Raw genomic sequence first — 144,179 nt, 5'->3', positions numbered from 1 at the left:
GAATTTCTGTGAAAGCCGTCAATAACGCGTAGCTTCTTCTGTAGGTAACTTCACTCTACAGTTGAAAACACACTTCTAAAAGATAAGAAAGCCTTAATACGTTTAGGTATGAAATTGCCTACATAATTTGGGTTGGACTATGGGATAACATCACAATGCTGCCATACCCACCCATTACACTGTAGCATGTGAAAGAATATTTGCAACTATCGACATGTAAATGTGTCAAGTAATTAACATGGGAGTAATAATAGCAATGCATCCAAACTATAGGGAAAGCATGCGTAACCTGTTCTTGCTCTGTTGGCTGTGAAAGAGTAAAACTCGGGGCAACTTCCATTAAGAATTATCTCACTAGCGGTGTCGAGGGTGCGTGATGACGTAGGCACGTGACGTCCTGCGTCAGTGATGGTGTATTGGGAGGGGAGGGTTAGAGCAGGTTGAGGGTGCGGCTGGAGACTAGGGGAAGCCGGGGAACCGGAGGACCGGAGGACCGGAGAACTAGCGAGCCGGTGAGCTGCAGGACCTGGCGAGCCGGAGGACCTGGTGAGCCGGAGAATTTGGCAAGCCGGCAAGCCGGAGGACCGAGCGTGCCGGAGGACCGGGCGTGCCGGAGGACCGGGAGTGCCGGAGGACCTGGCGTGCCAGGGGACCCGGCGAGTCGGAGAACCGGAAACCGGAGCGCCGGAGTACCGGAGAGCCGGATAAATCTTGCCCCCAGTTAAAACAGAGCGGAGCAGAGCGAAGTAGAGCCGTAAGTGCCGATCGAACGGGCCAATACGGCACTTAAAAGCAACCTACCAGGGGTATATCGGCTGGGCTATTGCAGAGATCCGCATTACTGGAATGATCCAACGCAGTGAAAGAATTTCAAAAGTTAAGTAAAGATTTTTTTTTTTTTTTTTTTTTTTTTTTTGCTTTAATGATCAACGTTGCTAAGAACATACTTGCCGTGTTGTGCTGACTAAAGTTTCTATCAACAAACAAACTTATAATATCTGAGGTATTTCGAGTCTTTGCAAACTATGTTGTTGCCAAAGAAGGACTGATGCTTATGGAACCTCAGATTTTGCTGATATATATTAACATATGAGACCGATTACCATTTTTTTTTTTTTTTTTTTTTTTTTTTTTTTTTTTTTTTTTTCATCAAGCAACACTCACTGCTGGAACATCTCAAAGAGAGACGTATTAATCTCTCAATCGCCCTGCTAGCTATAAAGACTCTCTGCTCGCACATTTTTCACCACTCCGCCTAATACAAATATCTGATACACCCTCTGCTCATATACTGAATCTCTAAAACATCTATATTTAGTCTTTTAAACAAGTTATGTTTGGAGACCAGTCTTAGTCTTGATAACTATAAAACCTATTTGAAAGATCCACCTCTATGTTTAGTATCTATTAAATGTTCATTAAGAGGATGAAGAAATAGAAATATTAAACCGGTAGCTAAATCTTGCATATCTTTGGGTTTCTGAAGAACGTGGACAATATTTAAAATAAAGATGGCTCCCAAAAAAGATAAGAATCAGATAACAGAAAAATCCTCAGAAAAATTAAAATCAATCAATTCGTTCTATGCAGCCAAATCTCCTAGCACTACAAAAAAAAATTCAAATAATGACTCATTAACCATTTCAGAAGGAACTGTTATGGATGATACCTTAAGCGTCTCATTTGCTGATACTCCTCAGACATGTGCAGCCTTAAATACCACTCAATTATATGATAAATTAAGTAAAGAAATGAGAGAAAATACCATGATCTTAAAACAAGACATATTACAAATATCGGGCAATTTGGAAGTTCAATTTAATGCAATTAAACAACTTCAAGAACAACTACAAGCAATGGAAAAGGAGAACTTGGAGCTGAAAAGAAATTTGACTCTACTGGAAAAAAAAAATGTGGAAATAGAAGACAGATCAAGAAGGAAAAACATAAGACTCAGAGGAGTTCCCGAATCAGTGTCAAAGCAAGATTTGGAACACTACTTGATAGAATTTGTTCAGCAATATATAAAACCAGAATATCTAAGAAGCTTCCCATTTGAGAGATTTCATAGAACATACAAGTCAAAAGACCCAAGATTCGTAGATGCCCCTAGAGATCTGCTAATTCGTTTTAACAATAACTATATAAAGGACTTATTTGTTAGAGAATATAAGAGAAGCCCACCTCAAGATGGGAAATATCAAAATCTTCAAATTCTTTCAGATGTCTCATTGGCTACAAGACAAAATAGGAGAAGATTTAATGACTGTATTATTCAATTAAAAGAAATGAATATTCAATTTAAATGGAGCTTTCCGACAAAATTAATAGTGACATATAAAGGAGATATTTTTTCTTTCTCAGACCCCAAGGACTTGCAGATGACAATAACTGAATGGAAGAATGTTTAAGATGATTTTTTTTTTTTTTTTTTTTCCCTATTTATAATTTTTTTTTTTTTTTTTTTTTTTTTTTTTTCTCTTGTTTTGTATTTTTTTTCTTTTTTTTTTTTCTTTTCTTTTTTTTTTTTTTTTTTTTTTTTTTCCCTTTTTTTTTTTTTTTTTTTTTTTTTTTTTTTTTTTTTTTCTTTCTCTTTATATCTAATCTATTAGGAATTTACAGATTATAATTATTAATGATAATTTAATAATTTATTAATTTAAATTACTAATTTTACTTCACTTATTTATTTATTCATTAGAATTTACATCCATCTTTTTAAGAACACAATTTCAAACTTTAGTCTTCACTGACAGTCCACTGATTTAATTTTACACAATTTAACATTCACAACACAATTTAGCACATTTAGTCTAATAATAATATATCGATTCTTATAAATTGACGAACCACAGATTCAATTTATGCTTTTTTTTATTCATATATATACAATTTTTTCTTTTTTTTTTTTTTTTTTTTTTTTTTTTTTTTTTTTTTTTCTCTCCCTCACATCACATTTTTAATTATATACACTTAGTTTTATAAGGATATACAGATTTCCTTCACAATCCACATTTCACTTCTTTTTTTTCTTTTTTTTCTTCCTCCTTTCTCCTTTCTACACTACAATTATAATAATATAATAATATACACTTAGTTTTACAACGAACACACAATTTATTTTTTCTTCACCAAGCACATTCACTGAAAGATTTTTTTTTTGTTTCTTTTTTTTTTTTTTTTTTTTTTTTTTTTTTCTTTTTATTTATTTATTTATTTTTTTTTTTTTTTTTTCTTCTTTCCTATTTTTTTATTACTATACTTATTAAATTATTCACACACTTAGCTATATCAACACATTATAAATATATATACTATAGACATCTTATAGAATTTTTTTTTCTTCTTCTTTTTTTTTTTTTTTTTTTTTTTTTTTTTCTTCTCTTTTTCTCTTTATATGGTAGATTATGTGGTGAATTCATGTACTTATGGTATAGTTTAGACAATCTTATGTTTTGAGACTATTTAAAATGCCCTCTCCTCCCAATGCCTACACACAGATGCGTCTCATAAACAAAACATGAGACACAAACCGCATAAATTTCATTTATATGCGGATAGAATAATTGAGTTGAATGAATGTATAAATGTGCGATCACGAGGAGGAATTTTTACCTGGGGAGACTTTGGAGTGAGTGGAGAGAGAACAACAAACAGGAATGGCTATTAGGTTAGCCTCAATAAATGCTTGTGGTCTAAACTCTCCACATAAGCGGGGATTCCTATACGATCTATTAATAAAAGAAAAAATCGATATTTGCTTTATCCAAGAGACTCATTGGAATAAAGCATCAGTTAAATTTTGGAAATATAAAAAATATGCTTATCGATTTACTTCTTCTTTAGATACAGCAAAAAAAAGAGGTGTCGCTATTTTAGTGGGCGATGGGATAAAATTTGAATATCTTCATCACGAAGAAGATTATGAAGGCAGATATTTGATCGTTATTGGAAAACTTGACGATGTAATATATACTTTGGTGAATTTATATTTACCAAATATTTTGCCAGTTAAATACTTAAAGAAAGTTTGGTTTAAAATACAGAGACTTCAAAAGGGACATCTGATCATAGGGGGAGATATGAATTGTGTCCAAGATTATAGATTGGATAAAAGCATAAAGCCTGGAACTACAGTGGATTCTAGAACAAAATCATCGTCTGTTGCTTTTTCAAAATTTCTGCATGAGAATGATCTATATGACCCCTGGCGAGTACAAAATCCAAATGAAAAAGACTATACATTTTATTCCGTAGTACATCATTCGTACTCAAGAATAGATTCATTTCTAACAGATGGTAACACCTTAAAAATATGTAAAACTTCCCATATTGGTAATATAGTCTGGTCAGACCATGCACCAGTCTTTCTCTCTATTCGTAACGATCAAAACAATAAACCTAGAACAAAATGGCGGCTGAACGAATCCTTGTTGAGTTCAAAAGAAAATAAAATAGAACTAAACAAATTTGCTCAAAATTTTTTGAGTGAAAATGATACGAAGGATGTGTCAGATGCTATATTATGGTGTGCTATGAAAGCCACTTTACGAGGTTACCTGATTAAACTAGGATCCCAGATTAAAAACAAAAAAGGATTAGACCTAGCAGACCTCTACATAAAGCTTGCACAATTAGAAAAAATAAACCAAACAAATCCAACTGCTACTATAACAGATCAAATAAAAGAAACACAAATGTCTATTAAAGACAAATTAAGAGAAAAAAACAATAGAGCCCTAACAATACTTAAACAAAAGTGGTATTACGGAAATAACAGGGTAGGAATTAATTTAACTAATAGACTAAAACAAAAAAATCTTAAAACACGAATAAATAAAATTGTAATAAATAATAAAGCTTTTTTATCACCTTATGATATTAGTGAGGCCTTTAAGAACTATTATAGCTCACTTTATAATCTTCCAGAACCAACCAAAACTAAACCCGAAATGGGAGAATTTCTAGCCAGTTTAAATCTTCCAAAAATATCCAAAGAAGCATCAACTCGGTTAAATAAACCAGTAAATTTAATGGAAATTAAAGATACTATCCGAAATTTAAAAAAAGCAAAGGCCCCAGGTCCGGATGGATATTCAGCTATACTCTATCAAACATTGGAGCAGACGATTTCTCCTTTACTCTTGAGAGTATTTTCTGGTATAAACCAAAAAAATAAATTTCCATTAGAGATGCTTCAAGCGACAATATCACCCATACAAAAGCCCGGCAAAGACCCTACCAGCGTGAAAAATTATAGGCCAATTTCACTGATTAATCTAGATATAAAAATCTTCTCTAAAATACTTGCTGAAAGATTAAAGAAGGAGTTACCTGATCTTATCCATCCGGACCAAGCAGGCTTTATCACAGGAAGAAACGGAGAAGACAACACCCGAAAAATTTTCAATCTTATTCATGAGGTACGTTACAGATCAACCCCAACAATATTTTTGGCCTTAGATGCAGAGAAGGCCTTTGATCGGGTTAGCTGGCCGTTTTTAGAAGAATCTTTAAGAACTTTTGGCATAGTGGGTTCTTTCTTTAATAATACAATGGCTCTGTATAATTCCCCCCAAGCTAAAGTATCTGGAAGATATTTGGATTCTAAGTATTTTGACATAAAAAACGGAACTCGACAAGGATGCCCATTAGCACCATTATTGTACACATTAACAATGGAACCATTTGCCGCAATGGTGCGCATGTCTAAGGAGATTGAGGGAATAAAAGTAAATTTTCAAAACTATAAAGTCACACTGTACGCAGACGATGTACTTTTAACCCTTACATCCCCACATATTTCAATTCCTACTTTGCTTAATATCATTACGGAATATGGTTCTTATTCAAATTATAAGATTAATATATCTAAAACACAGATAATAACTGTCAATCTTGAAGAGGACCAATTAAGGGGTCTAAAAGACAATTTAGCCTTTGATTGGGGGAAAAATTACATAGATTATCTTGGCATTAAACTTATGATAGATTTTGATAGAATTATAAATATTAATTATGAAAATTTAGCTAAAGATTTAAAAGAACAACTTACGGAATGGGCTAAAATAGAGTTATCATGGATGGGGAGGATAAATGTTCTGAAAGCCTATGTGCTACCAAAATTAATCTACCTATTCAGAACAATTCCCCTACAGATTCAAATTTCTATCATACGTAAATTTGATAAAATATTCTCAGAGTTCGTTTGGCATAACAAGAAATCTAGAATTTCGTTACAGATATTGAAGAGAAGGACAATTTATGATGGACTAAACTATCCAAATCTGTTAGAAATATACGAATCGTGTATGTTTTCCCACCTATATGTTTGGAAAACAAAAAAAGATAGAAACCTAGGTTGGTATAATTATGAGAAGTGGTCTTGCAACAATATAGAACCTTTGATGTTATACTGGGTATCTTCAGGGAAATTACAAAACTTAAATATTGTAAATCCTATCGTGATAGGGATTCTTAAAATATCTTCTAGAATTAGAAGGAAATTTATAGCAGAGACCTCTATCTCTTCCTCTACCCCTTTGGAAATTCTACAGATAGAAATCAGCGATATAAATCTTAATCCTTGGCTGGAGGTGGGAATAAAAAAGATAATAGATATTAAGGCTTCAGAACACCTAATGAGATTTGAAGATCTTCAACTTAAATATGGGTTGTCGAGCAAAGAAAAGTTTACATATTTGAGGCTAAAAAGCTATTTGAAATCCAAACAAGTAGTCCCACCTATAGTTACAGATAGATTATTAGAAGCAAATTATAAGACTAAACTTCTCTCAAAAATCATAAATATGCTGGATAAAGAGAAAACGTTAGATAAGTCTAGTACTATAGCAAAATGGGAATCTGAACTAGGAAAGACTATAGATCAACAAATTTGGTTTACTGCTTGGTCTTCTACAAGAAAAGCAGTACATTGTATTAACCTTCAGGAACTATATTTTAAGATTCTTCACCGATGGTACCTAGTCCCTTCGAAGCTTCATAAAATGTATAAAACCACATCCGACCGTTGCTGGAGATGTTATAAAATGAAAGGAACTCTGTTACACATTTGGTGGGACTGTGAGAAACTTGGGACACTTAAACAAAAAATAGAAAACCTACTAAAAGAACTGTTTGGTCTTGAAATTGTACTCTCTCCTTTAACATTTCTTTTTCATTTAGAATTTCCCTATAAATTAAAAATCCAAAGAGATTTAAGTATTAACATTTTACTGGCAATTAAGATATGTTTAGCGAGGGAGTGGAAGCAACCAAATTATTTGATATGGAATAATATTATTACACAAATAAACTATCAATGTAAAATGGAGAAATATTTCTTCACGATGTCAAATAATTTGACTCTGTATGAGAAAATATGGGCTCCCTGGATATCTTTGCAAATAAACTAAACTAGATGTGGAGAGTGACTACAAATTCTGTCCTGTTATCCTCACACCAATGACCCCCTCGTTATGCTTAATAACATCTCATGTGTCGATCCCCTTTAGGCGAGACACATGATTGCAATAATCCCTCCCACCAATAACGTGATCAAAGAATATGTTGTATGAATGATGAATGAATGGAAGTAGTCTCACAATAGGAATAATAATTTAGATCTGGACTATTGTAATATAAATTTGATGTAACCTGTTAATCTGCATGTTGGTCATATCACTGTTGTGACTTACTACTTGATTTGTTAATAAAAATTTAAAAAAAAAAAAAAAAAAAAAAAAAAAAAAAAAAGAATTATCTCACTAGCACAGCCTTTTGGCGCCGCATCTTTTCACACTCCGGTGATGTTTTTGCCTTCCAGGTTTGGACTGTTCTCACTCCTTCCCTCAGATTGCAGAACACAGTTCTTCCCAAGGCCTGCCACACACTGCGTGTGCCGGGGTGAAGCCCTGTCAGACAGAAATCTGTCTCTAAAATGACTTGCGCCAGTCTGTGAGATCAGAGCTTGATGGTATCCATGCATTATTAGGTCTGATCTGTGCCAAAATCAGTGAGGTTTGGCATCTTAATGGGAACTACTAGTTTATATCTGTCTGATCAGAACAGAAGATAATAGTAACATACAAATGGATCTGAAAATGTAAAACAATATTTGTTTTCATCGACATTGCATCATGATCTGTGAAATGAATACTCATTCAGAAAATCTAGGGGGGACAACAGCGAATTCATAAATATTGATTTTTTTGGGGTGTATATGCACTCCTATATACCCACATTTACCCTTTAAGAGAATATGTTTTACTCCTTATCGCTTCTATAGCCAGGATCAGTGATTCTGTACTGTCCTCATTTACACAATACATGACACACTATTTAGGTCCGTAATACTATAAATGTTTCTTGGTGACAAAAGGGGCAACCAGAAAAGCACAATCTGTTGGATGGTACCTTGTGTGACATCAAAGAGTACACTTTAAGCAGACCTGGACTGGCCATTTGGCTCACCTGGCAAATGGGCGTTGGGCCGCTGGGTGACAGCGGCGAACACACTCACCCGACCTGCTGCTCCAGTGGCTATATATGCCGGTATATATGCCGGTTGCACACTACATGAACATAAAAATGTATGTCCGGCCTGGCATATCCAGCCACGTGCCTTAAAGTACCAGGGCCATGCCATCTTTGCAAGTACAGAGATGACTCAAAAGTTGACCCAGGTCCCTGCAGTATTGGAGGATTTTTATTATTAAAAGTTCATACTGCTACACACATAAAAAAAAGCTTCAGCTTTTAATGTGATGATGTTTTCATTAGAAACATATTTGTTACTATGAATATTTTTATGTACAAACACACTCTTTTTGTGAGTCCTAATTCTTCACCTATACAGAATAATTATATATTTTTTCACTACTGTTCCGACCCAAAGATATTCATAATGCTTGCATTGGAGAGAAACTATGGGGATGTAAATAATACACATAGCTAGAGGCACATGTCTTGTCTTCTTAAACAATACGTATAGAAAATGTATTACGATGTATTAAATGTATTACAATGTCCTGCTAATGTATGGATACTAATCCAATAAAACATGGGGACATTTGAAAAGAAGTGCCATTGCCTACTAGGCAGATATGGTAGCGGAAAATATAAACTGGGCTCACTAATGGATTTAAATTAAAATGAGCTCTGCTGCATAACAAAGAAATATCAGCGTTCTCTCTTCGGTTGCATATTATAGTATTACAATCATGCATTATTTCATAGTGTTAATATTACATTTTGGTAATTATCCTATTATGCTAAATATGGCATTTACATTTGATAATATATAAATGGAAAGCTAGTTATCGCAACTTGGAAGCCTCTTGGAGACAGAAACACGACGCCGGCTGCATGACATGTGACCCAGCGCAAAGTAATTCTGTAAATATTTATTCTGCAAATAGCGTCAAACATCCTTACACAAGCCACATATTGATGAGAATACAGAAAAAGGTATCCTTATTTGCCAAAATGCTCTGGATTCACATCCGGCGCATGTCCGACCTCATCTCAGGCTAGTACCATCCACGTAGTGTCCAAGTCCAGCCAGGAAAGCCGACGCTCGAGCTCGGGACAAGGTATTCCCTGCAGCTAAATCATACTGACAAATGAGAGCTAAGAGACGCCTATCAAAAAATGTATATAGGGTTTCCTTCTATTCCACTTAAAGTTACAAAAACCTACATTGATAGATACCATGTTGAGAATACAAAACAGAAGCTACGTAGTTTTACGGGGCCTCATAGTGCAACCGACGCTTTGTACCAAATATAAAACAGAGACCAAAAAGGGTCACCTTAAAGCCGGTTGTATGAAGCATAATGTTTTATATAACTTCATAGACTATGCAGCTCCTGGGCTCCCAAATACACAGGCTTAACATACCACACACACACGTGTGTTACACTTTCCCACGGCCTTAGAGAGCATCACCTTTTCTTCTGGGATAAATGTAATTGGAAACATTAAAAAAAAACTTCAGATAATGTTTTCTAATAAGTGTATAAATGGGTAAAGCCCTAAACTAGTAACCTCTACCTCTTTAACCAAAACCATATGGAAAACTGCACCGAAAACTTGTGAAGCGGTAAAAATATTCGAGATATGCGATATGAAAAACATGTATACAGCAAAATATTATATTTGTAGAATGTATTCCATATTTCAGTTAGGCGTATGCATACATAAAATAGAAATGATTTAGTATAATATATGAGTATTACATTGTGTGGGTATATACATCATTATTCAAATATTGTTAGTCAATCATTTGCATATGTGTGATTGTTAAGGATAATATAACATATCTATACATCTACAGCTATTTTATCAATGTGACTTTAGGCAACTTTTAACGTTTTATTAGATTATTTCAAACTAAGAAAACTGATTGTATTCTTATTATTATACTTTATTTAAAGAGTTCAGAAGGTAGACTTTGCCTTTTTGCAGATGTATGGTCATGACCACTCACTACCTGTAAAAAAAATGGCATCTATCTAGCTGTACGGCTTCCAAGAGCTTAGAAAGTCTTGGGACACAAATGATAACCCTGCCATTTCTTGTAGATTAAGATCCTATTTCTAGTCCCATTTGCATTAATGAGGTCTCAAATCAGGGAAGTCAACAATGGTGACTTTAACAAGCAGACCCACAAATTGCACTTCTCTGAGTGTATATTTGGAGTTACCCCAGATTTAAGAAGATTCTCTACTTGGCGGAGTATGAATTCAGTCCTGAGTGATGTACAATACATCTTAATGTGGCTAGACAACTGTTTAAAGTAGAGATGGGGAGCCAGCCATAACAAGGCATGAATCTAGACAAGATTGAACTATACAGCAGCCTGTCACATGGAGTCCTTGCCATGGGCAAGTAGACTCACCCAATGGAGGCACAAGTACTCTTGCACGTCCACAAGGGTCCCATGAAAACTAATTTCTGGAGATAAGTACAACTACCACAATTAACTATAAATAATATATAAATATCAGCTGGATCATAAAAGGTTGATAATCTAGTACCTTTCACGAAAAGCCACAAAAGTACTATAAAAAGTATAAAAGTATAAAATGGATCAGTTCTCTACCGTTATCAATGACTCAATGTGATTGCATGAAGAATCCAAATTGACACACATACACATAACACAACGGTTGTTGTACAATCCCCATGAGATACGCATCATATATGCATTCATAAATATAGTCATTGTTAGCTAAACCGGTCACTGGCTGTGTTACCTGCTCTTTTAACAGATCAAATAAATTGGATTACTTATTCTAGTGTAATAATAGGCAAGGTAAACTAGTTTATTTCTAAAACATTGGTTTTTTTTAAGACCAGGTGTCCATGGCCATCTTTAATTTAGTGACATCTTGTCTGTCGTGGAAATTTGGAATGCCTGATTAGTACATCTAATTAGATCCACGTCTTAAAGGCACCTTAAGCTAAAGCTATACTTCCAAATCTTATTTATGGGTTCCAACGATTTTTCATCCAGAGCATGTTAAGTAAAATAGAAGATTTTGTTAATTTCATTTGGCCGCAATGCTATATTTTTGTCCCTACTGCCAATTAGTTAATTAGCACAATAAAAAGATTAAATAGGCCCTAGAAGAGCAGCCTTTTATCTTAAAACATAACTTAGAATGGACAAATTACCTTTCTAGAAGGACTATATCACTAAAATGTAATATAATTAAAATATATAACTAATAAACTCTGCACTTGTGTGTAAATTGAGGTGCTTAAAGCATAAAGAAACTCACCTTTGTTTGTAGGGTCTAATAAATAAATAAAAACATATTTAAAATGCTAGTTAATTTAAATTCAAACAAAATCTTGAATTTAATAATTTCCATTTCATACAAATATATTTGATCATTTTTTATATTAATTGTTTTTATTTATTTCTCTATAAGGCCCTTCTAGCTCTCGCATTGCAAGTGCAAAGGCTGTAGACACTACAGATTTTCCACATACTAAATGTTTCAGTGGCTTATGTTCCACTGTAACCAATGAGAATGCTTTTCATTTTTTTATTTTATTTTACGTTTTCTTAATCAGTTAAGGTTCACTTGTTTGCTGGGTATTTGTGTATCACATGACTCTACAGCCCTAAAGGTCAGAATAATGTGTGGCGTAATAATGGCAGAACACATTTTTTTACATGGTGTAAATAGAATATGTTTGTAATGTTGGGCGTTGTAGGGGTTAAATTTCAGTTTCCAAATATTCAAAGTAAGATTGCATAATGAAAGTGTGAAAAGATAGCATCGAATAAAATATATCTTATGCAACGCAGAGAAAAAAAAAAATGGTTTTGGGTCTCACTCAATTTCTGCAGACAGAATGCAAGACGATCGAGAGACGACTTAGATAGCTCCCGGCCATATGTAATTACGACAAGGGTGGATGAACAGAACCCAGCCAGAACAAACTGCAAGGGAACCATCTCTTCCTTTCCACAGACTGGGGATTGTATATATATCTGTCAACAATATTGGATTAAAGTTAATACCTCTCTTTGTGGCTTGTTTTACTTATATACAAATGTGTATACAGTACCTTCCATGTATGTTTTTTTGGAGGGACAATATCTCCTAGGGAGCCAATGACATTTCTCCTTGTTGAGGATCTGTCAGGTGGGGTGCTCGTGTCTCACCAGACCCCAAAGTTTTAATAATTAAGCTAAATGTTTGTAGGTGAACGTGTTGGTCTGCATGAGTTAAACACATCGATCGAAAACATAGTTAAAGATGTTTAATTATAATATCAATGTTACATTTTTAATTGCATAAAACAATCTATAGATAACTTTCAATGTTTTTGAATCATTTCGGCTTAAAAAATTAGGGTCCCTTCTTTGCAATTTAAAATGCTCGGTAATACATGTAACACCAGGTCCCCTTCTTCATTTTCCTCAGGGGATGCACTGCCGAAGGATATGCGGCCCCTTCCTTCCCTTCCCGGCCATATGGCCTGCAGGAGGGCCGGATCTTCTTGGTCCCTCCCCGCAAGGGTTAGGAGCACTGGAACATTTGCAAGACAGGGGCCGCTCAAAAGAGTTACCTAACTCCCCTCCTCACCAGAAAAAACGGGCCTTTTTAGGAGACCCAGCTCCATCTTGGCGTTTCCGTGTCAATACAAAAACCGTGTACTCTCTGTAGTACTTGTAGTAAATTATGGAATTGTATTTTAAGGTAAAAAAGGCAACATAAATGTATTAGAACCCTATGTATACCATGCAGCCATCTTAACTTACTGTTTTAAGGATTTGCATAATACTCACCCCTATTAATTTGTTATTATAACATTAAATTCATAGAGCATGAGCAGTTTCGGTAACATCACAAGAAGAATACAAAAAATAACAATAATATAAAAAGAAACTGGTAATCCCACCTTTAGCCACAACTTTAGTTATTCTAAAATCTGTGTAGGAAACAAATAATAGTATTATAAAGAAATATTGGGTACGTTTTCTTGTCTTGGTCTCCAATTACTCATATGCTTTAAAACAAAATGTTTCCATGAAGTGCAGCTGGCTATGATTTCGTAGCAAAGTACGTAAATGCAAGGATAGTCATTTTAAAACACATACCTATTGTTTGGGTTTAAAGCCTGGAACTAGATCATAGGAATAAGGTAAATTCCTGGGACATGAAAATGTTGACAATTAAATAACTCTTACATCTACACGACACATTTTTGGGATTGAACTCAAACCACAATTTTTTTTTTTAATCTTACAATTTACAAAAGTGCTCATTTTCCTCCCGGGAAAAGACATTTTCCCATATTTGATTAGATTCAGGGTACATCTGCGGCAGAATGTGTATATATTGCAATACATTATTTTGTGAGATGTGCTTTATGTTTATCAGTTGTCTTATTCTTCACCATAAAATACTTTTTCCTGAACATTGTTGTATTTTTGCAAAGAAAGTTTACATATGACCCTTTCTTTTTTGACCATGCTACATCTATAGATTGCCTTTCAGACGTATTTCATATTATTAACAAGTATGTGGGGAAAGGCCGCATTTAAACCAATGCTGTCCATGATTCAATAGACCTTATTGGTTCATGAAGCATGCTGGTGGCTATACAAACACTATTGTGGGCTGCATGCTGTCAATGTTTTAGTGTTAAACAGGACTGAGCAATGTGAGTTGTCTGTGTGGGCTGCTGTATGTCGCTAGTGGACTTGGTCGGACTTATGGTTGCCAGCCCTCTCCTTTCCACAGGCAGCAGCATTTCTTTAATGGACAGACCTGGAATGGGATTTGGATGGAAGCGCAGCGTGACTGTGGGGATGGAAAGCCAGCATGACTGTGGAGAAGAATGGGCTTAGTTACTTCCTTCTCGTGGACCATGATGCCCTCTTGGGAGGGTTACAGTGATGGGAGGGTTGTTGGAGGCCCATTTTAGACTAGAAACAGAAAAGGTACCTCCTTTTCTAAATTTCAAGATCCAGTGATTTGCCCCCTCCTACCCTCTCTGTAGTTTTGTCATTTACAGTTTTGGTGTGGTTGTTTGTGCTTAGTTGCTGGAGTAGGCCATTTGGAATATGACATTAGTCATGGTGCATGTGTCTTGTTTTGATTATGCTAAGATATATATTTTAAAATTGTGAATTTAAGATATGTGTCACAGTGTGCAGAAATAAGAAACATTACACTGTTACCATGAATTAACCACAGAGTTTAAGATAAAGTTTAACATTTACATGGTGCCAGTGTGGTTATTTCCTGGTCGGAGGGATTGACAGTACCGCAATCAGGTACTATAGTAAAAAGAACAAAATGGACACACCGATGTTGCACAAACATATCCATGTACAACTGAAGGACACTGTACACACAGCTTACACTTACAGCTCCAGGCACCCTGTGGCTGCATGTGGAATTGCAGGTAAAAAACAAAACCTGTCTTCTATGTTTTTTTTTAGGTCAGGTGATGGGGCAATTATCCAGGTAACGCTTCTCAGTACTAGAGCAGGTATATTTAACAGAAAATGTTTGGATACATATTTACAAAATACCAACCTTCAAACATTTTCCAGGTTAAGGCAAAACAAAGGAAAATTAACAACCTAATTCCTGTGTTTCAAGCCAGGCTATATAGCCCCCTAAGTTTCTCTGTTTAAGAAGGACAGTCCCTCTTTGGGAACTAAATCCCTCTGTTCATTCTTCCTCCAATGTCCTTTTTTTTCATTAAAAGTGGGTATGAATGTATCGCCATGTTGTACAGCACTAAATGACACAATTAAGTGATGGGATGTACTAAACAGCAAGGGTAAGCGGCGCTCAGTGAGACTCCTGTCTTTGGATGTAAACAGCAAGGGTAAGTGGCACTCGGCGAGACTCTTGTTTTTGGATACAAACAGCAAAGGTGCGCAGCACTCAGTGAGACTCCTGTCTTTGGATGTACAAAGATTACAGATTTATTGTCACAAAGGTCTTTTAAGGACATTTTGTTTTGGGATTATGTCATGGCATGAGTCCATGGTTTGTTTTATGTTTACACATGTTGAAATAAAACAATTTGATATGTTTTTGTATGGCACCTAGGTCCTACTTTGTTTATTTTCTTTTTATTTTATGTAAAACACTATTGTCATTGTGTTATTGCTTTTTGTATAACAATCTTTAAAATCTATTGCCACCCTGCCTATGTTATTTAGTATTATTGTTCTTGATTATATAATTTGCGTCTTTACTTAGGCATCTTTCTTAGAAAATATGTAGTAATATGCCATACTTGTCTTTTCATGGTACCCCTGATCAGTAACATATTTACCTTGGATGCTGCCTTTGGCCGACACAGGACAGAGGCCCAACCTGTTTCTTTTGCGGCTGCCATGCTGGTATTTGACTTCATATCTCAGAGCTCTGCCTCTTAAGGACATACAGCGTTGGGTACAGCATGCTATGGAGGATGTGCTGGCAAGGCCCGGCCCTCCATAATGTAATTGAGCCACATGTGACTACCTTACTGAGTAGAGACTCTGGGCAGATCTGCTCACAGTTTTGTAGCAGAGGGGCTACAGCCCCTAATTGGCCTGGAATATGGCTCTGTCTGTAATGCAAACAATGGCATGGCACTATATTAGCCATGTTGCATCCTTATGTTTTACCGTATTAAATGGACATATGTAGCTGGATTCAAGTGTTGCTGCTTTGTGCAGTTTTAAGTATACCTGGAAACTCTCTTGGTTTGACCCAGAGTCCTTGGGGGAGAAAGAGGAAGTGACCCTGAGACTGGAGAAAGCAACACTTCACCCAGGGACTCTGGATCAAACCAAGAGAGTTTCCAGGGGAGAGGCATTTAGTCATGCCCAAATCCCCTTATTTTTCTTTGCCCACTTAAGGGTGTCTGGGACTGGGACCAACCCATGCCACCCATGCGGGCTAGCCCCCCTACATGCCTGGAAAGCCCCAATTTCTTATAAAGCCACTCCTCCAGAAGAGGGAGCGCTCTGGGTAGCGTACAGGGTCATAAGATCAGTTAAATGTTTAAAGGTAGGAATTGTAGGACAGTTTAAGGTATTTTTGACGACATGAATACCATGGTAGATTTTTCTGATTATTTTGTTCTCTAACTATTTTACACCATTGCACTTCCTTGTCTTTATGAATACAATTGCAAACTTCCCACTGTTGAAGAAAGTGTGTGTGAAATCTGCGAGAATGTTGATGGTTGTTACCAGCTGTGATTTCCCTTCCAGCACTGAGATAAGCTGAGACACTGTATGAAGAGAAATCTTTTGATGTTCCTTGAAACTCAAGTGCCCTTGAGATAAGTAAGAGAGATCAGTACAATCCCATCTAAACCTGTTTGGGGAAAAACACAGTAGTTTAGAATGTCTGAGAGCCAATGAAGACTCACAATGGGTTAACCTTTGAAATACCAGAAGGAGGTGCAAAGCAGGGCTAACCCATCTGGCGCTCAAAAGCTGAAAGTGGTCAGGGCTAAAATATTACATGAAAGTAGCACGCTTAGTATATTTCTTCCCAATTTGTATTTCTCATAGGAAACTATGAATGGGAAATGTCTAAAGCTCCGCTTCATTGTTCTTATGATTTATACATGTGCATGTAGTTCTGATATGGCCAATGGGTTAAACTGTTTCATGTGAGGAAATAAAATTAGGTATTAGAGTACTTGGTTGAAAAACATTTTATGACTGCAGAACCATAAAGTTACCTAAAAGTTACTCAATGAGCCTGGTGAAAGACACAACAACCTTTTTTTTTTTTTAATATCAATGTTGGTTCTGAAGTAGTCATAGTTTAATTTAAGAGACGCTCCAGCCATCAAATGCACTTTGGGAATTCTAACACTAACCTCCCATATGAACTACTCCTTTATCAGCTACCTCAGCTACTTCATGTGCAGAGGATGTGTTCAGCTGCACACATCTCCATGCACGTGCACGTGATATGTTTCAGCTCCTGCAATGGCTCAGCAAATGCATGCTGGCAGAGGTATGTTCAGAATGCCATATGCATGTGTGAAACACGTTCCCTTTGATTTCAATGGAAGCTGTTTCCTGCCACTGTTCAAAATAAAACAATATGTGCATATCTTGTATATGCATGCGTATTAACTTCAGTACATGTGAGTGTGTCCTTGTGGGTGTCATGGGTTTATATGTATCTGATAACCTTTCTGTGGGAGTTGTTCACCTTTCCATGGATTTGGCACAGGGCACCTGATGGCCTAAGGCCAGCCTTGACATGAAAATAAGAGTGTACCAGAAAGAAGAGAGCTCAATGACACTTCTTGCCTGGGGTATTATTCTCAGCAGGACCATCCTTATTAATTTAATTTCAGTGACGATATTAGGAGACACTGGGACTGGCCACTCGCTCCTATCGGACTAACAATTATCAACTAATTTGGGGGTGTACTCATAAAATTATGTGGTCCAATTTTGGAAAAGAGAAAACAAAGAAAGAAAAAAGTACATAAATATTTGTTTTTATTAAATGTGACCATAGATTCCCTTTACCAAAGTTCGACATTTAATCAGCAGAATGCCCCTTAAGCATATGGGCAAAGACTGTGGTGTGAATTAACCCCATATAGGCCTTTGTTTGAAAGTTTTGGTCTGCGCCGCTCTACTGCAGTATGAAGCCCAATGAGTTCTATCGTGACTGCGCTCATACATTGGTTTTGAATGATTGACAGCATTTATGATAAAGGGAAAAAAATACAATCAATATTAGTTGAGCTTATAGATATTATACCAATGGACAGAAGAAGTGACACACATTTTTATGATAATTCATAGCATGCCCTGATATCTTTCAACTATTTCGATTTAGGTTGGATGAATTAGAGAGCAGAATACCATTGACAAGGGATTAGTTACCATTTAGAATAAGATACAGTTGACATCAAGATTGCTGTCTCTTTAAGAAATGAATAATACATTCTTAAAATGCCATTTTTTTTCAATTCTGATGTCAATATAAGGAAACACAATCCTTAGCTGCTGTTGTAAGTCAGTTTTGGAAGAAAAAAATTAAATCCTATTGGAGGCACAGAATTGTCTACACCTCACTGTATAGGGCGTATGAGTATAAATGCCCCTTGGTGAGCTCTTGTCCCTGAATGTTTATATGTGGTATACAGGATCAGATGTTCATCTTGTGCTGCAGTATATTACAATATAAGAACCCCTCCAGTGGTGTATTGTAGGCTCCTGCAGACCTTGCAGTGCAGAGGGTCCCCAAGGCTTCTTGGTGAATGACATTAATAACATATACTGTAATAATTTATTACTAGCCATGGGCAAAGTGGTTATTGTCATATTCACATATGTGAGATAAGATGTTCCAAGACACAGCTATTTAGATCCAAAACAGTATTCCAAGAAGTGAGGGCCCCCAATGCATCTTGCATGGCACATCCCATGTACAAATATTATTGTTTTTTTCTAGCAAAATTCAAAAACATTATGTTGCTGATTCCTTTTATATGTATCACTAATTGCCTATCATGAACTTACAACACATGATGCATCTCCCCCACTGTTTATTTCCCATTCTGTGTTCACAAACAGTATATATATATAGATATATATATATATATATATATATATATATATATATATATACAGGTTTTAGATAACCGGCACCAAATGTTTGGGAATGCACACCCAGTTTTTTTATTTTGTTTTTCTTCTTTCCTGTTTATGTAACACATTTCTGTTTGTAATGCAGAGCTTCGGCATCCCATTGTTCTCAGTATCAAGGGGGTTAAACAGGTTGTTTCAGGTGAGAGAGCCAAGTCAAACATTTCATTGGAATACTTGCCATTGTCTGTTTTGCTGGTCTACGGTTTAACGCATATCTCTTTTTCATTTTCTTCTTTTGAAGGGCCAGCTAGGGCTATCATACTGGCCATTTAAAATTGGGCATATATGGATTCCTGATGTCCTGGAGTCTGAGTAAATTATGCTATGTGTTCCATGACTGTGGTTCTCAACGTCTTCAAAGATCACCAAGACATCAGGATTTACAACTTAACCCATTTTGATCAAGGAAGAGTATCCTCCAAATCCAGAGTATTATTTAAGGATTATTTGAGATCACCAGTTAAAGGGTTCATCTGTCACCCCTACTTAGCATTTAAATTCTTCATCGGTTGATCCAGCCACCTCAAAACCCTCAATATTCATGCAGCTATTTTTGTCGCTGTAGCACCAAAACCCATAGCTTTTTCTTTTTTCTTTTGCACAATAGTTTACCAGACAAGTCATCATCCATTCCCTCAGGGCAGGCTTTGCTGCCATCTCATATTAAAGAAACAGTAATCTTAACCTTATCTTAACTCTGTAAGACAGGTGTATGTGCGAACATGACGGATCCACTGACTATTGTTGAGGTCCTGAAGGGTGAAATGGAAAGAGTTTATCAGTGTTTACCACTCAAACTTCTTAACAGTAGGGTTTTAAAGATCAAAGGTGAAGTTAATTAGTGGTTGAAGCTTTTTTTCAGATACACCTGTGATTGAGAGGAATCACTTCAAACTCAGTTGTGTTTAGTTAGGAGGGAGATGTTTGAAGGGTGCATTCAGAGGGTTTTGTTACACTTTCTATTTTCTGAAAACAGGAGTGACCACATCACCCTGTAAAGATAGTAAACATTTTTCAAGCTCTCTTTTTAAAAAGTAGAAAGTAACCTAAAATTCCTACATCTGTCCATATAGTTATTTATATGGAAATACTTTTACTTATTTTGCTTGTGTGCACAAAAAATGTGGTTCTATGGGAATGAACAGGGAGGTTTTTGCCTAATAATAATTAGAACGTATTGAGCTGATAAGAGAAATTCTGGAATATGAAGCAATTCAGTTGCAAGCATAGTTAGGGGCAAGTAAGTATATAGGGGGCAACCAGGGCATGGCAGAAAGTGTTTTCTGTAAGTTGTTAATAGACATAGTTTTTAAACATCCCAGATTAAAGGGGTATTTAGGTCAAACCAGGGAATATGTAAAAATGTAGGCTCCAAAACTCAGTTCCCATAGGTAACTGCTTCCTGACCTACCAGGCTGGGTGAGGCCTGGTGGGGCCCCTTAATGCTTGCAACACCTTCATCTGCTCTCTCCTTTTGAAAGAAGTCCTGCATTCCCCATAAGAGCCCCGTGACAGGGTTCACTAGGGATACACCATGGCCCGGCTCCTTTGATGCTTAGGGCCTGGTTGCCACTGGACCCTTATCATGTAGGCCAGTTGGTACTGCATCTGTGACTCATCTGGTACCCAAAAGACCTCAACTTTTTTTACAGATAAAGAACATGGATTGAATTGATCTACCCACCCTCAACCTTTGTATACTAGTACAAGATAGAGGATTTTCTATATTATGCTGGAAAATCTACTACCCTAATGTATAGATTGCAAGTTTATCGTTTACCACACTTATGACAGCATGACATTTAATTTGCACATAGGTTGGAGGGGGATACCTAATGTTCCCTCTAATACTTAGTAGTTGATGTGTGCATAATTCATATGTTGTGCACTTTTTTTCCTGTTACAATAGTATGCGCACACATCTGTTTGTGCAAATGTAAACCTGAATGAACATAACTAATAACTAATAATAACTAATAACACACGGATTATTGTATTGTTCTTGTCCATATTAAATACATGATTCAAATATTCCCAGTGTGGAATGAAAAATAATGTGAACCTCTAAAATAATCACTTCAACAAAAGCTTAGCAAACTTGTAGTCAGTGAAACGGGATTGGAGCTACTCTGACATAAAAAAAAAACACTTAAACGTTTTGCGCTTGGTATTCTCAAGAAGTATCTGACGATGTGAACCATCGATGTGTAAGTGTATGATATTAGAGGAGCTGTGTACATTCAGTACAGTGCTGTGCAAACGATTTAGGCAGGTGTGATAAATGCTGTAAAGTAAGAATGCTTTCAAAAATCTAAATCAAATCAACATTTGGTGTGACCATCCTTTGCCTTCAAAACATCATTAATTCTCCTAGGTACACTTGCACACAGAAGGAACTCAGCAGGTAGGTCCAAACATCTTGTTCTTCTGTGGATCTAAGCACACTTTTCATTTTGTGAAATGATTAACATAGACTAATAATGATATATCTATTTTTAGAAAGCTTTCTTACTTTACAACATTGTTTCACACCTGGCTAAAACGTTTGGACAGTACTATATAATTGTTAGAGTGGGTACATATGTGTATGTATGTGTAATTGTAGAGCTGCCTCATCATACCCACATTGTAATTCATTCCCATACCCCACCACAATCATTATCCCCAACCACCATATTCATATCCCCCATCATATTTTCCCTACCATATTTTCCATCCCCTACCATTATCACCCCATATTGCACCACAATCATTCCTTCAATCAATAGAGGTCTCTTACGCCTGCAGCCATGGCCACACACAAAATTGGAAGGCCCGTCTAATGGCCAGGGGAGACAACTTACCAGGAAATTTTGTATGTGTTGCACCAGTTGTGTGGGGGCAATGATGGCACAGACTAGCTGTTGAAGTTGGGTGGCCTGGGGGGTATTTTTTCACCAAGGCTCCATGCTTTCTAGTTACTCCCCTGCATACATGGGACAACTGAAGTCACAATTTAGTGCCACTAATTCTTTTTAATAAAATATGCAGATTGAAACAGAGTAAATAACACAAAACCTTTACTTTTCCTCTCACTGATTTCTGGGCCTAGAAAGTTTTGTCCTCTGAAGTGACTACAAATTCAGGAGGGCGTTTTATCTTTGAATAAGTAAAAATTAAATAATTCAATGTATTCCAACAGTAAGTAAAGTGCCAGGAAACAGATGACCGAATACTCACACCAGGACAGGCTCTGCCACACCGACACCCAAACAAACACACACCGGGATAGGTTATGCCACATGGACACCCAAATACACACACCAGGACAGGCTCTGCTACACCAGCACCCAAACACACACACACCAGGACAGGCTCTGCCACCCAGCACCCAAAAACACATACACCAGGATAGGATCTGCCACACTGACACCCAAACAAACACACACCGGGATAGGTTATGCGACATGGACACCCAAATACACACACCAGGACAGGCTCTGCTACACCAGCACCCAAACACACACACACACCAGGACAGGCTCTGCCACCCAGCACCCAAAAACACATACACCAGGATAGGCTCTGCCACACTGACACCCAAACACACACACCGGGACAGGTTATGCCACACAGACACCCAAACACACACACCACGACAGGCTCTGCTACACCAGCACCCACACACACACACCAGGACAGGCTCTGCCACCCTGCACCCAAACACATACACACACACACACCAGGACAGGCTCTGCCACACCGACACCCAAACAAACACACACCGGGATAGGTTATGCCACATGGACACCTAAATACACACACCAGGACAGGCTCTGCTACACCAGCACCCAAACACACACACACACCAGGACAGGCTCTGCCACCCAGCACCCAAAAACACATACACCAGGACAGGCTCTGCCACACCGACACCCAAACACACACACCGGGACAGGTTATGCCACACGGACACCCAAACACACACACCACGACACGCTCTGCTACACCAGCACCCACACACACCAGGACAGGCTCTGCCACCCTGCACCCAAACACATACACACACACCAGGACAGGCTCTGCCACACCGACACCCAAACACACACCAGGACAGGCTCTGCCACACCGGCACCTAAACACACCAGGACTGCCACACTGACACCCACGTCTGGATGGGCTAAGCTACAACAATAAATAAATTATTTTCCACACTTCTTTGTAGTTGATGTGATTTATGTGAATTAAAGCCCCCACACCTTCGTGTATTGCCCCCAGCAAGCCCCACAAATCTACAAAATCGCTATCAGAATCCTAAATGTTGGAATTTGCAGATTAAATATAATAAACTTTTTAACTTCACCGGGAAAGCAGGGTAAAAAAGCCATCCATCATCGCTACTGACACCCCAGGGAGCCTGTGCCCATTTTAAATATGACTCATAACTGATGCATATTCATCATTACCCATTTTTTATTTACTTTACCTTTTTTCTGACTCTTTTCCTGCCTGCTCTGTGCCCTCCCTGGATTACTCCTCCACGGGACTGACTGACTCTGATCCCATGTGAGCATGCCTTCCTCGAGTGACACGTTGTGTCTTCAAGGGGGCGGGACGAAGAGCCTCGCTAGGGCATTAGGCGGCACGGTGTCCACACGCTGGGCGCTTTATCATTAGAGGGGCGTCGGAGGCAGCCGTTTCAATGCTCGACCGGCCAGCTTACCTCCTTGTGGTCCAGTCCGGCCCTGACTGGGCCTATTTTCAGATAGGGGCCTGACGCTGCAGCTCCATCAGCCCCTTCGTTAATCTGGCCCTGGTTCCAGTCCCTTACGCAAATAAACCTTAGAATAACTATAATTTTATTCTTTCCCCTGGAGGTTCAAACACAGACACTTTTAAGAAGTCTTTTCAGTTACTATGGCAACAACCGATCAGTGCCCACTTTTGTGTCACATGACGCAACATTTTTGAACAAGTTAAAGTTTTACCTGATTAAAGAATTATTTCTGGGTAGAGCTTGGGCATGCAACAGTGCTGGGAACTATGCTTCCAATGTTACATTTAGTTACAAAAATGTTAAATTGAGCAGGTGAGTAGGTAGGACAGCATTATTATGGTAAAGACAAAGGGAAGAACACTAGTGTGTGAGAGAAACTGCCCCCCAAGCATTGGCCCCATATTTTAGTACTGGCCATACATTCTTGATGGTGGCCCTATATTTGCTTTACTGTCCCAGTCTTTCTGAAATCTGAATAAGCATGCTGGTCATTGACCTAGGTAGTGGCTGCCTCTTGACATCAGTCAGCTAGGAATACGGCATATTGGCACCTGTGCACAGGCTTTTAGAGCAAATGTTCATGCACTCCCAATGCATTCACCTCTTGTTAATGGGTACATGAATAAACTGCAGAGCATATTTCATAGTCTGTACTAGGCAGGCTAGGGTTGCACCATCAACTGTGAATATGGGAAAAAAGAAAAAAACTGACGTAACTACTCCAGTTTGCTTTTCAAAGGCATGCATTCGTCTTTTACTGAATAAAATCCAAACTATAAAGCCTACTTATAGTAATTCATCATCGGTTTGCCATCATTTAAAGCAATAATTTAGATCAATTTATTTGAAATGCCCCTGGAGCGCTAACTATACCCCTTGAAGTTCCATAACAAGGATATCATGATGTTGTGTCTGCTCCACAAAACCATTCATCATATTTTCAACCTAATGGATCCTCTTTAGTCTGTAATTCACACAGCTAATTAAGCGTGATGGAAAAGGTCTTGCTTGATTTAGCATAAAGCTATTCATGCAAAACGTAAAGGGTTAACTTCCTACACAACAGCAATCATTAGGGGCACAAAGCAATAAACTGCAGGCTGACCCATGACCTCTCTTCTCCCTGATGTGTAATTGTCATTTATAATTCGGCAGGTGCTGAAATCCTCTTTATTTGCCACAGAAGGTCTGCGTTATTGAGCTGATCTCCATTCTCGGTCCCTTTAAACCTTTCTATTCCCTGCTGACTCTTGTAGGACACTTGAGAAATAAAAACCGTGAGGTCAGAGGTCATGTCTTAATCTCCAGAGTCTTTCCCAGGATAAAATCTGCAGTGATCATCAGCTTGTCATATTGATTTGAAGCCCAAAGGGGGATCGCAACGTAGATAAATACAGACAATATTTGTTCTATGTGTATTATACACAGGGAAGCCAGTGTGTACCAATTACTCGTTGACAATAGTGTGTGCCTGTTTTACATAATGACAACTGACTGCTCATAAGGTATCCACTGAGCTACACCATTCGCGTTTGTGTAGTTCTCTAACTATACATGTAATGGCTGTTTACTTGTTCATGTTGACTGCATAAGTTATTTTATACATACAATAGCGGGTAACAATTATCTTTCATACAATATTTTACAAAAAATAAATAGATTTGGTTTTCCCAATATTACCAAACGACAGAACTTATTAATGTTGTACGTTTTATTAAATTAAGTTGTTTTTTTTTTGTTTTGTTTTTAAATCTTTAAACCACCGCAAGGAACATAAGACCATTAATTTAAAAAAAAAAATGGATCTCTCTCCAGAAAAACATGCAGTCCTTCCTGTGTTGGCAATGACCTTTTAAAATCTTTGCCTGCTCATATGATATAGTGGCTAAAATCTAACCTTCTGGTCTATGGAGAAAATCAACCAAAAAAATATAAGAAGAAAAATAATAATAATAAAATAGATTAAACGTCACATTTACAATAACTTCTCACAGTTCAAATTTGTTAATTCCACATCACGGTGACATTCATGCAGTTTTAGAGGAGGTGAGGAAAAGTTTTATCAGTGGCTTTTTTCTGTATAATCCTAGAGGATAAAACCTAGTTTTCACACAATTTTATACAAATACTGTGTTCTTCCTTTTTTTTTTTTAAATAATGGGCTCATTTTAAAATGCGGGAGAAACGTTTATCATAGTTCTTGGTCATGCTGTTTCCAAATAGTATTAGGGTCTCTGCAGTCATTTTTTTTTTTCTGCTTCCATTGCTTGACTAGTTTTTCGCTCGCCGCTGAGAATTCTGGGAAGGACAACTGCGCACATATGGCTGTAAGTCTCTGAGGGTCCTTTTTTGTTGTTGGTTGGAAATGAGGAAAAAAAAAAGGATCGATGAAGGCTCAAGAGGCAAAGTAGGAACTCTGCATGGAATACAGTCGGTCTATGGGGTTTCCCACCCTGGCTTGCATGGAGTTGACCTCTGAAGATGCCAGGAAGCAGTCACTGAGGCTCGTTAACGAGGTATCACTGTCAATGTCATGAAATATGGTGTCATTACCTGTAATGAAAATATAGAAAAAAAATCATGAGAATGGTGGTATCATTAAACGAATATTTACATTTACACTATATGCCTTACCCTCCCCTACCCTCCCGTACCCTCCCGTACCCTCCCCTACCCTCCCCTACCCTCCCCTACCCTCCCCTACCCTCCCAAAGCCATAGAGAACCATAGAATGTACTGAACTGTAGTAGTATATGGGAAACATATCTGTGCTGATTAACTTTTTTATGACACAGAACTGACACATTAACCCTTATAGCGATAAAGATAAAATGAATCAACTACTAGCTGATCAATTGCATTTTCCCTGTACATTTATCAGACACGAGTGGTGGCAGGCCATCATATATTATTGTTAGATCGTTTATGATAATGCAGTTATGTGACAAAGGCTTTTGCCACTTTTACACGCAGTAACATTGTATCCCTATTTTAGATTTTATTGTCATACAACATGTGCGTATGGTATGTCTGCTACGATGTTTCAAAAGATCACCGGGATTATCTGTACAAAATAAAACAGTCAAAACAGAACAACATTTCCCAAGGAAGATTGAAGCAATATTAGTGAGAACTAAACGCACAGGGAAGCCTGTGGGTATATTAGTAGTAAATGATGGAGACTGATTAAAAAAGAAAAAAAAACAGTAAGGCCCCCAGGAGGCTTTTTTGTGTTTTTGGATCAATAAATGGGAGTTTAAGAGAGTTGTCCTTTTTCAACTTCATGAGTTGTGTGAAAAAATATCACTTTGAACACCATATGTCATTAGTGACTTTAACACTTAATGGAAAGCCCCACTTATCCTTACAAGGGATTCTATATTTTTTTCACGTCAAATGTTTCTTCTTTTTGGATAATCTACTTCTATTTCAGACCAACATCACGTTATCACTAGAAAGATCTTGACAGCTTTGATCTGTTAGAACATTATATTCCTGTTACAGTCGTTGTGATATCATCTCCAAAAAGGAAATCAGTAACATGTAATGAACACATACATTAAGTCCGGTTTTGATATACTGGACAAATATTCAATAATGAACAAATTGGAAATTATTTTACTTTTTGACCACTTTGGTACAAATATAAATCTCACAGAACAATGTGAACTTCTACTATATGGCTGGAAAAAAAAATCACAATTGTAAAATCTTATTTAAATATATTATATATTGATTCGTTTTTATGATCTAAGCCGTCACTGTTGTTTACACAGGCCGACAATGTTTCTAACGAAAAAAAGACACGAACGCTATGAGCGTGAGTGTGTCTTCACCTGGATAATCACTGCATATGTTTTGTTTTTAATAATCATTAGTTTTAATCAGTTCTGGTAAAATGGCAATATGCATTTCCAGACATTAAAACTGTAATGATGTATAATGTTTTACAATTTTAAAAAATTTACATTTATTTTCAATCTGTATTGTTTTTAATCAATATAGTTAGTTCTGTGTTGTTCCCCTTATGTTTTGAGTGTCTGCTCTAACATAGGCTAAGCTTTTGTTCATAGATTTCCGTTGAATTATGACAAATTGAAAATGCATTACTGATGGACAGGGAAGGACAGTCTGTCTGATATTGTGCCTATTGTTATTAATGGGACTGGCAGGTCCTAACCCTTCAACGGGTCCCACATCATTAGAAAACCTTTTTAAATTATTACCAAATGTCAAGTAATAGCAATCCTGTGGCAGGAACTCGCATGGAGCTGCTCTTGGCATCGCCATCTCCATTTTTCATCTTATGTGGCTCCTCTAAAACACTTGCTAATGGTACAAACCTACCAAATGCGACCATATGCAAATGTATTAATTTCATTTCACGAAATACGAGGATGAAGCTAAAGATTTGGTTAGACAAAGACTGGCTTTGGATTATGGAAGCTGTGGATTTACCGAAGCTAATGGGACACCTGCTTGCTACCCCTGGTCTAGATAGAGCATCACCTCTTTGAGGTTTGTTGGTTCTCAGTGTCAGTGTACAGGTTGCACGCGGCTTACCATAAGGATTCATGTGGTCACCTGGCATTTGTGGAGGGGTGAGTCCTTGCTGGAAGGGGTCTGTGCTGTAGTTGTTCTGATCCATCGTGACAATCTGTTGCTGTGGTGGGGCCAGGGGGGCGTACGAGGTCATCATCCCCTCCATTCGGCTGGACATGACCTCTGATGGGTGACAAGGAGCCTTGTTAATGCATTAAACCCTACAAAGTCTCTAAGCTTATATTTGCCAGTGATGTATATCTATTATCCTATAGCTACAGTATGTGTGTCATCGTGTATGTATGTGACACATATCTGCCTGTTTCCATTCTGCACACCCAAACAAACAGGAAAACACCACGCAATGTAAAAATATACCACTTAAATAAATTTGAAAGACTTGTAAAGATAATATGTGCAAAAAAAACATGGTTTTAAGTGTATTTTGCAAGGTTTGTGTCAAAAAAGGATTATTTTATTGTATCTGGAACTTTGTACTGGAAAAACCACAAGATCCACCCTCTCCGATGTCAGCCATGAAATCACAGCACATGGATGCACCTGCAATGTACGTCTATCTAAACTGAGCCTCTTGGCTTTTTTTTCTGACAAACGCTCAGTCTCTGCATTAAAAAAGTGTTCACTTGTGAGACCAGGAGGTTCTCTCCTATGCTATCAAGCAAATACATGGTGGGGGACACCAGATACTGCAGGGACAGCCTTACATGGACTTCTGTTAAACAAACAAGCAAAGGTCCTGCCTTCCAACAGAAAAACCGTTATTGGAAAGATGATCCAATATTATTTTAAAATAAAATAAGTATTAAATTCACCGTTTCTTTTATGTCTCTTTGAACTGAAACAAAACTAAGCGTACAGCCTGGTTAAGCTGATTTGCTAACATTTCTTACGCAGAATAGGGTAGTTTTAAAAGATGGGTTTAAGCAAAAAAATGTGAAGTGGTTTTAAAAGAGACTTTTTTGCATTAAGTTTAGTTTTTTGTTTTTTTTTAGCAGGACTTACTTTGAATTAGTTATTTAGCATTTAATACGATTGATTACTAAAGAAATCTCTAGTATGGGCTAATTAACAGATTTTAGGATAGTATCTGAATAAAATTTACATCTTTTATAAGACATTAAGCTAGGTTTGTGGTTTGCAATGGGTTTATGGATAATTTAGTATCATTGTAGAGTATTTAGATTGCATCAAAAGGGTTGATTCGATTTTAGGTTTATGAAACAATGTAGGTCTTTAGTAAGACTCTTTTAATATTTGATTTTTTTTAAATAAAAGATGGTTGCATATGTGTAATTGCTTTTTTATGCTTTCATAGCATTATGGACTGTTATGTGTTTTAAAACAGATTCTAGCTGTTTTGTCATTATATACAGTATATGAATTTTTGGTCTATTAAACAAAAAACCCTTGTTTAGCTAAATTAAGCTCAGTTGCTAGGGCCAAGTTGCACCAGTGTACATTAAAAATTCTTAACCTAATTCTGATTTTTAGAATGAATTCCTATTGTTATTTTGTATCTGATAGGAAGGTGATATTGAAAAATGGAAAAGGTTGTAGTGGGCACCATGGAGGCTAATATTATGTTATTATGTAATTCTGGTGCAAAGTAATACCTTTTTGCACCTGGATTTCTTTTTATACATATCTCCCACTCTTATTATTAGAAGGGAAGAGAGAGGTTAAATATAGGTATTATACTAAGCAATAAAAGGCTGTGACTTGCTATAAGATATGGGGGAACGTGGGTAAAGCACAGGTGTATATTTACCTTGACCCAATCTCTGTGAGTTTTGCTGTTCCTGTTGCTGCTGATGCCTTCGTGCTAATTTCTTCATCTATTAAACAAAACAAGAGATTGTGATTGAGTGAGCATATTGCTGATCCATTATTTACAATAAGAAATGCACAGGATTGTATAAAATGCACAGCTTCTATTGGTGAATCTTTTCCAGGGTATTGCAAAATTCATCATTCTGGCAACAGTAGGTTTGTCTTACCCCATCTGCACCCACCCCTGCTTATCCCAGTGATTGCAGAGAGCCTTTAGTGACCTTTTCTGTCTAGCAGAAGTGAGCAGGTGGATGGATGCAGGGGTTCAAGCTGTGCTGTTGTTGTCTGACAATCTCAGAGTAGTTATCACATGGAACCGAATAGGACGTACCTTGGCTCTTTGGTTTTGAAACCACACTTGGACGACTCTGACACTAAGCCCCGTTTCAGCTGCTAACGTTTCTCTGACCTGTAAGACGTTAAGAGATAAATCTTTTCAGTCCAAAGTCGACAGCGTTATAGTGAAAAAACTATTATGCTTATTGTAACCAATATTGTATCAATTCTGCAAAAATCAGATAAAACAAACGTCTGGCCTACCTTTCTGCAGGGTTTTGATGAAACCTCAAATGATGCTTTGAATGCCCTTCTTTGTTGGGTTGTGAGGATTGTTCTGGGTCGTTTTGGCCTTCTGGGGTCCTTCCCATCATCGCTACCCTTTCCCTGGTTTCCATGACATTTCCCTGACTTTACATCACCATCTTCATCGTCACTCTTAACTAATGAGGAAACAAACATGAGTGATTATGTCCAATGGTGCATTACACCACCCAGGAACATGCAAGGACATGTAGCAATTATTAATTTGTAGAATAGTCTATAGAATAAATGTACAAAGAACTCTGGATGCTCCGGTATAAAATACATCGGCATATTATATGACACAGAACAGTATGTTAACATTAAAATATTTAAATGTAATTTTAGATTATGTGCAATTATATATTAAATGCGTCTGTATGATTGCCTTGCATACATTCCTATAACAATATATTTCCTTGGAGTGCCAATAAGAGTGCCTAAATATCTTAAATCCTGTCCTTGAAATCCTTTACACATATATATTGTAAACATATTTACATATATAAACATGACTGCAAGTTTTGACATTTTTTTGTTATTATTTTCTTTTATCTTAGGACATATTTCAAAATAAATAATACAATGAATATATATTCACCAGAATCAGAATCGTCGGGACTTCCAGAGCTTAAAAGATCTTTCTCCTTCTCGTAGTCACTCTTACATAAAAGCTGTCCATCCTTTAGTACGAACTCATCTCCCTTTCTAAGCTGCCTCTCACATACACAGCAGCAGAAGCAGCTCAGATGGTATACACATTCCAGGGCTCTCATCACAAACTCCGTGGGGGCGATTTTCTCCATGCACCCGCTGCATTTTGCAGCAAATAGTCTAGAAGAAAAAGAACATTTTGTAATTTTACAACCTCAACACACAAAATATTAAGTTAGTGCCTCCTACCTGGCTGATCTTAATACACTCAATCCCATATGAGGTCACAGTGGTCACTCAGTAGTATCTACCCAAGTAACCTTGACAAGGTCACCAAGGTTCATCTCAAATATATTTTGCCCACACTGTGTGGGATATGGTTCATCACCTCCTTCCATGGCGCTATAGTATAGTACTATCTTGTTTCTTTTTAGACAGTTCTAAGCAAAAAGTACTTTCCCTGAGTTCTGCCAGAAGACAGCTTATATTAATTTGAAATCGCAGAAATAAACTTTCTGCGAATGCTAGCAAAGGACTGCTCTGATCTGGAAAGACGTCAATAAATAATTAAAAACAATAGCCAGTGCATTGTAAAGTGTTCACAACCGGCCAGTGTCACAAACAGGAGCCTGCAACGTAAACATTGTCCTTATAATAACCCCTTGTTTTTCCAGCATCTTGTTTTTTTTCCATCTGAAGGAAACTGCTACATTCAAAAACACAGAAGTTGAAATTAACAATCTAAATGTTAAATCAATACAGAGCACAAGTTATTGGTGGTCGGCTGTAAACCTGTTATGAGCTGTAGGATGAGAACAAAATTTAGCAGATCACCCAAGCAGTAACCATTCAAAGAGCAGCCTGCAGAGAATATTTTGTTTATGTATGCGTGTATATATTATATATGAAAAAATATAATGTTGGCAAAAATATTTATTTCACAAATTTGTAAACTGTATGTCAACTGGAAAAAACTAGAAAAAAATATATTATATAAGTTTAACTAAATAACATTGTACAGCATAACTCCTATCACTATATACTGAGCCAGGCATTGATGGTGGTACAGCGTAACTCCCATCACTATACACTGAGCCAGTCATTGACGGTAGTGCAGCATAACCCTTATCCCGATACACTCGGCCAGACTCGGCCTCTGCCCCTAAAACAGCCTGCCTGTGCCACTGCCCCTAAAACCGCCTGCCCGTGCCACCGCTGCCCCTTTAGTAGCCTGCCTGTGCCACCTCTGCCCCTGAAACAGCCCATGGGAAGCAATTTCCTTGCACGGTGTACGAGCTCCACAGCAGTAAGCTGTGGGCCTATGTGAGGCAGCTGTCAGGCTACTGGGCACCTCCCTGATGAGTGGCACCCGGACCCCCCCTTAAGGTAAGCTACAGAGCCCATGTTTATATCTATGTTTTTTCTGTATGCATCATATAGTAAGGTTAATAAATAGTGATAATATTTTTTTCAGGTAACAGAATCCCATTTTTACCGACTTGGTGAGCTTACTTCTGACCGAGCTACTCACACCTGAAATTGATTTGCCATCGACTTCAATAAGAACATGACTTCTGATTAACTCACGAGGACCTAGCTGATGGTGAGTTCAATTGCTCATGATAGCTGTCAGTCCACATTCCATTTAATATGTTTTAGGTTGCCAAAGTGACTTCACCTAGCAAGACACCCACAGCTGTACCCAGAATTAAGTCAAATAACACATAGAATGAAAAGATTCAGGCTGATATATATTTATATATATATAAATATATATATATATCCATAGATAGATAGACAGATAGATATTGCTTCATCCATTAATACCTTTTTATTGGACTAACATTTAATTTTTAGGACAAACTTTTGAGTGTAACAGCCTCCCTTTTCCATGTCTGGTAGCTATCTACCTTCCTATCTATATCACACACACCAGAGGCATTATAGATATTTTGTAGATAATATTTATATGTTTTATTTTAAAAGCTGAAAATCTGTAATTTAATAAATCTAATGCATAACATAAGAATTTCAGCTTTTAAAATATTATATATATATATATATATATATATATATATATACTGTATATACAAAGCAAGGACCTATTAGAGGCATAAATATTGGAGATGGCCATATATTGCTTAGCCCATCACTACGTCAAAGTACCCCAATTTTGTCGAGTCCTATCTAATCCTAACATGGCTGTAATGCTTTTTTAACCCACTGAGACTCTCCTGCAATTTATAGCCCTCTCTGGACACCTTAAATGTGTGGAAGGTGGGGTGCTTAACTATAAGGTCTGGCCAAAACCTGCAAATATACACAAAAAATACAGAAAGGGAAGCACATCCTAAAAAAACATCTAAATTCAGATTATGTGCTCCTGCCGAATATTATTTTTTATGTATTTTTTGTATGTATGTATATTTGCTCGCATAAATACAGACACTCTCATGACGTGCAATATTTATTTTTTCCTATAAGCCAATTCAATGATAGTTGACAGGAAGATACGGGCTTGTCCTTGTTAACACATTTATAGGATGCTGCCCAGCACTGGACCATCTGTTTAATGGAAGAGTAATTCCTTATCCATACAGCTCCAATCTAGCATTAAATTTGGCTCTCCTCTGTCCCTTAGCACATTCATTTCTCTGTTTACCTTTTCAATATCTTGGCCGTTCTCTCTATGCTCCCTTACTCCTGCCCTTAATTTCCTTCTATTTACCTGCAAACATGTTTAATTGTTTTAGTACAACATTTATTATGAAGACGGAGATAGCCACTGTGCCATGCTATCGCTGCTGAACTTATTAAATACGCTTCAAGAGGCTTTTTAAATAGATTTAAACACAATATATTTTAAATGGTCTGTTTGATCAAGTCGAAGCTATAGAAGCAGAAAAAAGTCATGTAGATACTGGGGTATAGTACACAAGTCAACGTCACATAATCATTCATTTTTCATTAAACGTCTTAAATGAGCAAGATTAAATGTAATAACAAAAATAAGAGATTCTAAAACCTGCTTTATTAAAAACTACTACTTATTATTGTCCCGTTTTGCCGAAAACCTTGCATTCATTAACTTTAATTTCCTCCAAATTTACTCCATAGAAATGGATTAAAAAATCCTTTATACCACATTTTATGGGTTATATTAAATATATCTAGCCTTGTTTCTCCATAAAGCCTTCCCGATATTCCTTAATGCATACTCTCTATAACTTTTCCTTATGCTCCATATAACGTCTCTATAAATACTCCTATTGCGCCACATAACCTTTCCCGAGAACACATCCTATTGTTCCATATACTCTCTCTGTATCTCCTAATGTGTCATAAACCACATACGTCGCTTTACAACAGTTTACAATTTGTTCTGTAATATAAATATTATCGACAAATTTAAATAATTCCGCGTGTCTTCATACGGAGGTCACTTGCAGTCAGCGTTACCCATTCCATACTGTGTAGTATCTTATTATTAACCCTTCTACAGGCGGGATGAGTTAAATGCTGTACTCTGTGATAAACACATTCTAACACATAAAGGATACATTTTCCACACCCCTCCTCTCCCCTAATAAAACACTTCCTGCGGATTCCCCTTTATGACCGATATCTATCATGACGGCTGAGAAATTTACGAGGACCCCTCTCGTTATTGCTCCGAGCCTAGGAATTAAAACAATTTTTCATTTCCCGAAGTCTCGTGTGCTGTCGTTCCTAACAGCTCTCTCCTGCCCCCTGCTCTGTTCCGTACTGCGGTACAACGACACCCAGAAGACTTAATTTGTAATATTCTCCAAATAGGCATGAAACAGCTGCAATGAAAGTAAAGAACTTCAACGGCAATTATAGCCTTGTTTGGCAATTACAAAATAACTGTGATAAAATCCAATATTGTACATATAATTATATAGATAACTTTATAGGCCAAAAACATGGCAGATACTTAGATTTTGTTGAGTTTCCTAGATCTGCCATTGAAAAAAAAGGTGAAGGTTATATGAGGGCCAGGTCTGAGCCGGCCTCCGATGTTCCTACAGCATTTAATATCTCGGACAGCCTCCCCACATTTCTGTTAATTAATGCTTATTTGCCAAGGGCAGAAAATAATTTTGTGATCTCTAGCTTTAATTCAATTTCAAAACACGGCAAACTATCTATAATTATTACCAAATAAATATCATTGGTGAGAGGTGACAAATATGCCAATTGGAATGATAAAAAGGCAAAAAACTCAGGAAACGTATGGCAATGAGTTATTTTTTTGCCAATATCACAACTATACTTATATATGTATACCCAATATTTATATATAGTAATTAGCCTACAAGCATCGCAAGCTGGCTCTGTGTATACAGGTGTTACTGATCCTTATCCCAAACACAGATGCAGATAAAGCAACTTATCGCATGTTTCTATTTGCAAAGCACTTCTGCCTGTTCTCTCTTGATTCTTTTTTTTCCTTTTTTTCTCTGATTCTCTATATCTCTACAATTTCAAAAAAAAAAAATCCCATGATATAACTCTGTTTCCCTGGGAGTTCCTACAACCTGTCGTAAAAAAAAAAAGACACTACCCTTTTCACTGGGCTCTATGTATCAAATATATTTCGCTAGTCACTCACATTGCAGTTAAATAGATAAAATCTCTTGCAATACTGACACATTGCAATTCCGATATAATACATAACAACATGCAGACTAAAGTAGCCTGCAGATCAATATAATAAAACGCAGAGCGATATAATATCATGAACAGTGATATTACACGCAGAGTGGCTTATTAGCAGGCAGAGGGAATGAAAAATAGATTTAAAACCAGAGAGAGCAATATAATATACAGAGCGGAATAACACACAAAATTATGTTATGATAATGTGCCGTTGATTACACAAGCAGGGATTGAAGAGGTTAAAGGGTGATCAAGATTTGCAGATTTGCTGTCCAGGTCTCTAATCCCAGCAGTGTTTTGGTGTTAAACTCTGACTGTTGCCAATCATTCTTACTTTATACATAGCTGCCAACAGTCCAGAATTTTTGCTGGGACAATCTCAAAAACTAGGATTATGTCCTGTCTGTCAGACGCCCTGGTAAATGTCTTGTTTACTGGCACTGTCATGAACGTTTGCTTGCATAGTGCCCAATTTTATTGTAGGCAGCTCCATCCATGATGTCAACTCGAATGTATTGGCACTGGAATCTGAAAAGTTGGTAAGTATATGTCATGGATTCAGTAAACTGCACATAGCACATGGCCTCAAACCCAATGGAGCCACATAGAACCCTAAAAAACAGGACGGGTCTTTAACACATGCATGACTGTTTGTTTAATACTGTATTTGTGATACTTCATACTCGATTGGACCTTATATACCTACAGTACACACTACCTAACACAAATTGTTCAAAGTGGTATCATGTAATAGGAGCCATATTTTGTAATCATATATTACTTGAGAAATGTGTATTGCTCTCAGTTTCTACATTTTATGGTATTTATTTGTATTTAGAAATTTAGAAGGTTTTATTTCTGACACAAAAAATGATTGGACGATTCCCTGGCTAAAATATTGTTTCAAAAATGAAATATAATACATATAATAATATAAAACGTTCTAATCAGATACTACCAACAATACAAGGGTTGTGTCTGAGAGGAGTATAAGCAGGGTTTGGATGGTGGCCATTAATTTAATTTTGAAACCAACCAGTTGGTTGAGAGGCAGTATTAAACAAAAAATGGATTATCATATTTAATTCAACACAGCTATACCTGTCAAATCTCATAAAATTGTTTGCTCTTTAATCTCATGATCTCTCTCTTATCTGCCATTAATAATATAGATCTAAGCCTGTAGTTAGTCTATGGAGATACATCATCTGTCCTACGAACTCATTGACCTTCATGCAAAAACTTTGTAGAAGAAAACTCCTATATAGTTTTTGTAGTTACAGGCTACATAGGTATCAGGAAAGTTGATGAGATTTTTCAAATATTTTAAGTACAGAAAAGGGATAAAGAGAAAAGAAAGAAATAAAGGACTTTTAATAAGGGGACATCTGGTCAGCTTACATCGAATATGCAGATTCTTTCTGAACTCGAGTTAATTAAACTGTGCGGCAGACAAGCATATCCCTAGGGTGACACAGGAAATATGTCAAATTAGACTAAGCTAGATGTCCGCTAAAGTATAGAAATAGAGATCCCAAAAGAAGCATTATCACACTTGGCTTTAATCAAGCAGTGGGTGCCAAAACATTTGGTCTTGGTCATCATCTCCTGGGGACATTCATAATTATGGCATGCAGATTAACAATAACATTGTTTAGTTACACAGTTTAATTAATGGACACATTATCTGGTGTTTATATACACAGAATTCTGACTTTTTTGGTCTGTAAAACACTCGTACCCACCAACCTATGTAAGCCCTAGAATAAAAACGGCATCAGAGGACCAAAGAGATTCAGAGGAATTTAGATCCCAAAGTGGAACCCTTTCCTAAGTTAAGACATAGGTCCAAAAGCAAGAATATCTTTTGGAAATAGAGACACTAAAGTTATGCAATAGACATCTTCATACTCACAAAAGTTACATATTGGTTATAAAAGTTGTTTTGAGGGGGAACAATTTCCTTTGTAAATTTCCTGCTCAGAATCCTACTATCAAACCCTAATTTCAGGCACTGTCCCCCAAACCTTCTTCCAGAGCTGTCACCCCGTCCCACCTTTGTAGACAGTGGCTGATTGGGAGGATCAGAGATTTCCCCTGACCAGCCTATTCTACTGTAAAATGGATAAAAAATCTATGCTTTCGTGGTACAGGCCTCCAATCACAGCTCCCATGCTGACATCATGGCATCCCATGACATCATATCCCAGTATCCGGATTCAACAGATCGAGTAGGCAAGTTTTTTGAGGGTATACAATTTGTTATATCTACTCTGACATAAACTAAAACAGTTTTCACTATTAGCGATTTTAGATTTTTTTTTTACATATAGGCTGCCATTAAAACATATTAATATGCACACATAGACCCGCGCATCGTTGTATTCTGCTCTAACTATAACCGAGGCTGTTTATGCACGTACTGTGAGTTGAAGGTTGCTAAGTGATATTAAAACTTTTACTTGGATTTAATCCCCCTAGCCCCTGTGTCACGGAAAGCTGTTTGAATTCCTCCCTCTTGTTTGATAGTAAACAGCAGTGTGAATACACAACACGGAGTGGACTGGACCCCCGTATCACTAATCCCCCCCACCCCACCCTTGAAATATTTTTTAAGGTTGCTATAGCATTGAGTCACGCATTGGTATGCACTTAGAAAAAATCCTGCTGAGTCTTAGCCGGAAAAAATAAGCAAGGATTAGAGAAAAGGGACAAAGGGAAAGGAGAGCGAGAGAGGGCAGAGAAAGGGTTAACTACATGGTTATTAGTTCCCTCTTGAATGTACATAGTTTTTATCGTACTAATATTTTTTATTTTCCCATGGAATCCCACAGTTTGTGTCTCTTAAAAACTCAAAATGTAACTACAGTTCATTAGCAGTGCATTCATTTTAAAATGATCTTTTAACCCATTAAAGACTTCACATGCATTAAGTCCTTTTGTTCATATATCACTGCGCATACAATAAAATAGATCACTGGCTCTAGGTCACCGAAATGTTAGCGGATTGTGTCTCTATCCTTTGCAACAGTTTGTGCCTTCAAGCACTTTGATCGTATGTGGACATTTTACTGACATTCCCATTAAACAAAAAACTATCCCCATTAGCTATACCACGGCAGGGACAAAGGCATCTGCTGGTAGCAATTGTCCCCAACAGGATACATATTAAATCTGTCCAAAGCCTTCTGGTAAATGTCATTTTGTCCATAAACATAAAACAATGACAGAAGGAGGGGACTTTGATATAAAGCGTCCCCCCCTCTTCTTTCGGAGTATTAATAATTTACGGCGCTGATGAGTTTGTAGGGAAAGGCAATCGGCCCCCTGTAGGGAGGACATTAACGCAGGGTATTTACGCGTCTCTTCTTGCCAATCAATGGCTAATTCGCTAGTCCCAATGCATCCATGGGAGCTATTTCCAGACGACTGCTGTATAAATCCATAAATTCCACATTTTGTATTAAAACGGTGGCTTTCCCCCATGCTTTGTTTTTTAATGGTTTAAACTTCTCCCACATACTGTGATGGTACTTTTCTCATTTTCTTTTTTTTTCTTCTTGTTTTTGTTTGTTACTTTCAACCTGAATTAATTTGGTTCCCAAGATCCTTACACAGTACATTAGTGATTATAAAAATCTAAGCATGAGAATAGTTAGACTTAGATTTATCAAATAAGAATGGATTAAAAACATTAGGATGTCATGATAAATGTGAGCCCAAACCTCTATCACCCAAACAAACCCAACTCCATGGCTGGATATTAGTAAGTAGCTCTGCCTTTCAAATAATGACCATTAATCTCCCCATAAGTATAACTCACAGTGAGTACATTGGCTCACCTAAGTAATACTGTTTTCTCACTGACTTATGGCACTTTCTCAATAACTAAAAGTTCTCTTCCAGCCAGTGTCACTGCTGTCTAATGAGAGTCAGCGTTCTTACCACAATGAACACCACACTACCACTTCTTACAGCGAGGAACCCAGGGGCGTAACTAGAAACCTCAAGGCCCGGTGCGAAAATCTGTTAAGGGCCCAACCATCCCCAACCCATCTACCCCCTTCTCACTATCTACCCTTTCCCTACCGCCCTTCTCACTATCTACCCTCTCCCTACCCCCCTTCTCACTATCTACCCTCTCCCTACCCCACCTTCTCACTATCTACCCTCTCCCTACCCCCCCTTCTCACTATCTACCCTCTCCCTACACCCCTTTGTAGGTCACTTACCGTGCAGTCCTGTGGTGGGAGCGCGAGGCCTCTCTGACGTCATATGCCGGCGCTCAGCATAAAGCGCCGGCACCCGAGACAGACGCCTCACGCTCCCACCACTGCAGTTAGGGCAGCGCTAAGGCAGGCGGCGGGGAGCAGAGGAGACAGAAGGGCACTGGAGGCAGAACTCCAGGGCCCGGTCGCAGTCGTGACCCCTGCGACCCCGGTAGTTCCGCCACTGGAGGAACCGTTTCTTCCTTAGAGTATCGCACCAAATAACAACAAACATCTAGTGACTATCATTGACCCAGTTACCTCCCTGTTGGTTCTGTGAGCCGCTCTTTTGAGTGCTGCTTCTTCGTAGTTTGGGTAGGAGGCAAGAGGCTTTGTGGTGGACAAAATGCCTCGCATACACCTTCCACACGCCTTGCCGTATAAACACTAACAACATTTTACAGTCACTTTGCTTACCCATAGCTGAGCAAGACTGCCTTTCACCGAGCAAGCACACGATGAAAGACAACCTTTCCAGAAACAGAGAGAATATTGGAGAAGACCTAAGAGATGTAGAAGGGGAAGCAGTGTTTGCACTTCCACATATAACAAGGTTATCGTAAGGACACGGAAAGAGGGAAGGAGACAAAATAGACAGAGGAAGCAGGCCGGCGCTGAAAGGAAAACAGTGTTTCTCAATGGGCACCATTGTGAGAACTACAGGGACCATAAATATGTCTGTACTACAGCAAGTGCTCATCAACTCAGCATCCTATTAACCTTTACATTGCTAAGCTCATGAATCCTTATGACCTCAGCTGCTTTACTTCTTGTTGTTAATGCTTATTTCTACACGCACAATCCGTACTAGAACGTTGTCCATCATTAAGAACATTTCTCCTTTTTTACCACCAAGCAGTTAACAGCTTGTCTGGAGTATGGTACTTGTGTTGCTTTTACAAAATTTCTGAAATTTCACTGACACTTAGAGCATTTTTAGTACTAGGTTTTTTTTGGAGCTTTTTCAAACAAAACACACACTTTCATATAAACACATAGATGGATATATGCACGCTGAGATTTCCATCTTAACAACAGCATGTCTCATCATTATCCAGCACTTAGCAGGCACATATCAATTTAAAATTAAACCTACACGGAGAGATTCCCAACTCTACACGAGGTTGAGATTGTTTGTTTTTTTCATTGCTCTTTAATATCCCCATTTCCAATTTAGAGTATAAATAATTGGAGCAGCCTCATAAAAAACACCCGTTCTCCTACTCCCCTGAGCCATGTAAAAGTCTTCTTTTAAATGCTCCTTAATCACCGCCCCGTTATAAAATTACCATAGTAATGAGCTTTAAATGGAGCCTCCTTGATTTTTAATTAAGCTCCCAGCAGGTTACAAAATAAATAAATATATAAACATATAAAAAATACATTATTGGAGAATAGAACATACTGCTCTTGAACCACTGGAAAAATAACTCTTTCGCTGCCATAGTACCTGCCTCATAATTAAAGTGGATTATTGGTTGAAATGTTTTTTTTGAGTGTAAGTTTGGCGCAAGCACTAAAGTGACCTAATCAAAGTAACCAGTTTGATGGTGGTGTGATGGTTTATAAGCTTCGTCTCATGCATGAGAAAAATGACCCAAGGGCATTGACCTGTTTAATTGGTTAAAGCAATGGCCCAATTGGTGATCTAATGACAGTGACACATTTAATAGATTAAGTGGTTAGCCAGTGACACATATAATAGTTCTAGAGGGTCGATCTTAAATCGAAAAAAAGTGACCTAATTACAGCGACATGTTTAATAGATTAAAGGGCTAGTCCCACACAAAAGTGATCCAATTACAAAAACTTGTTTATGGATAAACGGGCAGTGGATAAACCAACAAGAGTATCTAATGAGAATGATTTGCTTAATAAATTACCACTATTGTTGGCAATACCACATTGTGGCTGATTCACTAAACACAGCATTATTGATGAAAAAAATATCCCCACCACATTAAAGGTACAGTAATGTGATTTTTTTTTGTGTTTCTTTCATATCTACCATTTTCCTTCTCCTTTCATGGCCTGTTAGAGTCAAAACATAGCTTTTCTCGGCTCCTTTAATGATCCATCAGAAATGTGAGCTGACCCTCCATTATGCAGAATGAATGCGGTTAGAAAAATGGTTCATATCACTATGCCTCATCCATAATACACTGTTTAGTGAATAAACCTCATAAACAGCCTCAAAAGGTTTTATTACTAATCTATAACCTCTTTTTTTGTCATTCAGGGTCTCATAAAAGCAGGAGAAGGAAAGACCAAGACAATTTCACTTTTATTTGAATTGACTACGTTGTACTGTTTAGAAGACATTTTATTGGGTCTTCTTGTAAAAGGACATGTGGTTTTTTTTAAATACATGTGAAGTCAATAGTTGATCCCAAATGTGGTAGCATCCACCAAAAACCAAAAAGAAAGTTAAGAAAGGCAAAGGATGTTTTGTGCCACTGGCCCAAAATTGCTGAAATTTCACAGCATATTAGACATAAAGTACTTTATATTTGGCAAAAAATAATAAGAAGAATAATATTGGTCCTGACTGTTAACTGCTAATATGTGTATCTCCAAGCAACATGCTAGAGGTTCCAAGTCATTCTGGGTTAAAGTCAGGGCTTTTAGCCTTAATAATGTGTTATTCACGTGGGCTGTGCGCATTTCTAGAAAATAGCGAAACCCTTTTTACAGATCACCATTTACCTTACCTCTTGATGACGTGTTGGATTTCTAAGATGTTTTATTAAACTACCTTAACTATGCTGGCCTTGTCAAATCGCAAAAAATGTGCTCTTAGGGAATGTCAGGAAGAAGTGTATATTTTATTTTTCATAAATGGATGATAAAGAGAATTGTAAGGAATATATGATTTTTAAATCATGTCTAATAATTGCTACTACAATTGCAGTAAATGTGTGCAACATTGCAGATGCCCGGTAAAATGGGTGACATGTTCGCAATGAAAGTAAGATATATTAAAATGACGTGGTCAACGTTACCATCTCTTAATTAAACCCCCTTGGTAGAGTTATGATCATATAACCACTCTGCGTTGTTTGTTTCTGAACATTTTAGGACATAATAGTGTTTTCAAGTACTGATAGGGCCTTCTGCACCACGTAAGACCTAAAAAGTGTATATTTAAAACCGTAGGGTCCGTAATAATACTTATTTGCAGCAGGATCCTTAAAATATTTTATAAAATTGAATTAAGTAAAGATGTGGTAGAGGGAATTTACACACATGGAATATACGTTACTGAACATCCTACAAGGCCAATGATCAAGTATAGTTTGAGGTCTTAGAGCATGTAGAGAAAGCTGAAATGGCTGGTGGGGTGGCGTAACCATGACTGAACCAAGCCTCTGACTCAGCTTGTTGAGGACAGAAACCTTGAACTGGAGGAGAAGTCTTCCCAGTCTTCCATGCTTAATCCAGGTCAGCCAGAAGATGGTCACCAAGCCCAAGCTGCCTTGACCAGCTATAATCTGCAGACATTCCCCTTTCATATAACCATAACTATATTCCCTGATCAGTTTTGTGAAGGATGCCAGGTCTGACATTATTACCTATTCCATTATTAGTTGCTAAAATAAGTTACTTGTGGTAGTTGGTTAAAAAAACCCTTGGAAGATATTTTTATGGAAAGCACCAAGAAGGAGGAAAAAGTTATCATCGCTTACTACTCATCACCTTCAACCAACATTCTCTCTAAATGACTAATATCTGAAGGTTTATATGGGCATTCTGGCATATTCCAAGGCATATTCCAAGCTTTTTAAAAACATGCTCATGTTCTATAGTTATATCAAATGATGTTGTGCTCCCTTTTTTTTTTTCATTAAATAAAACACAGAAGCCATTTCACATATAAGGAAAATAATGGGAAAAAAAGGAGCCTTGGAAAATGCAAAAAAAAAGAAAAAAAAAATTCGGCTTCCTTTATGCTGAATCAGCTTGTAAGTTAAATATGAACAGATGGGGCCATCTTGGTCTCACTTAGACACTGCGAAAGATAAATAAGAAAACAAACATGAGGTAGGAGTTTTCGGATACATTCTGCATATCTGCGTCTCCTCTGAAAAACTGCTTGCGATCGTAGGACAAATGATTTAACAAGTCAGGAAATAAATATTCCCCTTTAAATGCAGAGTAACAGGCAAGCGCAAAGGGGGAGCGTGGTTAGAGGGGGAAAACGGTTCTGTCTGCTTTTTCTCATCGGCAACACTTTGGCCTTAACTATTTTCATGCTGGAAAAGTGAATAAATATTAGCGGGCCTTGAGACCACCCAGTTTGCCTTTCCATTGTAACTATAAAGGACTTATTTCCTAACTTCAGTTGTGGAACCCCCCCCGCCCCCCCAAAAAAACCCCAGTACAATACCAATTGAGTGAAAGATTTGTCATAGATAACAAATCATTTTTGTTACATTTGTTTTGCAGATGGCCGTTCGCACTATATAAAATCATTCTGTTATGTTTAACCTTTAAGCCTCTTTTTAGGTTTAAGCTCCCTGTACATGAAACTAATGCATTAACAAATTTTGATAAAACCGTAACTTTTAAAAATACCTCATTTACCAAAATTACCGTTTTTTTTTAGTGACTAATACACCGAAGGTAATTTTCTTGACAATGGTTCGCCGTATTATGTTTACAGCTTGGATGAAACATCCTTTACCTCGTGTGCATGCTTTCTCTGCAGCAAACAGACATGAGGCGGCAGAAAAATAGAAAAAATATGCTGTTTTCCGGGCAGCCCTGAAGAGGTATATGTCATAAGTTGTCAATGTTGTTCTGAGGTTCCCTCCACAATCACTTAGTTACTCTAGATATTTGTTACTGTGGCAATGATCTTTACAATGAATAACAATGTGTAATGTTACATTTTTTGCACTTCAATGTATTAACCCCTTTAACCTCTTACAGTTATTACTATGATTAGCCACTAATAGCCCTTGGTCTCAGGAAGAACTTACATATAAATAGAAAAGAGTATATAAAACCGGGTATATATATATACAAGAAAATAAAAGAGCACACAGAGGGTTTGTGGGAGAGTTTATTCACTTCCAGTGGGTATCATAATAGTGATAACACAACATTTTTTTATCTCTTGACATGCTTATGACCCACAAGTTTAACATTAGTTGTGATGTAACATCACTAGATATGCTAACACAGCCAGCTGTAGAGTTCTACCCCACCGGGGAACTTCATCTCCTGCACACCCTCTATCGATTCAGTGCCCCCTTTTGAGAACCGCTGTCAATAGTTGCACCACACAAAACGCCACAAATGTCCCCAAACTGCTCTTTTGTGTGGGCTCAGGCCAGAAAAACACGCAGTGTATGTGAGTGGACGGTGATCCCAGATGGCTTCCAATGCTTACACCTTCACAGCAACTCATATGCAAAGCATACTCTAATATAGGAGTAAAGGTGGCGCAAGTAAACCCACCCTAGTGCCACCTCGTATATAATATCAAGGACAATCTTTTGTAGTAAACTAGAAGTGTGGATGTTTTTTTAACTCCCGCTGTGTCAGACGACTGTGACACACTGAACTACCTGTACATTTTTGGTTTCAGTCTTTTAAGCTGTCTTTGTCACTAAACCATCAGCTGTTAACTGCCCAGCTGTTTAAACACAGGAAGAGCAGGACAATATAACGTGTTTATTGAATCCTCCTCAGAAAAAGAAGAGAGAAGATCCAAATACGCTCCCCAGACACACATTATCCTTAATTTCATCACCTGCATTACACACACGTTATCAACCTGTAGCCTATCTGTCCACCGCAGGACAGTGAATTAGGTGACTATGTGAGTCTTGTGATATTTATGGAGAAATTAAGTCCTGTGTAGTATAAATACCCCAGTTTGTGGTAACATGTGTACAGCTGTGTATACCCGTGTGTCTGTGTGCAAAGCTGTGTATAATGCTGGATGAGTCAATTATTGTGTATAGATTAGCGTGAGGATAAAGACAAAAGCCTTGTACTTCTACTCACCATGAAACATACATTAACCCCTTAAGGACAATGGGCAGTCCCAAAACCCATTGAAAACCATGCATTTTGAGCCTGTACATGTACGGGCTTTGTCATTAAGGGGTTAAAAACACTCCTACAGTTGAATTTAACATCTCACTGCATTTACTATACAGAATAAAGGCCAGCACAGCCTTTCCAGCAAAAGAAACTTGCCAGATTAGGCCCTTAATAGTTATAAAATCTCTTTAAGTGTAATGCTGTCCATTTGTACCGCTTTCTACGTCTACATCTTGTGTGTACATCTAGCTCAATGTCAAAGCATGTATGTGATAGAGCAACCCAACCTGTTTCCCTGCGCTACTAACTAATGCAAACGCTCCAATGTTTCTTCCAATTGGTACCTCTGGATTCTTTGACAGTTAGAAGAATAGCTACACGACAGTCTAAGTCCACTGCCCGCGGTTCAACAACTTGATTAGGAGATGAGATCCTCCCAAGAAGGACTTCTTCTTGGACTTAAAGTGTTCTTTATAACACTAGATTTTTGCATCATTCACTCACGGTTTCCCACTGTACAGACATGATTGCATTCTTAAAAAAATGCTAAAATGTAAGTTCCTCGGGGTAAAAGGCACTGTTATGTTGTTATTGTTCGGCTATCATGTAACTAGTATAGTAGAGGTGTTGTAATGCAGTGAAATACTTCTTATGTCCAGCAGTATTGAGGTTATCCTATATGGGCTATGTAGGGTGACAGTTCTTTCTCCCCTCTCTCCCTCCCAAACCCTCCATCACTGGTCTGCATGTATTCCATAAAATACAGACTTGTTGACAGCTGCTGCTGCCCCTGACACTAACCATGTTTTTACTTAACATGCAGGGAGGCAGACAAACATTTATTGCTGCCTTGTCCATAATAAAGCCCCCATTTCACAATACACAGCACCCTTATTCTTGTGTCCCTCATCTCCCAGCAAACAGCCCTCTCCCACAAACAAATAACATGGTATTAATATGGAATTGAGAATACATTTATTCCAATCACATATTACATCATTTGTACTTTTTTTTTAAATGTGGTGCAATTTGCTATTGATTCTTTTTGTCTGTTTTAAAAGATTAAGTATCAATTAGAATCATTCTTTAAATTTTCCTTGTTAATACCCAAATGGATACTTCATGACGTATCCCTCGTCCGTGTAAGTTATTTTCTAGTGCATATACATTTACACACACACACACACACACATATATATATATATATATACACATCCATACATATGTGCTAGTTTATTTATCTTAGCAAAAAAGGTTTTACGGAAACCCATTGAACCAGCAAGTCCTGAGTTCATTCTTACATATTGGCACAAAAAGCACCTATGCCCAAGCATGTCCTACTATCAACATACTGTAAATAAAGGATATTAAAGACAAATCAACAGAAGTAACATTTTGTAAATACAAAATGGGTACCAACACCCCATTGTCCTTAACAAGTGTTTTTTCTGCATAAATCACAGAGGAAATATTAATTTTGATAGGAAAAGTCCTATTCATTCACTTTTTTTTATAGAAAATAATAGAGCAAAATGAAAGTCAGTGCTCAGGAGCCCAGAATGCATCCAAACTTCTAATATTTTCCCCCTTAAAATGATTCATAATGTCTTAAAATCCTGATAGCCATTAACCACTGCTCCCAATCTGTTTGACATTTGAAACTGCACATCATAAAATCTGTGACATAACTGTAGGAATGAAATCTTGGAAGGAGCTGAAACATTCTGGGTTCCAAGAGTACAAAACTGCTGGGGAATAACCTTCCCCAGAACTGGCAACCTAAACCCTCTTAATGGCCAGCCTGGAAGAGAAGGGGCTAGATGTCCATGATTTACAGTCCCTAAATGTGGCCCTGCCTCTACCATCTTTCTATCAAAGTACCCCAGTTTTAACCCTGTAATATTCAAGTTATAGAATAACTGATACACTCTTGCTATTCCTTGGTTTTGATGTTCTGGTGTCCTCACAGTTCAATTTTCGGCAACCTTCATCTGCTCTGCAAAGTTTTCTGATGACCTCATGGGACAACATTTTATGAACACCATCAGAACCTGGCTTGTATACTGTATGGCCCCAGGCACAAAAAGTGCTAGCAACCCCAACCACTGATATATTGTTATAAAAGGTATGGGGTGGATACTATAGGGCAATGTGGGCAAAGGTATAAATATGAAAGTTGGATGAATGGACTGAGCAGAGATAAATTAAGACACACTATTTTTGCCCCCCACCATTCCCTTCTACTTTGGTTAAGTACCTATGGGAAATACATATGTTGTGATGTGACTGCCAATTTTTCCATACTGGGAATAATAAAATGCAGCATATTTTCAAATATACTATCTACAGAATGGCGTAGCGATGGACTCAGATGCATGCGCAATTAAACCTATAATGAAATATGTCGAATTTTCCTTTGATTACCTTTGGCTAAATACCGGACACTAAAACTGTATGGTCACAATACAAAAAAAGAGGGCAAAACAAACAAAGCCTTCTGAATATGAAACAATCAAGAAAAAGTGACATTAACCCCTTAAGGACAATGGACGGTCCCTAAACCCATTGAAAACAATGCATTTTGAGCCAGTACATGTACAGGCTTTGTCATTAAGGGGTTAAAAGGAGATTGTTGACGTGAATTCACACTAGCAGATACTTGATAGAGTACAAGAGTTGAGTATGGATTTGAAACTGTAAGCTCAGAGAATCATTTTCTACGGGCTAAAAACATAAATTTGTTAAGAAAATAATTAAATTTTTGTTTTTATCCAAATAATATATTTAAGTATCACAGCCTTCCTACATCTAAATACCATAAGTCTTATTCACAATGGTAAGTTAACACATTTGATACACGTTAGGTCTGCAAATAATATTTAATATTTTCAAAAATGAACCAAATTTGAGTGCCAGTACACTTTTAGTATATTGGATTTTGTCCACCTCTATTTAAGCACAATAGTGGGTATGTATAAAATATTATTCCGATGCCCAGTCCTAAAAGTGGTCTCATCGCTGTAGCAACTACTGATTATGTTGTCCAATTAGTATGAACATACCATTGGGTGCTGTAGTGATATACAAACCTCTACAGTCTTCACTTTTTTTTCAAAGTAACATTTTAAAATATTCACTCAGAGATAAATAGTTTAGCTCCATCGCTTTAGGGCAGGAGAAAACATAGGGGCTCCAAAAAAAGAGAAGATGCTGTATTTCTCCAAAGCAGTTTCTTTCTGAGCCAGAACTCTTTCCAAACAATAGCTACTGTTTGAAACAATTTAGAATTTTAATTGATTGCGATTGCTGATCAAAGTACTTTTTCTTTTCACTTAAGATTAAAAAAATATTTTTTTTTACTGTTTGTTCGTGTAACATTGTATATTCCAGGCGTATGTTTCTTTAGTTCCTATTGTATATTTCCCTACTAATTTTTACTGGAAGCATAATCCAAGAATCTGCCACCTATATTTTTGGGATGCAGCAAAGCACTCCGTCGTCTGGCACACATTCATTCCATTACATTGGCAATGCATTCCGGGCTGGATTTTGGGAAGCTGACTTGGCCTTTAATACTCTGTGAGTCTAACGTGCCTGCTCTTGATTATATACTCGCAAGAGCGGGTCCTTCAGCACCTCTTGTTTTGTTTGGCGTTCTTGTCTATCATTATGCATGTGTAATTCCATTGTACAAGACACAGAAAAACCTTCGCTTATAATTTAACGTATTTCCATAAAGACCAAACTGGGAACATTTCAGATGCCACAAGGGGTGCTGTTATTAGGTCTGTTAGGTTGTGATAGAAAACTGGGAATGGCAAGGCCCACAGTCAATAACTTCTAAACATATCGTTTGTGATGGGTGAAAAGCAACTGCAGACACAATCAACATTGTGTTACTTGGGAGAACCTTTATCTGCAATTAAGTGCAAATAATGGAGATGTCTAGTAGACCAAAGGGGAACCTCAGTCTAGGTGCCCCAACTTGGTGTAGGGCTGACCAAACACACAGGGGACATAGACTTCCCATCAGGTTTCACACTGTCCAGCTCTGCGCATCAACATTTTCCAATTCTGCTCAACACACAATAAAATATAAAGGATATAAAGAATTCAATGATGGAGTAACTATGGACTCTGTGCTGTTCCAGGTGGCTAGGTTGCTATTTGAAAAAAAATGCACAGCTGACAGCATCTTTTTAAAATAAATTTGAGATGGTAGCTATGTAATTATTATTTTGCACTTGTTTTATAGTCCATAATCTATGTAATTGAGATCTTAGAGTGAGGTTTTCTACCTAGAATGCTGCAAGCCTGATGTCTTTAACAAGAGGGAGGTTGTAAAAAGTCCTTCTATGAGCATCATTAAAGCTACAACCCCCCCCCCCAAATTGTTGCATAACAAACACCCAACCCCAAAGGTTCAAATGATGTAAATAATTAAATACAGTTATTTTGGACTTTATTTTCTATTTTCTCATAGACCCCCCCTTTTAGTTGTGTTGCACGTTTACCAGTTATTATTACACCAATGGATTTATACATTAATGAGATATTTCATACAATCTTTTGTATCCACCTATATAGGAAAGAATTAAAATGTGTCTATCAGAATTTTTTATGAAAGAATCATAGATCACGTTCCTTTATTTTTTTTGTTGTAGATATATATATATGTCTATATATAGATATATACATGAGTGTGCATGCTTTTGATCTCCAAACAACAGCGCATTTAGGAATAACACTGTTTAAATCCCACAAGAGGTTCTTTCTTCTCAGATGCCCCAGGGAGGATTGCAGAACACAATGTTTTGGTTTCATCTCAAGGTCTCCAAAGTATATTAGAAGTCGGTTCGCTGGCAGCCTTCCTGCACCGGAACGTGTGCGAAGAAGAGGATCCGCGTGGCGTCACAACGTCCCGGCGCCTAGCACTCTCAATTACATGTACTAGGACGAGGTGCGCCTCTTGTTTGCAGAACGCCTATCCTGAAATATTGCCCTATTGGCTGCCAAAAAGAATAGCTAAGCTTGCAGAGAAATGTAAACAACAAATATATGATATAAGGACAATTATTTGACAAATGTTTAACAATGTAATCACCGAAAAGGAAACAAACAATAGTCCCTTTGTCATTTCTAGGTACAGTTCTTAATTACTGTACATGAAACACAAGAAAGAAGAAGAGCGTTGGAATTCGAGGAAATAGATACAAAAATCTATAATTTTTTTTTTTGTTAGGAAATCCAAAAACACTCAGAATGGACTCGACCAAACCCAAACACCAACCACACGCCCTTCTTCACACACACACCAGTTTCCCCGATAGACATTTATGGAATCTTGATCTCTTTTTCAACAAGGATTCCCCCTTTTAAAAGTCAGAAAAACTCTCCAAAGTGATTTAACAGATTCCGTGCGATGTGATTTAAAGGACATGTGTACGTATAAACCTTTAACACCCACAAAAGCTGAACTTGCACAGTAAAAATACGTTTCTGATTTACGCCACGGTAAAATTACTACAAGCGTATACAGTATTTTGAGCTACTGCGAGTTTAAATCTAGGTTTTCAAATCTTCTGCCTAACCACCGCTATTACAAGTATGACAAGAATAATTTAAAACACATTTTTCAAAACCCTTTAACTGTTTTTACAAAGTTTCCTTGCTTTCTTTTACATTTTTTTTTTTTTTTTATTCACAATCAGTTCTTTGCTGGCAAAGATCTTTTATTTAGCGCTCCATTATCTGTCAGTATTTAGAAATTTGCCAGGAAAAGTAGAAAAAAAAAAAGGTTTTTTTTTTCCTTGTAGGTGGGGTGCTTAATTCAGAACATGGGATTTCGGAGGAATAAAAATACACATAGGAACTCTATGTTAATCCCGAGGAAGGGAGTATTTTACGGAGTTACTGAAGATTATATCAGTAGTCAATTCAGATGCCAAATTATCAAGTGAGGCCTGAAAGAAGAACTAGACTGGGCTACCGTTTTTAATTCACTGCCATCAGTAGATATTGTAAATTTAAGTAAACTTTGCATCTTTGGTACTTGCTTTAACTGGGTACAGTCCAGCCATGCACCCTATATTCAAAAAAAAAAATAAAAAAAAAATATATATATATATATATACATATATATGTATATATATATATGTGTGTGTGTGTGTTTATATATATATATATATATATATATATACATTTTATAAGCATTTTTTAAATGGTAAAGCTGATAAAATTACAAAAGAAAAGACATTAGGTTTACTTTAAAAGCAAGATGATTGTTGTCCGTAACCTGAAGTAGTACCCATCCAGGTAATATATATTTTTCTATAAGCTTTTCTATTAAGCCATGCGAGGGTGATTACTAAAGTTCCCTTTAAACAAGTTCTTTGAAAAGCTCCTATGATAGAATGACCCCTTCTGCAGGTTATGCTAAAAAAAAAAAAAGCTATTATGTAGAAGATAAGAGTGAGCACAGCATTGTAGGTAACATCTGACAGTGATTAAACAGTTATTTGAATTTTTTCTTCCCCGAAAAACATTCCGAAAGGAAAAAAAAAGCATATATAAAACACTTTATATTCTGTACCTGTTGAGCTTCATTTAAATTGGCTTAGAAGGGACAGCCTCAATGAGCCAAACTGGTTAGTTATTAGGAATACACAGAGCGTCCCTGGAATGCATGAGAGTTAGAAGAGAGGGCTCTGCATGTGTGCAAAAGATGTCACATCTCCAGCTGGGGACGAGACCTTATGAAGTGTGTTCCAGAACCTTTCCAGAGGAGGAAAGCGACGTTGTGGTTTGAGCAGCATATAACTGATTGTCTTCATATGTGCGCGTAGTCCTAGCATGTATGTTTGTTTATATAATTGTGTAAACACGCCAATCGATCTTAAATTCCAAATATATATTAAAAGAAATGTCATACTCATATTAAAAGTCATGTTTATAAAAATGTAACAAATATTGCCAGAAATTAAATGGAGTAAATATGGCATAGATGTTCTTGAATTTGTATTTTTGTCCCAAAAGTCCTGGGTTCTACCATCTTTACTGTGATTACATACTAGCCTACGCAAGTGAAACCATCTTACATTTTATGTACAAGTTAAAGCATAGCTGTTATTGTCAAGTAATTATTATTTCTATGGCTCCAACATGTTCCACAGCACAGATTTCACAGTCTATACCACTAAGGAGGTAGTAGTAGATCGGATACACGAGGGTTGGTATACACGGATGCCATATAACTTCAATGCTTTGGTACAAATGGACAGCCAGCATGTAGCTATCCATATGTGAAGCTAGAACCTCCACAATACCATGGAAACATACCCAAAAATGGAATTAATGGTTGACTAGCTACCCATTATCTACCTCTGGTATAGATCAAAGTACTTATTTATCATGTATGTAGCCACCTCTCTTCAATACAAGTTATCATTCAGCTTTATGCCATTGTGCCACGCAAGAACTGTTAAAGGTAGGGTTAACCCTAAATAGGACTTTTAAATTAGTAGTAGGGAAATATAATAATAATAATAATAATAATAATAATGATAAAAATTAATAATATATATTTCTAATTAACGATACATATCAATGTTTAGACTATTCTATAACATTCATAAAAACAAATTATTAAAAGGTCACATTATTTACTACTATATACTATTACATGTGTATATATATATATATATATATATATACACACATTCCCTTTTGCTCAGCTTAAACCCACAGGATATTACAGACTTCTTTGTGACCCAGCTGTTCATTATTGAAAAATTCCTGTACTCAATCCCTTTCGCATCTCCTTGACCCTGCCTCATCCTCATCTCCCTTTCCCTGAAAGGACTGCAGCTTAGCGGGGCTGTTGGGAGATACTGGGCGATGGGGCAATATCTGGTCCGGGGAGATGTTTGAGCAAGGTTTAATTAGCTGGGTTTAGGAGGAGAGGATTGTCTGTGAGGTGTGTGTTTTGGGAGGGGGCTGTTTACTGTGTAAATCTAGCCTGAGTCTTAATAAGAACTCAGCCTGGATCCTAATAACCCTCAATCTGGCAAAACCTGGGTTTGTTCGGGTTAAAGGAACAGTCCTAACTGTTCCTTTTCTGTAGAAATTAAAGCCTCCCTTTGTGACATAGTGTTCCCGACTGAAATACATATGTTAAAACCAGTGTGTCAGCATGAATGTATGTAGATGGGAAGGGCCTTAAATTAATAAACTGCAGAACATTCTGTAATAGTTACTACCAATACTTAATATTGTCATTTCATGTTTTCCTAAAATAGCTATCTCCAACTCCGACGGAAATTCCTGATCGTAGTAACATAGTATTTTATGTTAAAAAAACACTTAAAAACCCCCAATTAAGCTATTTTTTTGTTAATTTTACCACTTGGGGGAACAGATTACTTCTGGACTCTGAAAGACAATCAGATTTCTCCTTGAACCTAGAAGCTCTAAAATACTAATGCTTATTATATCATTTATAGCCCAGGCATGGTACTGAGTTGGTTCCATGGTGATAACGTGTTACTGGTTGTTATGTACACACACAAATGCTTACAAGAAGCCTCCGGACATAAGACATGTGAAAAACAGCTACACTACAGGTGGCATATATTAACCTTTGGTGAAACACAGATAATTCTGGGGCTAATATAGAGTTGTAGCTAGAGCTACAGTAAGCATTCGTATCTAGCAACCAAATATATAACACAACCAGATATGCTTAACAACAAGAGGGATGACAAGCAACTGACAGTTGAAAGAACAGTATTAGTTAGGTAACTAGAGAAGTAAGGTCAGTGGTATGTAAGAATTGATTGAGCCGAGGTCATATATGGAAGTGTATTTATGTTGCACACCTACACATGCTACTCATTCTACGCAGTGCCAGGCATGACATAATATCCTGATGCTCTTCTCAGAAGGATGCGCTGGGTACATCATGCTATAAAAGCTATGCTGTCTTGACACAGTGCTATATCGTGAGTCATGGATCTCTTTGTAATCAGAGTATCGAGCAGTCAGTGTCTTACTCGGGAGCTCGATTGCCCAGTTTTACAGCAGAAGGGCTGATATCTCCTAGGTCCAGCCGTTCTAAGGCTAGGCAGCCTAGGCCAGAATATGCCATTGAATATAAGGAATTATAAAGAAGTAAGAAGTTTTATAAATTAGCAAGACGGCTTAGAAAAAAGATAATACATGCAGTAATGGAAGGAGTTACACAGAGAAACTATATGGTGTAATAGTAACCCTATTACACCATATGGTTTCTCTATGTAACTCCTTACTATTAAGGATAGCTGTTAATTCTTGCAGTTACCTGGAAAGATTCTATAGAGTAATATAAGGAGTTAAATTGAGTAATGGGACGAAGTATATAGAAGTGTTCTATTGGGTAATGGGAGAAAGTACATAGACGTGTTCTACTGAGTAATGGGAGGAGTTACAGAGAACGATTATATGGGGCAATGGGAGGAATTAAATAAAGGAAATTATGATATATTATAAATCCTAACAAGTAATGGTAAATCATAGGTATATGTATGTAAATTAAATGAATATTAGGAGTAAGTCACCGCATTTTATTTACTAATACTCTGCCCCACTGTGCCTACACCGCTCACTATGAAATGCTACCAGCAACAGAATCTATAGTACAGTGAGTGAGAAAGAAACAAACAAAACAAAAAACAATGCCAGTGATGGTGAAGATGGCACATAAATGTTTCTTGAAGCGTATTGCTCCTAGTAATATATTGCTGCCTCAAAGCAAGAGGATTGAAAGCAGAATTAAGCCTCGAGTGTGTTTAAATCTATATTTACTTCACAAGCCGAAGACAAGAAAACTCCATATGAATCTCCTTGTCAGGAGGATAATACTTTGTGTTCAGCTGTTTACTTTCCTGGGATTCAAGCAAAAGCGCAAACTGAACAGTGAAATGTGTGTTATTTTCCAAGCCGGACAGACACACACGAGAGGGATTATTAAGGAAGATTAGATTGTGAGGGAGAAATGCATTGGAGTTTGTGAACAGGGGTTTTGAAGGGGATTAGTAAGGTTTTGTGAAAGAAAGGGAAGAAAGGAACAAGATAACAAAAGAATAAGGAGAGCAGAGATTCTATTGTGCCACAAAGTTGCATGTGGAGGGAGAGCGGGCAAAATGACTTTTGCTTTGGACAAGGAGGTCAGGAATCTCTATAGAAACTAAAGCAGTCTTCTGAAGTAGAATGCCTTGCAGTCAGCCCTATCTCTGGATTTGTCTTCTCATTATAGACTAGATGGTGTATCATAATTTCCACCCCCATAAACATTATGAGCTCTTTTTTATTTCGTTACTTAGCCTCCTGAATTTAGCCAAACAATGCATGTAAAGTGGTCATTTAAAATTCAATAAAATTCATAATACAAATAAATATGGTTTTTTTCCTATTAATTAAAATAAATAATTTAGCAATTAATTCTTTTTTTAGTCATTTAATTTTAAAATACATATATATATATATATATATATATAATTGCCATCTTAGAGGTTTAGCAGACATTATGTAAAGTATCCATACCTCACAATTTCTCTTCTGATAACTTTGTCTGTAAATATTAGCATTTCAATGGAGAATATAAGATTATATTTACATATTCAAATTGTAAAATCTGATTTTTCAAAGCTAGAAGTGTAAAAAAATCTGATTCAAATCAGAGAGGTGGGGAATTTAATTTTTAATATACTAGGCAGTTCCACAACATTATTGTAAATATATTCAATAATATAATATTAAATAATTCTGTTTTACAGTTATCACTGTTTATTGATAATGAGAATTATTGATAATGCATTATACTTTATGTGTCATGTGATTTTTGTTACACTAAATAGGTATGGTCATAATAATTCTTTATGAAGATTTTTGCTATACTTGATAATAATTTTAAATCTGAAATAAAAATTTGTGTCTGGACATAAAAAAATATTTAAAACTTTTATATGTTTTTATTGTGAAATCAAATATTTTGCACATGAACAAGTAGGTTAACTGAGCAGATGACCAGCAGAGGCAACTTTAAAGTAGGTAAAAAGCTAGTGGACTAATGAGAGAAAGATCTGATCAGGTGGGGAAATGTATTCTTATTTTGATAAATCCCTTGGTATATTCAATCCATGAAAATGTGTTCATTAATACAAAAACTATAGTTTTATTGGATAATTGAAAAAAGATAAAATCCAAAAAGAAAATCCAAAAAACAAACTCCTTATCCCAAAATAAAAAATATAAACAAATATGGAATATTTATTAAATATTGCACTGGGTGCATTTAAAATTCAGTGGGGGAGGATTGCTATTATGAAAATGCAGAGGGGGGGGGGTACGGAAGAGCACAGTATCATTTTATATTAAAACCTGAAACTGTAGATAATCAACGTAGGTACTTAAGGTTCATTGGTAGTGAAAGTGTCCATAACCTCTGTGGTTGGAGTTTCGCTAACAGCCATATCAACTTTACAACACGGCCATAAATGGTCAATTGTTGTTTTAAGGTATTTTAGATGTCCTCAGGACATATTTTCCGAGTCATGCTACACTGCTGTACCTTTTTTTATAGAAATACATTCTTCGGTCTTTCAGCTATAGGCAGTGTATGAAACCTCTTCACTACCAAAGCAATGCAGTGAATGCTTTTCTAAGCTAAACCGGCGGGCGCGTTGTCATGCTGCATTATACAGTAGAGAGACCTGTCATTTGCATCTGAAAGATCCTGCAGTCAGCCTCCAAAACACATCAATTTATCAGACATTTTCATGCCTGCAAAGAGATGCAGCTGACTTATTGCCTCATTTTCACCTTCGCAGCAGCTGTTCAGAGGGCATTGTCAATAAATGGCGGCGATGACACTTTAGATATGGGATAGAGTAGTAGTGAATGTCCCTTCCCGCTCACGACACCAGCTTTACCACGGCTATGTCCGCCCATTCTATTGGACCCTCCTGAGAAGAGGATAATGCATTGTAACATCAATTGAATCACAGAAGCCTCAGGCACGTGTGACACCTTCTTTCACCGACGTGCCCCGAGGTACAGCAACCCCTTCTACGAGGACGAATGTCCTCCCACCACCAGGTGCCTTACTGAATCTTCAAGCCACCCAGTATGGGCCCCAACTGCATTGCCCCAGGCCGACCATTTAACAGATGCAACCAGCAGCTACATACCAGGATCTAAACAATAATTATTGGGCATAATCTAGCGGAACGGATTTTCTTTTTTTTTTTTTTGTTTTGTTCCGGAAGCACTGATGGGTCTGCAGAGAATTGCGTCTGCAAACTGGGATATTAAATTGGTAGAGAGAATTGCAAAAAGGAGACACACTCAATATGTTACCTTAAGGTTTGGTTTTATGAGGGTGAATGATTACACAACACGGAGTTCGCATCCTAGGGATCTGATCGGGGCTTTGTTGACTTTTTTTTTCTAAGCAGCAACATAGCAACAGAGGCTTAAAACCCTACAATGTACCATTTGCTATTATTGGAGTGTAGAAACACCAGGCTTGACAACTAATACTAAAAGCTTTATGATGCATGAATAAAACGCATTTATTTTGTACACATTCATACACACACACATACTGTTTCTCCTTATAATTATTTTATATTTAGTATAAAGCTCCAGATTTTCTAATATATAGTAAATAAATTTTAAAGTTAATTTCAGAGGTTAAGGTTAAGAAATTGCTTTATTTTGCATGGCATTACATAAAACCCAATATAAATGAAAAAATGGCTAAATTGAATAGGATACAATTTTGCTGAAGATAAATACATACTTATGTATTATTAGAGATGATGTCTTAAAATCATAGACAGGAGTCATTACAAATATTTAGCAAAAATAAAAAAGGAGGGGAAATGTTTAATGAGGCTTTCAGTAAAAGGTACAATTTTATATGTAAAATTATAAAGCTTGTTTTGTATTATCTTTTTGCAGGAAATTCAGATGTAATGCACAGAAAAATGTTATATCTCCTTACGGTCTTTATTGAATATTGCACGTAATTCAGTCTTTCGCTGCAAGCGATGACAGACTATACTGCAGAAGCATGAAATTCCCATTTAAAGTTGAAAAGCTGGAACCTGCAAGCAACATTCTGCCTTTCATATAAAAAAAAGTAAAAATAAAAAAAAAAATAAAAAAAAAAAATTGTCTATGTAACGGAGAACTTAATTTTAAGTGCAGCGTTTAGACTGTATGCATATATTTCACAATCAGGGAGACAGTTCTTTCTCATTGTATTTTTAGTGATCTTCCAAGCAGCAAGAATACTACTTAATTTATATTTAATCTTAAATATTTCTGTTTTAATAAAAAATAATCCATAGGGTCTGTCTTGCCAGTTACTAAAAGAAAATTGAATTATTTTGTGTGAATCTTTCTTACACTTATTCACAATCTTTGAACAAAAAATGCTAATGGAACTGCCTATCAAAATATTGCAAGTTAACTAATATCATCAGAATGGTCTCTGTATATAAGTCTCAATAACTATGTTTAGTTATATAGACAATGCAAAAAAAATATATATAATCTTTCTTTCTTGGATGTGAATATGTTAATACATGAATATATGAATCAAAAAGTGTACAGGTTTTACAGGTTTACAGATTATAATTTGTGTATATGTTGCACTGCATATGCATGGGGATCAAGCATTAGCATGGTTTATTGGCAAGTATTACATTAGCTAATAATATTATTTAAGAATTATATGCTTTCTACATGTATACATTAAGCATATTATAGTTTAGAAGATTATCTACACTGTCAGCAAATAAGAAATGTTTTTGAAACCATTGATGGCGAGGAATTTAGAAAAAAATGGATAAAGACAGTTGATAAATTAAGAACGTTAAAATAGGAGAGGAATTTAAGGATGATAGACAAAAAATATATTTATAAAATTATTTAACTTTCTAAATAATCTGACCCTAAAATATAAACCCTTTAGTAAGCCATCATGCTTCTATTTATTACGAATATAAATGTATTAACCAAAGGGCTCTAATAGCTGTCTTCATTAAAGCTGTGACTTGCCATTATTTTAAAATACACTTAATTGAGGCAACTAAATTCAAGTAGGGATACCAAGTATAAGATATCAGTAGCAAGAGCACCAGTAGTTTTAAATAGGAAAGGGTTAACTCTATACTGTATGACTCTGAGAATCTGCCCCTTCGCTCTCATAATGCAGCACAAAACCTGAGACTCGGGGTGAGACCCTGGGAGCACCTGGTGGGGTTATAAGGAGCTAGAGGAGTATTGTGGAAGACGGATATGGAATTATTAACAGTAAACCCCTGCAAAATGATCCAGAATCCCCCGCCCCTCAGCTACTCTCCATGCAGGAGGTGCGTTTGGCCAAACACATATCCTTACACGTGATATACGTACAAGTGCAAGGGCCAGTCAAGAGTTAAGTGGCGTTTATGGGTTGGAATCATAAGAAATGCTTAGGAAGGAGTCAGTGGGAGCATTTACAGCATATAAGGAGTAGCAATTATAACGGTAAGATGGAGAGTAATATAAAATCCACATTAACCCCTTAATGACAAAGCCCGTACATGTACGGGCTCGAAATGCATTGTTTTCAATGAGTTTAGGGACCGCCCATTGTCCTTAAGGGGTTAATAACTGATGCAATATCTGAAATAGAGATAGTCTTATCTCTTTTCTATTGTTTTTTTTTTTTTCCTCCGAACTAGAAAACAAACATACCATAAATAAAACATAACAGGAAACTCTAGCGTAATACATTTTCCACGTGCATATTTTCTTATAGGAACAAGATGTCTCGATTCAACAAATAACCGCTCGTTTTTAATTGCTAACAAGATAGCAATGCATCTTTCCAGCTATAACTGTGTTAATAGGGCTGCATTTATCTTAAGCAAACAGTCTGACAATATGTCCTACTGTAATGTGCTAAGAACCATTTCAAATGCCCATATCTTGCAGGCACTTATCACCTAACTAGTTATGACAAGCTAATTTCACTGCTCTGCGCATATGGCTGACTTTAAATGGGTTACTTAAAGCCGTGATGGATGAGCGAGAGAGTAACCTTGTTTAAAGAAGCGGCTGTGGGCATGAAATCTAATTTTGGGCTGCTAATGAATTAGATTTAATTAGGGGGATCCCTGATCAAATTGGTAGGCTGACAGTTTGACCAAAGCGAGCCTTTCTTTATGTGATTCTCTCTATTGTCCCCTTTACCAACACATAAATAATGAAGTTTTCCACCCCAAGAAAGTGTAGTTAGGAATGTGCTTCCATTTTAACCCTTTCTCATGCAAGATGCAACTCAGCAATGGACTCAAGAATATGTGGAGTGCAGAATACACATAGTAGAAACCTATCCACAGCCAAAATGATGTAGTCCGTAATACACACAGATGAATATGTACAGTATATCCAATGTTTCAGTCTGGTGGATGAATGAAAAAATGTTTTCACGGATCACTGAGGCACTGTGGTTATTTGGTAGAAAATGTCTGGAATGATTATCGAAAAAATTATTCAAAAAAAAAGAAGAGTTGTTTAGAGCAAAATTATTATTAATATTATTATTATTTTAACATCTATACAACTGAATGTAAGCAAATCTAAACAATTGCATCCAGTTTTTAATAAAAAAAAAAACTTGGTTAATATAGATAATAATACCGGCAGCCAAACAAGCTTCTAGTATGTCTACAACTTAGGGTGAACTCACCATAATATTTGGAAAGTTTGTTTTTACCTCTGAATTTTTTTAAAACTATGCTCATCTACTGAAAGAATGAGATATTGTAGAGGTTGAGAGAACAAAACAATTCGCCTTTATGCATGACTACCTGCTCAGGTTCCTATATGGCTGATGATACAATCTATAGTAGTGTATTATACACTTTAGCTATAGCCAGGTAAGTGCTCAGTAAGAAAAAGAGAAAATATACAAATAAGAAAGGATATAATAACAAAAAAACCCAGTATTTCTTGAGCTGATTATGAAACTTGTCATATGTTTTGGTTCCATCTCATCCCTTAAAGCTGCCAATTTCTTTAACTCAATGCCCAACTCTGCAGCCAAGTGGTTAACCAGCAATAGTCTCTTTTAATTTCAGTCATTTCAAAAGATTCACAAAATTCCTGGCTGGGAAATGCAGCCTTGGAACGCGACCCAGATATATTTACATTCATTCAAAACGAATGTAACTAGTGAGTTTTTTTGGATGTCAGATGTGTGTTTGGAAGGCAGAGATGTTCACGCTGCCTGTTGCCTTAAAACACAAATCCTTAAGGTCCACAGACCACATAGTAATGTTGCGCAACATGTTTGTATTCCACTCCGTTGTTTTTTACCAATGTAGAAAGGATTTTTTTTTATAGTATAAATCCATTTTTTGAGTGTAAATAAGTATGGTATCTAACATGAAAATTACATTTAATAATATTTATAAAAATGTATTTTAACTTACAATTAAAGCACAGAACAGGTATTTAAAAACTGGAAACTCTCTGAAATACAGTAGCCAATAATTTTAAAACAATAAATTTAAAACAAAGCCAGTAACACGAATAAACTTTTTTAAAGAGTCCTCCATTTACTTAAATCTAACAGACACTCAGCCTCCCCGTTCTATGTATTGTATGTTTGGTATGTCTACGTCAAGCACTCTAAATACATCTTTAGAGATAAGAATGCCATTGGTCCTGATGAAGGGCTCAATACTCAACCCTGCCATTAGGGAATACCCAGTGGGCACACAAACTTTGTTAAAAGTCAGAGGGGACTTTGTGAAATACACAATGTTTGCTTCACTGATCCCCAAGGAAAAGAATATCAGGAATTACTGACTCTATAAAGGGTCTTTTTATGAGGACGACAACTTTGTGGATTACTTAGAAATGGTAGAAACCTTTCTCCCAGTTATCATCCATTTATTTAGCTCTTGCGCTTTGTTAGATCCGTACCAGGCCTGATCAGTCACATGTTTTCACTTGTGTCTCTCATGCTCACAATACTGCTTCGGCAGATCTACTTTCTGCGAAAGAAATACAGAAACTGCAGCCAGGACTAGAATTATCAAAGACCACAAGATGCCAAGAGTCAGATATCTTTAGAACAGGTGCTTCAAAAGAGTTATCTTATCCTTCTGTACTAAAAACATAGCCTAAAAAATAACTTAAACTCTATTATTCTGAACACACACAGCTACGTGCATTTAGGTATATGCACTCTCCTTTTCCCTTACTGGCTTCAATGCGGTCATGCCCCCAACCCATATGGAGAAGTAGTTTGAGGACCTTCAGGTATATAGTATACCTAACCAGGTCTCAGGTCATGTTCATAGCTTGTTCATAAACTCAATAAAAATAATAATTGCTATCTGTATCTCAGAAATATACATAAAATATTTTTATGTTATAAAATTAAATATTGCCCAAATTAACATATATACATATAATTACATGATAAAACAACTTTTATGTTTGAGTAAAGAACAAAGTATGTGTGTTATATAAATATTTTTTTTAAAAAAAATAGATGGCTGTATAGCTATATTTATACTTATATAGATTGATTTACGATCACATTCACTTGTAACCGCTACATATGAATTTAGTATTTTTAAGGTAGCGTATGCATAAGATGAGCCGGACATAGAATATGCCCCTTTAAAAGAAAGATGTAGGCCCAGAAGCTAAAGTTCCCTGTCATTAATTTATTACCCTAACACCTTTTTCAGCTTCCAAGCTTCTTATGTTGAAAGAACCTAATCTTGTGTGAATGGAGAATGGCAGAAACCTGCAGGCTGCAATTACAGGATAATTAGGCCTGTGCCTCACCTAATGATGGATACCAACCCTCAACCTAAAGTGGATCTTGTCACACACTAATAGGGGGACAGGATTCTCCACTTGAGACTGAAGGATTGTTATCTTATCTCAAGCTAATCTTGTTAAAGTGCCTATGGTGGAGTGATGAAAGGGCTGTGCTTATTTCTGCCTGGGATAGTAATGTTACATTTAACTCAACACTGTCTGGGAACAGTTGAGTGTAACATAGGAACATTACTGAACACCAGGAATAGGTGCTGAAGATGTTCTCTGTCTTTTTTGATGGACATCCTAACATTTTTTTTTCAGGTCCAAATATATACCTCGAGTGCCACTAGACGCAAACGTCCCTGGCCATAAATTAGTAGGGTCAAGTTTGACATCAACCCTACTGGTATAAATATGTCATGTATAAATCCATATTGGTGAATCTTCTGATATAATAAAATAAACTACAATTTATAGTAACTGGAAATACTATTTTGAGAATATTCATTTGAACCAAAAATGCCTTTTGTCAGGTAAAGATGTGTTTAAAAAATGTTTATTAGTTAGCAGGAATTCCTTATAGATTCAGCCATGCTGTGATTATATATATATATATTATGTACCTTCTATTAAAAAAAAAGCTACAGCAATATCATAGTTATGGACGGGCTTAGTACAAACCGTAAATTTATTAGGGCTGAGTTGGCGTTTTCATTTGAATTGTATTTTTGCTGCGTGTAAATGAATTTGTTCTCCCTAATTAATTTGTAACAATTCTTTAAGTTTCCTCCTTCTTTTCTGCTTTGCTGATTCATGTTTACCTTTCCTAATGCGATCTTCCTCCTACTTTTTGGGGGGAGAGAATCTTAGCCCACAGCTGCCCCAACTTATTAAATGGAAACAATGATTTAGAAAACAAAACAAAAACAAAACAAAAACGTATTTGTTTTCCTTCCTTCATATAATCACCTGACTTGCATTTTAAAAAAAAATCCAGTTAATATCACATCTATATTTCAATGCAAAATCAATAATGTATGATATGTAAATGATTTTTTTTTTAATCAATAATGCAATGATATTTCCAGCGGCGTATTTATCTTAATACCCTTTGCGGACACCACGCTTACTGCTGAATGCTGGGATATGGGGTTAAAGTATGATTTATAATTTATAGGCACGTGACCTATTTTGACAGTTTTTTTTTTTTACACTTTTTATATATCTGTGTTATAATTTTTCATTCTATGCGTAGTAACATCTGCAGTGGATGGGAATCTGGTGGAGCAAGTGTGTAGTAAGAGGAGCAAGGGGATGTCACACAAGAGGAACCTAGGTGCCCATTAGCAGGTAGACCCCTTGTTATTGATGTAGTTTAATGCTTTGAATACTAAAAAAATGAATTGAATATTTTCTTTTATACTCAACTATTCTATGTTCAAAGCCTAGGAAGCTTGTTGCAGCACGATTTCCGAGTAACTTACTAGTAACTTACAAGTAATTTACTTGCCGTAAATATCCATCCAGCAAGCACGGTAAAAACACGTGTGCCAGGTTTTAATCCAGAAATCCATTCTGGAACATACCGACAACCCCAGAGGAATACACAAGAAAACGGAAAAGGAGACACTATAAAGTCTAAACTTATTTTTGTGCCATTATAATATAATTGAAATGTTACGTATGGATACGCTATGCCTAATAAACAACTGCAATGTAAATGTACTAATTGTGGTAAATATAATCTGTCGTTGCTGGATTTCCACCCATTTCTCTATGACTGTACCTTAACACACACACACACACACACACACACACACATATATATATATATGCTACAAAATACAAGATGACACAAAACTACAGAAATACAGATATCCTTGTGATAAATGTATAATACACAAATTTGTCGCTGCATTGTTAATGCGGATATACCAAGGCATCATGAATTGTGCTAATGGATTACACATGTTTTGACACAGGATCTTTCTAGACAATGTTTTTTTAGGATTTACCTTCAGTTTAGCTGAGCATTACACCTCCTTATCAGGGAGGATAACTACTTGGCATCTGAAAGGGATGAATAAATATTTATTTTCTGTTCACAGCTCATCACAGCAATGTGGGAGGTACAGAAAAGGGACCAAAGATCACAGAGATATCCAACTTGGCAAATAACTTATTAAAAATAACAACGTGCTGTGGCACTTAACAACTGTTCCTGGTGGAGTGTCTATCGCGTAGCTTCGAGAGGCGCCAAGTCTGTATTTCCAATGAGCCCCCATGTTTCATGGTGGGTAGAAGTTATGTAGCCCTCGGTGCATCATGAGACCAAGGGAATCAAGATATAGGAGGAAAGTATCTCCTGCTCACCCCATCTACGGCCCTAATAAAACATTATTATTTACCAGAAGTAAAAATATTCTGGATTAAGTCTTGTATTCAACACCAGTTGAGAAGATATCAGGCACCATTAAATCGGTGTAGGAAATAAAAGAGTGAACTCTGCGATCATGTGGATCTACCCAACATCCTCAGACTTGTGGTCAAGCCTCGAGAGATCACAGTTATGACTATAGATGTATAATTTAGTTTTAAAGAAATAAAAACAAGATTAGAATATGCCTCCTATAAAAATCCAAGCCAGTATAGTATTTCCTTTTCTAATATAATATAGTAAATAATAATGTATTCAATAGAAACAGATAAGAAAAACATGTACATGTTTGTTTCTATTCTAATCAGGAAATATCTGAAAACAAATTATTGCAGAGAGTTGGCCACTTAGAGGCTCCTCTCTGCTTCAAGATTCTAAAGGCCTCAGCTGGTCGGAGAATAGATGTTTCACCGTTTTTTGCTGTATGGTGGCCTACAGCGTCCAACAATACAGTGACGGCGTACAGCTTCTTTGTAGGAACTTCTAAGCAAGACGTTCCAGTAATTGAACCATCACCCTAAATACGCAAACAAACGTTGTGTGAGATAATGTAGTCAGTATTACCTTTTCCCACATTTTATCATTTTTTCCTTCCACTCAAACACCTCCTTTTTCTCTACTGTCCGACCCGTCCTATCGTCCTTGCATTCTAGAGGCTGTTCTATTACTATATAGAATTTTAATTCATTGATTTTATGCACTGTAACCACATGCTAGGTATAGACTGGTGTTTTTATATTAATACACTATAGACCACCGATATTGTAAGTTATAACTGGGTATCCTACGTTAGATCATTATACAATATGCAGAAATCCAGCCTCAGGCAGACCTGCTTCAGATTCTGTTGTGTGGAAACACAATACCGGGCATTGAAAGAAACTGACTATAGCCATTAAATAAACAATAGATACAGCGTTGCATGTGTGTATGTGGTAACAGCTGTATACACACAGTATGCAAACCACTTTCCATTGTGCTCTAATAGTGGGCAGCAAAAGATATCATCAAGCACTGGGTATAAATAGAATCATCGGAGGGGCCATAGATGCATGGAGCTGTGAAATATAAAACAATGTCCCAATCTGCCAGGGTTAGTACATGGCATTTATAGAAGTACTAATAATATCCAGGTTTCAGTAGTTATTTGAAGGGCATATTTTTAATGTATTTCATTGGAAATCCACTACAGCAACTGAAACAAAGAATCACCCCATCGCCAACACAGTGTAGATTCAGGAGCCCATAGGTGACATCCTGGTGGTCAGAAGTACATAGGTCTTTCCAAAAACTAGGATTAGCTAAGAGTTGGCCACGCTCACTCACATTACCTCTGTGTGGCTAAAAGGTCTTATTTCTAATATCATACCTGGGCCATTGGTATGCTTGTGTGGATGTTCCCATGTATGATATAACAGTAAAAGTGCTTGCCTAAAGTGCTACTTCTATCTATTGTGGATCATGGGGGCTGGAGGAAGAAGATATAATCAGTCAGGGTGGGGAGTTAAGGGTAGATTCAGGAGCTGGTAGTGTTATCCATCAGGAGGACCATCTAAGCCAAGTAATCAATTATGGTATCTGAAGACTCTGTGACAAACCCAGAAAGCTGCCAATGTACAACTTATATATATTATATATTAAGCTTAAAATCTGGTGAACTCTGGTTAAGTCGTTATTGGTCCCCTCTATGTAAAAAGTAGTTTATGGGGGGGGGGGGGCTGTAACTCATTATGTAAGTCACACTAATAACTTCACACAGAAAACACTTGTGCTTTTTGCTAATCTGTTTTGTTTGCATTTCTTGGTGGAACACAAGAACTCATAGGTCGAATTACTGTGGATGATTGTGCCCCACAGAATGCCTTGACAGATATTTAGGAAAAGACCCTTGTACGGTGACAGAAGCCCTCATCCATCACTCCCTAAAAGAGCTTGGAACTCATAGACAAGCTCATTTTACAACATGTTGGGTTTTTCCAATTGACCAATTCTATGGACAGACTAACCTCAAATGCCCCTGACATTGAAACCGTATAAAATAGCACGGCTAGGGCATTCTGAGACCGTTTAGGTGGTATAGTGGGGGATCAGATGATGTGGTAGCTAGTGGTTGAATAAAGACATACTTTAGGGAAATTTAAGATTATATCAGGTGGCTATGAGGATCTGAAGTAGTGAAAATCATACCTTTTCTCTATTTAATAAATATGTATTGATCATTTTGCATCACTTGTACCCATACTGCTAGTTTAAGAAGTCTGACAAGCAAGGCTGTGATTACATTTTATTCCTTGTAATGATCACCATAGGTAGGTTACTCTATAATATACAGCATATGTGTGATATTGCTGCCAGCTTAAAAATAATAATGGTTATTATTATTACTTACAACGCTGAGGAGCTGCACTATATTGTGTGTAAGAACAGCAGGAATCGCTGTCCATCTGTGGTGAGCACAGGCTCGTAGATAAACATGGTTGGCTTTTAAAGAGGAGCACCAACTCTATAACGGCAAAAGCTTTAGGAGACGATTCAATGGCCATTAGTTAGAATATTTAAAATGTATAAAGAGGATCATATAGGAAAATATGAGAACTTTTCAGTAAGGACTGCATGGCTGATCATATGAGTATGAGATAAATTAATTAAATGAAAAAATGGCAAGATTATAGAATCTGTAAGTTCTATAAAATAGAACATTTTAATATACATTTTTGTTGTAGCTCTCTTTTTTTTTTAATTCATCAAAAGCACATCTCACTAAAAAAAAGAGATTATAGTATAGGAGCTGGTTACAAGAGGTTACTATATTTTTTATTTTTTTTAAAATAGATGTTAGAGGGCGTAGTGAGATAATAGTTAAATCATAAGGGCAAAATCTTTTTTTTTCTTAAGTTTTCCCATAAAAATGTAAATACTCTTTACAAAGTACATTTAATCAGTTAATTTTAGAAAATTTTGCACGGCAAGGTAAAATATTATTAGTACTGCATTTTACAATATCCAATAAAAATAACATTGCATGTTACTATACCTATAAGACGTCTCTCTCTCTTTATTTAATGTACAATTCTTATCTACATACTTAAAATTATTTTAGGAGGGTCTGCCTCTGCCGTACCTCAACTTTTGACGTGAATGTCTCCCAGAAGTGTTTAATGTTTAATGAAATGTGACAGATTCCGCTAGATATTTAGAGCCAGTGCATTAATGAAGTTTATGTTGACAACATTACAATTTTCTCAACGCATCCACACACCCGAACAATATCCCAGGCAAGAGGCTGGCAGTGTTAATGACGTTATGTAAAATTATAAAGGCAAATCGGATTTTCCATAACGCTCAAACGCCCCTGAAATAGCAGACAATAAACTAGCAGACTGCAAATTAGATTAGCTGGAAATATCAGAGCGGTTCCTGTATAAAATCCATAATTGCTTTTAATGTCTCTGCTCCTAGGAGACACAATTTTAAAGATCATCGTGCAGGCAGATATGAGAAGCTATTGACAGAGAGAAGGAAATCAACAGGGTAACCAAATAAACAGCACTGCCCTCATTAAATATTCAACCCGTGAAATTTGACTATGGCACTGCCGTTCGGCGTATTCCATGCTCCTTCCTGCTGCAGAATGTAGAATATTCGCTGATAGATAGGACTGACATGATTCCCCCAGGCTTTTTTAAGCATGCAATGACAGTGAGAGACGAGAGAGAGAGAGAGGGAGCGAGAGAGAGAGAGAGAGGGAGCGAGAGAGAGGGCAGAGAGAGGAGTGGGGGAAGCTGGGGAAGACAGAAAGTGGGGGGGGCTGAGAAGGCTGAGAGAAGTGGAAAGAGAGACACAATGGTGTACAGAGAGATAGAGGGGCAGATGTAAATTTGATTGGTGACACAGAAATGGTGAGAATCGCAGAAAAAAGGGGCTAGAGGGTGAAGGGAACAGCCGCAGGAGAAACACAAAGCATATGTGGCACTTACGCATACATAAATGTACCGCAGCTTCTCCCAGCAGGGGGGCTAGTACAATATTATGTTTTGACTGTGACACTTTGCAAAGTGGGATAAGCTGTGAATATCGTGTTCTGCTGTACAAAAGGAAGAGGTTATGGAAAATATTAGGGTGGAGTTATAAGAAAAGGGTGTATCGAGCAATTTGATAGGTTATATGGGGTTTTTGGGGTAGAGGAGATATAAAGCAATTTGAGGCTCTATTGAGCAGCAGCTGGAATTATAGCGAGAGGGTGTGTGGAGTAATTGGGGGGGTATATTTAGGGTTTATATGTCAACGCAGGTATTGTGTTATTGATGGCTTATATGGAGCAGCTATGATGAGAAATGTTGGTATATAGACCAATAGGTCAGAATGGAAGGAGAGACTATATGTTGGGAAGGAGGAAATATGAAGAGATTCCAAAGATAGAATTCAGGCCAATTAGTAGGAAAACCCTGTCTTTCCTAGACCTCAAAAGCTCAATACTCGACGAACACAAAAGTCTTCTTGACTAAAGTTCTGCACTTGAGCCAAACCCTAGATGAGGTCAGTGGGAACTCACCAAAAGTCAAGAGTAATTTACAAAGCGCATAACAAGCACTTTGCTGCTTATCTTGAAGGATACCACACTTTATGGAAATCTCGGACTAGTTTTGATTGCTTATTTGGAATAAGAAGACTACATTTCTATACATACTGGTAGAGTAGACCTGTAGGATGTTTTGATGCCATGTTCTACATCAATCAGAACCATTTCTGAACAGAACAGCAGAATATGATAGTGTAAATGAATAAATAACAACAAAGAAAAAGTCCCTTTATATATACATGTACAATCACACTCACCATACACGTACATAATGACTATATGCATATTTACTTCTTTACATCATCACACATAAAACACGAATAACAAGGAGTAGTTAAACCTCCCCCCTTGCAATTTGTGAAGGGGGTGAGTGTGGGATTTGAGGTATACATTATGCATGCTCTGGCTGTACCCAGCACAATTACAGAGAATGCTCTTCTTTCTGCACTCGGAAGCTTTATGTAAATATCCGATGACAGCGTTATTGTGTGAGGAATATCAATGCTGTAATTAAAGTTTAAGGTTCGCAATGCCGCTATGAGTCCGTGTTAATTTTTCACAGGCTCTCAGGGGAGGGATAATAGTTTGCTCCTAGTAACAGAGCTAATAATGAATTCTTTGAGCTGAGGCAGATATACCTAGCCCCGAGGTCCCTAGCCCATGCTAAACATGGCTTCTTCCCCTGAGATAAAAGAGCGCATAAGGGCGCAGAAAGTGATTAAAAAAACCTCTACAAAACTGTAAAATTGCCAGCTAACTGCCCTGGAAATTAGAGTAACTGTCCATCGTTAAAGGAAAATATTCCTGCCTTAGCTTTTCCTTTAGTGACTAATGAATGCACTTAAAAAAAAAACTTTCTTTAAGGTAAAGTATCAAAAAATGTTCTATGTTGTGCAACAAACTTAGCTGAAATGAAATTAGATTATTGCGGATTTGCTTAAAAGTCATCTCTTTCCTGTTGACAGCATAGAGTTAATGGATTTATTTATCAACGGTAAGCAAAACCATATTTTAACAGAGAGATACTGTGAACACGTTACACTACCATAGATGAGTGTCCTGTGTACCACAGAGAATTCCAGCCAATGGTGATTTATACAAGCCTATGTGTAGGCTAACCGTCAGGGCCGGACTGGCCTTCCAGGATACCCGGAGCCTCCTCTAAATGAGAACAGCCATTTAATCATTTGTGTGGTCAACCAATGCAGCTGCACCGGCAAAAGAGATCTACTCAAACTCCCACGGCGCATCTGCCAGTCAGCACCACACTTGATATGATGTCATATCCAACGTGGTACTGACTGACCGACACGCAAAGGAAGACGTGCTGCGGACTGCAAGAAGACAAGGACAATGAAGTGAGGTGAGAAGAGAAAGATGAAGAAGAAGAAATAATGATCAGGTATAGAGATGATAGGAAGCTATGTTATGGGCATGAAGATGAAGGAGGAGGATTGTGATGCAATATGGGGTGATAATAGTAGGGGATGGAAATGATGGTGGGGAGGAAAATGATGATGGGGAGGAAAATGATCATGGGGTATGAATATTGTCAGTGGCAGCTCTACACTAACACATATATACCATGCACATACATACATATACACATTGTTCAACTATGTTTTTAATGTCCATACATGGCCAAATCTTGATTTGTTATTATGATATGTGCTACTTATCTCGGCTGTATTAAAATATGACATTCTAACAATGACCTTTATTTCTGTTGTGGCGGGAATTAAACCCTACCTTATAATAACAACAATATGAGTTTTTTTTTCTGAATCCCAATTATCTATCATACAAAAACATATCTAATATGTGAAATAAAGGTACAAAACTGTAAAGAACATATTTAACTTATCATACTAACAAAAAGATTTCGTGATATTGGCAAGGTCAATTTTAAGAAGAGTTCTTCATGAAAAAGCAACACATTGTTCTTAAATTTAATAGAATACATTGTGTTTAAGTGACTGAGGTTTTAAAGATTTGATGCTCGGGGTGAGGCGAATTATTATTGACATCTTTCACATTAATTAGTGGTGTGTTAACACCAACAGAGTTTATAACCACACTGGCTACCCCCAGCTGCCAAACAAATAATTTAACTTCATTAGCAAATAAACACAGTGGGATTAAAATTCGGATGAGGCCATAGGATCATTAGGAATGATGAACCAGCATTAAGAATACAATGACATTTTAAGCCATGACACAAGCTTGTTAGTACCGGAGAAGCGAGAATATGCAATTTTATTAATAGTTCTGTTAATAATAAGTAAATTAAAAAGTACAATTGAAAACTTGTGTAATAAGCGGATTACTTTTTGTACTTGAACTATAGTGATTTATATACTCTATACACACACACACATATTTATATATATATATGTGTGTGTGTGTGAACTAGGACTGATTCCCTTGGATGGTACGCAATTTAGATTGAATGGTAAGCAAGTTACTTGTTTTACAAATGAGGCACAAGTTTACTTTGGGGGCTATTTTATATTAGTTGGTTGGCTATTTCCGTATCAATTGGTTGCAAGACATGCATAATCCAGTGCTTGCCCAGAACTTGTTCCCCTTAAGTGCTGTTGAAGCTCCCATCAAAGTGGAAGAGTAGACAGGATAAGTATGGAACTCACTGGATGAGGAGGCTAAGGTCACTGCTCCCAGAACGACCGGCCTAGCGCCCCGGCCCAAACTTTAAGCGATCTGTTTTCGGCAGTTGAAAACTAGGCCCAGGACTCGTCACCTACTGGGCATTTTCCTGTGTGCCAGTCTAGACCTTACTCCCAGTGCTATAAACATAGGGTATTTTTTTAGTATAGATTTATAAATAATTCTTGCAAAGAGAATAAAATAAATGCTGGAAAGTATGTTTTTCTGCTGATCTCAGGGTAAGTAAAAATGTAAACTATGAGGGTGTCATTTTCACGTCTTGATTTAATTATAATCTGGGCGGTGGTTTTACGCTCACAGCTAATTTGCATTCCTGGTAATTAGTAGGCCACAGATCAATGGCTTCCATGCCAATAATAGTCTAATATGTAACTTGTGACGTCTCCTGTAACTGTTGCATGCAATGTGACCCGATGACGCCGAAATATTAATTTGATGGCTCATAATGTAGCTTGACATTTGCCTCCTTTATCAGAATTTTGGTGCACGTGGTTATATACCTTTATATTTCATCCCAATGATTCTCTTCATGACTAAGCTTCTCTTTCCTTAAAGTTCATAATGGATTAACAATATTATTACTCGTAAGAGCGAAGCAACCTCATATAACAACGTATTGCTACAAAGATATGACAATTTAAACCCAGCCTTTATTAACCCCTTAATGACAAAGCCCGTACATGTACTTAATAAATACATTAATAATTAATAATTAATAAATTATTTTAATTTAAGAGTTAGGTGCCATAATACCACCAACATGATTTGCCGTTTATTGATGACTACTGTGGCAAATAAAAGGTTAAATGATGTATGTTCTTCCTTGTAGGAGGGGAGGATTTTTTAATGTCTGCAGTGATTATGGAAGCACCTTTACCACTGCTGGTTACAGGATATCCACAAACTTTTCTCTTCCAAGCCTCTATAAATCAGATAAGAAAAGAATGTGATGCCTTAGAAAGAAGAAATTGAGATGTTATGTTGCTCTTCGACTTTGATTTATGGCTTTAGCTGCTCCGAGGAAAGCACTATAGTATGTGGTAAATCCTTCCTATGATAGAAGGACTTGGAAAAACTACTACTGTCCATTTTTTTTTACTTTACAAAATGAACCCTGACATTCAGCTTTGAATAGTGAAAAAAGTCTGATTAAGTGTATAGATAACAATAGCAGATTAAACAAGACAAGTAACATTATGTCTCCATCTGCCTCCTTATACCACCTCCATGTATCTATAATTTGTTCTACCGCCGCATTTAACACCTCCTTTTCCCGAGTACAACTCCTGCCAATATGCAATCATTATGTTTCTGAAGCTTATTCTCGAAACAGATACACGCCCTTATACGAGGAAACAAAATGCTTTAACCCTTTCCCTATCAAGGGTTTTTAGTAGCCTATGTACTGTTTGTTTTCTGAAAATTTTACAATATGTTGTTTTAATCAAGATTCCCCTTTTTCGTCTTTGATGTACCCACAAAAATTAAACATTAAGTGCCTATAGGGTAATGAAAGGGTTAATATAATGTTAAGATATAGAGCATTCATTTTTGATTAAGAGATTTTTGCTGGTGACAGGTCCAAAATAATAAATACCGGCGCCAAAATAGGTAATCAATTTGTCTGTCAATTCAAGTATGTACCTTAAAATGCACAGAAGAGGTAATCTGTTGGCACTATATAAATTATTAAAAATATATACTTAATATGTACAGGGCCTTTATAATTCAGTTCACTGAATGTTCACTATGAACACTGAGAAAAGTCGTTATTGATAAATGCAATTTTGGTGCAAAGTTTAAAAATGTAGACATACAGAATAACACAACCATTGATAGAGGCATTTATATAAATGACCCCGTACATCCGTGACCAGAGGAATCCAATATCATTTGTCTCCTGCTTGCTAATTGAAACCATGGGCTCTTACTTGTGCTTTTCTATCTATGGTCCCGCTTGGCGGGTAACTGTTAAAAGGCAAGCACTAATTTTTGTTCATTTGAAAATCACTTTCAAGAATTTTGTTACTCAAAGTACTGTTTTATAAATATACATGCAATCTAATACTGAAGTGTCTTTTCGGTACAAACATGTTACAAAAGTATCCAGTTGGTAAAAGAATCTTGTTTTCAAAAGATCATGTTACTAAATTGGTCTATTTCCCATCCGTATCTTCTTGGTGCAAACATTAATGCTACAAACATCTTGCTTTTTTTTCTCCTAATAACCCACAATTTAAGTATCCTATTACTCGAACTCACACATTTTATATATTTGCTTAAATGAAATAGTGTCTATCTTTTACATATTCTTCCTTCAAAACATCAACAGTATGTTTTTTATGTTGGCCCAATAAAGCTTTCTTAATTGGGTGGTCAGTGTGTAATATTTTGTAGCCAATATATAATTGTAATCAATAAAAAGCAGATGTAATCTCCAAAGATTACGCTGTAATATGAAACTCGAGTTAATATCATCGCTGACCATGTGCAGTAGTTGTCTGATTTGTCTATACATGTCTTTGAAGAAGAAGAAAATTATGTCTCAGCAGAAGAAGGCAGATTGACAAACTGGAAGAGAGAAGAAAAATCTAGGTTTCTACATGTCTCAGAGACAAGAACTCTGTTTTCAGAGATTTCGGGATAGTTTTCGGGTATAGAATTACTGGGCCATTTATTTGCTGTACACTATTATTTTTGCTGGACTGCCAGGTGGCAACTGTACAACCTGTTAACGTATTAAGTGTTTATCAAATACATCATTTAATTTCAGTTAAAAGAGATGGGTCCAGCAGGTACAAGCTGTCCCTGACTCCTCCATATAGTCCCTTCATCAAGAACTTTTAACTGTATCTCTGGAGTATAAGAAAGACACTTAGAAATTCATCCATTTTTAGCTATAATATGGCCAAACGACTGTAAGCTATAACTTGCCAGACGAGTCAAACTGCATTTTCCCTTATTAGACCAATAATTGTGAAAGGGTTAAATCCCCTGAAAGGAAAGGGTTAAATAACCTCCGAAGAGTGTATTAGGTTAAAAAAGGGTGTGTGCCCTGATGACCTAGCCTGACACCTCTCAGTGGGATTACCAGACTTTCCCACTGATAGCACAGCCTCCAGCGGGGGAACAGGACACCGCAGGGTGAGGGGAGGAGATGGCTGCAGGGTTCATCTCTTTCTCTCACTGCAGGACCCCTAGCTACAGTTCAAAAGGTACATATTTCAGATCCCCTCACTTTCTCATCTTCAAAGATAGAAACACTTCTGAGGATTGTGGCAGACAGACCGACTGCTGGGAAGCAGAATATAAACTGTATCATTCTCTTCATATGTATATATCTATGTATGTATATATATATATATATATATATATAGATATATACACTATATGGATAAAAGTGTTGGGACACCTGACTATTACACCAACAGGGACTTTTGACTATGGCATTCCATTCTAAGCACATAGACATTAATGAAAAGTTGACCCCCCTTTTGCAGCTATAACGGCTTCCACTCTTCTAAGAAGGCTTTCCACAAGATTTTGGATAATTTCTGCGGGAATTCCATTCATCCAGTAAAGCATGTGTGAGGTTAGGTACTGATGTTGGATGAGAAGGCCTGGCTTGCAAACTCCGTTCTAGTTCATCCCAAATGTGTTCTATGACGTGGAGGTCAGGGCTCTGTGCGGCCAGTCAAGATCTTCCATACCAAACTCATCCAATGTCTTTATGGATGTTGCTTTTGTGCACTGGGGCACAGCCATGCTGGAATAGAAAAGGGTCTTCCCCAAATATCTTTAAGATTTTCCTTCACTGGGCTTACCCAAACCCTCATATCAATAATTATGAAGTGTCCCAATACCTTTGTCCATATAGTGTTGCACAAAGCAAGGTCCAAAAGATATATATATATATATATATATATATATCCACTGAACATTATTTTGTATTAAATCATGTGCAAGTAATTTAAATAATACCGTTAAGGCTTTTTTATTCCAACATATTTTGCTGATATGATCCTTTTTAACCACATAAAGCTTTCATGCTCTGCAGAGAGATAAATCATGTGCAAGATAAAGTCTTTTCTGAGGATATTTTGAGACTAGACATATTCTTAGAACAAATATGCATTGCTTGATAAACTATATTTAGAGTCTTTAGTGGAATTTCACATCTATTCTTCGATGGAAGAGGCCCCGGAGGTCCCAGAAGTTTATCTGCTTTTACACCTTCTTCTATGTTGGTCTAATAAAAGGTCAACTACAACTCAAGACATCGTTTTCTCTTGGGCTAATATGTCTTTTTCATGAAGATTTTGTCTTAATACGGAATGGGCCAACTACCAGTGGTCAGCTAGGTCTCAAGAAGGTACTGCTACAACCAAGTCACCAAGATTGACTTAAAGACACATCCCAAAGTGTCACCTTTGTGTCACCTCCTGAGTTGAGTCACCTCTAAAGAAAGACATTTTAAGATGTTGTCTTTACGTTATGTAATTATATGTGGGTAAAACCAAAAGTTGAATGAACGCAAGCTAAAAATAATGAACAACAGGACAGATGCAAAGTACCCTGAAAATATATTGGAAAGCAGAAACACATGCCACATAGTGTGGTACCAATGCTATATTTCATGCTTGACTTTAGGGAATGTTAATAAGGATTAAAAACATACTCTGCAAATCAACAAATCATAGAGAAACTGCCAATTAGAATTTCTTCCTTCAGATCTCTGTTCTCCAACACTACCAAGAGAAGAATGTAATTATTTCTATACGTACCTGACTATGCTTTAGACTAAAGAGAGCAGAACCAGGGCTTTAAACACTACAATGGATATTCTTGTTTAATGGCAGTATAAGCCAGAGCTGTGTGTCTCCCCTTCTTTTCTGCTGTTGTACAAGACATCAAAGTTCGACGATTCGGGTACAATTTAAGCATTAGCCAATAAATGTGATTAAGATAACGCTTCCAGAAAGACGTGTGTCTGGGACTGATATAGTCATATGGAATACAGATGTGGTTTTGATTTGTGTCTGACTTTAAAAAATCAGCTGATTTCAGTAGAGATGGTACGAGGGGACACTGCCAGATTCTACTTATTAGCAGGGTCAAGTTTAGCTCTATGACATCAAAGCTCTGCGGTTTATTTGAGTCTATAAAAAAAAAATTCTTCGTTATAAGAACACCACTTCTTTTTGTGTATTGTTATGGCTGCCATGGGAAGGGCTAAGGCAGCTCTGAAATATCACTCCTTTTGTTGAAGAAAGCCTGTGCTATTATTAAATCCTATCCAGCTAAGGGGGGGGAAAAATTAGATCGCATTAACTTGAAAAATAAAAAAAAGAACAGAAAACGTGTGTGGGAGTAGCATGAGCATGAGATGGCTGCCATTTTGAATCCTTGAATTCATAGCTCTGGATAACCTAATTTATGTTTTTTTTGTAGCATAAGATTATTTTTCTGCTACATGCCTAGCATTTAAATGTGTGGATGGACAAAACTACACATCAATAGGAACGTGTGAATATATATATATATATATATATATATATATATATATTCTTCTGTTTATAATATAACGTTTTAGGAGTAGTAAGCAACTAAATCCCACTTCAGAAGCCATAGTTTTATCCTCCCTCTTTAGCCAGAATGCATGAAGTATATTATCTCAGCGTGCGCATGCTTTTGATGAATGCTGTCACCACGGCCAATTTTAATTCAATCCAAAACAGAAATGCGGCTACATCTAGAGCCTGAGCAAACTGCAGCAGGAAGACGTTTCCCTTGTATAAAGCATGTAACGCTGCGGGTGAGACTACACAGCTCTTTTAATCTTTTTCTCTTTTTTTCAGCATTTGAAGTGAATTATTACCTAGTAGCAACAAGGAAGATTGGAGTATTTATCAAATGTGATGATCTCTTATCTGCACACGCTTTGCATGCATGGCTTCAGAATGGCTTTGCTGTGCAGAGACCCAATTTGCTCCATGTACAGATCAAATTAGACAGCATTTAATGCACAACATTATAGAGGGACTCATACACATCCCTACAATATAAAGATAAATTATATTTCAAAACCATTTTCACTTTTAATGCAATTAAAATGTATTTACCATTAGCCATTTTCCAAAAAAAAAAAACAATTTTTTGAAGGAATAGTTCCCTTAGAAATAAAACCATTTTTAAGTTGTGTTTACACGTTTACCTCTGTTGTTTTTTTCTTTTTATTCTACTTAACACAATGTATCCTTTATGTTTGCTTATAACTTATCATAAACCCGGCATTAACCCCTTAAGGACAATGGGTGGTCCCTAAACCCTTTGAAAACAATGCATTTTGCATGTACGGGCTTTGTCATTAAGGGGTTAAAAGTGTCCCCAGATCTTATTTAAAAAATACCGAGGTTATGTAATGCGATGTCCACACAATAGGACATATTTCTTTGGAATATCATTATTCATGTGGTGGCCCATGCATCTTTGTTCATTCATATGGTTTATTTCTTTGTAAAGCCTTTAAAAGGAATATAACGTTGGGGCCATGTGTTGCTGTAAACATACAAAATCATTGTCATAAGGACTATTTTGACTACATACTTTTGAATGTCTTGAAAGGAACTTAAAATAACACAGGCTGAAGATCTCAGCACTATACAGAGTTATGCTTTCCATTTTTAAAAAAGTGGGCTCCAGTGGGTTAATAATGCCTACTTATTGAAATCTAAAACATCTGCATTATCTTTCCCTAAGTCCCTCTTACTAAGCAGTGAGAACTTCTACAATTGTTTTCATTCCATCTTGTTTGATGCTCCATGGGGTTACAGACCGAACACAAATCATCTCAGGCTTAGTACGTAGGGGTGGGGGGCTGAAACCCAATATCCAAAATACTCAGTGTCTACAAACAAGGGCTCATTTTTCCTAGAGAAGACCTCCATGACTCCATGAATTTAAAAAGACATACAGTGTATACTTTAACCACATTTATGGTCATGTTTAAACACGTCACTTTGTGTAAATGTTACTGGGTCAACAGAAGACCCCAAACTACAAATTCACCTGTTCTGTGGTGAGAAACTATCTAGGTTGCCTCTCTGATGGCATGCTTCTATGAGACCTTAAGGAAGAGCCATCTCATACCTGTCTGGCATCCCTCTTTAATTATGAGAGACAGCATTAGTACATGTGTTCTGCTAGACACTGAGAAGGTGACAGGTCTCCTTTAAATGTCTACAATACACAAACAAAGCCTATCGCACTACTTCTATCAGACATCAGTGAGCTACTTAAATCTTCAAAGTGGAATCTCGACTAACTAGCCAGTAAACGCACACCCGTCATTTCTGAGTATTCCTTAAGTGACCTCATAGTATCCCTTGAACGTAATGTCTTGGGCAGCACAGCTATTGCTGGAAAAAATACCTTCTGGTCTAATCCACTTTGAGCTCCTTGTTCCTGTGGCTGCTGATTTTATTTAAACCCTGTCTACCCTCTATTTTTTAAACAGATGAAAATAATATTTACCATATAACCTCAGTTTCATACAGAGAAACAGACAATTCTTTGCCAAGACTGGACAAGACGTGTGCTTGCTTATTAAGCTTGCAGCAGTTCAGCAGCAAAATGGGTAGCGTTTGCCTGCACTGTGTTTTCTCTTAACAAAAAGGAAAATAATGTACAGAGATTTTATTAACTTGTATATATGTTCAGAGTTTTTTTTTTGCGTTTGGACACAGTCCAAAATATTTTCCCTAGTCAATAAAATAATCTGTGGTAATGATCCCCATACTGAACAATCCATCACAGAATTTCTATTGATTTGGTAGTTGGCTACTGACTTAAAACACTTAAAAAAAAAAAGAAATACACAAAACTTAAATTATTTATTAAGTTTGCTTCAATGACATTAACATTTTTGGTTCTTTGTAGACCATTATGAAATCATAAAATTCCAATAATTTGGAGACCCCTCCCCTTTAATGTTTTCTTATGTGAATATTTTGTTGTTGTCTATTTTCTGTTTACTATAAGTTAATATTAAGTTTATATAAACATATATATATATATATATATATATATATATATATATATATATATATATATATATATATATACACTGTATGGACAAAAGTATTGGGACATTGGCATTCTAAATACATAGGCATTAATATGAAGTTGGTGAAATATGAAAATTCCCACAGCTTCCACTCTTCTGCTTTCCACAAGATTTTGGAGAGTTTCTTTGGAAATGTTTGCCCATTCATCCAGTAGAGCATTTGGGAGGTCAGGCACTGATGTCGGATGAGAAGGCCTGGCTCATCCAACCATGTCTTTATGGACCCTGCATTGTACACTGGGGAACAGTCATTCCGGAAAAGAAAAGGGCCTTCCTCAAACTGCCCCCAAATTTCAAAATGCTTCCAAGTTGTTATAGCTACATTTTAATGTCTATGTAATTAAAATGCAATGCCATAAACGTCCCTATGGGTGTAATGGTCAGCTGTCCCAATACTTTTGTCTATATAGTGTATGTATGTAGTGTATAAATTATAATTTGTAACCAAGGGTCCCTTGCAGGGAAAAGCAACTCTTCTGACTTGTCTGGTGGATGTAGAATTAATAATGCCTATACATGTATGTGTGTATTTGTATATGTGTGTATGTGTAGTGTACGTGTTCAAGTCATTGACACCAGGCTCAGACTTATTTAGGAACATGCTGAGTAACTTAGTACACGGCAGATCAGAAGGCCTAGGACAGCAGGGACAGAGCCGGACGGTGCTATCCCAAGAGTCTTTCTTTTCCATGCTTGACATGAATAAAGGGATTAGGATGGTATATTTCCGCCAGCTCTCTCTGTGGGACAATGGGTTCCAAGGTTTAGTGTCACACTCTCTGATACAAATACAGCAGGCTGTCAATCAGATTTCATCGAGACACTTGTGTCACTTCCATAATCTTATTAGCAGATAAAAACAGGCAAATCCTCTCTAGAATAGAACGTTACATTTAATAGCTCATACAATTCGTTTAATCCTTCTGGTCATCAGGCCATGTAGCCCCTCCGGAGGAATTTACCATTAAAAAAAAGGGGTTGTAGTTTTGCGTTGTAAATGACATGGGAATTCTGAGTGCACAATCCCTAACTTATCCAAAATCTTTAACCAACTTTATTGCAAACTGCATTTAATGGTCCATTGAGCTTGTAACAATGTTTTTCTGTGTACCGATAAAATCTAGTTGCTTATGGACGATAGGAGATTGCGCAATGGCGTTACAGACGCGTGGATTTTACCTCCAGAGAGCTTGGTCTTTCGGTCATAGGTTGGAATGTAATATTTCCAATAATATTTAGATGAAAATATTCTTTACTTATTCTAGTTTAAAAAGTGTGTGTTTCCCTGAGTTGTGTGAGCCAAAACTGTGAGGGTATATTTTTCTGTTCACTTAAAAGATTAAAAAATGGATGAGAATTATAATAATATACACAAATCTACATTAATAGAAGTCCTATGGTCATGATTTGTTTAATCTTTTACTTTTTATTTAAAATATATAGTTTTTATAAAAAGGAGGATGTCTGACAATTGTTTTACACTTAGTTATGGAGTGTATTTAATTAGTAAACTATATTGTTTGGTCTCTCGTGTGAAGGACCCAGTTATATACATTGTATGTGTGAAAGAGATGGTCCACCTATGGTCCACCCATAGTTCTCTCCACCTATGGTCCACCCCTCTTTCCTCCCCTGAGGCCTAAAAGGCACAACAATGTGTAGAGAAACTCCGCAAATTATAAATTCAATTATTTAAATAAAATACTATATTTTTCTTGTAAATGTCAAGTTACATTAATAGCCATGAACGGGCCAGAAAATCAACAACAACAACAAAATAAATCACACATAACTACATATTTTCCTTTTTATCACACCCAAGTATTAACAATAATTCAAACAACACACTAATTAAAAAAAGGTTTGAAACAAATTTTGTTAGAGTTGAATATGTTCCATTTTCCTTCAAATTTAAAAAAATAATACACCTTCATAGTCTGACTTCTTATTTCCCATTTGGCTCTGCAAATGCTAATTTTTTTAGACCAACACATCCAAAGGATCTAATAAAGAATAATATTTGCCTCCATTGGCCTATGTGTGAGAAGCATAGGAAATGCTGTCAGTGAGGCATTGCAATGTTACAATCTAGCTTGTGATGGCAGGCTGTGGCTCTTATAAACAGTTAATCCCGGGAGCGGGTCTACTTTAAGCAAACACACAAGCCATCACTTCTCCATCAAATTACACCTTCCTAGAACATTTTAACACAAACTTTTCTCAGGGAAGCAGATAGATTCTTTTCGCAGACTTGAGGTCAGCTTTTCACTTTTAAAAGTGTATAATTCACAAATAAACATATATGGGCAAAAAAAAAAAAAAAAAAATGAGAGAAAAAAAAATCTTATAGCCCCAGCAGGGAAGAAACTGTTATTTCTGGCGTCAGATAACACAAGACGTTTATGACATGAAATTCAGATCAGCGCAAGGCTGATGAAATGGCAGGCCATCGCTAGTCTACTTCCTCGGGCTTCCTGCATTAGCATTTGAAAATGCTTCCCTTCCTCTGAAATATGCCTGTAAGAAAATCTACATTTTGCCTTCTGATTCCGCAGGCAAAAAGGTAAAAAAAAAATGTGTGTTTTCAATTGCATTCCATTAGGATTCGTATACTAACCTAGATCATTTTTCCATGTAATAACACAATTCTCTTTGATGTTAGAGTATTGTTATGTGGATCCTAAGACTGAAATAAGTTGTTTTATTTTGCACAAGCTCTGGAGACAAAGGGTTATTTTCATAATGAACTACTTTGGGCGCAAACATTCAATAAAGTGACATTTTTGTGTTTTCTAGGGGAGTTTTGTGTTATTATGTAATTGTCTTCATTAAACTGTCATCGAAGGGTTAATAATATGCAGCCAGGTACGAATGACTCAGAACGACAAAAGAGATCATTTTAAGCGCAGAAGCCTGTGTATCTATTAAAGATTAAGTTAATTAATGTTCTTATAAACACTAATTATACCCTCCATAAAATTCTTTTATAACGATTCCAGAAAAGATTAGGCCGGGATGAAGAAAGAAAAAGGTGTTTTTTTCTGTCTGGTGCCACTACAGAAGTGTCTTGACAAAATGCATGTATTACGGATAAAATACTGATTGATGGTTTTATAACCATTAATTATTATTGGGATGCAATATATATATATTGTTTTTACGAGGTAATCAAGTGAAAGTGTTCCACCCCATATAATGTGTTCGGCCTAAAGAGATTCTAACATTAGTTTGAAGAAAGGTTACCAAACTCAGCTGCATTGGGGGGGGGGGTAACTTTATTTGATACACTTTTCAGTCACTGTGTGTATATAAACACTGATGTATGACGCAGTAATGATACGTACTCAATTATTTATTAAAAATACAATTATAGGATTAGAATTATTTGTGAGTCATAGCTAAAAGTGTTTGGACTTTAAGCATATAAACAACCAAGGAAGAGGCTATGTGACAGGAAAATTCTATCCGAACATGAAACGTGCGTACATACATATAATGACATGCTTTGTATTTTAGCAGAACGCGTCACAGAACTCGCCAGCGAGTCCACGGGCCTTTAGAGGGATCCACGATTACATCGCAGATTTCAATGCACAGCAACACTGAGGAAGCCATTTTGTTTTCCAGCAGACATTAGCTGCTTTTGAACTTGAGAGAGCACATCAAATCAAAATGTCAGAAGAATAATAAATACAAAGCACATTTCTAATAGCTCATAGGGCCCTGGCTGGCCGGGCTTATTACTTAGTTTACTACAATGAATACTAAGGAAAAGTGACTCCCTTCATACTGCCTATATCTAATTGTGGATGCCCTTATAATAATAAATGGAACTGCACTTATGTGAGATAATTCAAACAAATTCTATCAATAAATTCTATAAATACATTCCACCTCTTCGTTACATCCAGCACTGAAATGCAATTCACCTTCACGTTTAATGGACACTCCAGCCATCATATGCAATTTAATGTATATGACAGCTCGGTGGCCCATTTACATTTTTGCGAGATCCCCACTGCAAATGCATGAAGGGATTCTGTAGAATAAAGACATGAGGTTTACTATGGGCTTGAAATATAATATAAAAGAGTCACAACTGGCAATTATTGTATGTTGATTTCGTCACACTCTGTGCAAACCTCTGTCTAACTTGTTGGCACTGATAGTTATCACTATGTTGCTCTTTAAATTCTAAATACGTTCAAAGAAACACATTGCTATAGAAAATTTACATGTGTTCATTTTTAAGATAATTCAAGCAGAGGTTCATGCAATTGTCATATTTTAAAATGAATATACCCATTGTCGTAACGTAAGGAAGGACACAGCAGAAATGTCTGATTTAATTTTTTTTTTTTAATATTTCCTAGACATTTTGATCTCCATACCACTTTCAGTTTGCTGTAAATCTATTCCAATATTATCTGCCTAGGTGACTTTAAGCAATAGAAATCCTGAACCTCGAAGGCCCTGAGTAGACGCATTGTGTACACGAGTCCCCCACCGGCTCATTAGCCCCTCTACAAAAGTTCAGCAAAAGCTTTAGTTTCTAACAGATGTGACACCGGTATGTGTTATGTGGTTTATTAACATCCAAGTAAAAAAAGCGTACAATATAAACAAAACCTAAACCAACTGCTACAGTGTGATACAACTGATTGCACAAGTACACTATTTTCACCTTCTTAAAGGCGAAAGGTTCTGCATTTACATTTGTCTCATCGGAGTTTCTAGCTAAGCATAGAAAAGCTTCACACTATCGTCACAGATAGTATTAATTACTAGTTTGTTTTTAGGTAACAAAAATGCCTGGTACAAACAAAACCGGGGAAAACATGACGGTGTGACTTGGGTACAAACATCGAACTAAAAGAAGACATTTTCCAAGTACTGCTTTTGGTATGTAAGTCAGTACAAAAGCCTAAGGCATTACCTGACTCAAATATTTGAGTTATCTTCCAGCTGCCTCCCTCGCTCAGGTCACATTTATAACACCTTCTCTTCCTGTGAACAAATCTTTCTTTACTTTTACTCAGGTTAAAAAAAAAAAAAAACAGTCACCTTAAAGCAAGGTGCTAAGACTCGTATCCAACCTCCCTTTCACATGTCGGCCAATGGAGTATGCAAGACATCACAAGGTGATGATACATTATCCATTAAAAAAGCTAATAAAAACAGGTTAAACAACACATTTGATCCCATATTTGATGTAAATAGAAACAAATATTTTGATTAGTATCAAAAAGAAGGGAAATCATGGGGGGGGGGTATGTGTGTATTTTGCCGATGTCTGTATGCAGACTTTTTGTATCACAATACAGATCTTATAGAGTCAGATTTAATTAAAGCCATTAAAATAGAAGCAGAATAAGCAGCTTCTTATGGCCAGTAATGGTCTAAGGTTCTTTACAGGATGTGAGATGAGACATTAAATTACAATAAATGAGTGACAAATAAATATATTATTATTATTATTATTATTATTATTATTATTATTGTTTTCAGTTAACAGTAAGGGGCACAACAGAATGCCCTACCATGCCGTTAGAATGTGTAAATCGGCACAGCTACTGGTGAATGGTAAACATATGATGGATTTATATATAGCAAGAAAAACCGAGAGACTCAAAATGGAACAAAGGTTATGAGTCTATAGTGTGCAGACCTAAAGCGGTAACTTTATGTTCAAATAACAATAAATATATAGAATCTTTTTACATTGCAAGGCAGTGGCTGGAAGCCAGGCATCCCCTAATTTGTTGGAAAGCTTTGGCAAATCCAGTTTACTAATTGGCGAAAACAGACCCGGTAAAATGCCAGTTTGCGTTCTTTGTTCCAAAGGTCTGTGTTTCTAATGGATTCCTAATGGTATCCCTGGAAGTAGGTAAGTTGTATATTGATAGCATATGTATGCACATACTACTTTTTTTCTTTTTGTATTTCTGTGTGCACACGCACAAATAACATTTTCTTTTAATGATCATGGTGTGCCATTTATTCTGTGTTATGTCTATGTAACGACATTTAATATATTTTAATATGAATTAGTCAACAGGCATTGGTCAGGTAAGTGAAGGAGCAGAGCCCCTCATTTAAATATTGCTCAGATGTCACTGAAACGGGGACAGTGAAGAAAACGTAACATTTGTACCTCTAATCCTGGAGAAAGTGTGTAGGTGCGTTATTGACACGTGGATTGTCAACTAAAATAATCAGGTATTTCGCTGTGTACAGGCCACACATTTAATACTTTTATTTCAAAGCAGTCCGCCTGGCACACTGGGCAAATGCTTTATATGCCCAGATGTACGCTGCGTGAGCATAAAAACGTAGCATGTTGCTGCGCACATCCAGCTGTCTGCTGCACCTACGTCATCAGGTGGCCGCTGGACTTACAGTGCCAGGGCCGCCTCGACTTTGTCTGGCCCTGTTTCAAAATATATGATATATTTTAAGGCAAATCAGTGAGCCTTGCCTGTCCAGCCTAAAAAAAACCTGCATCATTTTATCTACATATAGAAAAATATATATTGTTCTTGAAGTAGACCATTAAACAATCGACAGCCAAATTGGCTTCACCAGGTCAAATGCTTTCTAGAATCATTAGTTGTTATCTTCTGTTGCTACATTGCCAAGCATCCCTTAGAATATTTCTACCCAGTGATTGGTGAATCTGCCAAATTCTGTACATCAATACAAATACAGCTGCAGTTTCGCCATTGAACTATAATTTGATCGGTCTCAGTAATGAAAAACCAGCTGAACTAGCTTCATTGAGTAAATAACTAAAATGAAAGCAGCCAGAAAATATCTTGTATGTCATCCTTCAGCAAATCAACTCCTTAAACTTTCTTTTTGATGATATCAAAACGTTACATCTGCAAGGTCGTAGCTGATAATAATCCACTAAATAAAGCTAAATTTTGCTTAATAACTAGTTAAATCCTGGTGCTCGACAGGCCAACATGGACTAGAAGCAGACCAGTTTAAAAAATAAGTATAATAACAATGTGTATGCAGCTTATTTAAACTGATTACCTATATTTAAAGACCTTTATTTAATATAAAACAATTTGCAAATGTATTTCACGATAATATATTTGAAATTGTATTGTGCTGTTTTTCAGCCGACTAGGGGAAGTTATTTTCCTTTACACCTTTCACTTCCTGTTGCCTTTGACAGCAGTGTTCTGCGGAAATAATTCCAATGTTATTTGTTGCACTCTTCCTCATACAACAAACCGTGTATTTACAGTTTCAAAATGTACTTTTACATCAGAGAAATGTGGATATCATTTATTTCCTTTTAATTAAGATTTCTAGAAGCATCCTGTCTACTATTTTCACCTTAAACGTCATTTTATATACAGCATCATTTAATTATTTTACAATAATAATTTATATTCCATATATCATTATATATATATATATATATATATATATATCATTAAACACATGAAAGAACACACAAATATATTATACATAATATATAAATTGCTAGTTTAGAGCTATTTGTTGGCTTTTGTCAATGTCCTCTGATCTAATACATGATATCATTTGAAGTTAAATATTGTTGCTGCTTAAAATTTATAATTAAGAAAATGCAATTATCTTATAACTATGTCTTGATAAATATAAGACCAAAAACAAGATATTTAACCTGTTATCGCACTTGTTATTTCTTTTATTGAAGGTTGGCAAATGTTATAAATAATGCACCAGAACTGTAAACACTTTTTGTTCTATTTCTGGCTGTCTTTGCTGTAAAATGCGTAGTATATTGTCTGCCCCTTCTGCTGCCAAAGAGGTCATTAAAAAGCAATGTAGCTCAAAAGAACAACGCTGATCAAATTACTACCTTAACACCCTTAATTTTAATTATCTCATGAAAATAATACTTTTGGGTTACCAAACTTAACATGAACAGGTTCTTTTGCAAAAAAAAAATAACCTATTTTAAATTATGCATGATTACCTATGATGCCAATTACCTATGGTCATTGAATACGCGCTATATTACATAGACTGCTAAATTACATTTGAGATATATTTTTAATCTTGAGTGAATCCTATCACAAGTATATTTATATATAAATGGATATAACTAACATCAGGACATAAAAATGTTTCTAAAGCAATAGTTATTTTTATGTCATTCTTCTAAAACTTTCTATAATAGCTTTTATATTCCAGATATTAAGCAGGATCTTGGTTACAGGGAGCAAGATATATTTTTCTATATTCTTTCAGGAGATGCCACCCCTATTATTAAGGCTAAGCGTGCTTAACATATAGCATAAATTACAATTGCCTTTAAAGTAACCCTCAGTCTGCAGAATTATAAGATGAGAATAAAGCGTTTTAGGAAAATGACTTCATCCTGCATTTCTGTATTACCTGGTTATTTTCATGTTGCACTCCCTGCATCAGAAAACATTTGCAGACAGGTTTTTGGCGCACGCTAAGTTGCTGCACTTTGACAGCTGTGTATTGGATGGATCAACTGCATTTGGAAAAATGCGTCAAAGTTGAGTGGAAACTGCATTATCCGGCATCAACCCCTGGTGTAGGATATGGTGCCAGGTAGTTAGCTGCACTTAGTATTAAAGAGAGTGCTAAAATGGAAACAATATCTGAAAAACAGATTTTTCTTCATGAAACAGTAACATCCTATTCTGAGCATTTGAGAATATGAGCAAACTTTCACATACATGAAAAACTGTTATTCATGTCAAAACTTTCACAGCATGAGATTAAGGGTAATCATTTCGACCATTGTTTCATGTGTTGCAAACCCTCAGATGTAAAGAGCTATCCAAAAGCGTGTGTAGTGTTTTGTATAAACTCACAGGCTCGTTTACTCAATGTGGAGTTTTTGGAGAACACACAAAGTAAGGAGTGCAAGGATGTAGAGTCAGCCTAAAATGTGATCAGTGATTATTGACAGACTTAACCCTTCTATCATCCTTAAAATGGGTTGTATGTAGCACAGCTGGGGTATAAATGTGATGTATACAAATGTATACATCATAAATGTATGGGGAAGAGTTGCCCGCAAAAAGACTTTATGTCCTAGGTCCCTGAAAGCCTTAAGCCAGGTTAATTCTCTGAAACTGCTCATACCTGGTAATATAGAGGGGTTAATTGTCTAAAACTGCTCATGTCTAGTAATGACTGTATGTATATTATAATATAAATATTATATTACATTCCCAAGGCTTCCTAATAATTTAGTAATCTAAAATGTATTTTCTGTATATGTGACAGTGTGTGCATATGTGAATCAGTGTACATGTGAGGTATAGATCTATATATACCTATATATATATATTGTATAATATACATCCCTGAACGGCACAGATAAAATGTAGTCATCCTAGTATGGGGTCTGGATGTCCCATGCATAGGCCTAGTTTGACCTGCTTTTAGGCCAGCCAAGAAATGATGCCTGCTTCCTTGATCAAGGAACAGGTTAGCAATTTTCAGAGTGAGACTAAGCCAGCTAGATAATAATCTTAATATTAGTGACATGGTTGTCTAAAAGTACATTTTATGTCACAATGTATATTTGATAGTTCATAGGTATCAAATTAGGACATACATTTCCTTAAACTTAAGGCCATACAATCATTTTCACAAGTAAAGTCTGATGACAAACTGTAAGTGAAGAGCAATCACCATGGGAACTCAATGTTTTTGCTGGTCTCTTGGTTTTTTAAAATATGATCCAATATTTTCATGAAGCCCCATCTTTCAATGGATTTGCTATAAAAGGAAAATGTTTACTCCTTAGGGTGTTAAGCTGCCCTACCACTCATATATTTCTGATTACAATATTTTCTGTAGGAACAAAATTTAAAATCTCCCCTTTGCTTTTTGTTCTGCACTCTCATATATATAGTCATCACCTGTTACCCGGAACTTCTAAAGTTGCGCATATTCTAAACATATACTATATAAACCAAAAGGAATAATGGAAGAAACTACATATATTTAGTATCAAGTTGGGCTAAGTAATTGGACTTTTCATTTATATATAAGCTGCAAAATGTTCTCTCTGGAGACAAAAATGATCCAGTTCAAATACTTTTCTGAGGAATGTTTTCACCGTTTTCAGTAACCTGTTGTCAGAAGTTACAAATGAGCCTTCGCAGAATAATATGAGGCAGTGGCTTTAATATGATATATATATATAACATGGTCAACTCTTGTTACAAGATAGTGTCCTTGTTCATTATCACTAATTACATTTTGCCAATCTTTTAGAGAATTCTCAGTAAATTATACATTATAGATATTTAGATTATTTTATTGAACCCCCCCCCCCCAAATTGGCTCATTCATAATAGGGTATTAAAAATGAATACAATAATATGAATTATAATTAACATTGCCCTGTATGGATTTTGGTTGAAATATACGTGCGCAGAGACATGGTTATGCATCTTGAAATGTAAAAAATAATAATGTACATACTTATTTATGCACAAATCCTGATTTATAATGATATAGCACAGATCACAAAAAAATAAATATTGTAAGTTTCATTAAAAAAAAAAAAAGGCAAGCGGAAAAAGACCCTTTTTATTAAACCTTCCCAGAAATGCTGTTTAGACATACTCTCCTATCTTTCCATAAAGGTCTGGTAGCGACGGGTTCATTGGTAACAGCCCCACAGCAGGTTATCATGTCCACTCACACCAGGTGCTGTGATATAACAATGAATTACAAGAAGATATCTCTCTTAATTGCCAGTAAGCATGAATACCTCAACAGGGTCCCACTAGTCATAAACGGGCGACAATACTCAGCTCACTGGCTATGGGAGAGGCCTACACACAATGCATTCCAAGTCTCTCGTACTAAGTGGGTCAATACTGCCTATATCTCTCCTATATATCCGCCTCGTATACTGTTCTGCCACGGTATACCTATATAAATCATATGTTCAATAAACATACTAAATTACATATTTTTGTATAATATAAATATAAGCAAGTTCTGTTTTCCTGTATCCTACAGAAGATTTGACCAGTATTTAACAATAAAAATTGATAAAATAATAATTGATACAACTGTTGTACAAAAGTTTTTTTTTTTACATATCAGTCTTCTATTTCAATACCAGGTAAGAAATAATAAAAACATATAACACAACACAAATATTTAACTTTTAAAAAAAGTTGAGAAGGATGAGAGGAGGCCATTAAGCGCATGGAATCATTATTAGGTGGTATCTGCGGTCCTCCTCCCTCTCTAATAAAAATAGGAGTGTATTAAACGTCGCTGGCGAATTTCAGGGTATCCGAGAAAATAGAAAAATCCCAGAACAGTTGTAACCTCAAAAAATATTTATAGTCGGCATGTCATGTTAGCATTTAGCGAGGGTTTCCAAGGAGAAGAAATTTCATGCTGTAGGTACGAAATAAATATTGTTGCTAGGAATTACCACAGGCCTGTTTGGAAGCTTTTTGAAAGGCTGACAAAGACTGATGCAAAGCAATAGATGTTTCTCTTTGTGTCCTGCCAGACTTCTAGCAGAGACATATTATGTCTCAGTGATTGAAGTGGCTGTGCTCACCCCACTACACAAAAAGACCCTAAATTTTACTGACAACCATGGAGAGGACATTTAAGAGTCTCTCCCCTCTCTCTTTTTTTTTAAGTGATACTCCACTGTTTGAGTTGTTACATGGATCCCACAGTTTGGAGGAAACATGATATTGTCAAAATAGAAGACCAAATAAAAAGCAACTAAATCCTGACTGAGAGGTAGGGAAACAACAATATTTCAATCAAGCTCTCTCCTTTTCTTATTGCCACTTGAAGAGTTAAGTCTGAATGTACAGTAATTCACAATGATAACAATGTGTGCTCCACAACAAAAGACACTACTTCAATTTTCAGAACACACTAGCTGAGCTCCTCCCAACACAAAAACTGGAAGAAGAAAGATAAAAAGGTTTGGTTGAATATATATATATATATATATATATATATATATATATATAACACAAACACTATATATATATAAGCACAACAGTTGCATAAATATTTGTTTCAGATATGTGCTATTACATAGTATTTGCTGGGCATGCACTGATTTCCTTCTTTTGTTTTATGTACATATATACAATAATATATATATATATATATATATATATATATATACACACACACATATATATATATATATATATATATATATATATATATATATATAGAGGGAGGGGATATTAGACTCACGTGTATATGTGTATATACATAGAGCTATGATGACACAAACATTTTTTTTACATATTAGTAAATGATGACATCAATTGACCTCCAGTGAATTATTATAACACTATGAATAATATGAATGGCATTATTAATTACCCAATATGCAGTTTCTTGCAAGCACACTAAGGCCAGTACTTTGGGCACACTTTGATAATGATGTGTTATGTAGATGGCCTCTGTGGTTAGCTTGGCTGTGTTTGGGGCAGTGAGAGGACACTGGGACAGGCAGAACTATAAGGCATTATCCTGATGTCCCCAACAAAGGTATAGAGAGAACATATAGGAGGTGTGCGGAGGCGGGGGTAATGTCATTAATAGTGTCACGGGGGTGGCTATGCAATCCTATAGCCGATGCAACGTAAACACACCTTATGCTAACAATCAGATGTTTTGCTTGCGGGAGGAAGATTAAAAATGTTGCGGGAGGATTATTAATGTTTTTTTTTTTTTTAAATAAACAAAACACGAGTTTACTTATCATTCTCCCCAAAAACACCGGCCGTTAAGCTTCGTTTACATATTTGGGTGTAAAATGGGGGCAAACAACACTGACTTTGATTGGACAACGATTAAAAGTCATTATCCGCATTCATTTAAAACGTTAAACACCCCCCCCCGCACTATTCAGATTCAGAAAAATCGCACTGCTTTACACTATCGTGACCTCCAGAGCGGCAACGAAGGGGTTAATATTATGAGCTACATGACTATAGTTTCAGATCTGTATATATATATATATATATATAGATATATATATATATATATATATATACATAGTTACCTAATTGATAATATACATATATAAATATACATATTCTGCTATTTAATCCATATATGTATATACCCATATATATTACTCTTGTTTAGAAGTTTAAATAAAATAGATATAAAATATATGAATAATTCAGGGGATGCATAGATCTATTATACACAGGAGACGCGTTATCGCCCGTAAAATATTAAGGCGATATTACCTTGTAATTATGGCGTTAAATGCCGCAGTAAGTGATCGGGCGTGATATGGGGTGGGTGTCTGTACACGTCGTACTTTCCCGAATGGAAGGAAAAAATCTCAGTATATATTCTGCAAGGACCAAAACCTGCTAAATATGGTTCCCTTATAGCATTTAAGCTCTGTGTGTTTTCAGTCTACAGAGTATGGAGACACAGATGCGAAGTCTGATTTCAATTTGCCATTTATGAAACTATTTGCTAAAAATAATGCGGCTTTTTAGGTTATATAGTTACGATGTATTCGGGAGTTATACATTAAAATAATATTTCATAAAGGAGTGATAGGCAAAGCAGCTCCAGTACAATCTGTATCATAAAACCATATATATATATAGTATATACTAATATTCTACTGAGCTTCATCTGGCACACACACATTTATATATACCGGTATATATATATATATATATATATATATATATATATACAATATAAGATATATAAGCTTATATATATATATATATATATATATATATATATAATGTATGTTTGTGTCCTAGAATTACTAAATACGAATATTAATATCCCGTTAATATCCCGTATATACTATATACTTTTTTTTTTAATTCCTAATTGTAACATCAATATGAAATTGGAAATCCTCCGAAATTAAGAAAAAAATTAAAAGCTAATTTTACTCCTTGAGATTTATATTTTTGAGATGCAGAAATCATCGACAATTGATGAATCGAACGAACACAATTTCTACAGTTTGTAGCGCTCGGTAAATCTCCCCGGAGTTTGCGTGTCAGGTTCCTCTGTGTAATATATAACTTGTAATTTGTAGAATAATATTTTTTCTGATATCACCTTAAGCTCCGGTAGAATTATTCAGATAGCAGCGTAATTCTGGTCCGGTTTATGGCAATACTGGTGTTATTTTTAACCCGGATAAATATTCGTTTTTGCCAACTGGTTAATGTTAAATTTAAAGAATCTGATTTTATAACATCGACTTCTTATAAATATGATGCCACTGTTTATTTAGATTTCATTATTAGAAAAAAGGCTTGTATAACAGGTGTCATCAGATCGATCTATCTATATGTCAATCTATCTATATGTCTATCTGCCTATATATCAATCTATCTATCTATCTATCTATCTATCTATCTATCTATCTATCTATCTATCTATCTATCCATCTATCTGTCCATCTATCTGTCCATCTATAGACAGACACAGTGAAAGGCTGTATAGAACAGGTGAGTAAACAGAATATTCATTACTGATTCACCCTACAGAACAATACTTCGGTTTATTTTTTATTCCCCCCTTTATTTTACGTGCGATTAATTGCAGCGATAAATTCAGCAGCGTTAAATAGACAGCTCAGCGATTAGTAATTTTAAAGAGAAAAAAGTATTTTTCTTAAAAAAAAAAAAGCTTTGTTTTGTAAGGAATTCGTATAAAGCAGATCTAGATGATGGATTCATGTGAAAAGCGTAAAAAGGGTATTTCTACACATATTCTTTTTGTGTTGTGGCACTGTTGGAATACACTTTTACGGAGCATTGTTGCTTTGGCACGTGTGAGGAGGGATTGTTTTTTTTAATAGTGGCTTCTCATCACAATCACACAGCAGAGTGGTGCCTTATTGCCCCTGCTTAGGGTATATAGACAGAGAGGTGCTTACTGTTGGTAGTCCTGCTTGCAGAAGAGTTTTCTATCCCGGAAGTAGCAGCTGGTAGTGAGAGGCTGCTGACACACCGTGCACTGCAAGCACTCCTCATGCCAGGAGGATTCATTGACTCTCATCAGAAAGCGGTCTGAGATGGGTCTCTGGCAGCCCTCACACACTGCCTGGTGCTGGCACTCTGAGCCTGGGGGCACACACATTATAGATGTTATATACACACCACAGTCTGTGTACACATTAAAAACTGCCAGGTACTGGCACTCAAAGGTATGCGCTAAATATACTGCTAGCCAGTGGAGGCCTAGATCCTGTTCTGGATTCATGTAAATGCGATTTATGAAATGTAATAATGCACATTTTCTGTATTTCTTCCTTGCATGTGTCTATCAGCAAGATTTGCGATTTTACTACATGCCCGTATACCATGTGTATGTATGTATATATATATATATATATATATATATATATATATATATATATATATATATATATATATCAGTAAATATATATATATTATACTGTATGTACAATGTATGTGCTTCTATCAAAAATTATACATTGATGCACGCGTTCCTTCTGCCCCATGTACAAATATATATATATATATATATATATATATATAATATAATATACGTGTGTGTATGTGTGTGTGTGTTTATACTGCTTGATCTCTCAACCATCCAGTAGCACGCAGCCATATTCTGTTAATATATATTACAACACCTTACTTGCATAAATACATATTTAACATTAGTATCTGAAATTAGTACATAGGTTATTTCTGTACCTCAATACACTAATGAACTCACTGTATTTATTTCCACACACTCGGTTATATACATGGGCACATTCTACACTTGCTGATATTTCTATGCATGGCTGTGTAAATATTACTACATAGTATCAGTAGGTTGTCCATGAGGACATATAGCATCTGTGATGCTGTCTATAGGTTAGTCCACTTCTCGGCTTGTCACACTTGTCACACAATCGGCATTAACCCAAACATGCCATGTAGACTGTATATCAGTGCATGTGCATCCTGTATATGTTACAATTAATACACAAATGTTGTCTATACTGTTTTGCTACATTGATGTATACACAGAGTATCTAGTGCTATTGTTCATTGTTTTACACATTCATTTAAACGGCTTTGTAAGCATACACACTCCATACATTATGTTATTCTACGTTGATATCACCCGTCTGTGTTATTACTGCACGATACTACATATATCACCTACATCCTAATAGTATATACATTGTAGTGTCTATATCAAATTGTATCTATTCTGTTATTAGACGCATAGTTGTTATAAATAGTTTTATAGCTAAAAAAAAGAATATTATTAATAATATTGAGAATACTCTACTTCTGAATATACTATTTTATAGTTTATATTAGCGCATAAACCGTCTGATATTACTCTACATATTTTTTAACACAAAATGACTTTTCACTGTTGAAGCACACACTAATGCACACACACACTGGCCCTAATTCATTAGTGTATAATGGACTATGACCTATTTAATGTATATAGGAATACACGCACTGTACTTGTGTATATAAAAACATACAGGTCATATGCATTTACTGTATATATTAGTATACACTCACTGATTTCATGCTATTAGTGTACAGATTTCTACACACAGACAATGTTGTCATTGTTTAAATGCTCACATATACATTGAACCTATACTGCACTATATAGTGCATATTTAAGCACCCCCATATTTACTGTCATTAGTGCACACACACTCTCACTAGTATCTATGCTATTAGGGCATATTCTTTCACCTGTAAATAAAAAGTTGTTGGCAGCAGGCAGAATGTGTGATTGTATTAGCGCTCACTCATTGAGAAGTGGCTTCCTATATAGTCAGGATTCTATAGTATACTCTTTATCTTGAGTTTTTTATTACATACATTGGACTTATTTACTGAATTTACTAAGCTCACACATTTTGTTTTATGATGCACCTTTTTTTGTTCTGCTTTCTATTGAATTTGTTTAAATCACTTCATAACTTTGAGGTTTCTGCAAGCAGTCATCAACTAGGTGCAGGCAAGCAGAATGGTATCTATAATATCTGATGGTAAGCAAGTAAGGCAGAGGGTACTTACCAAGCAATACTCCTAGTGTGGCAGTGCCTGCTCTCAGAGGGTGATCTTCCATCTTAATATTGTCCAGCATCTTTGTGCAGTCACTTTGCCCCCTGTTAAAACACCTCTCCAATGATTCAGGACCTGTTGCAATATCCATTACACTCTCAGAGCGGAGGTCAATCACTTCCCCAAAGGAAGAGGAATAACAAATAGAAAATAATCAAAAATAATAATTAATAATTAAAAAAAAAAGTTCGCAACTCCCGGCTAGTTTTCAAGTCACAGGAAAAAAAGGGGCTTGATTTCTTTAGCCCAAATCCTGAATCGGAAAAGACACTCAAATGTCTCTATTCATTATTCAACAACGATCCACAAAAGCTGCTCATAGAAGAAAATATATTAATGGAAAGGTTGGGGCTGTTATTATCACCTGCCTCTGAAGTGGGGATAGGGTGGAGGGATCCAAGGTTTCCGGGGACAGAGAGGTTAAGGGGTAAAGTGGCAGTGGTGCTCTCCAAAAAGCCAGGGAGAGTTGGGAGGGGGTGATAAATCCCAGGGAAGAGTCTCTGTAGGATGTCCAGGGACAGAGCTCCTAAGTCTGTGTGCCATGCAGACTTCTGGAGATCAGCATACAGCAGGGATTGCAAGGCGGAGGAATACTCCACCCAACCACCCCCTCTCTCTACAAACTTGCTGACATTTGAACTCTATTTCTTTCTCGCTGAAAGTATCCATCCGCGCCTGTGATGCGGTCGCCTCTACTCGTCAAATAGTGCCCCTACTTTTTCGCTCAGATCCCAGCCCTCCCTAACCTATTGAGGGGGGGAGTTTCGCAAAACTCATATTTCCCTGTCCCTGAATTCTGATGGGCCCTTTATTTCCCCTTCTCCCAAGGAATTAAAAAGGGCAGGTTATAATTAAAAATAAAGAGTTTTTAGTTAGCCCAACACCTGAGTCAATATAGCCCAGTGTTTCAGTTTACTACCTTAATACCATTAGGGCTGAAATGAGATATTTTATGTAGCTGATAAATGTTCTTATGGACACCTGCAAACATGGGGTATGTAAAAATAACTGCTTCGTTCCTTCAAATTCTATGTGTATTGATTTAGAGTTAAAATCTATTTAATTTTTAACCATAAAAGTGTGTGTATGTTTGGATGTGTGAGGAGAGGGGATGGTCATAGTTTTTGTGGCGACCGGGCCATTGCATTTAATTGCCATATCTGCCCCCCCCACACACACACACCAAAAAGAAATAACCACTATGTTATTTTAAATATATCTTTACAGGAAAGCAACTGAATACATTTCTGGACATCTATATTATTAGGTGTGCGACAAAGAAAAACAGCTAGCCAAAAGGGCCACTGGAATTTTATTTTTTGTCATTCAGTATATATTTAAAATTACATCATGCCTCCCCATCTATAAAAGAATCATATGATTTTTAACGTTTTCATGTTTTTAAATTCGTTTATTTTTTTCTTTCTAATGAAATTTTGTGAAACCTAGTTAAATATTTAACTCGACATTGCTCGGAAAATGTAACAATTTAATCGAATACATGCCATAAATCTTATATTTCTTTTTTTTTGTCGTTTATTTTTGTGTATAGGGGTTTTATTTTTTTTCTTTTTGTGTGTGTGTGTTTTTTTTTTATATTGAAAACAAAGAAATGGTCCTGAATAATGAGTTTGTCTTTCCTTGGCAAAACACACACGCACACATATTGATGCCTTTATGAGGGGAGAAGTGTGTCCTCATTGTCTCATGCACAAAAGCTTTGAAATTCAGTGACCTTCTCTTCTGCACCTGGTGATTGGAACTGATAATGTATAAAGGTTTATACAGGGCTGTGGTGAGGATATATGACAGATAGAACAGAATAGACTGGTACCAAATACTATGGCAGAACACTGCAATATCCTGTCTTCAGATATACCCTGCAAGATGCCTCTGATATCTCTGAATTTTAAATTAAACAATTTATCTTTTACCACTGAGTGCAGATAAGATTCCTTTCACTTTTAATGTGATAAAAAGCAGAAGATACATGCAAAGCAGAGTAAGTACACAACATCCTTACTAATTAACTTTTTAATATGTATTCCAAAGGAGCAAGGGGAAAATAATTAGTTGTGTGAAATTATACAATGATTTCTAGTTTTTTTTTTTATAAGATAAAATAAAAATAACATTTAATAAAATAAACTGATGTATATATATATATATATATATATATATATATATATATATATATATATATATATATATATATAATCTGTTTTTGCCCTGAATTAAATCAAATCTAGATTCGGGTGTAAATAAAAATGTATATATCTTGTTTATATATTTTTGTTTATATTTATTGCACACGCACACACACACACACACACACACATATATATATATATGTATTCATTCATATTTGTATATACAGACAAATACACACATACACATCCTTGGGTATATTTTTCTGCGTTAGTCTTGGAATCCTAGTTTGATCTGATACCATCAGTTACGGTAGCTTAAAGTGGGTTGGGATGGTCTGCTTTAGAAGGGGGTCTCTTTTAAAAATTTGGGACCATGAAATGTTGTTACTTGCTCTGTAGGTTAAGTTTGAAAGAGACAGCTCATCCCACAACAGGGGATTTTCAACACAGAGTGAGGAAACCCTCAACAGAAAATCCCTTTTCATCATCAGTTATCGATCAGACATCCACCCTGCCAAGTGTCTAACCACTTAAAGGTGTTACAGATTTATGTTAAAGGAACACTGAGATCTCCAGCTTCCCTCTAAGACCAGAATCAGTGCACAATGCATCCCATTGGGGACAATCTACTGAAATCCCTGGTCTTCTTAGCTCTGTACATATACCCTGGATGAGGCCAGTTAGACGAGTTTAGGATGCAGTGGGGGGTCTTAATACACAATGTTTGAGCTTCAGTTAAATACCAACAACCCATCGTTAGGGCATATATGTCATTTACACACACACAAATGGATTTGCATATATATATATATATATATATATATATATATATATATATATATATATATATATATATATATATATACATACATATACACTACTCTTTTTATTTTAAAAGGAAATTGTGTGTGCTTAGTTGAATTGATTCAGTTTAATCGTTTTAGTTGCTCCTCTGGGTTCCTTAGCAGGTATTTAAATAAAAGGAATTTTTGCCATAGGGGTAATCACGGAGGGAGATTCCCTTTGAATCGGACTCTTCAAAGCTTGCCTGGTCCTTTGACTTGGAAAAGCAGGCTATGCCAGGTTAATAGCGCTTTACACTGAATAACTCCTCAAGCAGAAAATCAGAAGGAGAGAAAAAAACAACTAGACTAGAGAGGCAGGATAAATAGACTGTAAATGAGCTAATTACTCCAAATGAACACCAATTTCTTTATTCTGCAATCAGATGGGAGTACCAGGTCAGCGAATTGAATCTACTGGTTATCTAAGGCAAGTAACTGCTTGCTGCCTTGTTAGAGACCTAAGCCGCTCCAATATATGTATATATATATATATATATATATATATATATATATATATATATATATATATATATATATATATATGTATGTGTGTATCTGTGTGTATCTGTGAGCATTGTGTCATACTACAACTATCATATAGTTAAATAGAAAACAGATATAATAATTTTCATCCTTCACACTAAAGGGAATTCACTCTGGGACCAAATTCCACCCCGCCCCCCCTTTCCCTAAAATATCTCCCCACGAATTATCTCTTGCTGTGTACCATCCCCTTCATAGTTATATTATTTGATCCCCCCCATCCCTCTCCTTTCAAGATTGTGTGAAGGTGGCACTGATATACTGCACATCGGGGCTACATTTTTCAAGCAGATGCAGATGACCTATCCCTGCATAAAATTCAATACCAGAGAAAAGGACTGAGCAGGAAAGGGTTCGGTTTGATGTCAGACACAATAAAAGTACAAAGGATGGAGGAATTCATCTCATAATCTTTCCATATTTCCAGCGGTTGAGATTACAATGTATCTGGAATTGCGCTTTGATTAATCTGTAGAAATCATAAGGTGGGTTTGTACATAAATGTGTGGTGGGGAGGAATATATTAAATAGGAAACATTGGAATTAACCATGCACTTAAAATAACAAAATAAAAAATAAATAAAATAAAAATAACAAAAATACATTTAAATACCGGTGTGTTTTGTGTGTGTATATATATATATATATATATATATATATATATATACTTTTGTATTTAAATTTATTTTTTATTTTTAATTTATACCGCATCTCCATATTTTCTTTATTAAAATTTGCATTAATTCAATGTGGTTCCATGTGGTTCTAATTATCTATCTATCTATCTATCTATCTATCTATCTATCTATCTATCTATCTATCTATCTATCTATCTATCTATCTATCTAACTATCTATCTATCTAACTATCTATCTATCTATCTAGACACATTTAAAACACAAAAATCTATATACACACAAATTCACACACACACAGGTTAATTTCAGGCACACAAATATATACACACACTCATATCTGTCTGCCTGTCTATTTGCCTGTATTTTAGAAATACTGGTTATTAATCTTAACCACAATGATCTGATCTTAAAACCAGAGGAGAGATTTCCAAGTATATTAAAAGGTTTAACTTTATTTTGTAAAGAGGATCTAGTGCCGGATTTTCTCTCTGGCACGATAATACATAAATCCCGTATAGCAAATGGAAAAATAATACAATATGGCCATTTAACTTAACAGATCAAGATAAATCCTGCATTTATTCGCGGTGGTAATAATCCCAGGGTTGTTCAGATCCTAAGCACATTTCATGCTTCTCACTGTATTGCTTTAAGAAAGCTGGTTTTCATTTTAGTTAGGGGTAAATTACTCTTTCTCAATACTACAAGATAATTACGTCCTTAAAAAAGTAGCAATTAAAAAGTCAGATTTGGGTTTTCTCCTGTCTTCTAATGCTAATGCTATAAACAGTATAATTGTGTGTGGATGCACATTTCGAAATTAACACCCACTATTGATCTCAAAGGATCACTGCAAACCCCAAGTACTACTTCAAATACTCTATAATTTCATTCTTTCCCTATTAATATGAATAAAGGCAAATTTTCCATGAAATCAGACACACACTAATTTACTGAAGTCATCAGAACTGCTTACAGTTTGTTCAGTTTTTTTTTTTTACAAAAAAAAAATGATCGAATAATATTGTACATTTTTCTAATTAGCGAGCATTTAGGGGCTGTGGCCTACGTTTCTACCTACCTTCACCTAAATGTTATTGAAAAATATCCTGAACATATTTCAATTGTTACAAACCATTGGAAATTGTGGACATCTATAGGAGGGTTAGTGAATCCTCACATCGTGTTGAAATCATGCCCTCTGCTGGTTCTGTAAAATACAGACATGTTACAAGATACCCCACTCTTCTTAAAGACATCATTTGATTTTTCTTTAAATAACATGTGTATGGCTAGGCTTGCATGGAAAATATATGAAAATAAATATTTTTTTAACTCAATGGGGGTCCTCTAATTTGATATAAGACAAATATAGTATTTTCGAGGTGTAATATTTTTTACCATAATATTAATTCGTGAATTCGTTATAATATTTTTAGCCAAGTTTAAATGTGTCCTCCTGCTTCCACACAAGAGAAAATTAATTTAGGTTTAATAATCCAGTGTATGGCTGAATGCTATAAAGCTTTAGTTTCACTCACTGGAAAAAAAAAAACACAATGTCCTCTTCTGCAATCCTTAATTACTCATCAAAAGGGCAGCACAATATTAAGATTTGATGTATTCCCCAGAGGGTGACATGTCATGATCCTTATTTGAGTGGGAAAGGGTATTGGGGATTGATTCGCACTGTGATGAAGGATTTGGTCTTAATAATAGCTTGCTGGCTTCAATAAACCGATTAACCATTTCAGTGTCGGGTGAAAGAGCTAAAAAAACAAATCCAATAAAGCGACTTCTGAAACAAAACAAACAATTGTCGCTGAATGCGACTTTGTGTATCGGTATATGTTTGGCAAAATTAAAACCTTGAATTGCATTGTATACTTACTTCGTTTTGTAAATGTGTATAGTCAAATCCACTGGGTAGCTACCTGGTTTATTATTATTATTATTATTATTATTGTTTTTATTATTATTTATAGCGCTATCATGTTCCACAACACTGTACAAATGAGAATGCACAAATGTAAATGTCTTTAATTTTAAAAAAATCAAATAAAAAAAAAATGAAAAAAAAAATGCAAATACAAGTTTGTTGGTATGTATTATTCTTATTATCATAGGATTTAGACATACAAACGTTTATGATTAGCTTGCTTGTAAGCAAACATATTTGCATATCCATTGGACTGTAGACAGGTGGCTATATTTTCTGGGTTAAAAATGAAATCTGTATATAAATTCTCTGATTACACCAAATATCAGGGAACTGCTACATTAGTGTTTATTTATTTATTTATATATATTTTTTAATAAGATTAATGTTAAGTACCAGGTGGTCCTGGCTGAATCAGGAAATTCAGAAAAATATCAATGAGCACACATGTGGATCTAGACTGACAATGGCTTAGAAACAAGTAAAATATAACGTCCAGGAGATCTCTGCAGTCGTTACATCTGCTAACTTATTAGAAAGTGTATTTCGCAAACGCGACTTTTACCTATTAAATACCGCTGTATTTGACTGGTCTATTGATTTTTATAAGGTGTTTCATATATGGCCAGCATTTTATATTCCTATATGTGTGTGTGTGATGTGGATATATAAGTAGATCGATTACTTATGATCTAGCTATATCTATCCTACATTTTTGTCACCTTCATTAATAAGTTATTTTCTCCCCCATCAACATGAAAAAGTTGTGTTTTAAGGAAATCTTAGGATATGTCATGTAAATAGATTATATTTAAGTATTTTCTAAAGATATTAACATAAATATGTTTCCATTTACATTCATATCTTCCTAAGTGTCACAAGCATTGTATGTATAAATGTGTACAGTATATAGATCTAGGTTGTAGCCAGCTGTGTTTTTTTTTTTTCTCTTGGATTGTTAAACAATTATTTCCATTTATGTGGGGCCAAGGCTTTCCTCAGTCCTCATCTCTCACTTCTATACCTGCCTCCTCTACTTCTCCACCTGCACATTAAACAACACTTACACTACTGATGTTAAAAAAAGTTTCCACTGCAGGATTTCCTTTAAAAATTTTAGTGCCTTAACACTGTGTGTTTGCCTTGTGACTCCCCCCTCACAAAAGGCTATTTTTTTTTAATATGCAGGAAACTAATAATAACACTTTTTTTTTAACAACACAATTGATTCACCCACACACTCATTTAATTTTAGCAATTATATGGATGCACCTGCATTATATATAAAAAAAAAACTATTAACACTTTTGTTAATTTCACATTTCAGTATTTTAGATTTCCAATGCAGCTCCGCCCCAATGTTACACATTTTTGACAGTACTTGGTAATTAAGGAGTTAAATAGTGCATCAGATGGCAATATTTTCCGAGTCTGCTTCATTTGAGACATGACCTGCAGAAATCAAATGCCCCAAGCAGTGTAAACAGAGCAGTATCCCTCTCATGAGCTGGCTACATCTGATTAATAAGATCAGAATCTCATAAAAGGCTTCTGCTTTTATGCATTTTCATTTTTTTCCCCTACTTGTTCCTTATTTTAACCTTCTCTTATCACTCCAGCAATACAATTTCTGGGAGGTACTACCCCAATTAATTTAATAATTAATTTTGCCATAAATAAACAAAGTTTGTCAAAAAAGTGGAGACAGAAAAAGATCAACGTGATGCATATATATATATATATATATAGAGAGAGAGATACATTTATATATGTATATGTATGTATGTATATATATATATATATATATATATATATATACATATGCATACATATGCAACATGTTGATCTTTTTCTTTCTCCACTTTTTTGACAAACTTTGTATATATATATATATATATATATATATATATATATATATATATATATATATATATATAGCTTTATATGTATTCTAGGCTGGTGCTATCTGGAAAGGTTGCTGATGTGACAAAATCATATTTTAGAAGAAAGAGGTAATTTTAACTATTGTCTTTTTACATGTCATTCAAATGAATGCATGATATAGATGTCTGATTACATTTTTCAGACAATTAGGCTACAGTCTTGCAAAAAAAAATGCAATTGTAGATCCTTGCAAAAAATGTATATGATATTATGTGACTCTTTAATTATAAAATCCCTTTTCGTAAGCCACTGCCTGCCAGAGGGTCCATGATGCATTACATAGGGGGTTAAGCTGAGTTTGTCTGGGTTATTATAAAAATATGATCCTGGAGACATTTGGAAATGTATTCCTCAAAGAGTTGACTGTCATTCAGCGGTCAAAGTGGTTTCTGGAAAAAAAAAAAAATTGTGCTTGAGTTAAGTAAAGAAAAAAATAGTTTAAACACAAATGTAATCTAAAATAACGATTTGAAATGTTACACTTATACAGCTTATTTATTCTTAGTATTATGAGTTTATTAAGGAAGCGATTATTTGAATAATGAACTAACACAAAATTAAATATTGTATTCCTTTTAAATGATAACACATTTTTAGTTTGTTACAATCACACATATTAATGGCTTTCATTAATGGCTAAAGACACTGATTCTAGATAGCCATGTAGTAGCTATTGCATAATATTGGTTGTGTTCCCTTAATTTTTTAATGTGTTTAAGGAAAGAGATTTAGTGAAGCAGGGGATGGCTCAGGGCTGGCCCAGGTGGCAAGTATAGCCAAGTGGCCCCATCTACCCCTTGCCCCTAACATGCGCACTGGTGCACATATAAACATACACACATTTACACAAACTTACACACTCATGCTAACACACATACACATGCTCACACATACTTACACTAAGATACAATTACCATCACACCCCATTTAATTCCATCTATGGCTTCATACAACTCAATTTATTTATTATCCAGGGCTCTGGTGGCCCCAAAACACATAAACATAAAATTTATCGTCAAATTGTTTTAAAACAAACTGTTCTATACTATTCTATTGATGTTCTTTTGCAATGCAACTACGTGACAGTTACTTTGGCCACTTTCTTTCATCCTCAGGTGGTGGGATCCACAGATGAATAAGGGCAAGGCAAAATATATAGTATATATATATACAGCAGGGCTACCTGTTCTATTGCCCCATAAACCCAGTCAGCCACCTAGTGCTCCATAAAGCCTTTCTCTATCATTTCACCTTGAACAGTATATCCTTATAACTCTTTGTATTGCTTCTTCTAACATAGCACTCCAATCCTCTTCTTATTCACTACAACCTCTTCCTAAAATAAAAGTGTTATTAGGTTTGAGCCTCCCCTTTTCAAGGCTGTGGACATTTGTTCAGAAAGGGATTTGGCTTGGCCCAGGATTCAGTCAAGCTCCTTGAAGTAACCTAGGCTCTGACTCCACCTGAGCTCCTTCATCATTACTCTAAGCACTACCTAAAATTGCTACTACCCTCAATTTATATTATATTTAAAATAATCTGTAATTAATATACCACCACATCACCTAGGTTTATTGCCATGCTCAGTGGCAATGATAGTGTTGTAATTTACTGAACAGGCTACACTTATTCAAATTATATTTCATTGATGTGATGTATGTTTTTAGAACTGATCCCAGAAAAACGTACAGTAAAAATGCACACTTGTGACACAACAGAATTTATGCGGTCTCCTGTATTATAATATACAATATTTGATGTCCATTATGACAATAAGGCATAAGGCAATGATAGTTTCAAGTTTAACATACTTTAACTCTTTAACTCTAATTTTAAATAAAAGAAGGATCCCATTGCCATGGAACTCATGGAAGGTCACTGAACTGGAAGGTGCTTTTGTATCTTTGAGTATGGAATAACGAACATATCATAATTTCATAATCACCTTCTTATGATTTACATGATGACGGGGATATTCTGTGCTACCCTGGATGTAGGTATAGGTATGACAACAGAAACCACAGTTAATACAGGATGGAAAAGAATGATTGTTTTTGTCCAGACACAAGCCAGTATGACTACTGAACCAACTAGTAGTGGAGTTGGTGCCATGGCCACTCTTTCCTCTTCCAAAAACCGAAATGATCTTTAACCAGGGTTGACCTGACCTATCTGGGGCTATTATTATTCACAGCACTTGGCAAATAACACATGACCATTCTCTAAAGTCAGATGATCTGTTTTGTAAAACAAAGGAATGCTGGCTTTATACTTCCAGGACCAATTTTGATCTCCAATCCATTCTTGCACCTAATACACACTTCACCTATGCTCCATTATGCTTCTTATAGCCTTGCCTGCAATTTCCCAAGGCTCTTGCTCTTCTAGGACATGGCTTTGTGTGTATAAGGGTATCCTTTTTTGTGGGGGCATAACTAGCTTGGAGAGTCTTTTGTGGGAGGAATGGGGATTGGGGGGAGTAGGCAGAAGTAGTTGGAACATGGGTTGCTTCGCCATAAATTATAAGATTTAGGTACCAAATGATCACCAGTCTAATCCATAGTTCATTTCTGACCACTAGAGCGGAGAATAGTTTTTGCAATCATAATAATCCCATAAAATTGTGAGGATATATCCCTATTACCCATATAATATTTGTCTAGGCTGACTTTGACAAGTGATTCAATCCGAAGAAGTGTTAAGGAGGGCTTTGGGTATTTGAATTTAAAATCCAGCCACATTAAGAGTTTAAGGCCAAAAAAAAAACTCTCATAAAAATAGAATTTTATGTTCATTGGCACCTATATTTTTCAGAATGTTACAATATCCCCTAAATTAAGTAAACATATTCATGTGTGTTTATACAATCAAACAGGTTTTGTGCTGTTAGTCATACCTTGGCTGTAGCTAGCATAGTAAAATATTGGGAATTGCTCACAAAAATTGTGTTACATTTAAATAATATTAAATAATCATATTGTGCCAGGAAGTAAAATAAAATACTCTAAATTTAGTACAATAGATTCATCAGTTTTTAAGGGTGCTGTTCCACCTCTACAAATGTAACACTTTGGAAACTAAATGTGGCATTATAAACATTCCTCATACTGATAAATACCTAAACCTTACCAGAAATAATTTTCATTTTTGGTCATGTAGCACAAAACCAGGCTTTGATTGGTTGTTGCCATAAAAAGTGAAACAAAAGTGTCTTGAAACTTTATATGTTGGTTTTATTTGATTAAACCTTGAGAGGGAAGAATAAAATGACAAATCTGCTAAGGTTTATTGGTTTTACATATTATATTGCAGATTCAGGTTTGTCTACGTTGAACAGGACCTTTAAGATGTGAAAATCACAAAATTGCATTCTTTATGTGGCAAGTCTTTATAAAGCAAGTCTTTTGTGGGGCCACAATATGAGCTTAAATTGTTACAAATATGGCACCACAGAACAAGCAAGTAATATAATTGCAGAAGTGGATGTAATTAATTCACTTTAGTTCACATTGTTAATGCTTGTGACCTCTAAATGTAATCATGCCCCACTCCCTTCAATTTAAATGACACTTTGTTATTATTAACATGTTCCGGTTCTATAAGGAAACCAGGTTGGACCTGGAGTCTAAGGGTGAAGCACTGCTTCCGGGTTCTCTTGGTCAGTTTCCTTTTTCTCCAGGTTAATAAACAGCAGTTTGGCCACTTCCCCTTCTACTACCCTCCACCCACTTAAGGGATTGTGGGACTAGTCCTGAGCCTATTAGCTGCTAGCCCCACCTCCATGCATTGCTAGTACAACCCCTCTTTAAGCCACTCCCTGAAAGATTGTGAAGTTCCCTGTTCCATCTGTATTCTATTTCTGAGCTAAGGAAATGTCATCCTCTGTTTCAAATGCTTACATATTGTGATAAAACATTAGCCTGCAAATAAAAATAATAAATAACAATTGTATAACAATATACAATATACTGGACATATCAAATGCCGTATTCAATATATTGGAACATATAGGCATTAAAAATAAAAATGTACAGCCAATTTTTTTAAAAAATGGCTGTTTAATGGATGTAGGAAGTCAACACACATTAATTTATTACCTGTTGAACATGTCATCTCATTTAGTATTATTTCCTCACATACAGTAAAATAAACAATAGATAGCATTTGTGCAAAAAAAAAAATCAACCGATTAATAATACGCTGAGGTTGACGACTGTAAAACTGAAATACAGTTTTTTTTGGCAAAGCAGCCAACTGTTAACATATTGTTATATATGTGAAATCTTCATGTATTGTCTTTCTGTTGCCACTAGATACTTATAATTGCATACTTTGCTATAGAAAATCCATGAACACCATGTAAAATAATGGGCTCTTGCTTTACCAATTATGTTTGTTGTTAGCTTAATGGTTCAGCGACATTTGCATATGCTTACCTGTCAAGTGTCCCGTTTTCTTCAGGACAGTGCGGATTTTCAGGAATTAACCAGCCTAGCAGCACCAATGTCCTGCTGTGATCCCATAATTTCCTCTGACTGGCCCACTGACCTGCGAAATGGATTGAGGTCTGCGCTGTTTTTATTTAGAAAAACTTAACACAAGAAAATAAAAAAAATAATAAAATGCATAGGTAAGTTTCCTCCCAATTTATGGACCAAAAATGAAAAATAAACTTTTAATACCACATGCCTCGACAAAAGGAATACACACCATGTCAATTAAGACAACTACCAAAGACTCTTAAAGATGTTATTCTGGACCTAACCTGTATTAAACAAAATACTCGCTGTACCCATTACTATTCCTGGAAACCTCCCTGGTCAGGTGGCCCTGGAGATCTACTTAACAAACACCTTTTTGGAAGTGAGGGGCAGGTCAGAATTAAGAAGCAGGGTAGCCACACATAAGGGAGGTGCTAGCCCCCATTAGACTCGAAGGGAGCAGGCAGAAATTAAACAGGGCTAAAAGCAATTCTCCCAGTGCCTGATGATGAAATGTCGCCTCAATGACCCAAAAAGCGTCTTTGATTCCCTCCTCCTAGTATGAGTGATGAAGGGCCCTCTATTCAGGCCCTCTATAGTGGCTATAGAATATTAATTTGCTTTCCTGAACAATATTCGTGTTCTCTCTTAAGAAAGGGGATATTTGAGAAAGCACTTCTACTGAAAATGTTAATTCTTAAAAAACAAATATGCAATATAAACATATTAATAACCCAGAAACAGGTTTCTAGGAGAGCACAAATATTATTTTTTTTCTTCACATACACCAATACACTATTATAATAAATATCCGATGAGGGGAAATTAGCTATTGTCAGGGAAACTAAAATTCAGATTCAGGAATGGCGGCCAGGGAATTCTTTAAAACCATGTTTTTAGTATAATCAGACGTAGTCATCTCAATTAAGTCACATGAATATTATACATATATTTAACATAATAATTGCCTTTCCCGGAAATCAATTGCTCATCCTAATATGTCTATCCGTTAACATAATTAAGAGAGTTTATTAAACAGGGAATTGATGACTATTTAAGATTTTAGTCTATGGAGACTAGATGTAAGATAAGTAGTTAACAAATCCAAAAAAATACATTTTTATTGATTTTTATTGCATTTTATATAAAATATTTGCACTTATGGAAATATCCAGTTTAAAGATTAAAGTTTATAGAAGTTGCAATATTCAGTGCCTTAAATTTTTATATGATTTAGTAATTAGTATACCCCAGTGGTGATAAATTTACCTTGAATACTGCCGTATGCCTGACACATGGCCACCGTCCTCACTGCTGAACATTGGGATATGACATCATTCCCTGGCATTATGTGTCTTAAAGGTGCATGGTGCCGGCTGCTGCATACTTTGGATGCTTTTCTAGTTCTACACAGTCCTCCATAGTGTAAAAGGGGCTTGTTGAGATCAGGGATCTCCCTTCAGGGGTTACTTAAGCGGTCTTACTGCCTCGGTGCCACTCATCAGAGGGTGCCACTCTAAGGGACCCCTGCAACCACTTGTCTATTTCTTTAAATCCGCAAGGTACAGTTAATAATAGCAGTGGCACGGAGAGTGTAGAGATGATCTGATTATATGATCTCTCACACTCTTTCCTTGGACTCTGTGTCTGGCTTGTCCACTTCATGAAAGAAGAGAGACACATAACTCTTGCAGATAAGTGGCATGAAGAGAGGCACAGGCAGGCTATTTGGGACAAAGATGGAGCAGACAAGCTGGGGGCACTGACAAGTTGTTTGGGGACAAATATGACACAGACAAGCTGTTTGGGGCAAAGATGGCACCGGCAGGCTGTTTGGGGTACTGACAAGCTGTTTGAGGACAAAGATGGCCCAGACAGGTTATTTGGGGGCACTGGCAAGCTGGTGACAAAGATGGCACAGGCAAGCTGTTTGGGGGAAAATAGAACAAATATGAGAGAGTTATGGATCTGAGAAATAATAATAATATATAAATGTGCTACCATAAACCCAAACAACAATAGAAAAAGAGTGGTGAGGCCAGTGCTAAAGAAAATTATGTACGTGTATACAAATAATCACAAGGATGGGCTTCGAGGATACTCACAAACCAAGCTCTGTACAAGCCTCGGAGGAGTGGATCATCAGCAACAAAATATGCACAAGGAGTCCTCTTTCACTCGAAGCCAAGCTCCGTATGATCCTTGGAGCAGCAAGTTGTCAGTAGCGATATTTCCTTGACGGTAATGACAATATAGTATCATCAGTAGAAAAAGTGACAATGTATCTACATCCGATGACGACTCCCTCCCATTCACTTGAAAGTTGGTACAAATGATGGTAAAGCAAAAAAGAGAAAAGAGGAATACCCACAATGGTGAAGTATATGAAGTCCCAAATAAAATAAAGAGGTTTTCACAAATATAACACAGAGCAATAGATAAAAGCAAAAGAAATGCTGAGATGATTAGACTTGTGCATTCGTATTCGGGTGAACATGAAAACAAACACGAAGGGTGCGTTTTCGTTGTTCAGCCTGAATACCGAACATACGAACATGGCGGCGGCAAAACGTATACGAAGACACACAACACAAAGAATCTTCGCCTTCATTTACTAATCTCCCTGGTCCCTTACCCATCTAGCCTACCTTATCTACGCAGCATCACAGGGGTTAACGGGAGAGGAAATCCGTAGGTTTGCCATCAGGAGTTAAAGACCTTTAACTTTGTAACAGGAAGACAGGCCAAGTTCCCTGTCAGGAGTTAAAGGGCCGTGCACGCGACTCTATTGGTTGCCTGCAGGGGCTTCCTCTGGCATCAACCAATTGTGGGTGTATATATTGTGGGTTTTTACCTTTTTAAGTGGGAGGAGGTGGCAAATACAGGTTCCGCCCTGCATGCCAAAAACTCTAGCTATGCCCCTGTCTCCCTTGTAATTGGCCCATTGAGCAGCAGCATTCTCGGGACCTGATCGCCCAACAGGAAGACTTGCCCCTTGTTTGTTGGTGGAGGGACTCTCACCTCTTAAATCTTCTGCCCTAGGCCACAATATCCCGCTAGATCCTAGTAATAGTATACAGCCTCCATATAGAACAGACCAACATTGTCAATGACTGTGAGAAGCTGCCATTTTTAATATTTTCCCCACACACCTATAAAAATAATCTGTGCAAAGGAGACACTATGTAAGGGTGTGTGCACAAGAGGGTATATCTCTCTTATATTTGCTATTGAATTTATGCTACAATTATTTGTTTCATGGATATACAAAATTGCAGCAAAAAAGTCAGATCAGGTCACTAAGCTTAAAAGCCTTAGTTTAAATAATTAAGAAAGTAAGTAACCTACATTTGTTTGAAACAGTAAAGCATCATTAATCATAAATTGTATTTTTATACACTTTACATTAATAATTTATAAGTGTCATAGATATTTTGGTCTTGTCCAAAATTCTTTCTTAAGCCATTTCAAATGTAATTTGCGAAACAATAAAGTTTTGGACCAAATCCTTAAATAATCATTTGATGGACTATTTATATCTGGCTATCTGTATTTTGCATTTTAAATGATTTCATTTTATTCATATTAGTATTAAGTATATTAGTATTTCACAGTAGAACACCGTGGGCAGCCAGTAGGGTGAGCTTAGGGCTTATGGTGAGTCTGTTGACTGCTCATAGTTCTAGTCAGAATATTTCTCATAGGTATATGTCTTTTCATTTCCCCATTTATTTAAACCAGTCATTTGAGCCAGTTTTCTCCATTTTCTACTTAATATCTCAAAATTACCTCTTTATAATTACCCCTGATTGCTTTCTGACATCTTCAAGTTTGGATTCATTGAGCTAAATTTTTTGGGGAAACCTTTCGATCCTGCCTAGGAAAACCATGTTCTTATTATGGACCTGATCTAATGTCCAACATTGAAAGGTTATAGCCTGCAACCATACCTATCATCAAAACTCCACCATTCACTTGTTAATTTAATAGCCGTGGTACAGTTTAAACAAGTTTAAACAAAATACTATAACGGTACCTTATATATATTTCAGCTAGCTCAATAAAATATTTTATTTATATTTATTTATATTTATTTATATATTTCGGTCCTTGGGGTGCTTGAGACATTAATTCAAATGAATGATGATAGATTAGTTACAATAACACGAAAAATAGCCATCTTATCAGAAAATCATACAAGCTTCTGTATCCCAAGGGATCTGCTATTTGTTTGCTGAAGTGACACAAGGAAACAAGTAATTGTTTAAGACAAGAGAGCATCCTTAGTACATGCAGCTGAGGGGATCCCCCCTATGGATATCCAAATATCTTTTTAACCCCTTGACACTAAAATAAAAGCAGATAACTGATTACAATTGGGAACAAAAGACCACAAGCCACAACCGTCTGCATACATAGTGGCTCGAAGACAATGGATGTCAGATCTTCACCTGGTGTGAAAATACACTGTTTGGATTGTCGCAGTGGCCCCATGACTTTATTTAAATTGTGTGAAATAGTCTGTTTTTGGAAGGAGAGAAACACACATGCTAATGAATCAAGCTTGCTAAATGTGTTGGGGAAAAAAAAGATTGTTCAGAAATCTTAGTGATTTTATCCTAGTGGATAAACCCAGGATTCGGGGGAGGGCTAGCAACATTCAGCACAGGGGGCAAGTTCTGCCAAGCAACCGGGGAAAAAGCAGCCCTAAGACGTTTGACAGGAAACATACTGTATAATTCCTACTATACAGTTCTGTTTGAAAGAGAAAGAAAGAGAATGTATCTAAACCTGAGAGAATCTGGTCATCATATAAATATTACCTAATGTTACTTTAGACACTTTGCTGGCTATATATGGAATTGCAACTAAAGCACATACATGCTTCAGGTACTGCCCCAATTCATTAGATCAGAGCTGTTCAGCCATGGGTGTAACTAAAACACCAACTTCACCAAGCAACATGTGCCATTGTGACACCTTTACCCCCAAACAGCTTCTAAGTATCTCCTTTGCCCCCAAACAGCTTGTGAGTTTCTCCTTTTCCCCCAAACAGCTTGTGAGTGCCAGCTTTGCTCCAAGCAGCTTATCAGTACCCCCAAACAGTCTGTCTGTGCCACCTTTGCTCCAGCTTGTCAGTGCCCCCAAACAGCATATGTCTGCCATCATTGCTCCAGTTTGTCTATGTCATCACTGCCCCTTGTCCCCCTCCAACCTGCAATATGGCATGCAAAATATCCAACTTGAGTATTGATATATTGGAGTTGCATTTTGGAAAATCAGTTGCAGGCATTTTATTTACATTTGATGAGGGTAGTTGGCCAGAACCCACCATCAACGGTGGACCCCATTTTTTTAGCAGTAAACATGAGTTCCATGCTTAACCCAATGTGAGCTACAGAATGTAATGTAGTGAATTATTTCAAAATCAGTACACATATTGAGCAATTAGGCAGTAATCGGGGGTTCAGTGGTACATGTTATACTAGCATTGCCATCAGTCATTTTCTTGTAGTATGTGGAATGTATAAACCAGAAGATGGAAATATGTTACTTAATCAAGTTTATTATTTCCCCTTATGCAGGGAACTGGTTTATAGGCATTGGTAAACAACAATTACATGTGTTTTGGAAAACATGGTCGATATGGCCTAGTTATATAGGCAAATTATTTGTAGAAACCATGCATTTTTTTAGTATTCAGTTTTTCTAAAAAAAAAAATCATGGGCCTGAGAAGTGGCCAAACGTCTTTAGCATTGCTAAGTTTCCATCAGTGACGTTTAAGGATCCAAAACCTTATGTGAATCTCCATTATTACTATTATGATATTTTGTTTATATAGTGCCGACAAGTTACTGAGCACTTATACAATATGAAAGCAAACTAAAACATTGCAATCTACATTTTCCTTTTTGGGTGTTTGTTTAGTTTTGTCAATATAGTATAGCCAACTGTAACTAAAAACAGAAAAGGCAACCCTGCTTTAAAAATGCAGTACTTGCATGAAATATGCTCACTGCCTTATTGAATAATGAAAAATAAAGAGGTTGAGTATTTTTATGAAATTTAGAATGAAAAATGCCTATGCAGAAGCTTGGTTTACTTGTTCTTCACTCAAATCCCCCAAAAGGGGGCATGTAAAGATGGCTCATAGAAAAGCAAGAAAAATAACTACAGAAAGAGAAAAATGCTACTATATATTAGATCCTACTAAGAAAAATATTCTTACTCTGCAAAAAAAAATGTAAATACTATATTTCTATGCTAAATACTCTTAAGACGTATAGATATAATATGAGATTTTAAATTGTCAAAGATATAAAAAAGCTCAATATTAATATAAGCTAAACAACGCTATATGCTGACATGATAAATAATGCAGATTGTAATTTTCATTTTAACAAGCCCTCAGGGTAAACCAAGAACCTCTAAATAGTTGTTTTATAATAAAGATTACTTTCCACACAAACAAATGCAACTAAATATATTATTAGAGTTTTAGCCAATTGAACTGCTTATTTTTTTTTAAAAAAAAAATATAATAACTTATTTTATTATTCCAGTAAGAAAATATGATATGCCAAAAAGCAATTGACAGGGTTTCATGGCTGTCTGCAGAATGTTTACCAGTCAGATAAAATCCACTATTCTTAAATTGAAAGCATCCCTAAAAAAGATTAATTATTTGAATATACAGAAAAAAAGAAATTCAGAGGATTGGGGTAAGTACCCCAACCTTTTACCCACCCCCCTCCTCCAAGGTGATACCCATGCTAGGGTATGAATTTTAATGAAAATCATGAAAATAATGACCACCTTATTTCAAATGGATTGGGGAAATGAGGGCATTCTAGCTGTAATATAGGGGATGGAAGAAATGTTATTTTAATAGGAATTTTCCAAAAACACTTTACTCCACAAAAAAATCTCCAAAACAAATACAAATGCAGAAAAATAATTGTATGGACAATGTGCACTTTAAAAGTCCCCAATCAGAAACATAAGTGACCCCCTCAGATGTTGCTGCCACCCCTGGCATAGAAAAGGTGATTTTTTTTTTTATCCATGTCTTCATGGCTGTTAGCCAGGACTATTTGATTGGAGGGTTTTCTTTGGCTGTATCCCTCATTATGCACTCAGCCTGCTGTCTGAAATGTGACCCTCACATTTTTCACATAACACAAAAAAGTACCAGGTGCAGACTGGCTTGGGGCTGTGTTTACCACTAGCCTTTCAATGGGACCAGCTCTGTCTCATAGCCCTGCCTGCTCACAACTCTCATTACTCAGCCAGCCTGTGACCATTATACTATTACAGCGATCCATGTCTTAAATTGCAGCTCCATATCCATTTGAAAGCTTCAGCTCCTCCTACTAAGCATTAAAAAAACAAAACAGATTTTATTGTTTATACCAAAAAACACAAATTTAATAGTTTCCTCTCTTTACTTTCACATTCACTGAAACTTTTTATTTTTGTGTTTTTTTTTTTTTTGTTTGATGGTATGGAATTCGTTGTAAGAAAATTTGTTTCATAAAGCACATAATGAAAGATAAAATAATGTACAAACTACTGTGTATATAATAATATAAATAAATGAGGTAAAGTGGGGGTTGTAGCTTACTGGCTGCTGGAGCACACAGGACTTTGTAGCCTGGTGCTTTAAGGAACATACTTTTTACTTTTGCTGCTTGAATATTCTACTAAGAAAACTAAATTATTTCATAAGTTTGTTCTTGTCTGACATAAAAAAACAAGAGAAAATGTGCTATTTACCTGGGTAAAAATCTGTGTCACTCATATATATATTGTATGTTTATTAAAAATATATATATTTATAAAAAATCGTGTTGTATTGTACATGTATAAACAAACAATAAATTATTTCAATATTCATACAACTATTTTTCCTGTTACAATATATATATATATATATATATATATATATATATATATATATACACACATACAGTTGTTATTTATATGTAATAATAATAATAATAATCGTAATAATAATAATAATTTACACTTTTACTTTCCCGGTATCTTGTACTATTATATTGTCCTTTTTATTTAAACAGCACTGCATACTTGTGTAATAATTTCACGATTTCCTTCTTATTTCACATTTTTATAAATCGCACAACTTACATAAGTTGTTAATGTAAAATATATTACGATTCCCTAGTAGGTATAATGTATTTGCCTGCAATAAAAATTTGACAAAGGTTTTTGCATCAAAAAGCAAACACAACGATCCAGTGAACGTTTTTGACCATGATTAGCACTTAACATTCAGATACATAAAATGTCTAAAATTTTCTAAAATTAATAATAATTGTTTTTTCTATTATTTTTAATTATTATGCTCACAATTTATCAATCGAATGGTTTATTGAAGTATGATATATAACCTACATATGTGTATTTAGCTGCTGCATTCATGTTAAAACTTAGAAAAAACTACATAGAAATTACATAACAATATTTATCCGTCTTCAAAAATAATGAATAAACTGCAATTACACAAAATTATAATAATTTTTCCCAAACGAAGCGCAAACTGCCACGGAAGGACAACCATCTACAAATTAATAAGAAGTTCGTGATATCGTACAAAACAAGTGTTTTATATAAAAAATGTACTTTCCATCAACGAGATTTCGTTCTCCATTTAAAGCCCAGAATTTAAATTAAATTCAAATCGAGAGACTGCTGTGAGAGTAATGAACCCCCCCCCCGTCAAAATGTGAAGATCTAGCTACCTCCAGATTTAAGAATATGATGTTTCTACTTGCTTTGGGGTTGATTACCGAACTAAATTCGTTTACAGAAATCCCCTACTTGATTTAACTACAATAATCTCGAAAAAAACATATTGCACAAATGTATAGCTCGTTAGACCTTTTTTAAAAGGACTGGAATATTTCATATACAGTATTTTAGATTTTTGTGCAATCACATTTCTAAGAAGTCTAAAATATATCAAAAACAGGATTTTTACAAATGTATTTTTCCTTGTAGATAAGGGTACAAATTTGAGAACAAAAAATTCTACGTAACCTGCAGGTAACGTTAGATCTTTCTAAAACATGTAAAGTACAATGTAAATAAGATAAAATATAGTATTTGACGGGCCATTCTAAAAATGCTGAAAAAAACCATATATAAGCTTACTAGGAAGGAAAACCTGTATTTATCCCACTAAGGCAATAATAAACTATGTTTGTTTAACTAAACACTGACATTTATAGTTTCCTATCTCATAGTAAGACTTTGTGCAAAGACCACCACCACTAGATGTTTTTCTTTTCTCAATTTAAAATCAGATTACTCCAGTATTACAACATACCTCTCCCCAGTTAACATTTGGATATGTAGAGCTATAGCAACACAAGGGTTAAAATAGAGAAGGTGCCTTTTGAAGAGGTATTTATGTTGGTCTGAGTTTAATTTCTCTACATCTAACCATAAATTGCAATATGAAGATTTACTTCCAAACATCTGCCACTTACCCCTTTTTAGACCATAGACGTAATTAGCTGATAGATCCTACAAATTACATCCTGTTGCAGAATTAAATCGTAATGGTTATCTATGGGCTAAGCTTAATTAGCTCATCTGAAAAGGTGTTTCCTACGTATGTCTATTCATTTGAGCCAATTTAGAAAATAATATTTCACTAGAGAATACTGGGCTAGAACTTTGGAAGAATAAACTTTCCAAACATTCAAAGGTTCTTTTCACTCCTGTCTCAGTTTTCGTTTGGAGTTTATATTTAGCCACTTCCAGTTTTTTTTTTGTGTGTGTGTGTAATATTTTTCACATATTGCAAAGTTTTAAAGGAAATGTTAAATCTACCGTTCCCTTGAGGAAGTCTTAAATATTCACATCATTTTATTGAATGATTTGTAGACCAATACGCTCCATTAAAGTGTGTTATATATATATAATTGTGTGTGTGTATATATATATATATATATATGTATGTATATATATATATATATATATATATATATATATATATATACATATATATATATATACACACACACACATATATATATATATATATACATGTTAATTGTATTACTTTATGTTGGGTATAATATATAATTATCTAGCCATTTTCACAGGCTCTTAATTAATTTGTTTTTTCAAATTTAATATATTTTTTAAAAAATCTCTATTGTTCTAGAATATACAGCAGAACCATATATATAGAAAAAAATCTAGTAGTGAATGATAATTTAAAAACTTTGAAAAATGAAAATGATTTTTTTCCTTACTTCAAAAACACAATATGAGACACAATTTTTAATAGAAAAGGTTAAGCAATGCATGTGTCACACAAATGGAAATAATAGATTCATTTCTGTTCTGTGAGAAAAATGGCATTATAAAACTTCTCCAAAATGGTTATGTAAATATGCCATAGCCTATATGTCAATAATCCTATCCCAATATATTTTACTCATAAAAGCCAATAGAAACAAATCTTGAAACTATATTTTTATAGCAATATAACTAGAAACGATCAATTTCAATAGTGTCATAAAAACCTCCAAAATAGCCAAAAATGCCCTAAACCTGTAAAAATATTTCCAAACAATAAAAAATAAATAATAATAAATCAAACCTACACACAAAGTGCACAAAAGACACACACACTATATATATATATATATATATATATATATAGACATAATATATATATATATATGTATATACATATATACACATACATATATATATATATATATATATATATATATATATATACACATTCTGCATTCTTACAATATATATCATATATACGTACAGCCATATAGAGGGACCTGTGCTTAGAGAGGATTTGAGTCAAGTCCAGGATGTATTAATCAATATATTACACTGTGAGCAGAGTGTCTTTCATCTCACCTCCTGGCCTGCTGACTTATGAGTGAAGGACCCAGATATTCATCATTTACAGGGAGTGTGAAGGTGAAGGTGCCTCAGAGAGAGACAGATTCCTTCACACTTGTATGAGACCCTTTTTCAGCCAGTCCAACCCCTTGCAGCCACTAAGATACCTAAACCCCAGGATTTGTGGGACTCTAATATCAAAAATCCTGAACAAAATACACCATATTAGAATAGGATTGTAATAGCAATACTGCTCACTGCAAGTGGGGCTTTTTGTAATTGGAAGCATATAGATAGTAACTGGACCTCTTATTTTGCCCCCATAGGTTGTTTCCAAATGATTTGGAATATACAACCCTAATTCATTTTAACAATAGAGGAGAAACTATGTAGCTTAATTTCAAACGTTCCTAATAAATAAGATCAAAGGCACCCAGGGCTCAGAGCTCCAATTACCAAAATACTTTACTCTGAATTTATGGGTTCCATTTTAGGCTGGCTGTGAAAAGAGCTAAAGGGACATATTGGAGGATGTCAGAAAAAAAGGGGGAAAAAATCCCTTTTAAATCTTGAAATAAGAAAACCAGACCCTGTATTATTTCCATATTGCAAATAAAGAATAGTATTGTGTGTTTTTGGGAGCAAAGTGGAGTGCAAATGAGAAAGGCATGGGGTATTTACATACCTATTCCAGCCACCAATGGTTAGAAGAGGTGTTTATATCATAAACCCAAATTATTTTCCAAAGCTAAATATCTTTAATTCAATAAACCTGTTCTGCCAAGTGACTAGCATTTCAGATAGTTGGCAATGAACTAGAGTATAATTATGTTGCAGTGTTTACATAAGTATGTTTTAACATAGAAACAAGATGCAGCACACTGTTATTGTAAAGGATTTACATGATAATTTGATGCAGTTAACAAGAGAAAATTACACATTATACATATATAATATAACATATTGAGAATAGCACAGCAATGTCATTTTGTTGCAACAATGTTTTCCAGAGTGATTGATCTTAGTGGAAATTTCATTTCCCAGCTTCATTGGCTTGTATGTCTTAATCATTTAAATAATTATATTTTCCTTATGCAAATTATAAGGTCAAGGAAAAATAGCACATACATAATGGAAGAGGTTTCTTGGGCCTGTCCAGGTCCAAGTCACTCTTAGGAAACATAATAGTTTTCTTAGTTTGCCTACAAGAGATTGAAAGAGCAAAAGGGAAGACTAAGAGGAACCATTTATGTTACAATACATTTTGTTTTCCATTTTAAAAGCTTGCAATCTATTATACAAGGGCTCTCTAATATGCCTTTTTTTGCCCAGGTCCTAGCTGTGTAGGGAAGAGGGAACAGATCATCCTTAAAGGATCATTCTTACCATTACAGCCCTTAGCACAATTAACTTGTTTTGCAAACATTTTATTGATTAGGATATATTTTGTTTAAAATTTGAGATTTGTGTCTGGAGTTGGCAGAACTAGCATTGCAATACATTTCCTGCCCTTATGCCCCCTTTGCATCAACCAACCTATATGATCAGCTTCGTTGGGGCACTGGTTTAACAAAAGAGGAGAAATAACACAATGGGCATAAAAAAATATCTAGATTCTGCAAACAGGAAATTAAGATTGCTACTCTCATAGCCTAGATTTTTTTTTAAAATGCTATTTATGTTTATTCAGTATATTGTAAAATATAACATTTCAAAAAATGCCAATTCTGCTGTAAAATAAATGATTTAATAGCCAGTTTTTAAATATCATGACATATGATATTTTCCAAATATGTAGTCTATGTAAAAACTATTTACACTATACATTATTAGCTAATTTTACATTTTGGATGGTATTAGGAGTCTAGGTGCATACAGATCTCTCTTATTATCATATTCCATTATGTAATAATCTTCAGTAAGATTTTAAATCCTGTTTCCTTTAAATGGCACTTGATTTGTTTAAAGTTATGAATATATAACACTTATTAAAACTCTATTTAATGTTTGCCATGTCAGCTAGAAATTTAATGCTGGAGGTGGGGGTACAAAAAGTGACAGGTGAATATAAGGATACAGGATAATTTGCAAAATGCTTAAAATAATTAATAAACATAACAAAATATAGAGGAAAGTGTACATTTAGCCATCTTGTCTGTTTATAATAACTTAAAAGCACTGCACTTTCAGAAATCTTAATTTATAAACCATTCATGTATTTATTTAATTTATTTATTATTTTATTTAATGGAATCTATCTTTAATATTAAAAATTCGTCATCATTCATCATGAAGGTGAAAATGTTAGCGTAGTTGAAAAAAAATCATCTTCTATGATTTCATGTATTATTAGAGAAAACAAGCTAAAATCATATTTCAAAATAAAAGTTCCAACAAACTTAGGAATTAACTTTTACTGCTTCTTCAAACAAAAAAGGGATGAGCACAAGAAAAATGTTTATACCAAGTATATTGTTTTGTGTGCAAATATTTTAGGTTTTGGGTCAGTGCTAAGTCAAAATGATATGTGGGTATATTATTATTATTATTATTATTACTCTTTTTTTAAATGCTGCCTGTAGATTGCTATTACAATGAGGGAAGAAAGCAAAATTAACAATAACATTCAACTTACAAATATACAAAATTACAATAAGATGAACAAACATTAAACATGCTGGTGCAGAATGAGAAGAGTGCCCTGCGAGTTTATAATCTATTACAAGATCGAGGAGAAATGACATTAAATGCACTTTTTAATGTTAAAAAAAGTAAAATAGAATTTAGTTCCCAGTTCAGGTAATGCGTCGAGAAAGTTTAAATTCCACCGAAAAGTTTCTGTTATTATTATAACAATACTAGCATAATAAGATTCTAAATATGAATTATCAATGATATTAAATAAAAATATTTCCACTGTTGATGTAAATGGTCTAAAATCATGAACATATTATAAGAAAATGTAAATGCAAATTATTGTATGAAAAAAATTGAGGTCTTAAAGGTGTAAACAGATATGTGAAAAAACCTTTCAATGGCATGACAAAATATTATATTATTATATTTATATTATTTGGACCTAGGACCGGTAATTTCCCTAGGGGTAACAATGACCACTTATATCTGCGTATTTTTTATATCTGTGTCTTGTTATTTTTCTATTTTTATTTATGCGAAAGCAGCCATCTTGCTGCAGCTCCTTGTTTTAAAGTGTAAGCCGTATAGAAAAAAAATATAGGTTAGCATGACAAACACTCTGTTTTATTTTTTTTTCATTCCAATATACTTCCTTTATCTGCAGACCTGGAGGTCTGTTGTCAGTCATGTGATATTTTGGGTGACTCTCACTGCTCAGAGACGACACTGATTTCATTCTTCATGTCAATGCTGACCATTCCTCCATTGATTTTCATATTCAGAGTGTCTGGCTGGGTGCTAAAGCTCTGTGTACTTCATTCTGATCTCCTGTGTATGACCTTGGCTACGTTCACGATCCAGATTTGTGTACCAGACCCTGGCGTTTCCCAGACTTGCCTACCTGTCCAGCCGTTTCCAAGCCGTGTGTCCTGCCTGAGGGCTTCCAAGCCGTGTGCCCTGCCTGAGGGCTTCCAAGCTGTGTGCCCTGCATGAGGGCTTCCAAGCTGTGTGCCCTGCCTGAGGGCTTCCAAGCCGTGTGCCCTGCCTGAGGGCTTCCAAGCTGTTTCCCCCGCCATTCTGAGTTCCCCTGTCCTCGCTACAGCTCATCTGTCCTCGCTACAGTTCCCTTGTCCTTGCTACAGTTCCCCTGTCCTCGCTACAGTTCTCCTTTATTCTTCGATTCCAGTCCTGCTTTCTATTGTGTGCCTATTGTGTCTGTACCTACCTACCAGTCATGATGCATCAAGGGTATCCTCTGCAACTGGGCTCCTACACGACCTGCTTGCTGGGTCCTGACAGTAGTGGGCGTTGCTAGGTACAGTAACCTGCATAGATCCCTTAATCTCTCCAACACTAGGATCAGATAGGTCCTAGCAGGTGGACTGGACTGCCCACCGCTGGATATCAAAGATCCCCTCTAACTGGTCCAAAGTGAAGGGCACTGCAATGGAGCAGTAGTAATAAACCCTGCACTCCCACCACAGGACTTCAGAAAGGTAAGAGATGGGGAGAAAGAGGAGAGACAGTAAGAAAAAGGAGAGATAGCGAGAAGGGGAGATAATGAGAAAAAAGGAGAAAAGGTGAGAAAGGGGAGAGATAGAGAGAAAGGGATAGATAAAAAAGAAGAGGAGAAGTAATGATAAGGAGGAGAATTGGGGACAAAGGGTAGAGATAAAGAGAAAGGAAGTCCATGTAGAAAGGGGAGAGATAAAGAGAAAGGGGAGCGATGTAGAGAAGTAATCAGAAGGAGGAGAGATGGGAACAAGGGGAGAGATAAAAAGAAAAAGGGGTAGAAAGGGGAGAAATAAAGAGAAAGGGGAGAGATGTTGAGAAGTTGGAGATAGGGAGAGATAAAGAGAAAGAGGAGAGACGAGATAACACACACTTTGATTTCATTTGCATGACATCAGGTTGACATATTTACACATGTGGAGTGAGGACATCTAGGGCCAGAAGGAGGGAAGACTACACTGACTCTGGCAATATCCTGCTTGTGGAAACTTGTCTTGTCCCCATAAACAAAAGAAATAGGTTAAGGTGGGCGTTCTTAGAAGCCTTCCCTCCCACAGTTCACTAAAGAAGTGATGAAACAGGATGTGATGTCAAATGAAGGGTATATAATATAATGCCACACATGAACTCCTTCAGTTCTTTTCCTTTTCCTCCATGGTGGATGTGGTAAGAGTCAGCTCCCAGCAGTGAGCTATTATCGGATCTGGAGGCTTAACAGTGGGTGTTGAAGGGAATTGTTATATGTATAGAGAGAGAGATAAAAGGGGGTTGTTGTCCTGTGGGGTTTGGCTATGCGGGTATATATGAGATAAATGTGTTTGCTGTGCTGTTACCTTATAATAAATACCTTTGAATGTAGACAAACCTTTGTTATATTTTTATATTTGGTTTAACACCACACTGCTAATCTGCAGTCAGTGAAAGAAGTATACGTGATCTCTAGATTGTAAGCTCGTGTGAGCAGTGTCCTCCTCACCTGTTGTCTCTGTAAATCAAACTGTTATGTTACATGCTACTTGTTATGTTTTTAGCAGCCATAAGCCAAAATATTTATTGAGGCGTCATCTTCAACATCTTCAAGTAAACTAAATAATTCCCAATAAACCAAGGTACTCAATGGCTTCCATCCAGTTGACAGTAGGATATGAGTGCAGTCTTCACTGAGGGATCATGGGACACAATGGAACATTTCCATGCAGCTCCTAGCTGTCATTGTGAAGGCAGGATGGATGCCAGTGCTTGGAGGTATAAACATTAAAACAATAGATGGCTGTCAGAGACATTCTTCCAATTAAAGCAGGTGATGGCAAAATGTTTCACCTAGTGTCCTTCCCATGACTATAGATGCCATGATTTCATTATCACTTGAGATAATATTTCTTGACTAGGTTTTTCCTGTAATAAGGAGATTGCTGCTTCTGTGTGCTTTCTTTAAATGAAGTATGCAGCTACACACAGCAAAGTAGAAGATCATTTTAAGACTAATTTAGGCCCGGGTTTTATTGCATGTGATCTGCAACATAAACTAGGGTAATTGGAAATTTCCTCGAACTTTTTGTGGTTTGCTATTATAGCCCAATCAAATTCAGAATTTCTGTCCAGGACGAATTACAGATTATTTTGGCCCACCCAACACGAAGAATATTAAGTCAAATTACCAATCTGTTGCATGCAAAGAAAACATTTATAACAAAACTGGCTGCTTTCCACATTAGCAGCACAGGGAACATAGCTGGTGTCTAACGTACTTTTGTCTAGCAAAAAAAGCCCTACAAAATATATAGTGGGATATTTTTCAGGTTTTCTTTCACTAGCCAAGGGTACGTTAGACACCGGCTATTATCTCTGTGCTTTTAATGTGGAAAGCAGCCATTTTTGTTATAAATGTTTTATTTTTTGAATGCTGGATGTTATGTTGAATGATAAGTAATTAAAAATATCTTATTTTTTATGTGGCAGTAAGTCAACAGTTAAAGACACTCTTTAACTCCTGCTGGTTAACAAAACAATGAGAGCTATTATCTTAGAAAGCTATGGGCAAGAGTGTTCATGCAGATGGACAGAAGGAACTAGGGACTTTTAGTCAAGGTCATCTACATATAGAGTCTAGTTTAGGCAAAAAATGTAAGGAATAAAACCTCAGTAAGTGTAAAACTACAAGTAGGCCCACATACCGGGTTTAAATAAAGAAGGTTATCATGTGGTGCCATCCTTCTGTTTTAGAATCAAGTCCAGAGCCCTGGGTCTTGCTGATTTCCTGAGCCCAGCAACAAGAGTGAGGGATCTGCCATCCCTAAATGTGGATGAAGCAAATGATGGTCCTGTGGCTTAAAATGGTAGATGACCGCATCCCAGGGCTTGATCTTGGCAGCTTTAGCAAGGATGTCATATGGTTTTCAGACCCAGAGCAGCCAGACTTTCTTAAGTGAAATTTACTATGTAATGTGTTGGAAAGCACCATCATGACTTCAGACATTAGAGCATCTCATTAAAACAACTTACTTGAAGACTTAGAATCCTCATGTGCTTCTTCATGGCATGGCTAGTGTGGGAACCTTCTCCAAATTAAAGGGACGGTCTAAACCCCAGATTGCTTGGACTCCAATGAGTTTTACTGTGTGCATATTGGTGCATGCATTCTTTAGCATACCTGGGAACTCTCTGGGTTTACCCGAAGATTGCCGGGTGAGCGCTGCTCCTCCGGTTGTCCGGGTCAAGACCCGAATCCTCTGGGTCGCGGGAGTGGGGTCTTGACACGCCCACACGGAAACCACATGTTTACTAGTTATACACTGATGTTTCCCTAGATCAATGTTATTGTGGTTATTACTGTTGGCTAGAATGGGAGAGCTACTGGGCATGCACTGGAAGCAAAATGAACTACGCTTCCTGCTTCCAGTAGTGTCAGCAGTGGAATGGTAACTAGAGAGAAATATAATTTTCTAGCCCCAATAGCTAAAGAATGCATAGTTTAATGCAGTGGTTCTCAACACGTGTATCCTCAGGACCCACATTTCACTTTGGTCATTAAGTCGCAACCCAAAAATAACCTCAGAAAAGATGAGGGAGTGGAAAGGCTGCCCGCGGGCTGCAGCAGGAAGAGGGGAGGAGCAATCAGAGAAAAACTTTATTCAGCTCCCACTAGGAGCAGACAGCGACCGCAAACCAATCAAGCAACTTGCTTTGCGGTCGGGGAGTAATACTAAAGTACATGCCGGACCGGAGGCTGCCTGATGGCCCTGATTGTTGCGGCCGTGGTCCTGACAGCCTGCTGCTCGCGGATTGCCGCTAGAATGTGTAAGGCAGCCCCAGGAAAGTGAAATTTTCCCGGTATGCCTCCAGTCCGGCCCTGACCCTCCGCGACCCACTGAAGATAGGGTCTCGACCCACTTTTGGGTCACGACCCATGAGTTGAGACCCACTGGTGTAATGCATTTACACTCACCTAAAATGGACTCCAATATGCTTTTGATATAGAAACAGGACTAGACGGCTCCTTTAAGTGTTCCTGTAGCATGCTTGGGGATGCCTGTTACTTAAACATATTGTTGTCCCTTTGGTCTCACCTTAGCTGATATGTTTAAAATGTCAGCAAGCACATATAGATAGCCTTCTTCTGCTTCTCCATATGCAGATAAAGGCATTTTGCATCCTATGTCACAGGTGGAGGCTATTTGTGCAGCACCGTTACGAATGCAGACCTGCTGTTGGATATTTATTGAAGAAATACTGATGAGCACAGTTTCATACTGACACGTTTAGGATGATAAACCAGACTTCTAGCAATCTAGGCCAGATGTGAGAACCTGCTAAGCAGTGTATTATGTTCTCCTCTTCACTCAGATGCAACAGATCCATGCTCATCAATCATCGATACAACTTTTTAAGCGATTCATGCAGGAGCAAATATATTTACAAAAGAGACTGGCATGCAAGGGTGGCTGTGGAATTTAAGGGGCCCAAATAAAAAAAAGAATAGGGACCCAGGCATGAGGCACAAGGTAACCTCCTGGTCCTTCAAAGGCTTCTTGGTGTACAAATCAACAACATCAGCTGCTAATAAACTTTGTAATGATTTAGTATCAGCCGTGTGCAAGGTGTTTTTTTAATCATATCACTGGTTTATGTATACGTTGGTATGGCTAGTACTTGGGCTTTATCAGCCCCATCAGAATATTGCACATAATTGACAGTAAATTGTCCAATTATTTTATTCACATTTGTCATGGAATGTTTTATGTACATAAAAAGAGACATGCTCGGTTTGGATCCAACTCAAGAGTAAACATACTAGAAATGACCACCAAATAAAATACGAAAGAGGAATTGAATCCTCAACAAAACAGCAATACCAAATACCAAAATAACTAAATTTTAACTTTTTATATGAGTGCTCTATTATTTATTCCAGAATAGTCAGTCAATAGTAAGTAGGTAGTTGTAATGGGTTAAAAATATTTAACTAATTATTGCTATTATTATATTGACTGTGGTTGCTATTTGTTTTTTTTTGTTATTTGTTTCAAATAAAAAACAAATTCCTATGTGTTTCAATAGCAATTTTGGTAACTATATTGTTACATTATATCAACACAGAACTCATCTAAAAAAAATAAGTAAAGGCCAAATAAGGAGGTCAACATCATTGCGGAGGGGAGACTAAAAAAATAAAAAATACAATACAATACAACCTCTTCCAACAAAGTGACTTCTGATTAGATGGGTTAAAGGTATTTACCAACTCTCTTGTCATAGAAACTTTGAAATGTAGAAATTTGATGGCATATAGAAAAACATTTGGCTCATCTAGTCTGCCATTTTAATACTACCAATAACATATTAAATACCATCTAAATCTATTTATTTTGATGTCATTTTTGTCTTAACCAGTTTTTAAATTTCCACTTTTCCAGAGTAATATGCAGATGGTATTTTTTAAGGGACAGAAAACTATACTTTTTAAAATTTAATTTGAGCCATTATACATTTTGTTATAATTTATTAATCTCTGATTCTTCCATTTTTTGAGGTTTCTACCCAAGCCTGTTTAACAGGTTTCCATGCTGTTGTTGACATGGACTGAATGGGCTCATTTTTTCATCTTGTAACGTCATCTGTGATGATGGCTGCAGGGTCAGTACTATAGTCTCCTTAAATTAAGTAATGCTTAAAAACAGGAAAATAGATACTGTTCCAAAATCATGATTTGCTTCATTTATCCATGAAAATCAATCGAGTCACTTACTCCCATAGCACAAGAATCCAGAAAAAGACTGCCTATTTTGCAAAATAGAAAAATACAACAAATTTGAGCACTAATACACTTTGATTCTATACAATAATAGGTTGTCTCTTGTAGCCCAATGGACAAAGAACATCCATTACAATTTATTTTAATACTAGTTTCTTTAAACCCTATTAGCAGGCTTATTTGCCCCATTCATTTGGGTTGCTTAAAAGACAATGCCCTATAAAAGGTGCAATGTTGTTGCAATAGCAAACATACAATATGGGACATTTTTAATGAAACTTTGATATAATGTAACCCACTGTAATATTTTATTCTAACCCAATGTCCCTATTGAGACCACACACAGCTCTTCTAAATTAAAACAGGGAACCCATTTTTTTTAAAACGGGCACATGCATGGAAAATGCGTACTAGAGGGCTAATTTAAATATTTTTTACTATTCAATGTGATTTTTTTTTTAGCAAAGTTGCCCCAGTTAAGAGTACATTTGGTCCCCTACATTGTAAGCCCTCTGGATTTCCATGCCATGATAAACCAATAATAACTCTTGAGATAAACACAGGGATAGCCCTACGTTATCTCATGCCTTAAGCAAACTATATCTCCACTGCCCCCTCCTTCATGCTACTGATTGCTAACACAGGAGACAAATAATGTTTTGGGCCCCCTAACACATCAACATCCAAGGTTACATGTTTTTACAGGTTACTTAGAACAATTAGATAATACACAACATGAAAAGTATTTTTTTCCATATTTCCATTCTAATCCTGCTGGAAAATTAAAAGGTGTAGATCAAATTATATGACTAATGAATGAAACAAAACTAAACTAAATAATAATAGACTGACTGCCACAATGGTCATCCAATTGTTTACAACTGATGTATTAGGTAAAATATTTTTTTTATTTAAATATCGACAACCACATTACCAACAATACTAAAGTCATCATGTTCCGTATTAATATTTAAAGTAAAGTTTAATGTCATAATAAAGATTAGGTGCTTTCAATCATTCCTGCCCCACAGAGGCTTTATCTGCATTGTGAGCTGCAGTAGGTTCTTTAATCCAGCTGATAATAAGGACCATAATGTTCTTTAATGTACTGTATGCAGTTTGCCAGGCGGTACCATTAATACTGCCCACCTACCATTACCATTTCTGTTAAATGACTAGATTAAAAGTGAAATGTCTTGTCATTTGGAGAAGAAAAATAGCTATTAATAAAAATAGACACGTAGGTGTCTCCAGCAGCCCAAGTAACAGCAAGTCTGTGTTTAGAGCTCACCTGAGGCCATCAAATTCGCACCTAGTCATTAACCTTTCACTGTAAAGGTAACTTATGAGCAGTCTTAGTGGCAGAGAAGGTCATATTTACTAAAACAAGGGTGTTATATAGGATGAGTGGATAACTCTTATTCTAATAAATACAAATTAAAATCATTTCCGCCATACGGAATGGAGGTTTTGCGAATGTTCCTGGTTAAAGGGAAACGTAGTCACAGTTAGCCAACATAGCTCCCCTTTGTTTGTGAAAATAAAGCTCTTATTTGTAAAGCGCCGGCCGATTCCGCAGCTCTGTTACATTCATTAGAACAATTTATAAACACATACAATAATAACACATACAATAAGAAACTGTGAGAAACCAAGATGGTGGCCATTATCAGAGCTGTAGTGCCACAGAGACATGGGCATTTTCCTGTAGTATAATGTGTTCATTTGGTGTTCATACACTTTTTGTAACCGGGGTGCTTCAAAAGAGGCTAATTAGTAATTACTGTCCACACATGCATTTGAGTAGTGTTCATTTTGGGGACACAAGAAGAAGAGGAATTAAAAAAAGGGTGGAGAGAAAGTGAAGGGTTAAAGATTTTGTACATGTTCATCAGTCCAGGGCAGTTAGTTTGTACTGTATCAGCAGAGTTCACCCCCCCTTTTTTGGGGGGGGGGGACTCTGCTGATGTCGGCTGGATCTGATTCTAACTGAGCCTCTACCAGTGTCGTCAAAAATGTATTTTTGAATGGGCAACATCCCTTAACACAAACACTGCTAACCTAAAACTTCAAACAAAGACAACCTGAAGGCCTAAAGTTAAAATTATGGATTTGAGTGCATATCTATCACTGAATAATTAATATCATAGTTTACATTTGGATTGTAAGTAAATTAGAAGATTATAAGATTTGTTTAATTATAGGGAATTACAAATCGTTATCATTTATAGGTCTCAAAGAGTTATATAAAGTCACAGCTTTGACCCTAGTTGCATTTATTTATTGAAGGTGTCAAAACTTGCATAACTTTCCGAAATAATCTTTCTTCTCCTCACTCAACTCTTAAAAAAAGCTGCCAGAATCACCTTTCTCAAGCAGTAATTTTACAAAAGGGGAGCGATTGCTCAAGAATAATTATGCAGATCCTGAAAACTATTGTTTCTATAGGTGTATAGTTGTATATTGTATAGTGTTGGTAACATTATCATAAAACATTCCTCCCAAGTTTATTTTTGTTAGTTACATTTACCTTCTCAATGTTCCTTATTGATCACTTTTATGTTAAGAATATCTTCAGATGTGCCGCTGCTTGGTTTAAGGTGCAATAGCATTATACACCACTATGGGATATTATGGTGCCATTAAAATTATTAAATAATCGTAAAGACTGGAAGCCCCCAAAAAGAAGTCAGAATGAATGACGTGGTTGGGGTATTTTTTTATGGCCCTGAAAACTCTGCTTCTGCTGCACAATGCTACATGGGGCTAAAAGCACAAAGTAAAGCCCTGAGGTGTCCATGCTATGAGTATATATAATTATTAGATTTGTTAGTATATTAAAACCAGACTACTAATTTACTTATAGCCCTGAAATGTCCTGAACGCAGCATTCTCACTTCCCGGGAACATTTTGCAAAATCTGTGAGGCTTTCTTTTCTCACAGGTGACATCTAAATTTGAGGCTCAATAAAGCTTTTAGTAATACCTAAACATGCTAACTTGCTTTTTCAGGTGCCCACTAACGGCATGCAGTAATCTTTACATTCAGAATTTCCCTTGTAGCCTACTCTTTTTGCACATTCGGTGACCGTACTCCAGTGTGAGCAAAGGCAAAAAAAATGGAAGCGAATCAGATGAATGTAGGACATTTAAAAGTGTTTCACAGGCGTTCCTTGGAGAACACTTCAACAAAACATATAGCCACGTCTGCATATCATATATTTAAGGGTAAATACCCTTAAAGGTAAATAGCCTTTTGACTCATCTCTACTACATCTCCATCAGACAGGATGATTACTGCTAAAGATGCTGCCATGAAAGGTTTCAATTCTTAGAGGTCACCAAGGATAATAACAGATCTCACCTCTGCTCTGATTTAGACTAAGACACCCTACACTAATCTTACTCGCCTTTACTTACTCTACTGGCGCCTGAGGCCAAGTAAAATGGTTGCAACATTTCATGCATATTATATCCTGAATGCTTTAAAATCTTTGGAAGAAAATAGGGTGGGAAGACGTCCGTAAATCTTCAAGGGTAACCCTCCACAAGCTATAAGGCGTTTGCCTTGCACTTGCAGAGGTAATGTGCACAGTCATTTATTTAATTAGGGTTACTGCCCTAGGAGTGATTTTGAGCAGCACACCCAAGACTTACCTTTTCCTCTTACTTTGGCTGCTTGTGTTCTTTTTGCACAGTGCACAAGATATGAATTCATACCCTGAAGTTCCACCTCAGAAAGTGAAAAGGATATATAACAGAGGTCTGCTCTGGCCTATATCAAGCGGGATATACCAGTCCACTGAATTACAGCACACTAATTTGCCCCTAGTAAAGCAGTACTGGGCTGCAGTGACCCAAGACGTTACACCACTTGGACATACTACCCTAGGCCTCGGTCTAGTTTTATTTATGGTTCGTCCTAAGTATAGATTAGCCTTTTAAGGTTACAGCCTCCTCCTAAGTAACCAAAGTTCTCTCAATTCTTTGCAGATCTGTGGTGTCCCTTTGCCACTTATTTTAATATCTTCTGAGTTATTTCTCTATATCTCATTGTAGATTTAATTATACAAAATTGGAGGCGCTGCCGGTATATTCCCAATGTACCTTGTAGTTAAACTTGCCAGCTTTCAATATACTCTGAAAACTGATTGTAGTTAATAACTACAGGTATATATCATTGATGTTGACATTGATGCATACATTTACTCACCATTCTTTCTCTCTAGTAAGTATGACTGGAGGGGAGGATAAATTTGGCACCTTGTTTTTGGGTTGTGTGGTGTAAGTTTAGGTAAACATCTCACACCAGCCGTTGTGTGTATTCCAGGTCCTTTCTATTGTACTGCAGCTATCTGATCACAAAATCTTAAATTTATATCCGGTCATAAGCAATAAACAGACATTGTCACATTTATTTTATTGGAAAAAATTTAATAATAAAAAAATCAACCATTTTGTGTCAGAATAAACTACTTGGTTGATTGTAATAAAGGCTTTAGACAATCAAAATAACATACCGTACATATTTTAGGAACCTCAAAGCCCAGAGGCACAAAGTCTCAAAATTTAAAAAAGAACAACCAAATAAATATATAGTTTCAGATGCGATGTGGTTAATAATTAACAACCTTTTTGTGCATTTGTGCATGTAGTATATAAAATAAATACATTCTTGCAGCTATACTGTGTACTATCTGTTATATATACTGTATCTATACACTGATCAGCCATAACATTATGGCCACTCTTTTGCTGCCGAAGCAGCCTTGACCCGTCGAGGTATGGACTCCACTAGACCTCTCAATGTGTTCTGTGGCACCAAGACCAAAGCAACAGATCCTTTAAATGCTTTAAGGCGAGGTGGGGCCTCCATGGATCTGGGTAATTTGGAGACCAAGTCAACATCTTGAACTCATTGTTGTGTTCCTCAAACCATTCCTGAACCATTTGCTTTGTGACAGGGCACATTATCCTGCTGAAAGAGCCCAATGCCATCAGGGAATACTGTGTTCATGAAAGGGTGTACATGGACTGCAACAATGCTAAGGTGTTCATCTTCGTGTTGAAAAAAAATCTTCGTATTTCTTCATATGAAACAGAGGCTGCTCGCCCACTGCGTAAGCAGCCAGAGAGAAAGCTGCAGGAGCGGTGAGAGGTAAGTGGGGGCGGGAGGTGAAATATATGTATGTGTATGCATGTGTACCTGTGTGTGTGAGCTGCATGTGTGTGTGTGAGCATGGATGTGTATTTGTGTGTGTGAGAGCATTCATGTGCACTTGTGTGTGTGAGAGCATTCATGTGCACTTGTGTGTGGGGGAGCATGGAATGTTCAGTAGCCAGGACCAGCCCTACCATGGAGCCAAGTGGGGCAACTGCCCCAGGCGGCACTTTTGAAGAGGCGGCACTTTGCCGCCTCAAGCCCTTTTTTTTTTTTTTTAAGCGGAGGAGAGAGAGGGGCGCCGAGTGGTTTTCGCTTACCAAATTTTCAGTACCTACTTGGCGCCCCTCTCTCTCCTCTGCAAGCCCTCTAGCTCCGTCTCGGTGCCGGCTTGTAATGCTGAGCGCCGGAAGATGATGTCATTTCCGGTGCTCAGCATTACAAGCCGGCACCGAGACCGAGCAGGGAGACTCGCTGCAGGACTGCTGAAAGGTAAGTACAAAGGGGGGGGGGTGTAGGGAAGATAATAGGGATGGAGGGAGGGAGGGAGGGAGAGGAAGGGTAGATAATGGGGGGGGCGGCATTTTACACTTCGCCCCAGGCGGTATTATGTCTTGGGCCAGCCCTGTCAGTAGCCTTCTGAAATTTGTTTTTGCAAACAAAAAAAAAGCAAGAACAGAAGAACACATACATCTTGCTAGACCATTAGTGATGGTGAGACTAGAGCTACAATGGAGCATATAAAATGGTGGGAACAGGACAGAAGCAACAAGGCAAATGGGATCCCAAAAACTCTCATGAACCTGATCTCCATTGCATGCATCCACCAATTATTTCACTACCTGCTGTAAGAGATTATATCCTGAGCTGTAAATATTACTCCTGAACTATTCAGCATTTTAATTATTAGTTAAGAAAGACTAGAAAAATGGAACTTGTTTTCACTTCAAAAGAGACGTCTAAGATAGGATCTGATCACGTTGTACAGATATATACAAGGTCAGTAGAAACATCTCTCTAGTGATCTCTTCACCAAGAGGTCTTTTAAAAAGACATAGAGTCATCAGTTGAGACTTGAGGAAAGGGGATTTCAGCATCAGCATTGGAAAGGGTTCTTCACAGTAAGAACTCTGTGGATATTTTTAAGAAAGGTCTGGATGCTTTTCTAGGGGCCACAACTGTCAGATTAGCAAATTGATCAAGGGAGTAATCTGATTGCCACTATGGAATCAAGAAGGATTTTTTTTCCCTGTTGTGGCATAATTTGTAATTGCCCAAGTAGGGTTTTTGCCTTTTTTTGGATCAACTTTAGAAGTAGGTATGTGTGGAAGGTTGAACTCGATGGGCTGAAGTCTTTTTTCAACCTGCTCCTATACTATCCTATACTTTTGTAACGGATCTCTGGATTATGTTAGGAATGTGTGATGCTTAGTTATGTAATGCAAAATACTAGGTGAAGTAAGGTAGATTGCTTACCCCTTTTCAAAGATACTACAACAAATCTATTACCTATGCTGCTCCTGTTTAAATGCAAAGTCAGTGGGAAAAATAATTGGGTTACCTAACAGTGTTTTATAAATGCTCAGCAGTTCATATTTCTCTTACTCAAAATAGTAAACGGGACCATTGCTAAACATTTCTTAGCTGACAATATGATAGTCCCATAACCTGTTCCCTGCTGCTAAGTGTGTAAAGCTGTCTAAGCGTTTGGGATCTCCTTTCTCCTTTCACATAACCCAAAGTCCAATAATTATCCTTCTTGCAATTCGCATTGATCACATGCTGTCTTATTTCTCTCCCTGCACAGTCTTGGAATGTACCACACTGCCAAGTATAATATTTTCTTGAAATTCTGTCTGAGTTGAGACCCCCATTTGTGGGGGAGAATGGATGAGTTTGTTTCATCAGACGATTTATTACGAGACACGGCATAACATTTTGTCATTCAATTATTCTGCATGACAACGAAAAAACACAAACCGGTAAAAGGAGATGACGAAAGAATATATGGCTTTTATATTTCCCCTCATGTCATGCAGCTTTCCAACCTATAATATAACCTTGTTTGACTGCTGATTGTATAGATTGCGTTCATACATTGAAATTAAGAAAGGAGTAAGATGGGAGATTTAATTGTACTGTACGGTTAAAAGTCCAGTTACAAAGTATTTAGTTCTATAGTATAGTATCAGTATATAGCCAGCAGCTGGCCATATCCGGCCACACTTACGTCAACAGGCAGCCACTGGCCTTGAAATGCCAAGGAACCGGTACTTGGACACCCAGGTTGGTCATCATGGTCATGGAAAAAGAGTAATGTAAATAAAACATGTTTGCTAAAATTAGTTATGTGGCTGCAAATGTAGCAGTGAGAGAGATCCCAAATATGAAATATCTGCCTATAACAAGGTTCATTGTGTCTGCAGATAAAGTGAACATGCTTTACTACAGTTCATGCGCCAGGAAAAAAGGTAACTTAACCTAAACAATATAACTTGGGTCTTGGATTTAAATAGAATGTATCATAAAAATAAGGTTCAGGTTGTGATAAAAGGTCTGATACCCAACTTTTATTTAAAATATCCATAAACGTTTGATTTGTGTTAAAAGGATAAATGGTATACAGTGGAAAGTACAGTATAATAATGCAGCAAGTCTGGGTTGGAGATGAAAACTTACAAGAGAAAACAGGAAGGTCTCACACGCAGTGTTTTAACAGCACAATGGGAAGAAGCCAGAATGATATAACGCTGGATATTCTATAATGTAACTCAATATCAAGCTTACAATGTAACAAAGAGGCATGATGTAAGTTGGAAGTCCATGACTGTACATACATAAGTTAACAATAAGAAATAAAACAGACTTTGTGACAAAGACTAAACTATACTTTACAAAACCACAATAATTTAATGCTGAAAGGACCTCCATCCCAACACGGTACTTGCAATTTAAATCCAGGGATAAAATGGCAAAATATAAAAGAATACAAGCCATTTTATGGCAAGGTTTAACGGATTTAATATCAAAAGTCATGGTATAGATCAAACTTTTCCAACATATAATATGTGGGTTACATGATGTTCGTCAGAGATATGGGGGACGGAGCAGACTTTGGTGCAATTGGAGCAATGTAAAAATTGTTTTGAGATAACTTTTTCTAGGAATGTGAGAGTCACACCAAAAAGGTTCACAATGACACCATATAAAGTCGGACATCTCACACACAAATACTTGTTTTCTTTGAACCAAACAGAATTAAAAGTCACATACAAAATGGCAATATTGCATCTGCAACAAAAGTATGTGAAGGCTATTAATTCCGGCACTGTACGTATTGTGTGCTCACGGTATATGTAATAATATTACCACCATTGTATTATTTTGTAAATTTAAGCCCACACAAAGCTTTATCAAGCCTAATAATGATTGTGTGTAAAGATATCTGTACAACATACATACCACATGATACACATCATCTGTTTTATAAAACCTGCTAATTGTCACTGGTCAAATCATCCAAGAGGTGTGCAAAACACATTCTCCCCTTGTATCCCATTTTGATATCTTTTATCCACTGGTGGCCAGTATCTGCCTCTGCATAGACTGCATCCTTTCCAATGCAATGTGTTCATCATCAGATAGCTGAGTGCCAGCAAATTACTCAGACCTCAGCCTTAGGCGGGAAGCAAAAGAGGGCATAAAGGTCTGTTTCCATAAATGTAGGCATCTTCCATGCCTCTCACTGCTGCTGTGGGCTGGACGGCAGAACATTTCTGACCTCCCCAACTATGGTACACATACAGTCATGTGAAAAACAAAGTACAACCCCTTTGAATTCTATGGTTTTACATATTAGGATATACTGTAAAAACAATCATCTGTTCCTTAGCAGGTCCAAAAATAAGGTAGATACAACCTCAGAGGAACAATTACACATGACATATTTATTCAACAAAATAAACCCAAAATGGAGAAGCCATGTGGAAAAAAGAAACTTATGGAACCACCTGTAACAGCAACAATTTGATAGTGGTTTCCTATAAGACTGTATCAGTCTCTCTCATCATTGTGGAGGAATTTTGGCCCACTTTTCATTATAACATTGCTTCAGTTCATTGAGGTTTGCAGGCATTTGTTTATGCACAGTTCTCTTAAGGTCCAGCATTTCAATAGAGTTGAGGTCTAGATTTTGACTGGACCATTGCAACATCTTGATTCTTTTCTTTTTTCAGCTGATTCTGAGTGGGCCGAAATTCCTCCATAACAATGTGAGCAACTGATAAAGTTATACAGAGAACAATTGCTTCAAGTTGTTGCTGCTAAAAGTGGTTCTACAAGCTGTTGAATCATAAGGTGTACTTAGTTTTTAATGCATGGCTTCTCCATTTTGGCTTTATTTTTGTTGAGTAAATCATGACACAGTGTAATATGTCATGTGTTATTGTTCATGTGAGGTTGTATTTACCTATTTTTAGACCTGCTAAGAAACAGATGATTGTTATTATGTCCTGATATGTACAGCCATAGAATTCAAAGAGAGTGTACTTTCTTTTTCACGTGACTGTATAGTAGTGGCAGTTGGGCATGGTGCACCCAATGCACCAGCTTCAATGTTCCCTGTTATGTTATAATTTCCCAGGTTTTCATTGAACTAATGTAGATATCATGTAGATCTCATGGTAAATGCAATAACGTATTGGTACCTTACATTAGAGCCCTTGAGAAACTATTGTATGCAGAGTCCTTTAAACATAGCACACACTGAAATTCTATTACAATACAAATATTACATGCTAATCCAATCTCTGAGCAAGTTCCCAAATCAGTTCTTTCTGACAAATAAATATGAAGCTGATGTCCCAAATTAAGCAAGTTCACCAGCCATTGTACTTGTTACAATATAGGTTCAGCCCAAATGACCCATGGGGAGCCTGTGGTTTAAGAAATTAATGAGTAAACTAAAGTACAGATGAAAATAGCAGGGATTGCTAGAATGGTACCTAAGGATAATTAAACAGTTAAGTCTAGAAGGATTCATGCTTGAATGAGGAACTGCTATCTCCTCTATACCCAGGAGTGTACTGTGCTTACAGACTCTAGAACTGAAGCAAAACTAACATTAAAAAATAAATAAAACTTAAAAGGCAGAAAGAAACATATCAGGGTTGGGAATAGTGGCTCTGGGAATTATTCCCAACTCTGACATCAAGTCTGAGAAGCAGAGCAGGTCAGCAAGTTGTAAAGTTTAGAAAGGCAGCTGAGCACAGGGATTCTGGAAGGATCAGTGAATCAGGAAGATGCTGAGCCAAGACAGTCTGTAAAAAAGAGGCAGCTTTCCCTGTAATAGACAGAAACTCAGTCCCAAGGCACTCATTGTGATCATTTGTGAACCACCTCGTGCATTAGAGGAGAGCTGACAAGTGCAGCATCTTGGACACATCTATGTGATTAAATAGTCCAAAAGAGTTAAAGGGGGATGGTGCGAGTTAAGATTTGTTTTGTAATGTAATTTAATACTTCACTGCCAATATAATGTTCTGTAAACAAAACAAGAAAATCTCATAACCAAGAAACACCACATTCAGAGGGCCACACAATAATATCTCTTTTTTTAAGTTAAAAAAAACTAGATCAGGCAAAGCAATCACTTAGAGTTCAAATTTGACATGTAAGAATAATTTTTACAAAGTAAAACTATTATCCTGCTGTCAATACTTAAACTACCATGCACAATATAACAATATTTTATGTTACACTTGGGCATAAAACTGGTATATTGCTAATCGTTTTTTGGATTTACATTATTCGATAACTGTGATTATATCCAATTTTGAAAAATACATAAGATTCATGGAAGAAAAAATACAGAGCTTCTAAAAAATGTTCTCCAGTAATTTTTCTAAAAAAAAATTTTTTTGGGGGGGGCTGATTTTTAAGCACTTTATTATCAAATTTATTTTACAAAACCCTCTTATGTTTTTCATTCTTTATAAAAGTTAGTTTTAACCCCTTAATGACAAAGACCGTACATGTACGGGCTCAAAAGGCATTGTTTTCAATGGGTTTAGGGACCACCCATTGTCCTTAAGGGGTTAATACATTTATATACCAACCACCTCTAAACATTCATTGATAGACATTACATTTCATTTATAGATTCATTTACTGGTGACTGTGGCTATCATTTATTATATATACAGATACTTTATAACATTATAATACAAAAATCTCCATAACATACAAAAGCTGAATAAAATTTATTAAAAATGTTATCTATGAAGTATGTTTAGCTGTATTGAATTCATTTACTTTACAGAAGAGTTACCTAAAGCATTAACCTCCTAACAATGTAGGTTTGAGGACTTTATAGGGAAGATGATCACAGACAGAGCAGGTAACAAGAGGCCACTTATTAGAGAAATCACAGTTCCATCTTAAGAAATAAAAGGTATTATGCCACATTGGTTCACAAAGCAATGCATTTTTATGAGCTAATATAAAAAAGGATAGGAAAGAGAGTCAAATAATCTTTCAGGTTCTTACAAGTACACTTCTTCCATTGGAGTCCATCATAAACATGGTAAGGATTAGGTCTAGACAGGATATATATCAAACCAGGCATTTGTTGTGGTTGTTTCTGTGCTTTGAGAATAAATTAATAATGGTCAATAGCCTCTGGTGTCCGGATTGTTTATAGGTCTTACTATATGGTAGGCAATATATAAGTAAATATTCTTAGAATCTACCACTTGTCATATGTAGCACCAAGTGAAATTACTAGTAATCCTAGA

The 144,179-nt window shown here is 36.2% G+C and overlaps 1 protein-coding gene across 3 annotated transcripts; it reads right to left on the bottom strand.

Annotated features, from left to right (window-relative positions):
* Positions 1 to 25,617: 25,617 nt before the first annotated feature.
* LMX1B (LIM homeobox transcription factor 1 beta) lies at positions 25,618 to 137,585 on the bottom strand. Of its 3 annotated transcripts, none has more exons than XM_053473964.1 (8): positions 137,580 to 137,585; positions 97,194 to 97,372; positions 31,498 to 31,730; positions 30,858 to 31,036; positions 30,649 to 30,726; positions 30,256 to 30,322; positions 28,488 to 28,649; positions 25,618 to 26,477 (listed from the first exon to the last, which is right to left on the bottom strand). In XM_053473964.1, exons 1-8 carry the CDS (start codon positions 137,580 to 137,582, stop codon positions 26,320 to 26,322), a joined length of 1,059 nt encoding a protein of 352 aa, XP_053329939.1. In that variant the 5' UTR covers positions 137,583 to 137,585; the 3' UTR covers positions 25,618 to 26,319. The 3 variants fall into 3 exon arrangements, with proteins under 3 accessions (XP_053329939.1, XP_053329937.1, XP_053329938.1); XM_053473962.1 differs by lacking the exon at positions 137,580 to 137,585 and adding an exon at positions 99,331 to 99,909 and having other exon boundaries at positions 97,194 to 97,380; XM_053473963.1 differs by lacking the exon at positions 137,580 to 137,585 and adding an exon at positions 99,331 to 99,909 and having other exon boundaries at positions 28,509 to 28,649; positions 97,194 to 97,380.
* Between the last annotated feature and the right edge of the window lie 6,594 nt (positions 137,586 to 144,179).

Source organism: Spea bombifrons, chromosome 8 (assembly GCF_027358695.1).
Source record: "Spea bombifrons isolate aSpeBom1 chromosome 8, aSpeBom1.2.pri, whole genome shotgun sequence".
Lineage (NCBI taxonomy): Eukaryota > Metazoa > Chordata > Amphibia > Anura > Pelobatidae > Spea > Spea bombifrons.
The sequence above is the reverse complement of the archived record's forward strand: the minus strand, read 5'-3'. Positions and strand labels throughout refer to the sequence as shown.

Excerpts from the sequence above, each read along its gene's own strand:
- LMX1B (XM_053473962.1), bottom strand. The coding sequence starts at position 99,469 with ATGGATATTGCAACAGGTCCTGAATCATTGGAGAGGTGTTTTAACAGG. Across the intron at positions 31,731-97,193 it reads TGCAAGCAGGACTACCAACA|ACTATTTGCTGCAAAATGCA; the intron begins GTAAGCACCTCT and ends TTTTTCTTCTAG. Across the intron at positions 26,478-28,487 it reads TGACCACATGAATCCTTATG|GTAATGACACCATATTTCAT; the intron begins GTAAGCCGCGTG and ends TTTTCATTACAG.